The sequence below is a fragment of the Netta rufina genome (genome assembly GCF_964035555.1).
Source record: "Netta rufina genome assembly, chromosome: 3".
In the NCBI taxonomy this organism is placed as follows: Eukaryota; Metazoa; Chordata; class Aves; order Anseriformes; family Anatidae; genus Netta; species Netta rufina.
In genome coordinates, this window is record NC_140125.1 from 4,516,141 (window position 1) to 4,659,790 (window position 143,650).

A 143,650-nucleotide genomic window follows, 5' to 3' on the forward strand; every position below is an offset into this window, starting at 1 on the left:
ATGGTCCTGAGAAGGAAGGACCAAACCCTTCAGTCCCCAGGGAAAGCTGGAGCTCCCTGGTATTAGGATTTTGCTCCTGCATTTGAGTTCATTTGCCTAGCCAGTGGCGTAGCTCTGGTTCCTGGCAGGTGTCGGTTTGAAAGATGTCAGGAAAGATAAATGCTTGTAGCAAGGTCTGATACGTTCTGCAAATCCTTAACCAGCAGCCTCTGTGTACGGCGGCACCACCTCTGGCCATGGTCTGCAGGAAAAGGACGGTCAGGACTATTATTCTGTGCCCAGGTCACTTCGTGCCTGGTCCTTTGGAAATGTGCAGTGGACTGAGATCCAACGTGCAGAAAAAGGACTTTGGGGTCAAAGGGGACCAAGACGTGTGAAATGTCAGTGTGCAGGAGGTGAGGTGTGTCAAAGACTAGAGTGCAAATGATCTTGGGTTTTCAGATTTTCTGCATTGGTATTACGTATTGTATACATTATATACATTCTGCTGAAATCCTGTATTCAGGGTCTTTTTTTTTTCTTTTATTTTTCATTCTGGGTTCGGCTTGCAGTCTTTAAGAAGCGTAGTCACTAGGTGCTAAGAGGTGGCACTGCTCACAGCTTAGTGTTGCCTTGATTGAAACACCGAGGTCAAAGGCCAGCAGAAGCCAAAGGTCCCTGCAAGCTAACCATATGCACGGGCTCGCTGAGCTCTTCTCCCTCTGTGTCATGAAGACAAATGGCATTTTTTAAAATTCTCCCAATGAACTAGCATTCATTTTCTGGCGTCTCTTCCTTCTTTATTGCTTCCTAATGAGCTTCATTCCCATCACCTCTAGCCTCCTGCTTTCGAGTCTGCATTTACACCAATGCATAGAAGAGTAGCAAATTGAACAAATTAATTAAGTTGGCCTGTCTAATGAAATGGGCTTGGGTGACTCCTGGGTTTTCTCCTCTTGCTTTTTAAAGAAATCTTCCATATATCTTTGATGGCTTTTTCTGTCTGTAGGCTTGGCATGAATACCGAATTCTCTTTGTGTGGTGTCTCAGGTTTAACTGGGAACATTTCCTTCCCTGTGTATATTTTTATACATACATACACATGCATATATACACACACACACATATTTTTACTCTTTATTTGTGTATTTATGGTGGTCATTTTACTTGCTTGTTTATTTTTTTAGCAGTGGAATTCTCATGAAAGTGCTTTTCAGGAGCTGTTTGGGGCAGCAGCATTACCGACGGGGGAATCCGTGCTGTTCCAGTCCACAGCGCTTCCTCCCAGCCCGGGACTCACCGGGGTCTGTTTTCTCTCCTGTTTTTCCCATGCTGCTTTGTTTGCAATTTGTGCTCCCTGGGACCGATCAGCTGATTCACAATCAAGTGTTCGCTAGATTTTCTGTGTTGTTTTATTATTATTTTCCCCGTTAAAAGCTTGTGTGGGAGCTGGCACCGAACAGTGCCTTCCAAAATGAAATGTTCCTGTTGAAAACTGCACCCAGATGCAGTCATGCTTATGCTGCCTTTTCCTTTTTTTTCCTATCACTTTTTTTTTTTTTTTCAGTATCACTTGGCACTGGAGGAAGTCAGCTGTCTTAGACTGTACAATTCTACTAATTTCACTGCAGTTTGGGCAAACTGAGGATCTGCCCCACGCTTGTTTTTGTTCCTCAATCTCCCAGCTTTACTCTTTACATCAGGTGAGGATCTTGACCTTTGTGCTGCAGGCTGCCAGTGTATAAATGCATGCAGCACCTCCGTGTGTAAATTAATTACTATCCTTACTTTGCTTTGCGAGACTCTGGAAGTGTGAAGCAGCATGGCGAAACGGGGGAACTTACAAAGGGTAAGTGTGGATCTAAGAAAGGGCTCTTCCAGTCTCGCCCGTTTCCTTGTATCAGCCGCTGTCTGTGAACGCCCGCTGCATGTGAAGCAGTCAGTGTGATGAAGCTGTTCTTTTGTGTGATACCAGGTGTTACCATCAGGCAATCCAAGTTTACCCTTGGAGAAGACAAATAATGACAGCCGTGCTTTTGTTTTGTATCAGTAATGCTTTTCATTCCTCCTAACGTGCCCTTTGCTGCATATCGCTGCTTTCTTAGGAGGGTTTTAAGCCTGGTTACAGATGAATAGCACTAATGGCCTCCACCTGATTTTTACAAGATAGCTATTTAATCCAACACTTCTAAGTGCTGTTTCCTAACACAGTCCTACTATTACCAGATGAAAGTGCTATGGATTCTTTCCAAGGAATATGTGAATAATTTTAAATTGCTCTGCTGAAAGTGCTTTTACTGAACCTTTTCCCCTTCCTGTCTGCGCTCTGTTTTCACTTTGAAGTAATGAATACATATAGTCCTTTGGTGTCTAGATAGTTACCTTGACCATTTTCTTCCTTTCTATTCCACAGCTCATCACTTCATTATACCTGAAAAGTGAAGGTTATATATAAAACACAGGGATATCATTCTGTACTGGTTAGAGATAGTACCTGAAGCTTCAGTAGTGGTTAATGGAAGATCTAAAATGTCGGACTCTGAATTACCAACGGGAATCTGAGTCTGATTCAGCTTCCAGTGTTTGTACTCTGTTAACTTTGGTAGAGTCTTTACATGATGAGCAGTATCAATTTTAAACTCATCCTTCTGCACATCTGTAATTCACTGCCCAGAAGTGTCCAAAATTTTGTTCCTGCTTCTTCTGTCACACAGTTTATCCTGCAGTACTTCACCATTCGGCAACTCAGAAATGTGCAGCTATGAATTCTTTCACACACTTGATACAGTCCAGTCCAGATGATGGGTTTATTTCAGTCTCTGGATGTGAAATTGATAGCATAAACTCAGAAGGAATTGGGGAGATCCAGAATAAAGCAAAAGCTAGCAACTGGGAGAGCATACTAAGAGAAAGAGGTTCTCAAAAGCTCTTTCAACTACATTTTCTCTCTAGTCTTGCTGTTTTTCATATGCTGTTGGTATTTTTGTGTGTTCTTACTACCCCAACAACAGAAAGGACATAAATGGCTCTTTGGGGGAGACTTGGGATGCAAGAAAGTGCTACTGAAGACATGGGCTGGATCAGTGTTCCTAACAATGTCAGCCTTTGGGAGTAGGACCTGCTACTTGAAAAGCTGCAGTGGCATTTTCATTTTTTTTTTTCCTTTTAATTAGAGATCAGAAATACGTTGTCTATGTTGAGAAGAACAGCAAGGGTAATCTCACCTCTAGGTGTGGTTTTGGACAGTTTGAGTAGTCCTTTGGCGGCCAGGGTCACTGGCTACAGCTTTCACAGTTTCAGGATCCTTCTTCCTGGCTGGAATTTCCCATAGATGAGGCAAGAAGAATTCAGATTATGTCAGAGGGCCAACGATTTTTGTGAACAGTGAGGATCTGCATGCCTCACAGTATTGCAGTCCTGATAGAAGAGCTGTCTCTGCAGAGGTGGAGGACTAAATTGGACAGGTTCCAATTGTACAGTTTAAAGAACCTGAGCATAAAATACAGATTGAAAGATTACTTTTTTTAATGCTCCCAAACCATTTTCTGTAAACTGGAGTTCTTGCATTTTTTTCCGTTTTGAAATGGGCCAGAAGTGTCTGTCAGACTGACAGAGCTGTTGCTGCTTATGCTTATGGCTTGAGTTTGTTTTTTTTTCTGAAGAAGGAAGAGCACAGAGGTACCAGTGCAAGCCTGCTCACGCTGCCCCAGCACCTCCACACTCTGCCGTGTGGGCATCACTGTTGGGAATTCGACTGACAACTTTCACATGAACTCAAGAACTGGCACTAGGGCTGGTTTTAGGAAGCACCTGAGACCATCTCCTGAGATCAAGGCTACCTCATAACAGGAATGGAGGTGCAATAACTTCTTTAAAGCTGTGCGCCAGGAATAACGGGCCTGGGAATTACCCTAGGCCAGTGTCTTAATTGCTGGCTGATTCAGCCTCTTTGTGATGCTGCTTCTTCATTGTGCCTGCTGGTCTAGAAACAGAGGGGTCTAGACCTCAGAAAGAGGCATAAATGCAACAAAACCTGCTGAATTTGGTTTCCACATACCTGTCATGCTCTATGGGAGAAGCAGGTCTCTTGCTCGTGCCTTGGAATGCTTCGGGAAGGGGTTTTCAGGGTAGTGTTACAGCTTTATAGTGAGTGATCTATTTGTTTTGGTCTGAAAGATCTCTTCATATATTTAGGAAGAAGCCAAATAAGGGGAAAAACAAGAGGTTGAAAGGAATGCAAAATGTGTATTTGCTTTGTCAGTTTTCTTCAGGAAAAGAAGCCATGAGAACTACATGCTCCGCATGTTTGACATTGGTTCACTTTATGGGAATTGGCACAGCAGAGAATATGTATTTATAGGGACATATTAACACAAAATCTGCTTCACACAGACTACTGATTTAGATGTCTAATTTAGGAGCACAGGCTCTCCCTGTAGTCACTGGAGCCTACATTAATGTCTCAGAATTAGCCCTGAAAGGACATGCCTTTTCTTTCTTGAGTTCAGAGTGACCTGCGGATCCTAATTTAGGCACGGAAGCCCCATGCCCAGCTTCGAAGTGTCGTGGTTCCACTCAAGTGGGCAGCCGAGCTCCACCACAGCCGCTCTCTCACTCCCCCTCCTCAAAGAGGAATGGGGAGAAAATATGTGAAAAGGGCTCAAGGATTGAGATAAGGACGAGAAAATCACGCAATAATTATTGTAACGGGCAGAACAGACTTGGCATAAGGAGATAGTAAGATTTATTGCCTATTACTAACAAGCGAGAGAAGTGAGAAAACAAAGAAAAAAAAAACAAAAGCACCTTCCCCCCCATCCACCCTCTTCCACCTCCTCCCCCCGAGCGGCGCAGGGGAACGGGGAATGGGGGTTATGGTCAGTCTACAGCACTTCTTCTCTGCCGCTCCTTCTCGGTCACTCTCGTCCCCTGTGCTGTGGGGTCCCACCCACGGGATGCAGTCCTTGATGAACTGATCCGGCGTGGGCTTCCCACAGGCAGCAGCTCTTCCAGAACTGCTCCAGATATGGGTCCGTACCACGGGGTCCATCCCTCAGGAGAAAACTGCTCCAACCTGGCTCCCCTACGGGCAGCAGCTCCTGCCGGGTCACCTGCTCCTGCGTGGGCTCCTCTCCACGGGCTACAGGTCCGGCCCAGAATCTGCTCCGGCAGGGGTCTTCCACAGGCGGCAGCCTCCGTCGGTGCAGGGCCACCTGCTCCACCGTGGTCTCCTCCACGGGCTGCAGCGTGGAACCCTGCTCCACCGTGGTACTCCATGGGCTGCAGGGGGACATCCTGCTTCACCATGGCCCTCACCACAGGCCGCAGGGGACTTCTGCTCCGGCACCTGGAGCACCTCTCCCCCCTCCTTCTACACTGACCTTGGCACCTGCAAGGCTGTTTTCTCACTCTCTTCACTCTCCCGGCTGCTGTGTGGCGCAGCGTTTTTTTCCCTGTCTTAAATATGCTCTCACAGAGGTGCAAAACAACATCGCTTATTGGCTCAGCTCTGGAAAACAATGGGGCCCTTCCCAAACATGGGGCAGCTTCTAGATCTTTCTCACAGAAACCACCCCTATAGCCCCCTGCTACCAAAACTTTGCCACGTAAACCCACTACACGAAGTCAGGAAACCCACACAGCGTTGTGGGAGTGGAACCTCCTCGCTCAGAGTAAGTTGCTGGGAGAACTGGGACAAAGCAGAGTAGCTGTTTTAGAGAGAGGGCTGTTAGGCCGTGGTGTGTCCCAGCTGGACGTGCCCTGTTCCTGGGGGACGGTGTGGCTGAGGCACACCTCGTCTCCTCGCCCCCTTGATGGTGGGGAGGCAGCCGGTGGGCACAGGGAGGCGCCGCTGCCGCTCGGAGGCTGGGCTGCCCGGTGCCTGCTTGGGTTCCTCAGCCCACGAGAAGCCCGGGAGCAGCCAAGGCCGCTCTTGGCCTTATGCTCAGGGACTGCTTTCTGCTCACAGGCAGCGAGCTCCTCAGGACACCGCTGCTTTGTCCGAGTCAAGTGTGTCTGAGGGAAAGGGTGATCCTCCCGGGCTGGATGCAGCCAGACGGACGTGCCTCAGTGACTTCAGGGCAGGGGCACTGTATACAACCATGCCTGAGATCCCTCTTTCCTCAGTGACTGGGAAGGAGCTCCCTGCTGCTAAGCCAGCCGAGCTTGCTTGACTTCAGGTGGCAGGGCATGCAGCAGCAGCAGGTGCCCGCAAGTACATGCATTCACTAGCTACCATGGGTGGTACCTGAGGGAAGACGTGGAGAGAGTGGAGATGATTCAAGTGAGGACTGAAGGGGCCTGCGAGCCTCCGGCCTCTCCATCTGCCTCTGCCAAGGGCTCTTCCTCTGACCCTGCACAAATTCCAAGCTCTTGCTCAGCCTCCACCTCTTTGCGAGGAGCGTGATTTTATTTACAGGAGGTGATGTCACGAGAGTGTTGTGAGGGGATGTGACTCAGTGTTTGTATAATGCTTTGAAGATGAAGAGTGCTAAGTATTGTTATTTGAGATGGCAACAAAATAAAACAAAATATGTTCGGTGCAGCTGTTCAAGCCAAATCCATTTTCAGTTAATCTTCCAAGCAGGAATTCGAAATCAAAGTAAAAAGCCTTGCCAACTGGAACTTTACAGCTCGATGGGAAAGTATGAAAGAGAATTAATTGGGTTTTAAATAGTTGTAACTGTATTGTGATGCAGCATGATCTGGAGCGCTCGTCTGCTGCTGGTTGCCAGTCGGTTTGGAACTGTAGAGCGGGGCTTGCTCGGGGGAATGTTTTTTGCAGAGAAGAAAAATAGTTGGGCCATTGTGCATGGCACACTGCAGAGACTGACAGGAACTGGCCCCGTGCTCCCTGAAAACGTGTGCTTTTTCCACTTTACACTGCTTTTTTTTCAGTAGTGCAAAACAGTGGAAGCAACAAAAATTGCCAAGCACCGCCACAGAGCACCTGGGAGGGAATTGCCTCCCCTCCCAGAAAGTCCGGTCCCTGCTGCTGCCCCAGACTTGGATGGGGGTTATTGGTCAGCAGACACTGTTTGCACTAGTGAGATATAGGAGAACTTGCTCTCTGGCTTTGCCAGCCTCCGTCCTCTTGGTGGTGGCCTTTAGCTTCTCTTGCCTTGGTTTTGGGAACACAGATCAAAATCAAACCAGTTCAATCAAAACAGTTCAGCCTTCCAGAAGCATTCCTGAAACCCCATGAAGGACAGCTATGCCTCAAAATTGCTTCTGCCACATTGCTGATGTCTTAAAATATGAGGGCAAAACCTGTTGTAAATACCTGCTTCGTGCAAGGTCTCTGTAAAATGGGCATAACAACACGTTTGCTTCCCAGGAGAGTTGCTAAATCCAGATCGTTTGCAAAAGCCTTTCAAGTCCTGTACTGAAATTAGCAAAGTTCCAGTCCTTTTAACTGCCAAAAACCTGCTTCTTATAAGGAAAAGTCAGTATGCACTGGATTTACATTTTTCACCTGATGTTCAAAGGGGCTTCAGCATGGCTCTCAGCCTCTTGTGTTTGGTGGGGTTTGTCAGTGTGTGGCGCCCTTATGAGAGGGTTATTTATTGCTTTCTCACTTTCACTGAACGCTCTGTTTTCTAGCTAAACCGTACTGTTTGAATTTTCCTGTTCTGTGCAGAGGTATGCCTTCAGATCTTATTTTTTGTTTTTCTTAATACTTTTGAAGTTAGTTGTTCCTAAAATATGACTCAGTAAACATTTCAGCACTTTAATTTGGCTTAAATTTACACTTGAATATTGAAGTTCCAAAATAGTTTTATAAGCAAATAAAACAGATGATGGCTCTGGAAGCCTTTCTTTTCAATATCTTTCAGTTACGCTAAGCTATATACACAAGTAACTGCCTTATAAACAGCTTTATATTGCACTCTATTGCAAATCATTGGAACAACAGGCTGTAATGGGTTGCAAATGCCGTAATGTTATGTGCCACAGTTTCTGCAGCCAGAATGAGCGAGATTGTTGGAAAGATACCATGTTGATAAAAGCAGGCATAAAGAAAATAACTTTAAATCTAAACTCTCTATATCACAAGTATTAGAACAAAGGAAAAATTACAGATATTTTTTCTTCTCAGAAACAACTTGAGCCAACACAATTTTGCTTGCTGAAATGCTTTTTCTATCATATTCCAAGGAAAATTTTTATTTCCTTTAAAGCCACGTTTGCTGTGACAAAAATGCATCTTTGCATAAATCATTTTCGCTCACCTTTAGAAAGCAGATTCTCTCCAAGAATCAATTAATTAGCTGTCAGAGGAAAGTGCAGATCATACATTCACAAACAGTGGACAGAGCAGTGTTGAAATACCCGTGGCAAACATTCATTACTTGAGGTCTGGCAATATTAAAAGCATAGCACAGGGCTGATAGATTTTTCCCCTTCTGGAGAGAAACCTATGTAATCAGTCAGATGCTTATATTTTATTCTGAAGTGCAAATGTAATACAGCAATTGAAAAACATGTCCTGGAATCCTTACGCCCAGCAAACATTGGACTAGCTTTTCAGTTCCTGCTCCCTGAAGTGCCACAGGTGTGTCTGACAACACAGAGTGCTTGTCCCAGAGGGCTGATCTTGTGGCCTGCCCGTGCTCCAAATTTCCTTGCTTCAATGCATAACCCCTTGGAGAGGGAACTTTGCAGGAGAACGCCTGTGCTGAGTGCTGCGAGAAGACCTTTCAGGGAATGGGTAGAAGATGAGCATGGCAGTGCCTGTGGTCTTGCTGGGGTCTGTCCAGTACGTTTTGCCTTCGCTCCTCTGTCTGGGTCACACTGATATGTATATGTGTATGTATACATTCATCTGCTCTCAGCCACAAACCAGCACTGCCTTGATTTATGGCCATCATTTGGAGACTGAGCAGAGTCCCCCGGGTCTCCAAACAGCCCTGAGGAGGTGGGTATGGAGATCGCTGCCAGCTAGAGCTGCTGGGCAGAGGGCAGGGAACTCTGACGCTGGGGATGATTTTAAGGCATGGGTTTCTGCCCTGTGGGAATGGTTGTTCCTTAGGTATCCTGACGCAGATGGAGTGGCTCTATAAGCGGGGGAAAATCCAAATGGAAAACTCGAGTGGCATCACCTGGGCTTTTCTGTTTTTCCCCAAACTCCACAAAATCTTGTACTTCTGTATGACTGCAGCTATCAGCTTGGGGAAAAATAGTTAATACTTGTTAGCTATTTCACAAAATCTTGATAACAAAAATCGCAGATTCACAAAAAAGGTATACATCTTTTCCAATTATTATCTCTAAAATGCTGACTTTTCAAGTGCTTTGTGAAACTCATCCAGAAGCTCACGAGACCTGGTACCACATGGTTCAGCTTCTTATGCCCATTGAACAGAGACTCCCCCCACAAAACCCTGCCTGGAAAGTTTGGACAGAAAATAAAGCACTATTAACTGAGGGACATATGTGGTTCCTTTGTGTCAGCAGTGTTGTGGGTGTCAGCTGTGTGACAATTGTACAGTTTAATTAAGGCAGGGCACATCAATGTGTGCAGTTTTATTTGAGCTTGTTCTTCCTTGCAAGCCTAATGGACTTATGCAGCCCCACAAGCCTGAACGAGCCTATGGTACTTTTCCCAGCGGTCGTTGGCAGGGATCCCTGGATTTATAGAATAAATTGTCCAGTTCTAGAGAAATCGAGCTATTGTAAAGTACAATAATTAGAGGGGAATTTTTTCTTCATATCTTCCTTTACGGAAGGTGATGATTGGGGTACAAGGATGGCTCCCAGTCACACTTCCAGGCACAAATGTTTTTGGAGAAGCTGCAGTGGACATAATACACCAGTTCTGGCTTTCTCGGTGCTTACTTTATCAGCTGCTTTCAGGCTTATGGACTGTAACCAGAGGGACTGTGGACTTTTCAGAAAACATGCCTGATTTCTTTGTTCAGCACAGAGTGAGAGCAGTAATTGTGAGGCCCAGTTTAATTTTATTTCATTTTGATTGCATTTGTGTGTGCTGTGTGTGAGAGAGAGGAAAGCCCGGTGGAAGTTTCCTGGGTGCCGGCCCCGATGGGTAGAGCAGCAGCCATTGCAGATTCGGTATTTCTCTTTTCCTTGCCTCAGCCGTGACTCGCTGCAGCTTGAGGCATTGCAGTTATCCTTCCTGAGCCCATCTGCACAGGGATTCCCGTCTGAAAAATAAGCCTAGTAGCACTGGCTCAGAGCGATGCTGGGAGGGAACGATAAAGAATCGGAGCAGGGCTTCTGTCCTGTTCACATTTACAGATGCTCGCCTCATTTTTCTACCTGTAAGTGACGCCCGAGGTGTCCCCCTCTATCAAGCACTACCGAAAGCCTCGTACATTTGAGAATCCCGTCAGCGCTCCTCAAATTGCAGGCAGCTGGATGTGTAAATCGCTGCTAGCAATACCTGCACGCAGAGAGAGGGCGACAGGGGAAGGAGGCCCTGTGAAATAGCAATTATTTTTGCGTGCCCGCAGCCAGCAGCAGCCCTATTCCCGTGCCAGGCTCCCCAGCCCCGGCAGGGCTGCGGGCTGAGGGGCGCTGTGGGGAGGAGGCGGCGGCGCCATTTGCCCAGCGGGCGCCGCGGGCCCTGAGGGCAGCCCCGGGCTGGGGCCGGGCGGGCAGGGCCGCGCTCCGCCGGGCCTTGGGCTCCACCTGCCGGCCGAGCCGCCACAGCGGAGGGCAGCGCCGGCCGGGCCGGGCCGGGTGCCCCCTCAGCCCCGTCCCCGGGGCTGTCCGGGTGCTGGGCACCCCGCCGGGCCGTCCCGGAGCCCTGCAGCCTCCTCAGAGCCGCCCTCTCCTCACGGAGCACGCAGGGTGGCAGGCTCTGCTCACACGCCCCGGTTGGCGCAGAACCAGGCAGATAAAGCCGGGCCAGCATTTCGGGTCAGAACCAGGCACTGAGGAGGTTTATTTAGGGTGTGTTTGACTTAGATAGATAAAGACGAGACAAGAATATCACTCGTGGGTTGTCAGTATCATCCCGTTTTATTTGCTTTTTTTATTCCTGATTTCAGCAGTGTCAGTGCAAGCCCTGAGTTACTTCTAAAAATTTAAAGGAATAAATAAGTTTTATTCTTTAACAGATGTTCACTAAATAACAACTCCTCAAAATTTACTAAGCGGCCTGAAGTGATATCAGTGTTTGCTCCTCATGCAGTACCTCTCGAGGACAGATGAGGCTGCTCTGCAATTATTTCTTTTATTTTGGGGAAGTGATGATAAGGGGGCAGTGACCTCCTTGCTAAATATTTCCTGAGGACTCTCACAAGCTCTGTCTCCATCCCAGTGGTTTGTTAGGCAGCCTTCCCTGTGGATGAGGTGTGGGTGAGGGTCTGGGGAAGAGCAGCATGCAATCCAAAGGGCCTCCACTTCCAAACAGGAGTTTGTAGAGGCTCCTGGTAGAGGGCATCGCTAGGAAAGCTTGATTACATGAATGAAGAGCACTCAGCATTACTACAGGGAATCATGCCTACTCCCGTAGAAGTAGTTTCATTATTTGAGCATCTTGTGTTATGTTACCGGCCATGAATTCCTGGAAGGCAGCATTAACCTCAGGGTCTGTCCTCTCAGCCTCGACAGGGCAGTGTTTTGCAAACCTTTCTTTCTGTTGCAGCCTTTGTGTAGTTTCCCTGGCTTGTCTCCTTCCAGACTGGCTGACTGTAAAGTGGAATAACGCGGGACTGTTTCCCCTGCCTTTACTTGGGGTACCTCTAGGTCGTGCTGCAGGTGGCCACCACTTTTCCAGCCCGACAGCAGCACTCTGTACCAGCGTCTCTGTGTTCAGCACTGGCTGCCACTTTGCTGCCATGGGCATGTCCAGATGTTGGTTTCTGTTTCTAAGGCACTGGATGGCCTGGACGCCAGCTGCCTCAAGGACTGTTTCTTTCCCCTTCTTCTGCCAAAATGTTTTTGCCTGCTGGAGATGCTCTTGCTGTTTTTACTATAACATCAAGCTTGTAGCTGTGAGGGTAGAACACCAACAGCTGAAATCCCTTGCCAAACAATTGACTCGGAAGTTTTTAGTCTGGCCTTAATCTTCATAAGCAAATTCTTATTTAGGCTGCTTTACAATTTAATGCCATCATCAGATTTTTAGCTAATAATTTCCCAGAGGCAAAAAATAAGTGGTAACAAAGCATATCCCTGAAGTAGGTTTTGGGTACAAAAGCCCGAGCCTGAGCATGTCTGTGTCTGTTCAGTGGGGAGATGAAAAGAACAGAATCAGCTTTAAGGATCAAAAATGTATCTCCATGTTCTACACATATCACTTGGTATGGGACGATGGTATGCAACGTCATGAAGAAGAGCACATCTGACACCATCTGTCGGTGAGCATTACCACAAGGAAAATCACTATCTCCAGACAGAGATGTTTTGTACCCTTATAAATCAAAAAGAAAATCAGGTAGTTCAGTGCAAGGCATTGTCCTGAGAAAGAGCATTTAGTTGCAGCAGACCAAAATGTTTTTTCCTCCAAGGGAGCATATTGAATGAGCTATATTATTCTCTAGACAATGGACAAAAATATTCTTTATTATGAAAACTTAATGCTCTTTCATAAGCATTAATAATGGCAGGGGTATGTGGGTGGGAGAGCAGGTGGGTAGAAATTATAGATGGAAAAGCAAAATGGGATAGCTATGGAGCTGTAATGTTTTATGAAATATTTCTCCATATGATACTTCTTTCCTTCAGAACGTTTTTATAAAAGAGAAATGCTTTACATTTCCTGCAGTCCTCAGGCTTTTACTTCATTGTTTATTTATTTATTTAAGTGTAGCGCTGCTGAAGGGCAATGGGAAGATGATGGTTGAGGAAAGCCTTCGTTTTTCCAGATGATGTATAGTACTAACAGCAATGGAAATTTCCTTGTGCTCTGGGCCAGTCTTAGGCGCAGAACGCTATTCCTTTCCAGGTCTCATTTGTTCTTCAGCATCTCTCCCAAGCCTGCTGAGATGGGACAAACTTGCTTGCTCTTCTGGTGTGTGTTCCCATGCTTTAGAAATTGCATGTTTTTCCCTCTTTACCTTCTTTGCAGGGCACAGAGCGATAATAGCAGCAGTGGTCACTGCATACCTGGATGGACTCACCTGAGCTCCTGGGGTGGGCTCCAGGTCAGAGCACCAGCAATCCTTCCATCTTAGGTTTGCTTGGAAAATTCCATCATATCTGATTCCTAGGTTGTAGCAACCAAATATCTCAACTCTCAGTTTAACACTTTTCAGTAAATTCATTAAAAAATATTACTAGTCCTTCCATTATGAATTATAAGTAATGACTTTTTATTTTTATTATTATTTCAATGCCTTTGCTTCACTACTGCTATTACAAGCCATCTTACAGATAGGGGTAAAAGTTTAATACCATCCCACTAGTGAGACCTACCAGGGAGAATTTCCATTCAGGGTCCAGAAAACTTTATTAACACTGAATCAACACAGTTCTGCTTTCCACGGTGTGTACAGAAACACTTTCCTGAGGTGTTCAATTGCATCTTGATTGAAACTTGTGTTTGTAGTTATACACATTTCATGTCTGAAAATAAAATGCAACGAGCATTGAAACATTGCTATGTGGATCTCACCAGCTAGTTTCGTTCTAATTTAAATAAATAAGCTATTTTAAAGAATAATGATAAAAAATAACTGGCTCAAGAAAGGATGTTTGCATCCCTATTATTCAGAACCAAATGTTTTAATAAGCACAATTAAAATCCTCAGTGGCCCTTCCAGTTAGAAAGTCGTGGATATTTCTGTCACTTAAATGGAAAAAAAAAATCTGATAATTCAAGTGTTAGAGAGAGCCGTATTCAGCAGGGCTTGAGTGATTCCTGTAGGTTCTCGCTAGTGGGCTCCCCTTTCCTTGTCACCTCAAACTATATGCTGGAGGCATTAGATCTGTATTTGTTTATGTAACAGGGATAACATGAGAAGTGTTCTATTGATTTCATTGACTGGAAACATGTAACCAGCACACACACAAAAAAAAAAAAAAAAGAGAGAGAGAGACAAGTTAGAATAGATACCAGACAGCTGCTCAGAGGCTTTTACAGCCAGATAAAGAGTTAAGACCTGAGAAGTCATTTGAAAGAGGTAAGTGTATCAGCTGGAGAAATGCTTTTGTCCCTCTACACTTACAAGTTCAAGTGTAATGCTTGACAATTACACAGGGGCGTGTGAAAAAAGAGGGTCTTAGAGGAAGCTCTGGCTGGGCAATTTGCATGGGTCCATAAAGAAAGACGGAGAACAGCAGAGCATAAGGAGTCCCTGCCTGCACATCTAGAGGGGAAAATGCTGCAGTCTGAATTAATTTTCATTAAAAAGGTGTGTGAAACAGCAGGAGGACAAGCCTAAGCTCTCTGCAGATGGAGAGGGCAGTGATGGGAAAGCATCGGCAGGGCGACCCTGTGCTGCAAATGCTCTTTATAAAGAAAAAGCAAATACGTTTACCTGTCAGCTGTGTGTGTGTGTGTGTGGGGGGGCATTTTATTGTAGGCTATGTGTGACAGCTAGTCTGTATGGATGCTTATGGCCTTGGGGATTAGTTTTTGTTTTTAGCACCTGAAAACCCTTGATAAATACTGGAAAATCCAACAACAACAAAAGCAACAACAACAACAAAAACAACAGAAGGACCTTTTCCCTTCTCAAAAAGGTCAGTCCATTAGCCACAAAAACAACAGATGTTGAAAGGAAGTAATTTTAACTGTAAGATTAAAATTGGCAGCGGGGGAAGATGAGTTGCCAAAATGTGTCTTTGTTTTGCTGTTTCTGAAAGCCTCGGTTCCTCCTAATGGAAGACTTCCATGTTTGGCCCCTGTACAGATATGCTTGTGTTACATCGGAGCTGCTGTGGCGCAATCAGAAGGCTCTGGCTGAAAAAGGGCCGAGAAGCACCTCCGGAGCTGTCAGCCCGTGGCAGGCTCTGCACTGCCTTGGACACGAAGGGTACCAGAAGTGGGGCTTTTGAGGTAGGTCAGTGAAGGCTGCAGTCACTCAGCCAGGTGAGAGTAGTTGCCCCACAGGAAGAAGCGATGGGGGTTTGGTTTCTGGGACTGCCGAAATCCGGCTGTTGTGTCGGCTCGTGAGCGCCTCAGTCCCAAGGTAGCAGCAGCTGCCCTGGCTTTTCTTGAGGAGTTTCATTTTGGTTCTGCTGTGGTGTAGTTGCTGTAGGATTGAAGGTGCAGTGCAGAGTCCCCTGTGCTGTGCCCAGTTTAAGAAAAACAGATTAATTCAGGAGGGGGCTGCAGAAATCGGCAGAATTTGGAGGAGAATAAGAGAGCAGACATGATTTCCCAGAGTGTATAGGATAGTTCAGAAATGCCATTATTACTTGGTAATAAGTTGTATGGAATCCCCTGTAATTGTTACACATCAGTAAGAATAAGTAAGAAGCATTTTGTATATGCAGTGGTCAGAGGAGAATAATCAAAATGTTAATTCAAAACATACGCTATTCTCATGCATTGATTTTTAAATTCATGTTATCCACTAATTAGTTAATGCCTGTAGAGTGCTTTTAAGATAGAAAATGCTTTAAATTGCTATGCACTATTGTTACTATCATTATCTACTAGGTTTAATTAATTCTTGTACATTTTAGTTGGATTATTGAGATGTAAAGTGGAGAATATGATTTGGGACCAAACGCCATCCTCAGAACCGCAGTGAAACGAACAGCCGCAGTGCCCATACACACAAATAAGAAGAGCAGCTTGTCGACCTGCTTGGATTGGTAAATGTCGGTGTTTGGCCTGTGTGGGTGGGTGCATCTGATGGTGTCTCTCTGCCTGAAGATTATCGTTGCTGAAGGCCACAGTGGGACACAGCCAGGCTGGCCCAGTGGTGGTGTGTTTGCAGAAGGATGTGTCAGTGCTCAGGAGCGATTTATGGTCCTAGAGGACTAGAAACAAGAAGAATGTGGCACAGAGATGAGGAGATTCTCAGTTTCCTGGGGGGAGACCAGAACATTTCTGTCACCCTTTGAAGAAGGGGACCTGGCTTTAAACCAGTAGCATCTTTAACAGTATCGGGTTGTAGTTTATCTTTTTTCTTTCCACATTTGTAACAACGACAAAAGCAGCCGACCTTGTCCTTCAGTCTTGCCTGTGGGTCAGAAGGATCTAGGGAAAATAACTGAGTCTATTCAGCTGTATTTATTTATTTAGAAATAACTACTTTTGAGGGAAGCATCTAAATCCTACTGGGAGAAAACCTCAGGGATGTTTTCCTTTCAATTTGGTCCAAGCACTGCTCCCCAGCCAAGATCGGGGACTTTCTGGGTTTGTATAGATTTATAGATGGTCTGGTTCTAGAATTTGTTTTGCTTCCAAAACAGTAATTGGGCAGCTGGCAAATCATCCCATCTGTTTGCAGCTAGGCTCTGTGTTCTGCATTTTTTCAGAATATTTTGGCTTCAGTGCTTATAAGACCCCCTGCTTACCAACTCCCCCCCCCCCCCCCCCAAAAAAAAAAAAAAAAGTATTACAGTGAAAAAAGGAATAAATTTGCTCTTATGAAATGCATTTATTGAAGTTAAATCAGCCGGGGTTTTCTGGTGCACGGTTGACTTGCAAAACTCTCTAACATTTTTGGTATTGGAAGGAAGTTCTTACCACTTGGACTACTGAAACTGGAAGGGGATTCCAGGTGACACAAGAAAAAAGTCAGTGGTGTGAGGGTTGTTGAGGGACAGTTTAGTAATTGAGTAGAGTACTGAGTACTGATCCAGTACTCATTGCCAGTAATGGAAAAGTCACCTACTGAAGCCAGTAAGTTTTAGGACAAGCTGAGACATCTAACATCTGTGTTTCCATAGCACTGAGTTCCCAATTTAAAATAATAATTAAATAAAAAGAAATCAAAAACAACCAAAAATCACAAACACACCAAAAGCCTGAGGTCTGTTCTCTATTTTAACCACAAGTTCCTGTTACTCAGTTCTGGGGTCTTCTCTAATGGCATCTTATCCCAGTTCTTCAAACTTTGTAGGATCAAATCCAGTTGTCCCAATCTTCAGATATTAGGAGTATTTATTATTTTTTTAAAACCTTTGATGAATGTTTGCTATGTCAGCCTAGGAAATGAAGTTTCTGGATTAGCTCCTCTTTTATTTCACATGGTGCTGCAGTTACAAGAATTCCCTATGCAGTGATCTTGCTTTGTGTGCATTATTTATTTAATGTTACAAACAGAGAAAATACTCTGAAGTACTCCCCTCAAGAACCCTTTTTTTTCTTTGGCCTGTAATTTTCCTTGTCAGAAGCAATGGTTTGTAGTGCAGCCTATGAGTTTATCTTCAGAAGCACTTGCCCTTGGCGATTGTCATACGTCAGTTGTGACAAAACGTACAGCAGTTGGATTTTCCTTCCGTTCTGCTCCCTGTTTGTTCCATGTGTTGCAGTGTATCTTATCCCTAATTGCTGGCAATTGCCTGAGGTTGGCAATATTTTGCTGGCAGTTCTGAAGCAACAGTTTGCACTCTACTTAAGCTAAATATTGTTTCTCAGAATCTCTTCCAAATTGTCCCCCTCTCTGTTTTACCTCTGCTCCATCAAGTTTAACACTTCTGCCTGGGTTGTTGTGCCTGTGGCTGCTCAAACCATACACAGTGATTTTCTCTACCAATGAGTTTCTGCTTTACTAAGGACAAAACACAAAAACAAACAAACAAATGAAACAAAACGAAAAAGCCACAACAAATAAACAAGCAAACCTCCGTTCAGTGCACTCCAGTTATCTCACCAGCACTTTGCGGAATTCCTGCCTATCCCGAGTTGATTAAATAATAACTAAAAGTAGATTAGAAATCCTGATTTGGGTCCTTTCCTTTTGCTTTTACTGTTAACAAGCTAAAAGAACAAAATCTCCAATAATGCTTAGATCATTGCAACACTGTGTTGTGTAATACGTTATGGTAGGGCATGTAATGTTAAGCTAGCACTAGATAGAGTAGTTCACTTAGCTAATATATTGAGCACAGCTTAATTAAATATTTAATGGATTTATCTCACTGAGAGGAATCAGCAGAATAACTAAAGAGTTTGTGCATGGAGAAGAAAGCTGCAGAGGAAGGTGATCTGTGAGGATCACTGTTCAATAACCTCATGAGCAGCATTTCCAATTCCTGAATAACTTTCTCCCAAGTGTGGTACCATGTGCGTTAATATATATATATATATAAATATATAAAAAGAGATATATATGTCTTTATGTGTCTGTGCTTCAGCAGCTACTTCTCTTCAGTAAAGAATTTCCAAGTATTACTGCATGAGATGACGGTCAATACAAAGCTCTGTACTTACTGTATGTGGCACTGACAATAGTGTTAGAAGCCGATACAGCCTCTGAGCCCACTTACAGCATCAGAACAGGCCGTGGAGTGAAGGCATGGGTGGCAGCTTTAGTTCTGGCTTAGGCTTGCAACTTCACCTGGCATTGTGATAACTTCCCTGAGATATCATTAACTTCTTCCTTCTCCAATATTTTTTCATGTTTTTCTCATCAAAAAATTGTCTGTGAAATCTTTTTTTTTTTCTTTTTTTTTTTTCAGAAAACATTTTTGGAAAAATGGTGTTGGCTTCCCTCTGTTGCTTCTACTGGATGGAGTGAGAACCGATCCATTTCATTTTCTGAATATGCTCAAAGAGCTCTGCATGCTGGCTCCTTCATCCATATTATGATGTTGGACCAGATCACTGAAGAATTGCCAGTGAACCAGAGACTGAGGGCTTGATCAGATGCATGATACGTATATTTTTTTAAAAAGTTATAGTAATTTTTAAGCTGATGTAGTAACAGAGGGAGTGTATTCCGTAGGAAGTATCACTTTCTGTAAGATAAGCTCTGAATACTTCACTTCGTAGGAATCCAAACATTGAAGGTTGGTAGTTTTGTTGTTGTTTTGATTTAAAAAGGGATAGAAAAAAATGTATGTTGTAAATGCTTGGCATTAAGCATAAGTCCTGTTATGTTGGCCTCTTAAATGAAGAGGCCAGAAGATAACCATCTTCATTCCTGAAGGGTCTGTGCCAGCATTTGCCACTTGCACAGGGCTCTGAAGCAGAGGATTATTCTGTAGGCCTCGTGCCTTCTCTTGCTTCCCACCACACAGTTGTTTAGTTTACTTCCATCAGCATTAGTGGAAAGAAGGATCTGGCCCGTGATTAACTCACTAATCAAATATGAACACAAAACGAAGTCCAGTGTTACCCAAACGATGGACAGAAGTACAATTAAAACAAACCCACAGATGCTCTGGTTATGTATCTGCTTTGGATCCCAGCCAGAACAAACTGTTAGCTGTGTGGAAGAGTTGCCAAGCTCTTCATGATAAAACCAACCCCATAAATGATTGTAATTATTTCATTCTAACATCTTTGGATGTCTTATTGCGTCAGGTACGTGTTCTGCTGGGTTGGAAAGGTGCCTGTTTCTGTATTTCATTTTGTTTCTAAGGATCAGTCATCCAACCACTTGTTTAACCTTGAGCAAATTGTGGTGCGTGTCCATTTACATGCTCCTCGCTGTAGTGAACAAACATGTTGAGGAGTATTGCCCAATACTTTCAAAAGCAATTTCCAAGTCAATTTGAGCAGCAGAAGCTTTTCCTAGCACCCCCGTGATTAATCCCTGATCTGGGGACCTCAGATTTGTCCTGTATCCATCTGATACAGGTACTGCGAGCCATGTGAGCCAGTCATATTTTAGCAGTTGGTTTTGTTTTTAATTTGACTCATGAAGCTGATGAGGCTCACCACACGCCTGTGTGATCACTAGATCATGAGAGGTGTGGAGGTGGTTGTAGGAGGAAGTACAGAGCAAACTTTTTTTTCTTGAAATTTTGAAAAGTTTCTAAATTTTGAAAAAAGATAATTTCTTATGAAACAAAGTGGTTTTTTTTTGTTTGTTTGTTTGTTTTTTTTTTTTTTCCTTCGAGAATAAATAGAAGCTATTTAGATAGATATCTAATTAAAGGGATTAAAGCAGAGACTTTTCCCTCTCCAGATTGCTAGTTTGATTTTTTTTTTCTTCTAGATTTCTTCTACATTTTCTTAGTTGTAATCCATGAATGTTTTTCTCTCTCAAAAACATTCTTGGGATAAGAAAGCTGCATGTTGCCTACTTTACAAAAATGCTGATAGTGGCACTGAAAACTATATTTGTGGAGTTGTTTGGCACCTAAGCGTTGCAATAAAGCTGAAACATCAGCCAGAAGATTTAAGAATTGCGCCGTATGCCCTCACGTAGCCAGCCTTGTCCGAGAGGTTTGCAGTCTCTGCTGTTTCCACTCATTTTTAGTTTCTGTGGCTGTACCGGAGCGTCGGCTGTGCTGTGCTGCTGGGTTGGTGGCCGCTGTTGTTTGGGAGCACGTTCGCAGAGGAAAGCCTGGCAGAGCCGAGAATGGTGGGAGGCTGCTGAAAAGCCATGAGCACGTGGGCACAAGAGCTTTGGAAATCCCACGAATATTTGAGTGGCTTCCCCTTTCACATAGCGCGCTGTATTTACTCTCATTTAAAGCTGGAAAGGACGCTGGCCATCTGTATTGCTACGGGTTTGTTAGAAGCTGCAGTATGAATAAACCATGCCCAAGCAGCGGGGTTAAGCCAGAGGAGGTGAGTGTAGCTCAGACACTGGGTGGTGACCACACAGAACTTTGGGTTGGAGGCAGGTTGGCCGGCTGCTCTCACCTCTTGTCTGAACCCTGCTCAGAAATAATTTTGGAAAGTCTGCACAAAACCAATTCAGCCCTCCGCGTGTGCCATGACGGCGACGAACGCATTCGGCTGCGTGACACACTTTTGGCGGACGACTGTTGAGCAGCTTTAGGGCCTCACTGGAGATACCCAGCGAGAGGTGTCTGTAGGATCAGCGTGCCTTTATTCCCGGCTGGGGCAGCGCTGAGTTCCCCGCACCGCAGCCTCGCCTTGGGGCCGGAGGTGCCGCAGCCCCGGGCTCCCGAGCGTGCGGCGCGGGGCCGCCAGGGGGCGCCCGCGGGCCGCAGGGACAGCGCCGGGCCTGGCCCCGCCCTCGGCCCCGCCCTCGGCTGTGGCCACGCCCCCGCTCCGCCCGCGCGGGCCCGCACGTGGCGGCGCGCCCCGCTGAAAAGCCGGCGGCCGTGGCGCGCCCGCACGAGCCGTGCCGCGCCGAGCCGGGCCGGGCCATGCCGGGCTGAACCGAGCCGAACCGGGTTGTGCTGGGCTGTACCGAGCCGTGCCGGGCTGAACCAAGCCGTACCGAGCCGTGCCGGCACCGTGCGCTTGGGGAGAGAGCCGAGCTTGCGTGGTTCCTGCTCTTTTTTCCTTTTTTCCCTTTTTCTCTCCCCTCTTTTTCCCCCTTTCCCTTCCCCGCCCGGAGGATTTCCCCGCCCGGCTCCCCCCCCGCCTTCTCCTCCTCCTTTCCGCCGGGCTCCGCTGCCCGCGCCCCGACGGGCCCCCCCCGCGAGCCCCGGCCGCCCCCCTCCTTGGGGTGCCCCCCGGCCGCCGCCATGGCCAAAGTGGCGGCGGAGAGCGGCGGGGCGGCGGCGGCCGAGGACCTGTCCAAGGTGTCGGACGAGGAGCTGCTCAAGTGGAGCAAGGAGGAGCTGATCCGCAGCCTGCGCCGCGCCGAGGCCGAGAAGATGAGCGCGATGCTGGACCACAGCAACCTCATCCGCGAGGTGAACCGCCGCCTGCAGCTGCACCTGGGCGAGATCCGCGGCCTCAAGGTACCTCCCGGGCCGGGCCGGGCCCCCGTAGCGGAGCTGGCCCCGCTGGGTCGCAGCCGGGTTAAGCGGCGCCGCCGGCTGCGTGCGGAGCCCGCTGGCATCCCAAAGCCTTTGCTTGGGTTGCACAGCTGGCTGTCGCTGCTTTAGGGTGGCGTACTGAACTCAGGGAGCCGGCCGTGTCCAGGATGTGGGGTACACAGGTGGTGGGAAACCCAGGGGCTTGGCTGGGGGGGACAAGAAGCAGTCCCCGGTTTGCAGGGTGAGGACATCTGATGGTAACGCATCTCCGATCGTGCCACCCTCAGTGGCATCTTCTGCGGGCTATGCTGAGAGGCAGACCAAGTCTGTAACGATTTAGCCTGCTTGGTTTAGCTCTCTGCTTGAGTGAGGATCGTAGTCCCTAATGTTTCCTTCTCTGCTTCCCATGGCTGGGGAGAGAGTGTGACTGCTGACAGGTAATTACCCTGCTGTAGCACGTACAGGTGCATTACACACCCAGAGAGTTAGCTGAAGGCAGGCATGGCTGCAAACACTTTCTGTCTTGCTGCTTTGAGAAATGAGATGGTTTTCAGAAATTCCTTTGAGGTGAAGTTGGAGGGAAGGGGAGAAGACCCAGAGGCAGTGGGGGCTTTCGCATTTTTATGTGAGAGTATGTTAGAATAGTGTTCTTGATCTGCAGAGTGGCTGTAGACAAGTAAATTATGGAGAAAGCATCCTCGATAGTAGCATGACGTCAGATAAATAGCATGTGGGGGAAGACTGTTCCTGTCTCCCAGGTTTTCCCCTTCTGCAAAGTGCGAGGGAGTCTGTGTGAGTCCCCTCTGCCTACTGAGAATACGTGGTGTCTGGGGGTGAGACCTGTCAGTGACAGCAAGTCGGTAAAAACAGATCTTGTGTTTTAAAAGCAAGTTAAACGCGACAACAGTGTCTTTCTCCCAGCTCTGTGTGAAGGTGTTGTGCCATCGTATGGATTTATTTATCTGCTGGATAAATAACAGGGCGCACCAAGATGTGTAGGAAGGAGTGACAAATTCCTCTCTCCATGCTCAACTTCCTAAGTGGTGTTTAACTTCCTCCATTTGTTCAGCTGCCTCAGCTGGAACTTCTGAAAGGAATTTGGGAAAACAAGGCTTTAAGCCCTCCTTTGTCCCACGTGAAAGACTGGGGCAGTGAGGAGCGGTGACCAGCGATGCCTGCTCTCAGTGCCCCCTGCTTCTGCCTGCTGAATCGAGGGTTTCCACACAAACTCTTCTATTCTACCATGGGATCATTTTAAGTACTTCTCTCCAGCATAGATCTGCTGAGGCTACCTTGTAGCCTCGTTGAGATTTCTCCTTTGTTGAATCTGGGTTTAAATCATTCAAATTCCAAGTTGTTCTGAGGATCAAATGCACACGCATCTGGTGGTGCTGCAGAAGCTTCATTTTCTGAAGAAACTGCTAAAATGGGCTTTTCAGAAGGCTAGATTTTTGACAGTTGGGGCTAGTCTCTACTTGTAATATTGTACATAAGGAGGGATGAACGTTTAGATGAGAAAAATAAATATGGTCACAAGCCAGTTTAGTAGAACTAGGAACGTGAAATAGTGAAAATATTTTCTTTGGCATGTTATTCTGCTTATAGTAATAGCTTGAACGTTTTTGCTTCAGATGGGTCCTTGCTTAGAGAAGGGTGTGGAATCACGCTCTTTGTTTTATTAGCAGTGAAAAATCTGTTAAAGCAGATCAGTTATTTCAGAGTGGTTGAAGCGGGGCTGGTGAAGTGGTGATCGACAAGGTTCTCTTAAGGAAATCTGAAGTGAAATCAAACAAAACCCAAATATCTTAAATCTCTAAAACGCTTTTTAATGTGAATATGCTTTAGGGAACAGGGACTGTAAATGTTAATAATCGAGATTACAATTTCTGATGTACCTTACGGTCTTACTCAGCACTAACTTGCATGTGAATATTTCTCAAGGGAATGAGATCCTCATGAGAGAGCTTATGATCTTTGCCCAATTTGGGACCTAAATTATTCTGATATTTAGGATGAACATGAGTTAAGCACACACAAATTTTATGCTGTATCAGAAGCTAGTCTTTGAATCCATCAGGGTTAGCTCCATGCTATATTCACTTTTTTACTGGGCAGCAGCTTTGTTTGAAGCATGATGTTATATGCCAGATCTACACAATTATTTATGCCTTGCTTGAGTGCTTAGATGTTGGGCTTATGGCACTGGCTTGTATAATATAATGGTATAACATTGATTCTTTTGGACACTTCCCTGTCATGAGTCTCTTTCTTTTAAAGGATATCAATCAGAAGCTGCAGGAAGATAACCAAGAACTGAGAGACCTTTGCTGCTTTCTGGATGATGACAGGCAGAAAGGCAAGAAGGTGTCCCGTGAGTGGCAGAGATTGGGCAGATACAGCGCGAGCGTTATGCACAAAGAGGTTGCCTTATACTTACAGAAGCTGAAGGAATTGGAGGTGAGACAAGAAGAAGTGGTTAAGGAGAACCTGGAGCTGAAAGAACTGTGCGTGTTGCTGGATGAGGAGAAGGGCGGTGGAGCAGGCAGCCGGAGCTCTATTGACAGCCAAATCAGCCTGTGCCAGTTAACTGCAACGAGCGCTTACATACGAGATGTCGGCGATGGGAGCAGCACTTCTAGCACGGGAAGTACAGACAGCCCAGATCATCATAAACATCATCCAAGTACTAGTCCAGAACATCTCCAAAAAGCTCGGGGTGAGGGAAGCCCTGAGCATCAGAAGCACAGGAGTATCAGCCCCGAGCACCTCCAGAAGCCGAGGGGTTCTGGCAGTCCTGATCATCACCTGAAAGGACCAAGTCCAGAGCATCACAAAACCATTGTCAAAGCACCTGAGCAACAAAAGCACAGCAGTAGCAGTCCAGAAACTCTTCCAAAGCACGTTTTGAGTAGTAGCCCTGAACACTTTCAAAAGCAGAGGCCTGGTAGCAGCCCTGAGCATCAAAAGCACAGCAGTAGCAGCCCAGATCATCTTCAAAAGCACACGCCGAGTGGAAGTACAGAACATCTCCACAAAGTGAGGGGTACGAGCCCTGAGCATCTCAAACAACACTATGGAGGGAGCCCGGAGCATCTCAAACATCTCAGCGGAGGCAGCAGAGAAGGTACCCTCAGGAGACAAGTAACGGATGACCTCTCCCCTCACCACAGAAGTATATACAACGGAATGAATGGTGGGTCGATAAACTTAGGGAAAATGTGCTCTGAAAACTATTAAGGCAGTTTTTTTGGTATTTCAGATGTTAATGGAAAAGGAATATGCTTTTTTTTTTTAATGTGGAATGAAAGGCAACAAGTCTGGTGTTAGCATTATTCCTGTAGCAAGTGAATTAATCAGTGTACCTGTTTGCCTGTCCAGTAGCTGTTGGGTGGATTTAAAAAATGGAGAAGTGGATCTTGAGTGTTCGTCTGTAAGGTACAGAGAAACAGCTCGTGGCCTTGAGCCTGCTCTGTGGTCGGTAGGTGTCAACTGCCTGTCCCTAGGCAGATCTATGTTTAACGTTGGTTAGAGGGGAGATGCTCATGTTTCTTGTCTTGCCTATGTTTGAGTCGGCGGAGTGGAGGTGAATGTCTCATGTTTCACTTTCACCCCAACCTAGTTTCTCTGAGGCTTTCAAGATTGTAGAAATTCCTGTTTGTTGGTGGAAGGATTCTTACATGTTTTTTTTTCCATAAACTTTGGAAAGCACCCAGATGAAGAGTGAGGCTCGGTATAAATGAATCTGATACCTTCTGCAGCTTTGCAAAGCCCCAACTTGCGTGTGTTTAATTATAACAAATTAAAAAATGAAGGAGGATCTTAGGGTGCTTTATGTGTGTGATGGTGTTATTGCTGCACTTCAGAAAAATGCCCGACAAACAGGCCAGCTTCTAAGAGCTGTGTATCCTCAGTGATTGCAATTAACTACTTAGATTTGAATTGTGACCATCTTAAATTTCAGTGTTTTGAAAGCCTGGCAGTTATGACACTATTGAAAGGAATGAAATACAGCAAATGAAATGATTACGAAGTTCAAACATCTTACTGTGCTGCTGGAATAACTTCTTGTAGATTTAGCAGAAGTTCTATAGTCTGCTCCATTTTTTTCCACGTGCTTTGAGATGTTTTCATAAAGGCAATTACCATCTTGTATACGTGAAAACCTGTTTCTCAGACCTTTACAGAAGATTTGAAGGCAAGCTCTGAAGTGAGGATTTTGCCTTAGTAGATTGTCTTGGATGGAGTTCACGTGTTTACATTTCATAAGCAGCTGCAAGAAGTTGTGTTGACATCGGTGGAACCGAGCACTTGTTGGATCTGCCTGGGAGATGGAGTGAGCCCTGTGCCGGGTGCTGTCCTCACCATTTATCGTGTTGCTCTCTTACATCTGTCCGTTTTATCTGTGATGATTATCTTAACTTACAGAATGCCTTCAGTTAACCTGCTGTGTAGGGACAAACCCAGGTTCCTAGTAGTGAAATGGATATATTTCACAGGGCTGACAAACCCCGATGTGGTAAGTTTTAGACTTCTCATGCACTTCTAAAACGTTTTAAAACAATTAATAAGAGTGTTTGACAACTTTGAAGATGTGTAACACGTACCTTTTAAAAGCTGGTCTTGTAAAACTTCCCTTAAATACCGTATTTCCTTCAGTTCTTTCTGTTTAAAATGAGTAAATTGACCTGACTGTGAGCAGGGTGAAGTATGGAACCAGAAAGATGGCTTCTAAATCACACTTGCTGATAACGTAGAAAGGTGATGTAAGGTTTTAAGTATTTATTTTTAAAATTCAGTCACAGACAAAGGTATGTTTTTCTCTGCTCCCAGCATGGTGGGCTCTCTGATGGGTTGTTTTTTTTGGTCCAAATAGTCTTGCTGAGAACGCAGCCATGTTATTACCAGTGAGAGCAGTTGTTACTTTAAGCATGAGATGACTGGCGTCCTTTGTGCAGAGTATTTCATTGATGTACAACTTGGACTCAAGCCACAAGGAGCTGGAGATGGCAGCTGCTGATTTGGGAGTCTGTTTATTGACTTTAATCAGAGTTTTGCCTGTCCTGCTCTCAGTATAATCATTTTTGCAGAGGACTTGGCTCACCAGTGAGTTGTCAAACGTCTCTTCTTTCATATTTGTATAACTTGATGCAGGCACGGGATAGATGTTAGCTGTGAGGTTTACTTCTGGCACTGGTCTGACCTTGGACTCCAATTTGGTTGGTGGTGGAAACTGACAGCTCTGCTGTGAGGAACCAGCCTTAAACTTCAGGAAAATAAAATACTTGGTCCTCACAGCTGGGCTGACTGCTGGGGTTGGGGGTTTTATTTCTGTCAGACACGGTGAACGCAGGGAAGAACAGTTAACATGAACATGGTAAAAGTACTGGCGGTCCTCGCTTGTTCTTGTTGGGAAAGCAATGTGTATATCTTGATTTACACACTTCTTGTGTACCTGTATGCATGAACCTGCTGCTTGATTATAGGTGGGGAGCTGTGCATTGAGGTGTTTTTTTTTTTTTTGGCATTTGCTGTGAGGAACTTGGGAAAATACAGCTTGGAAGTCCTGTTGAGAAATGTAAAGGGATGCTATTCTTGATTCTTACCCCAAAATCATGCAGTAAGTAAACTGTCATGTTGGTGAAGCCTCGTTCATTGTAAAGCTCAGAGTGTAGCAAGCTAGGAGGCATTCTTACGCCTGTGTGCTTGTTTTGCAGGGCAAATAGTACTTGTGCTCTGACATCTATCTGAGCCGCAAGGGTGAAGTGTTTGTGATCCTAATGATGACTAGCAAAGACTAAAATCTTCTGACTTAAGAGTATAAAATGATGTGATCAGAACTTAACAAACTCAGTAGAGGGCTGGCTGGTCTCCATTGGTCTTGACTCCAAATCACGTTTGAGAGGGGAAGGTGTTCCTCTGCACATCAAACCTCATTCTTAAAAGTACTATGCTGCCTACCTGATGTTGCTGTCCCTAATTAGAAAGCATGCATGCTAACAGCCTAGCTACTTCTGTTGGAACGAGGGCTCCCACACATTGCTAACAGTTCCTGTTTGCCCTAAATTCTGTCTTGTTAGCACCTGTGTGACCACGGGGAACCAATGCGTTCAGTGACGTGTGGTTATCTGTACCAGAACCTCATGTGTAAACACAGGGAATGGAGTTAGAATCATTGCAGGTTGTGGTCAAACTCTCAGGCTAAATTCATTTCGATGTCATATTACAGTGGCTTCAGAAATAGGATGCGCAGCTAAAGTCTGCTTTGCGGGATATGGTATATGCAGCAGTCATTCTGGCCTCATGAGTATTTCAGGCTGTCATGAGGTACAACAAGAAGGTACAGCAGGCTGGAAGCTCTCTTTCATCCTTAGGAGCAGCTGAAGGAATAAAGGATGAGGTGATGACATTTTCTTTCGTAATTTTCTTCATTTTCTGTTCTCAAAGGTTTGCTCTTGTCATTTTCCCTTGTATGACAGGTCACTTTTCATTGATAAGATTTATAAAGCTTTAAAAAAGAAAAAAAAAAGATAACTTAGTACAGTATTTGACACATTCTTCTGAAACACATATCCTCAACTTTTGGAGTGACAGCAAATGGGGTCTGAAAGCTAAGTTTGGCTTGATGGTTGCTAACAGAAAACACGTGTATTTCCTTTTTTTTCTTTTTTTAAAGGCTCCACCCACATAAAGCATGATCACTGTCTTGCTGTGATCGCTTGAGTGTTCTGGCTAATGAGCACAGAGGTATTTGGGATAGAAAGGCTGCTGAAATTAGAAGAGAAAATACCAGTGGTACCAATATTTTATAGAGAGCATTTATGCTCCAGAAGAATAGATGACAGTCTGTAAGTCTGACACAAATACGTGGGGTGTAAGTGCCTCTGTATAAATTAATGTGCTTTCAGCATTTGCAATCTAAGTGGTGTTTTTTATTCCAAGCAATTTATTGTAAACTTTCTATTTTAAGCAGTCCTTTGTTTTACCCTGGGCTTTGACTTTTATGTGAAAGGAAAATATCAGAAGGCTTTCATACGTGCTTTTTGCTTCCTGCTGAGGTTATTAATGAAGAGCAGTAAAACTGCTGACTAACACCGCCCGTACCGCGGGAGGTGTGAGGGCTGAGAGAACAGATGCAGCAGCACCTCTGGAGCAAGAGTATTTGTAAGTTAAACTTGGCTTCGATCTGGAACGATTCCTGCTATAAATGTGCTTCTTAGGAGGAAAATAAAATCAGAAAACACTTTTATTTTGCTGCGCTGAGTACAAAGAGGGAACTGCAGTATGGCTGCAGCGAGAGAAAACTTGTACTAATGTTACTGAATTAACTGATACCCTCTCAGTGGAAATAGCTCACATCCTGCTGGCCAACAGTGAAATGATGTCATTCTGCGTAGCTTTGCTCACGTTATTTTTCTTACAGTTGAAATGGAAGTAATTTGCCTGTCGTGAATGCAGTGCACACAACACCGTGTGTAACTCGGGCTTTCCCGATGGTACCCACTACTGCACATCTGCCACGTGAGGCCTGATACAGCATTGCTCACTCCTGAGAGCAATCAGTTGTGCAAGCCAAGGCTCCGGGATGGATCGAACTTTTTGCTTGTCAGTGTGAATTTATCCACTGTTTATTTCAGACATTTGTTATTTTAATTGTAGAGCTCTGAAACTTTTATGTCAATGGGAGTCTCAGCTGAATTCCATAGGTTTTGCATCAGACTTGTAAATCAGTTTTAGTGATCACGCACTGGAAGAGAACTGGGACGTGCTATGTGAACGTGTATGTGATTAGAACATGCTGGGTTTATTACCAGACTCGCTTTTTTTGTGGAGTAATTGGTCAGGCTGGAAAAAGTGGCTTATCATACCAAAATGATGAACCTCCTAGAAACTCACGTGGGGCTTGTGGGAACAGTTTACACTTACATATCCTTAATTACACCCAAACTGGTTTTGTCAGTGAAGTTATTTTACTGTGTGGTGAATCATCCTTCCGGCAAAAGTACCGATATCTTAATAAGAAGACTGAGGCCCCTGTGTAAAGAAACTTGTCTCGTTTCAAGCAGTTATGTGGATGTTCCAGCACTCTGATTGCTGGGAGGTTTGGGGCATTCAGACTAGGGCTGAGGTTTGTTTCTGCTGCTGTCTGATGCCGTGGTGCAGTGGTATCACACCTTATGGTGGACGTGTAGCAAGGATTCAGCACAACAGCTGAACACCACCCCTTACGGGGCTACAAGTAAACCACAGCCACGTGTGGTAAGTAGCACTGTGCGAAGTCACCACGTAGAGGTTTTATACTTCCATCCTTTTTCTCCTAGGTGGCATGTCGTGCTATACGATGCTGGGTTTGCAGTAAGGACTTGAGGCTAATTCAGCCCGTCCTTGGAGGCAGTGACCCTTTCACTACAAGTACCCGAGTACCTACTTAGGGCAGGCAGGAGGTTCCTACACGGGGTATGCTGTCCTGAAGCCACCACCAGCACACCACGTGCCTTTTAGGACAGGGTCTGTGCTAGCCAGTGATGGCTGCCTGTGTGATAAGGTAGGTGTGAACTGACAAGCGTACAGCTGCTGCCAGAGGGCCAGGTACTTGCTCCCTGCTTGTTGTGCCATGCTGTAGTGACAGAGGCCCGGGGGCAGCCCTGCCAGCAGCCCTCCCTTCAGACCTTCGAGCCATGCCCTTGCTGCTGGCATTAGGCAGTGAAAAGGGGAGGTCAGCGGCTCTGCCGCCTGGCTCCAAGTCTGCTGGAACCTCTCTGATGCCTGGACAAGGACCTCCAGAGGTGAAAGGCTAACAGCAGATCATGGCCACTACTGACAGTGTCTTGACAAGCACTCTGCAGGGCAGCCCTTGGCATCCTGACTCTGTTAGTGTTACACCTGGGATGTATTGGTTTTTCAGTTTATTCAACATATGTTTTTAAAATTAACTTATTTACTGAGTGTTGAGTAGGAGCTTGTTTCAGCACGTACTGAAAAAATAAAGCTTATTCTCATCCTGTTTGGTCAAGATACAAGACAGAATCATCAAGAGCTTGGAGGGCAGTTAGTGTTGTCTTCTTGAAATAGGTGGGCAGATCTTATTTATTTTTGTGCTAGAATGGAGAGTTCTCAAATCAAAGCCTTGTCTGAGTCCTTGCTGGGAGAGAGTACCTTTAACTGGAGGACAGGACCTTATGTGACATTGTCTTGTGCACAGCTTCCTGAGTTACTGTGTTTTGATTTTGTTGAATATATTAGAAATATTACAGCGATTAAATTACCAGAGACAGAGAATTTGACAATTCTAATGCAGAGTTAGAATATTATAATAATAATTCTTGGTAAGTGTTGCTTGTTTTAGTACTTGAGCCTTGTAGGATATACTGTGTGCCTTCATTAAAAGGTGTCCTGTTATTTTTTCTATTCCATCTATTAATGGAATGTTTCTTCTTGAGATTTTTAAAAAATAATAATATGAGGAAGTTAATAATGGAGAATTTCTGCAGGTTGTGTAGGGACTGGAGCTGGTTGGGTTAATAACTAGGGAAGAGCACAGCAGTCAGTGTAGCATGGGGTTAAAATTTGATACCATCATTCACACACGAAGTGCATAGACAGTGACAGGTGTTGCAGGACAGTGAGGCATTCCCAATTACAGGGTATTTGATGAAGTATAATAAAGCTTTGTGTACATAAGAAATGTCGCTAGCAATGAAAGTTCATTGGTTTATGAGCTAGTAAGTCATGTCTTAATAAACTGAAGCATAGCTTGTCTTAGGTCTTATTGTCATATACACTGATGTATAGTTACTGAGAGGACATTGAGAATTATCTTCAAGTAATGGTCTTGATATAAATCTTGTCTGCATGTTCCTCTTGAATAGTTAATGAGTGGGCTCTATTTGGAGAATCAGCTAGGACTGAAACACCGAGCTTTGCTTCTTAATGCAGAAAGAAGTAAAAAAGCCACACTGGTGAAAGGTCTCCAGCTGAATTATGTGATGTTTGTGGGATGATTGGCTTTTCCACAACCTCACACTTGAAGGTGTAGAAGAGCCCACTGTAAGTGTTGATGTTCTTGTCTGTCTGAAGATAACTGTGCTATTAAGCCTTAGTAAAGAAAAACTGATAGAGTACTGTGCTGTGGAATTTGGAAGAGTGCTTTAAGAGGATACTCAATTGTAACTAAACTCTTAAGCCACGCTGGCAGACTAGCCAGGCTGTCACTGCTGGGAAATGATGCAGAGCACAACGGCAGTCAAAGCCCTGAGCGTTATCAGGCGTTCCTTTGGGTAACACAAAATGAAAGATAACATGTGAAAACACAGAAATTGCTGGTGTTTGGGAGAAGAGATCTAATTTATCTGATTTAAGGCAAATGTAAGCTTCTAAGTAATAGGAACTGAGAAGGAACTATACTCTGGCATTTTGTTCCATTGCTGTTAATGGCAAGCTTTTTGGTTTGCCTTCATCTAAAACAGCCAGTCCTGATTCCTGATGGAGGAAAAAGGAGGCTAAAATGCTGATTGCATCAGTGGTCTGATCCCGTGTAGCAATTTCTAATTTTTGTAAGATGGTTCTTCTGGTTGTTGCTCTTTTATATGAGGATGCATTTTTTTTCCCCATACTCTTATTCTCTAGCTGTGACTTGTGATATTCATCAAGGACTTCACAGTTTGGTCTTCACCTTTATTGCAAAACTCAAGGTTTTAGTAACATTCTTTGTGTACGTGAATTAAGGATTTTCATTAACGTGGGGAATTCACAGTCAAGAAATCTAAAAGCATATTTAAATAAAGAAAAACCCACCCTTCTCTCTTTCCATGCTTTTGATTTTTTTATTGTTTTTTCAAGTTCTCTTGAAATCAGATTGCTTTTTCTGGGGTTTTCCAACAGTATCACAACAGAAAGATACCAAAGAAAATGAGAAAATGGAAGGGATGGCCTGGAGGAGGCCTTGGACTAAAAGACATAGGTACACTAGTAGTAACAGCAAGTTGGTTCTGAGGGAAGTAATTATAAAAGTTTAAGGTGGGGGGAGGATATATACTAAAAGCAATCAAGCAAACAACCCTCCCCACCCATACCATAATGGTAGCAGTCTATGCACATTTAATATTTTTGTAGGTCTTTTTTAGTGCTTCAAATTCTGCAAATAACACAGAGGAGAGCCAGGATCGTGATTTGAGATCTGCCCCAAGCATTTGGTGATGCACAGCATGAAAATGTTTGCAGATTTATTGATTGCGAATGGGAAAGCTGGTATCTTGAGGTAGGTTGTCCTAAGAGATGAACAGTTACATAAAGCCTGTGAATAACAAGCAGTCTTAGCTCAACTTGTCAGCTCTTCTGTAAAACTTGGGGCTTCTTTGCATTCTCTCTGCATCCTTGGTGAGAGGAGGGCACTAGCAGTTTTGCACTTGTATACTTTAGCAAGTTAAATGTTTCTTTGACCTTTTATTTTTCACTTTGCTGTGAGTTAGTACAGATAGGCCAGGTTACATAGGGGAAAAACAGTTACAAGATTTATAGTATTGTTTTGAAGAAGTCCGTATCATTATTTAAGTGGTTATTCAGACTAATCAAATACAACAGTGTTCAAGACCTGTCACAAATAACAGATGTGTTACATCCAGGAGATCACAGTGAGCCATGTGGTAAGCAACACTACTGAACTTTTGTTTTTTTTTGGTACCTTCTCAAGGTTAGCCAAATTATTCCAGGGCTTTTATGCCTGTTATATCAAGCAGATATCCGAAAATACCTTATTTGATTAGCAGTGAGACATTTCTTTCAAATGTTTGGCCTCAAAGGTCACTATATTTATTTCACTGCATCTCTTTTATCTTCATATGAGTGGTAAAAATGTGCATTGATCAACGCTTTCTGTAGGCTTTTGGAACATGTATTTGTAACTGGGATTTGAAGGGGGGGGAAAAAAAACAACACATGCTTTTGACAAAGGGTACAGGTCTGATTCATCACTGTGTAGTGTACTCCTATATGAAGTTCAGATAAGCCTGGAGAAAAGCATTGATTAGTGACCCACATCCCCTCTTGGCTGCTGAGTCCGATTTTGTTTTACAGTGGATGAATCCTAATGATGTTAAAAATCCATCTTACGATTTTTGTGGTTAGAAAACGTTACTGATGGCATTAAGGTGGGTCTCTAAAAGTACTGTTTGATTGTGAGGAAGAAAAAAACGCTTCACTGAAGGCAGTTGAATGCATCGAGCGTGAGCATATGAATGATGTGAAGCAGAACCTGAAAACTGGCTCAGATCCAAGTATTTCACACTTCAGTCCTTGTTGGGCACAGGACTTGTACTGAGATTGGATGCCCAGACCAAAGCAAGATGCCTAAATACCCGCGTCCCTGCAGTGCCCTGAATGAAGTCCCTTGCCTCTCTTATTGTAGTTCATCTTGCTTCCTTGTGGCTGTTTTAAAGATTTTTGTAACTTTAAGTTAACTTTGAATTTTAGGCTTTTGCAGTATCATTAAATCCATAAAGAAAACGGATTTAATGCAAACAAAAGCAAAGCATTCCAACAACATTTTTTTTCATAACCAGATCTCCAGCCACCAAGACCAAAGGCTCTGCAGTCCTAACTAAACAGCAGAAGATACCAGAATCAATGTCTCCTCCAGGTACAGGTGCTAAGATCTCTTTGATTTATTCCTTGTTGTTGGAACTTGGCACGTGATCTATGTTCCAATCAATAATGCTAAATCCTACATGTTGACTGCTTGCTACCATAGCACATGAATATTTTGGAAAGTCGGGAGGACAAAAAGCATCTGGACTGTATTTAAAATTAATCCTAATTTCAGCTATTTGCATATTTTACCTCCTTTATAGAATTAATAAAATGGAAAGATTTCCGTACACTCTAAGAGACAAGCAAAGTTGAACTCGAGCTGATAAAAATGAATTGGTGGATTGCCTGCCAGCATGGAACTGACTGATCAGGCTATTTCGGAAGCATGGCTCTGAGTTCTGTCCTCGCAAGCAACTCCATCATCCTGGTTTTGAGAAGAACGAGTTGGATATTTCTAACTCTTTGCATTGATCACACTACTGCAGTTGTATGCAGTTGTAGACTCAAGGAGTACCGAAAAGATACTTGGGGAAGTCTAAACAGTACCTCAAAAGGACTTGCCTTACCCTTTTTCCTTATTACTCTACAGCCACCTGAATTAAACAGTTCATTGTACTTAAAAGATAAGTCAATGCTTATCAACTGCCACCTGGGAATGTGTGCTGTAGGCACTGAAGCCAGGAGTCAGTTTCCTGGGCAACATATTTTATTCCAGCTCTGTTGCCTGGTGGTGCTTTTTATTTTAATGCTTTTTACCTCGAACAAAATCAAAATAGATGATTCTGATATCTGTTTGAGAAATCAATATTTGAAGGATTAATGAAGGATGTTTGAAAGAGAAACAGCTTTTTTTTTTCTTTGAAGGCAAAATAGCTGTTAAATTTGTCAGTGTGAAAAGTTCTGTACTTGTAGTATAGCAGATCTTGGTTCTGTCTGTTCTGCATTTGACGGAGGTGCGCTTAGCAGATGTATTTTTTTCAGTAAACTGATGTTAGTTGTCAATCCTACATGTAATAATCTAACGTGAGGTTTGGGGTATTTTTTTGTTTTTGTTACTGGAGAAACAGGGTGTTGACCAGGTGCAGTCAGGTGACACTTGCTCTCAATTTTATCATTTTTAATCAAGTGCTTTTAATAGCCCCAAAGTTTTTGTTAAAACTTAATTTGTTCTTGTAGTGCAACCCAGAATTGCATCATGATGCATAGGAAGCAGTAGGCTCTTGAAACTCAGGGGAAAAGGCCTGGACTGGGAGATGAAAGTGATTAGTAGATTATTGCTGTCTGGAGCAAGAAGAATTCGGATAATGCTCGTGTTGAGTCTGTCAGGAGAGGCTGTTTCCCAGGGAACCAGGAGCATCTTCACTCCAAACACTTGAGTCCTGTGTTTGCAGTGCCTGTGTCCTTACCAGCAGTGCAGTACCCGGGTGCCTCGGGGGGTGAGCGGCTGTGTGAGCCAGATGAAGAGCAAAGCAGCCAGCTGCCTGACTGCTCCCGCTAGCACGGCTGTTGATACAGAGCTTTCTACCTACTAAATCTGTGCCCCGTTCCCTTTGGTGAAACGCACTGGGAAGGGTTCTGGAGAGGCGCTTTCTTCACTGCTCCAGGAATCTGATTGGGAATTTGGGGAGTACAAATCTGAGAACACTGAATTTTTTCCACACCCAGAGGTACTCGTTGCATATAGGCAAACAAGTTTCTCTATTTTAATGGCGTAAATCAGAAGTAGTTTGACTTACCGGTTGCAGGACCGTTCTCTCCTGATGTAGGCACTGTCCCTTTAGCAACCCGATGGGTTTGTAGCTCCAGGCTCAGTCCAGGTGCAGCTCCACAGAGGGGCCCCAGGATTGAGCTGGCGTGGGGCTGTGCTGCCTGGCGGTCTGTGCCGCGTGGCACTGCCAGGCGGGGAGTGCCTGGGGTGATGGGCTTGCAGAGAGGAGGTGTTGGTTGCCCTGGTCTCACGGGAGCAGGCGAGCAGCTGTCCTTCTGTGTGCCTGTCCTCTGCTCCCTGATCAGCTCCTGGCAGCCGCTTCTGGGCTGTGCCCAAAGCCCAAATGGCTTCTGATCTGCGTCATCCTGCGCTTCCCTCTGCTCCCAAGGGACTCTGCTGGCTGAGCTTCCTTTCTGCACGAGGAGTTTTTCTGATCTACAGCTGCTGGACGGACAGATGTCAGTCTGGGACAACCTGGTGGAGAGCAACTGGATCAAATGAGCCAAGTGCAGGCTTTGTGAGAGCCACGTGCCAGCTCCTCCTGGAAATCAGCGGAAGGGGGGCCCAGAAGCTTGCTTGTAAGGCACTGAACGCATCGAAGTCAGCTACCGACGGTCAAGGAGAAGCAGGCCTTTGTGTGAAATCCTCATATTTAAACTTTCTAATGGTTCTCTTACAGTAATATTGATTATCTTTATTATTCACATGAGAATAACTATTACATGATGTGCAAAAGTGATTATTTTTTAAATGTTGGCTTTTTTGCATGTGTGAAGTTAGAAGAATGCTCGTTATTTGTGGTTCTTCATTTAAGCAGCTCGTTCTTCAGGGTTTTCCTTTTTTTTTTTTTCCTTACTACCTCGGTTCTGCAGTTTAGAGGCAGGGCATGATCAGAGTTTTAAAAGCGAATACTTCTTGATAGGGAGGAGTTTAATTTGGGGCTAGAGCAAGGTGATGGAAACAAGACATCAGGAAGTGGCGGAAGACAGCTTTAAGCTGACATCTCTCACTGGAGGAATCATGATGTTGAACTCAATCACACAGAATCACAGAATTTCTAGGTTGGAAGAGACCTCAAGGTCATCGAGTCCGACCTCCAACCTAACGCTAACAGTCCCCACTAAACCATATCCCTAAGCTCTACATCTAAACGTCTTTTGAAGACTTCCAGGGATGGTGACTCCACCACTTCCCTGGGCAGCCTGTTCCAATGTCTAACAACCCTTTCAGTGAAGAAGTTCTTCCTAACATCTAACCTAAAACTCCCCTGGCTCAACTTAAGCCCATTCCCCCTCGTCCTGTCACCAGGCACGTGGGAGAACAGGCCAACCCCCACCTCGCTACAGCCTCCCTTGAGGTACCTATAGAGAGCGATAAGGTCACCCCTGAGCCTCCTCTTCTCCAGGCTGAACAAGCCCAGCTCCCTCAGCCGCTCCTCGTAGGACTTGTTCTCCAGGCCCCTCACCAGCTTCGTCGCCCTTCTCTGGACTCTCTCGAGCACCTCCATGTCCTTCTTGTAGCGAGGGGCCCAAAACTGAACACAGTACTCGAGGTGCGGCCTCACCAGAGCTGAGTACAGGGGGACGATCACCTCCCTAGCCCTGCTGGTCACACTGTTCCTGATACAAGCCAGGATGCCGTTGGCCTTCTTGGCTACCTAAACTCTTGCTTGAAATGAGAGGAAGGGCTGGAGGTGGCATTTGAGGATGGAGTCGCATGTGTTCGGCTGGCTGGAGGGACGCTGCCTGGTGACAGCCCTCCTCCAGGCAGTCGGACTCGGTTTCTGGTCCTCACTAAGGGAACTGGTACAGGCACGGTGGTCTCATGGAGCTGAGGCCTCGACACCTGCAAAGAGCTGTGGATGTGCTGTTAACCTGAGTGAGCTCTTACCCTTGTTGGAAGTGCCTGGATGCTATTTGCAACTTGCCAGGAGTTCTCCAAACAATTTACCTAGGAAACAAATATTGTGATCTTCACCCTGTGCATGAACAAACAGTGGGCTGCACAAATGGCAAGACTGGATCAATCAGCCACCAGCTGAACCTTAAATCCAGATTTCCTGCGTTCTAGCTACTGATTATTCCATTGTATTATACCAGTTTTCTGATGGCTTCTGTCTGTCTGTGTTGAGTGTGGCATAAGAACGGGGGCTGAGGTTACTCACATGCCCAGAAAACACCTTAGTGAACAATTAGCTTGATACAAACACTTTCAATGTGTTTCCTTTCAAAATCAAGTTTTAAGGCAACCTGTTTCCTTCCTTCCTGAATTTCATGAACGATGCTAACCAGGCCAGTGGGGATCAAAGCTATTTTTATTTTGTGTGTGTGTGTGTAGCAGGCACACATTGTATGATGTGAATGTACCTCTTGCATTTACAGGGTGTCTGAAGGCTCTCCTTCAACATAGTGACTTACAATAAATCCAAACTGAGGAAAAAAGGAGTGTTGTGATGGCTGTACTAGGGAAATTTTTCTGCCTTTTTTCTTTTGGCATGTTTTTAATGTTGCAGGATAGGTGTGTAGCTGTAGTCATCTTCATGCAGGAAATTAAGATGCTGGTATGAATCTGAGGTGTTACCAGCTGGGGATTTTAGTCAACTAGTTGGGTACAATCAAAAGGAATATTGATCTTTCGTCAAAATAAAATTGAAAAGGAAAGCTCTTTCTCTTAAAAAAAAAAAAAAAAAAAAAAAAAAAAGCGTGGGGTGAGGGGGGAATATTGTGGCAAGATGTTCATTGGAGCCTTAGTGTCAATCCCTAGCGTGTCAGGGAACGTGCCAGGGAGCAGGGGAAGTGCTAGTGAGATACAGATCTCCCTGATGGGCCTCAGAGTACGAACCTCTGCGTGACTTGGCAGAGGTGGGAGAGGGGATCTTGGTGAACTAGTGCATTTTGAGACTTCTGGCTGAATGCCCTTTTCTTCCAGTGGACTCTCTTCTAGCAGGTAGATGGCTGCTGCCATCCATCGAGTCCTGCAGCCTGAAACCTTTACCCGAAGTCACGCCCGGGAGCGGCTGGGTTTGAGGCAGGCTGGGCGATGTTCTTGCCGTCTGCCAAAAGGTGGAGGCTTCCAGCACAAAACGACTGTGGCGTGGTCGCTTCTAGAAACTGTGGATGGCACCGATTGGAATTCGGTCCAGGATTTTAACGCTGCGTCGTGATGCCTGCTGGGTGGGGAACCAGGCTCTGACACTGCACACTGACAGCCTGAACGCTGCCATCCCGCAACAAGCGACAGCAGTGCTACGGGAACGGCCCTTGCCATGAGAGTGGGAAGTTCCCGCAGTTACAGCAGCTTCCTGCCAGCCCAGAATTGAGCTTTTAATGACACTTCTTATGCTGAACTGAGGATGGAGTGCAATTTGATGTTGAAACTTGTCCAGAGATTAAAGGAACACTGGCACTGTTACTATTTTAATCTTACTCGTAAACTAGAGCAAACATCAGGTTGTGTGTCCTAGGTGTGATTTAGCAACCTGCTAGTCTTTTAATTATCTCCTTCCTAATGAGATTGGTCTGATTATATGGTACTTGAAATAAGTAGTTCTTGGGGCAGTAGCTTGTGGGGAAAAACTTTATTGCTTTTCATTTAACAGGTGCTTTGTCTTTAATGCTGAAATATGGGAACATATGGTGCTTCTTCTGATGTAGCACTTGCCTAAATATCTTTGCTTTAAATTTTTTTTTTTTTGCAGAGCCATATAATTTTCTCCTGTGAAAACATTCCTAATGCATTTATAAAACAAACAAAAAAACCACAACCAATTATTTAAAAAAAAAAAAAAAAAAAAGCATGGGCTTATTACATTTTTGTCCTTTTAAACTTTTTACTGGATTAAACTGTGAACCCCTGAATTAAAAAAACAAACAAACAAAACAACAGAACAAACTAATTAAAAATATAAGGAGTGTATTAAAAATACAAACAGTGATAATTGTGTGGAAGAATAGTTTCTCAGAACTCCCAGATATTTTGAAAGGGTCAACACATCAGAGTGCAATCCCCATCATTTTACTTTTAGGCTGAACTTGTGGGCTATCGCTGACAGTAAACACAGGATCCTCTAACACTGTGTCCAGACTATTCACATGATAACTGATGCATCTTGTGGTTTGCCTTCAGCTAGGTGAGTACGCTTTCCCAGTGATGGTGTTTCTTTTGCCTGAGCCAGATGAAGCTTGAGCCATGAGAGTGCATTAAAAAATACAAATTAGCAACACATTCATCTACAGACCAAGAAGAAAACTGAAAATGTCTCCGAGGTTGAAGACCATGACCTAGTTGAAAAAGTTAGAGGAACAGAAGGATCAGGGAACTTTGTACATTGCTAGGCTGCTATCTAGCATGAGACAAAATGAGCAGGAGGCTGGAGCCTGTTCAACTTCTTCCTAAAAATTGGGCAGAGATATTTCTTGCATGGAATTACACAGTTCTGGAGCTACTTCTTACATAGTGGTGGGAGAGAAGGGATGCTGCTTGGTGTGGTCCCTGTGAAGGAAAGTAACTTCAGGATGTGGCTACATGATGAGCATCACCCGCGTTACCTGCAATGCCTGGGAATGCTCCAGGGTTGGTCTGGTGCCAGGCTGATCCCGGGGGCCTTGTGCTGCCCCACTGCTTTCCGGCAGCGAGCTTATCCAGGAGCCGACAGCTTGAGTGCACAGAGATGGAAATGAGCAGACTTTGGAAGACAAACTGCCCGAAAATCTCCTAGCATGCCTCCTAGCAGTATGGGCAGGCTGGGTGAAGCCAACACATGAAGCTCTGGTTGGTGCCTGGAATAAATGACTGCGTGTTTTAGGAGCCGGGGAAGCGCGTCAGGTTCCCTCTGTGCTGCGTTGTAAATGCTGAACCAAGCTCTGATGATCTGTGAACCTCAGAAAACACAATGGAGGGTGAAGCATCTTCAGTCTCCAGGAAAGGAGAGAGCAAGCAGCTCCCTTGGCCGTGCCTGGGGAGCATGGGGGCAGAGAGCTCTGTTCCCAGAGGGGTTACAGCTGGAGCAAGTGCACAATTGCTGGAAGCGGAAAGGAAAGAGAAGGACGAACTGAGTGGGATCTCCTTCCCCTCGCTCCTGAAAGCAGGCACTGGGTTCAGAAGCTGATTGCCATCTCTAGGGAAATGCCACTCGTGTTAAGGCCGTCTTGTAGTCGCTCAGAAGAGGATTTGTAGTTTGTATTTCTGTTTTGTTTTGTGTCGTGAAAAAGAAAGTAGGCAGATTCGGAGTTCTGCTAAAGAGACAGAGACTGCAAAGTGAAGGATTTAAGGAAGGAAAACGTCATAATCCAGTTACCCAAAGTTGGCTCGTGCTGCTGTGGATTTTGATGAGTTTGTGCTGTTTTCAACAGTCTCCCTGCTTTCAGAAAACGGAGATTCAGGGAAGCAGGATTAGATTATAGGGGCAACCAACACTCCAGTATTTACAAACTTAAAATTGTAAGAAGTGTTGTAGGTAATGGCTACTTATCTGTCACTGATTGTGGGTGATAAATGAAACAATCAAAGGGTTTTCTTACAGATATGCAGATTTTTTATGTCAGTTGCAGATATCAAAGTGATATCCCGCCTCCCTTCTTCTGCTGTCAGATGAAAAATAGCTGAATTACAGCATCTGACAGCCGTGATGTAGCTGCCGTCGTGGTAGCACTGACCCTGGCTGGCTCTCAGTGGGCGCTCAGGAGTTTTACTTCCATGGCATCTCAGAGCTGTCCGGGACTTCTGGTGTCTTGAGAACTCGATGGTGCCTACCACAGCTCTGCTGTAATGACTGAGACTGAAGAAGTGTGACTGCACCTATTTTAGCAGTCCTAGCAGCAGGTACTGTAGAAACGTGAGTTTCTTTTTATACACCATCTATTCCTCTAGCAAAGCTCTCTGTAATTCCCTGCATATTGGGAGGCAGAAGTCATTTTTGTAGAAGTCATAATTTTGTAAACAGTGGCTGTCCTGACATCTGTGAGAAGTCTGTGTTAGCTGAAGGACTCTGCTACTGGATCTGAGCTTTCTTATTTAAAAAAGGAGACAGCAAAATATGTTTTCTACCCACTTTGAACTAAATTAATCTTAATTTCTGAAAGCCACTACTAGGAGTCCTTTGATTATTGCTGCCAAAAAGGCAATTACAGGAGAGCAAGTAATTGCCTAACATTGATAGAGGAACTAGCACTGTAAAGTGTTTTGTCTGTTACATGGGGCAGACGGTCCCTTGCCTCCTCCTATAAACACAATTTAGACTATCTGCAGGTAAGAATGGAGGTAATCCAATTATTTGGATTCTCGGGTTTGCTGTTTAAGTTCTTCTCTTTATAATTTGTAGCTACAACAATACGTATTCTTAAAAGTTTGTCAGCTCTTTCCCTTTTGAAGTGCAAAATTCTCTCTGCCTGCTTTAATCTGGCTGCATTTTACTGAAGACACAGCCATGAAATTGGACAGATTCAGCAATATGGCAGAGAGATCGAGTCCAGCAGTGCGTAAGGGTCTAATAAAGATTTCCAGTGGAAGATCCAGATGGCTTTCACTTGTTGTTCTTTCACCATGGTAGAGCTGCTTAAAAGCTTAGTGCTGTGCGTGTCAGCGGAATCAGAACGATCCATCAGGCCAGGAACAATGCATATTGGTCTGAAGTAAAATGTAGCTTAGTAGATGTGTTTGGCTGCAGCCTTTTTAACACGCTGCATCTGCTTTTTCCGTGGGCAGAGCCTTCTATCTCCGGCCCTGCATCGCGGTCCTTTCTGACCGGCTGTAACCTGATGTGCTGAAGTGCTGCTATTGACCTGCGTAAGCTTTCCTGTGTCTTCTTCCTTGCCAGTACAAAAGCAGCTTTTGCTGACTTGAGGACTTGGTCTTTTTAAAGGGCAAAGTATTCTTCATTAAACCTGGCACTGCAAGAAATCGTGTGCTTCAGGGAGCTGAAGCACACCTAAAGTTCAGACTGTGTTGTTAAGTAAACTTTAATTAAATCTGGGCTTAGAAACTATGCTTTGGGCATTTCAAAAGCTTGTGTAGGTCAAGCCACAGATAACATTGACCAGAATCCTCAAAAAGAGGAAAGATCTGGCCTCGTATTTTCTCCCTGCAGCACAGCACAGCGAGGGAGGGTGGCAGTGCCCTCGGAGGCACCGCTTCGTGCTTTCTGTGCCGTGTGATTTTGGTGCCTGCAGTATGCTGGGTGAAGCCTAGGAAGAAATAGGATGAACTTCTTTGGCGTGCCAGGAAAAGATTAGTGCGTGTCTCTCTAATACAGTTTGTCAGAGAAACTTGGGATCCTATCCAGACCCGGTGTGACTGTCGTTCAGGCAGCACTGCGCCTGTTCTCCTGAGGGCTGCCTTCCACCCACACCAACACTGAAGTGTACTGCTGTAAATCTGCAAGTGGCTAAAGGGATGAGACTCTGAAACGCTTGCTTACCCTTGATTTACCTTTGATAGTGGGTGGGGTATTTTTTGGAGCAAGATGGGGATATAGGAATTCCTCCTGGTTCCTCTTGTTAGTCCTTGTCTAGCAGCCACTTAAACGACAGAGTGCTGCCTGATTAATGGATGGTCTTCATTTGTGGCAGCATGAAGTCCCTGTGTGTGCCTGTGCCTTAGCACTTGGAAACAAACAAAAAACCCTGTTAACTGACTGAGGGAAGAAGCTGACGATTCGTTTTCTGTGTACCCTTACATGGCAATATTTATTAACTTAGGGGACCACTTGCTTCAATTTAAATCAAGTTGAAAATGTTCACTCAGCTGTGTAAATATAATAGATACACAGATGGATAGTTGCATCAGATTAATTAAAGTAAAAGCAATGGATTAATTTCAGTTAGAGACTGCTGTGCATTGCTCGATAGTTGTTGAATTAGATGTTACATAGATGCGAGGCCCCATGTAACGTGTAAAAATGCCATAGGCTCACTATTTTAAACTTCTGTGGAGGGATCTTGATGTGCTTGCTGCTGATCAAATCTCCAGGGCACCATGTGGACCTGCTTTCATAGGAAAACAAGCAGGTGAAGGCAATATCCACCCCGCACCCTCTTCCTTCCATGCAGCGTGTATGCTCTCGTGCAAACCTCCAGGTAGGATGTGAGCTACTTCTTCAGGAAATTCTGTGTTTCAAAGGGGAAGGTCAAGCACAAGCCTGTTAGCACATAGATTATATTGTAGCTGTTCAAATATACAGGCTGGGAGTCAACAAGTAGAAGGGAAAGTAGGATTAACACAAGACTGTTGCCAGTCTATTGCTATACTGAGGGCAGGAAATCAGGGCTGCTCTGTGCAAAAAATGAACCTCTGTGAGACATTCTTGCTGTACGCCAGCAATAACTGTACGTGTGTAGCACTCGAGCTGTTATGTTGTGAACTGACTACATTTCTGGAGACTGGAATGACGATTTCCCTATTTCCTTTTGCCATTGCTTTGGTGACAGCAAAAGGCCAGCAGTGTTTGCTTGCTTGGGAGAAGATGGCACATGCATAAGAGCGCTTCTTGAGGAAATGCAGATTTTTCTCAGTGGTATGTTAAAATATTAAAAGACACAATTACTGTGGATGGGATTTTGGCCGTGTGGTGTGGAGCTTTTTCCTCTTACACCAAGGAGTTGTACCAATCGTTTCACTGCTGTTCAGGAAACTAGAACTAGGTAGGGAAATGTGGTGGTGATGGTTGCTGTTGAAGGTGTGGAGAGTGGGATGTACAGGATTGTGCAGCCTTCAGATGGGGTTCTGCTGTGCTGCAGCTATTTTTGTCCCTTCAGATGAGGTTAAAGGCAGTGCAGACTCCCATCGACTCCTGTTTCTGCACAGCTAGCCTGTGAATAGACACGAAGAAAGCCAAATGCACTTCAACGAGACAGCACAGGGTAAGAGGAAAAGTGATCAAAATCTTGCAGTAGATGAAGAGCCTTGTAACTCCATATAGATGAAACCAAGCATTTCTAAATTTATCAGAGGCTTTTCTGTTTAAAGCTTGTTTTTTCTTAATACATCAGACTATAAAAGCCAAGTGATTTGCCTGTTTTCCCCAGCCACGTGTCATACTTGAATATTCAACTTTTTGCCTAAAACTTTGCTTCCCACAGTAATTAAAGTATGACAAATCCATGTGTGTGTAATGAAGGAAACAGCTGGGGTTGGAATAAGAGCTGAGCACAGCTAGGCACACGTAATGCATCCTTTAGAACACAATCAGGGGATTCCTCAAGAAAAGAATGGCCAGGAAACCATGGGGAGGAGGGACAGGGGGATTTGGAAAATGCTGAAATTGCTTTTATTTCATTTTTGGTAGGAAGGAGGAAGGGATTTGAATGAGAAATTGATTGTACACAGTTTGATCCTCTTGTAGAAATACTGCTACTGATTTCTAGAGGAAGAGGATGTAGCTGCACTGTATGCCTATCATTCAGTTCTTTTCCATTGGCATAGTCTCTCAGACTATCTTTTTTTTTTTTTTTTTTTTTAAGACCACCACAGAAACCAAGCAACCAAAAAGACCCCACAGCAAACTTGGACCTGGTGCTTAGGGACATGGTTTAGCAGGTGATGCTGGTAGCAGGGTGATGGATGGACCAGATGACCACAAAGGTCTTTTCCAACCCTCATGATTCTATGAAATAAGCAAACAACATCTGGACTGAAATTAAATGAGATGAAATTAACTTTTCCTTCCTTAATATGATTGCTCTGCCAAAGCCAGGGGGGCTCAGAGGAGATTTGCCTTGAACTTTAGTCCTCAGACCTACCTCAGCTTTGCTGAGAAGTTCGGTAGTTGGAAAGGTTTGGTCATTTTCTAAAAATCCAGTAGATCCATGAAGTTGCAATTTTCTGATTTATTTTGAGCTCTGAGGAATATAATGTGAAAACCTATTCAGGTTCTACTAGCTGGCCAGAGCCTGCAGTCAGTTCAATAAAAGGCACAGCTAAATTTACCATGATGAAGTGCTGCTTCATGCATGAAATAGATGCCGTGGTCTTGTGCTGTTGATTTGATGATTTATTACCTTTAAAACCGCAGAAACAACACACAGAATTCGTTTTTGATGGATTATTCATGTTATCACCTGTTTGTACCCCTTGGAATCTCTTATACGATTGATAAACATTTAAAAATAAATCCCTCAAAAATAGAGATTTTAAAGTTGTGCCTTTCACAACCAGAATGCTCCCCTTTTTCCCCCAGAGATGTTTTCCCCATGTCTAGTGGCACAGTACGCTGCAGAAGATGTTTGTAGCTGCCTTCAGGTCGGTTCAGCAAGTCGCTGGTCTCACCCTTTCAGGCTCTCAGGGGATGACCTGAGCTGTGCCTGGGTCACCCCCCGCATGCTCCTCTCCTCCCCTCTGCAGTTTCCAGCCTCAGCCTTGCCAGGGAGCCTGCTCATTGTGCTGTACCCACATCTGGGCTCGCTCAGCTATGGGCTTTGCAGCCCTGAGTTATGTACCTGCACGTACCTCTCAGCTGCTAGGGGAAGAACCAGGGCTGGCATTAGCAAAGACTGGAAAGCTGTGGGGAGAATCCAGTGCAGGATGCAGAGGGGAGGAGTATGTCAGAGCCATCCTCTCTTGCAGACTGACAGCTGTGCGGTGGATGTTGGCTCTCTGGAGGGCAAATGCCCCGTGGCATGGGGCTTAGGGGTTTCTGCTGCTGTACGAGAGACGTGGGGTTGACTCTGGCACTGTGGGGATTTGAGAATAACTTTGCTGTTTACTTAGTGGGTTCCTTAATTGATGTAAATGTATACAGCCAGTCTGTACTGGAAATCTCACTCTGGTAATCTTGAATATACAAAACGAGCTGACGATGTGCATCGAATCCTGTAGGTGACCAATGCACATTGACCTTGGCAGGGGAAGGAGCAGCTCAGCAGCAGCAGGCATTGCACTTGCAGGTGGATGCACTGATGGGAGCATCGGTGTCAACAGGGTTTGGAAGTCCATGGAGTTAGGCAGCGCAGAGTAAAGGCTTTGGCAGTCTTGCTAGCACCTATGTGTTGGACTTAAGTGACAATTTTCAGGTGCTTAGTGGCTTTGGTCCTTACCCGACATACAGCTGGTGAGGCAGTGGCTTTGCTGTGGCCAGAGGTTCACAGAATCACAGAATCACAGAATTTCTAGGTTGGAAGAGACCTCAAGATCATCGAGTCCAACCTCTGACCTAACGCTAGCAGTCCCCACTAAACCATATCCCTAAGCTCTACATCTTGTTAAATAATCCTGCTGCACACAGGCTCTTGTGCAGCTCCAGGGTGGCAGAAGGGCTCAGCGCTGCCTTAGCGAACAAAACCAGAGGCTCAGTGTATTTCTTTCTTTATTTTTAAATAAAAGCCAGAGTTTGCAAGCAAGGCTCTTCTCATTGTTTGTAGGATGAGCAGGGTCAGTCTGGGTTATTACCTGGATTTTTAGCCTTTGGAAAGAGCACAGGAAGTGATTGGAAAAAACATCTTTTGAGTCAGTCATAAATACTGTCAGGGACAAGGCTGAAATACTAAGCTGAGATTCTTTCTACTTGGTTTTGAAGTCCTGAAGACCAAGAAAATCAGAGTTTTTCCAAGGTTCTTCACAATGTGAAGAGAAACCCTGCTCTTCTCATCACAACACCTATTTAGTCTCCTGGTCACAAACATCTCGTCTCATCTTCTTGCCCCTGTTTGTTCCCAGTACCCTGCCACCCTTCAGCGTTACGTTTGTGCAGGAGAAAATAGGCTTAGTTACAAGCAAACGTGCCTGCTGAGGATGGAAGGGGTCTGAGGCCATTTCCTTTCTGGGAAAAAGTCCCTTCTCTGAGCTGCTTGTTCTCTTGGAAATGCTGTCTTCCGTGTTGGAGATGTCACAACACATCTTCAGAAAATTCGGAGCTAAGCAATTTCAAAACATCTTGTAGCAGATCTCTGCCTCTCGTGGCTGGGAAAGTGAGGAACTATCAGGTGATGGCAACTCCCCGCACTCTGATTACCTGAGAACAGCGGCAGTGCCCTCCGAGCCGCTCACCGCTGATTGCTAGAAATTGTAGATAACAAGCCCTGCAGAGCAGCAAACCAGCAAATGTTCTGCTTGATAGAAGTCCATTGTGGTTATTCTTTGTAAGTCTCCCTGTTTTGATATCTGTCATCTTGGATTTATCAGGATGATCAGCATTTGGACTTGCATACTTACATCTGGCTGTTTCCTTAAAGGGCTGTTGGCATCGCAGCCTTCACCCTTGGAAAAACCAGTGCAAAGTGTGAATGAATGTTGATGTTGCAGTAAACTGGGGTTTGTTTTCAAAGACTAAGCTTTATGCTCAGTGTAGTCATAAAGCAATTTTCTCAAATACCGACTTCAGGAGTGTAAAGTCATCAAACTTCTGCTATGGGAAAATCTTTTCATACTAGACAAATGTGTCTCAGGTCAAAACAGCTTTCTTCGTCTTCTGCAACAGCTAGACCTACGTGGACTCCTCACTGGCTCTCAGAAATGTTCCTCCTTTGGCTCTCCTGGTGCTGCTCAGCACTGCATGGACCTCGGGGAAGCACCTGGGCCAAATGGGAGAGCAGTTCGCCGTTCTCCCCAGCACAGCTGCCCACGCTTCCTGCTGATGTCCTGCCCTGCTGCTCAGCAGCGCAAAGCACACTGCTTTCAGAAGCACCCAGCATTGGCTTTGCTCTCAGTGGTGCAACATGTTTTGCTGTCTGCTTTTGCAGATGCAGCCACAGTTTCTCTTCAGTTTTCACTTTCTTGACAACAAAAATAACTAAAAATTTATTTTTTATTACTGTGAATAGTAGGGATTTTTTTGCATAATGCTGAATCTCATAGATTTAAAACAGAAGCTTTTACGATAGCTTATGGTTGCTACTAGAGGAGACACTAACAGTTGTTACTGTGCTTTAGACAGGATCCTATGACCACTCTAGGAAAGTTTGGGTGGAGGATGATCAAACTAGCTCTCTTGCAGACGTGTTTGGTGTGGCAGACTTGGCTTAATTTTTATATAAGACACCAAAGTGTGTGCTTAACACTATATATTTCACTTTAGCTTTTGCCAACTAAATGACAAAGGGATGGCAAAAATGTTGTAAAGAAGTGATGAATGTCTTGGAAATCCCAAAGAAGTCTGGAACAACTCTGTTGGTGTGCTGTCTCTGCACCTGAAGTGACTGATGTGGTTGAGTGGGAGCTTGGGTTCTCCATCTGGAAGCCAAAAAAGCTTTTGTGCATGAAGCACTCCAAAACACTTGACTACTGAGAATTAATACTTGACTACTGATAATTAAGTAAAGCAATTGATTTTGTGGCATGTGTGTGTTTTATCTTCTTTTTCCTTCTGTATTCTTTACATTTCGTTAGCGAAACCAAAAGAAAATCCTTTCCCAGATGGGAGATTTCCCAGGTAGGCAGCATCAGCAGGAATCGTAAAGCCTGTGACGGACAGCGGAGAAGTGCCAGGCATAGTTTATGGGCAGTATTCCTTACACACAATGCAATGAGTAGTTAAAACAATGAACAGATGTGCTGTCGAGGTTTGAAGATGCTGTACTGGAGCCAAGAAAGAGGTAGAAAGCTGCGAAGCACTGGTGCATGCTGATGGTGACTTTTGTCTAGATATAAGACACAGTTAGCAGGTATTTCGAAGGTAAACAGGGGTTGCAGAATGCCAGAACTTTAATCTGCTTGTGAAATTTATCCCAGGGCTGTTTAGAGTTATGTCAAATGCGCGGGATCTGGAAACGCATCCCGTGTCAGGGTGCAGAAGATTGGTTTTCTCTTCAAAAGCCAAATTCTCGTGCTGAGTAAAAGTGTGAGGGGATTACTTGGGGAGAGACAGGCAATTGTAGGAAGTCAGTAATTGCTGCGGTATCAGATGCTGGATGCCACTGTCTGGCTGTAAGCTCTGGTGATGGTTTGGATGTTGTGTCAGAAGAGAGAGATGAGAAGGAAAGCGCTCAGGAATATGTTGCAGTAGTCTCGGTGCTGACGCTATTTTTGGAATCCTTACACTTGCCTAGGCAGTACCTTGATTTCATCAAGAAAGACTGATTGTGTTTGGGGTTTTGCAGTGAAAAGGGAATCATGATGATTTTCTTGAGGCCAGTTCTCATCTCACAGACACTTCTAAACATCTCCTTTCTCCAGTAAGAGGTGGGTCTGATTACATGACCTAGTTTAATTCAGTAACAGCTGGAAAATAGTGTTTTTTAACTTATTAACACATCTTTCTTGCTGCTTTCACTTTTCTTCCCCAAAGAGTTTTAAGAGATGCAATGACACTGTTGTCTGTAGTGAGGAGGGAAGAAAATGATTCCTGACTAAAGAGCTGGGAAAATTAAATATTTAATTTTCTTCAGCAGTGGTGAGAGAAGGACCTTGTGAATGTGAATGCAGGGCCAAGCTGGTGAATGCAGGGCCAACCAGCCCCTGCAGCCACAGAGACTGGGTACTGCTTCGTGTTGGTGGTCCAAATAACTGAATAAAAGTTTTAAAATTTTAAGGGCTGGATGCCAAATCTTCAGCTAACGTAAAGTGGCATATTGCAACAGACTTCTGACTAAGATTTTTGGCTTTGATTTTTGAGTCTTCGAGCCATTTCATTCGTTACATCCAATAATGACAGCTCTTGTAAAAGCTGCAGAGCTTCTGAAAGATAGCAAAGATACCAGCCCAGCGACGCTTACATTTTTCTTTTGCATATTTGTCCGTACCCTGCCTCATTAATTAAAATAAGAGCAAAGTTTAGCCAGTAAGCACAGTGTATGTTATGTAATTTGTGGTACAGAGTTGAGCAAAGCTGCGTACTGCGCAGTAGGTCTGGCTGCAAGGGGAGGCAGCAGGCACCCGGGGCCAGAGGCAGCACTGTCACTGCAGTCAGCGTAACTGCCTTAACCTTCACCTGATCACAGAACAGTGCTGAATGTTGTGTGTTTTTTTTTTCTCTTTTCTTTTTTATTTTGAGGAACCCCGTGTGCATAACAGATCTCGCTAAATTTCAGCATTTTTTTAACCACTTATTTCATTATCATGGCACCTGGTATGCACAGTTGGCTCCAAGCTCTTGCTTGTCTACCTCATCTCTAGAAGTCTATGCAAAAGGTACAGTTTGGGGGCTGCCCTAATAGTGCTGTAGCTTTGAATGATCTCTTCCTAATGAGCTGACAGCTTAAGCAGGGCCACATGTGTATTTTATAGTTTGATGCACAAAGAAAGCTAGTGGCAAATCCAAAGGTTTCAAGTTTTGCAGCAGCAGAACTTGAAAAATAAGATGAATTAAACTGTGGATAGAGTTGTCTGGCTTTGAATATTCTGCTTTGGGGTTCAAAGCTAGGGAAATCAAGCTTCATAGCCTTCTTCCTGGGTTATTTTATTTGTGAGTGAGCAGCTGAGTTGGGACCTTTTTAGCCTGACTTGAAATTACAGCCCGATGGTTTTCTGATAAATAATCTGTCTCCTGGCCTTGTCTGAGTCTTTAGGGAAAAATGCAAGCTGCATGTAAAGCTGCAGGAAGAATAAGCTGTATTTCACTTCTGTATTTTTTTTTTAAACCTTAAAGGTTTAAAATTCAAAGCTTTTAAAGGTTTAAAATTCAAAGCTTCCTTCCTAGAATTCCCATTATTTCTTTGGGATGGTAAAGGAAACCTTCAGAGAAGAAGCATTATTGTTGGGCTAGAATGGAATATCCAACTTGTTACAGCTGATGGGTTGCTCGTATTAGCCTCCGTCTCTCAGCTGCAGTTTGGGCTTCCCAGGGGTGTGGATGAGAATTTCTGTTCGCTTCAGAGCAGGCGAGGGCACAACGCGGATGCCATTGCAGTGGGGTTGAGCAGTAGGACCCATCTCACTTGAAACAGTACCCATATTACTCTGTATTTTCGGTATTTTGCTGTTGATGAACATAAGGCTGGCCTGTGACCTGCAGCACGGGTCTCCCCGCTGGCACACGGCTCTCACTACACCACTGAGTTTCGGGTGAGAGGAAACAGTGCTCCTTGCCTGGACTCCACCAAGGTCTGCCACCTGACAGTCGGGTATTTGTAGCATATACGCAAATGCTGAGAGTGCCCCTGTTCTATCTGGGACACTTTAGTTACTATATTTAATGCTGTTACCTCTAGAGAAAAACTGTGGCTTTTGTTTTCTTAATTTTTTTCTTAGCTTGCTGTAAGCTTATGCCACATGTCACTCCTTTCTGCCTCTAGAAAACTACTGCCATATGTCTGGAGGTTTCTAAACAAGAAGAATAAAAGACTTTCAGGCAAGCAATGAGATAAAATTGGCATGATATAGGATTGAACTGAAAATGTTAGGCTACTGCTATGCCTTCAAATGCCCTTTCACCAAACAAAAAAATCTGTCTTTAAATACATGGCGGGGACATGAAAAGACAGTGACATTTGAAAGAGAACAAAGAGAACATCTGCAGAATTCACAACTGAGATGTGACTGAGTACAGGTAGAAAACCCCAGCAAAGTAGTAATTGAACAAAGGTTTTCCCCATGGGAAGTCTCAAATACTCGTCCTTCTGACGCTTTTTCTTAAAAAGATTCAAATGTCTTTGGGAGTAAAGACACATTATGGATGGTGTTTGCTTAACGTGTGAGTTGTGCTCAGAAAAATTCTGTAGCAAAACAAACTTACTCAGCTTACCTAAATATAGCAAATCTGTCCAGTTTGGTAGAACTCGATGTAAAGTAATTATATTGTATCAACAGACATATTAAGAAAGATATTCTCTTGTGCTACTGCTAGCAGCCCTCTCCCACTTTCATAAAACCTTCCGTGGCGATGTGAATCGTTTGCTGTTGCTTGAATTCATGAAGCTAAAGAGCACAGAGGTCACCCCCGTGCGAACGCCGCGCTGTTCAGCTGGGATGGCTTTGGTAGAGCCGTGTGTGGCATGGGGTGCTGCTAGGCTGTGTGGGGTTGTGAATGCTAGGAAATAGGTGTGCACTTTGTAGAAGCTTTATAGTAATAAGTGAAGTTCTGGTCATCACTGTCTCAGGGACAAAAAGGAGTATGTTGGTGAAGGACAATTAAAAAGACTTAATTTTTGAAGAGAGGAGGGAAAAAAGGAGATATATAAAGGATGAGTAATGGCAGAAGACAGATGGGAGCTTTACTTCTCACCTAGAGAGTGTAGGAGATACTCTGTAGAATATAAAAGCAAGTAATTCAAAGTCCACGGAAGAAAAGTAAGTGTTGTTTAAATACATAAGTAAAATGTACAACCAATAGAGGTGGCTGATTCTTAAAAAGGTGGCTATAATAAAAAAATCAGATATGTTTAGGGGATTTGATTGAAGGAATGTTTGGGGTCAACATAATCAACTGGAACACGTTGCCCCACAAGAAATCTATTTCAGGATTCTCTTTACTCCTGTCTGCTAAACAGCCAGGTGTGCTCCCTACTACAGGGCACATCTGAACCAGGGGATTGCTGGCTGGGCTGCAGCATCTTGAACATGCATGGTGGAGGCTAGTCTGCCTCAGTGCAGTAATTCCTGGGCCGCTGAAACAGCAAGTTGATTTGTCCACTTCATGGCTGTATTTACCCTTTTACGCTGAAGCTTCATTTCATACAGCCATCAAATGTTTGCACTAGTTATTTTGTTTGGTTGTTGATCGCTTCAGTTTTCAGAGACTTGCTCATTTGGTGGGGAACCCTGAGCTGAGAGTCTGCCTGTATGCGCAGTGTGGGTGCAGCTGGTCTGCATCATTGGCTTGCACTGAGCTCGTCCTGAGGATGCTTTGATTTTTGAAGTCTGTGAGCGTTAAATACTGTAGCCTGCCTCTTAGTGCAAATGGATGGTTATAATTAAGGGAATTTGCAAGTAGAAAACTTTGTTTAGGCTATCTGTAGAGAAATAACACCATATGGATTGAATCCTGAAGACATACACACATTTTGATATGAAAATGTGACTGAACAGTTATGAAAGAGATTGAATAGACAGAAACATGAAACAAGGATGAGGAAGAAGCCCTCCAGCGGGATCAGGAAGTCAGAGAAAAGGCATTGCTTATGTATTCAGCAGATTCAAACAGGGCAGGAGCTCAGGACCAAATCCCAGACTGCTTCATTTGGGGCTCTGCCCCCCCGCCCCTTCCCCTGGTTCCCCAGCAGCGTGACGGGGACTGCCCTGCAGTGCTGTGTGCATGGCAGCTCCCCCCTATGCAATCCCCTGTGTTTTTCACAAAAGGCAATGTTTCTGTTAGGAGTCTGCCTGACACAGGTGGGAGAAGGTCAAGACGCCAGTAGTGACTCTTCTATCACAACTGCGAGCCCGAAGGTGTCGTAACTTCAAACTGCATCTTCTCAACCTGTGCCCTCTGCTATCCTGGCCCTCTTTTTCTGATGTAATCATAATTTATTGCCCCTTACGGTTTGACCTGGAATATCCAAATCTGTTGGTGAGCAGAGAAGACTGGCTAGGTTGGATTTGTTCTTCACCTGCTGCAGCCGATGTTGGCTGCTACCCTTCTGCTGCTTTCTCTCTGGGCCCACCCTGTTGTATCTGACTCGCATCAGCCTCGTAGGCCCGCAGTTGCTGGGCTGCAGCAGCATCCCCAGCGTCTCCAGCACCGTGAAAACACAAATGGATATTGTGCTGCCCACAAAGAATATGTATGCACTACAAGAACAATAAGAGGCGTGCAGCGAGAGCTACACCAGGCAGCTGTAATGATCAGAGTGGTGATAAATACATTGTTTATTGTTTATTGATATATAAATATATATTTTGCATTCTATGTGTCTAGCTAAAATTCCTTTTCCCATGAATTCCCCCATTCACCTCCCACTCCCCTAGCCGCTTACCAGCTTTGGTGTATTTCGTTTTCTTAAAGTGAAAAAAAAATAAAAATCAAAAAAGGACTAATGAAATGATTTTTGGCTTGCAGTTTCCTGTGGGGTGTGGAATTAGGTCATTTGAAGGAATTTAAATTCTTGACTAGAACGAGGTGAAAGGCTAGTGTTTGCTTCATTTGTCATTTTGCTAGAAATGTAATAAAGCCGAGGTAAGGGACTAGGGTATTATTGTTCTTGGGTTGATAACAGCTGCATGGAAAGTACTGTTCAATTCTTTTACATTACAGAACTGCCAAATTATAAACAAACTCAGTGGAACACAAGAAGTTCTTATGAATTTTATCTCTTCCACTTTATGATGTGCAATATCCTGCCCTTTATTAAACCACCTAAGGGAGGGACAGTGAGATACAAGGAGAAGCCTGTTACTGTTCCCCAAGGCCTTCTCCGTCCCTCATTTATTTGACTTCTCATTTTTATGAAAACTAAACTCTCTCCTCTGGATGTGATGTGGTGCTGTCTGACACATGTGGACACAAACTCCATGCAGGAAGCCCTGTAAGGAGTCGGGAGCTTGTCTGCCTGCACAAGGCAGAGCGGGCTGCTGCTCAGCCCCCTAGGCACACACTTCTGGGACTCTTCCTGCAGGCCTCCGGCGGTGAGAGTTGCACAGTTTGCCTGGGTGATCCATACCAGGGCTTTGCTGCTCTCCTTATGAAGCTGCAGGGAATGGTGAGCTCTTCCTGAGCTTGCTGAAATGGTTCAGAAGGTGCTTGGTCATTGAAAGGCGAAATCTTCCTTTCCCCTGTGCTGGAAAGTGATTGTGGTGAAGACTTTTTCCATATCAATTTCACATTCCCTCTTCCTTAAGTACACTTAGATTTGATTTGTCTGTTAGCACATCTACACCCCCAGCCTTAGCAAGTTGGGTGTCAAATCCCCTCATCAGCATGTCACCAGCGCGCCTCTGCAGCCAGCTGTGGAGGTGGCCTCTTGGAAGGTGCTGAGGGGCATGCAGAGGATGGCCAGTTCCTTGTTGTCTGAGGGACACGGTGCTGAACCCTATTTCTGCGTGGCAAAAGGGGTAACTCCTGTTCTCTGCCTGTTAGCTCACATGTGGGGGAGAAGTCTGAGCTGGAGGCTTCACCTTCACCTAGAGCCAGAGGATAGATGAGCAGCGCTTTGCATTAGATTCTGGGTCACAGTTTTATTCCTTATTATATTTTACTTCTTAGGTTATAAATTTAGAAACCCATTAAAGTTTTGTCCTTATGGATTAGGCATACTTAAAGCAACTGTGGGATGTTCTCTGAAGGACATGATAGAATTGTTGACAAGATTAAGGACGTGCTCAGGTGTCATCCAACGCCAACAGAAGTTAGTGAGGAGCCTTCACTGACTGCTCAGGGGCTTGTCTCCGGCTTTCAAAATGTTACGGGAGGAAAAAAAGCTTGTTTTATCTCCCGGATAAGTAATAATTCATTACTGCTTTATAATAGAAACTATGGGCATTGATTTCCCATGGATTTATGTGTGGTGGTTTTTAAGACTAATTTTTATAAATGGTTTCTGTTTGCAGATGTAACCAATCTCTTACTGCAGGGTCAGTACAGCTACCATTAAGCAAACAGTTGTTATTAGCAGTTTTTTTCTAAAAGCTTAATTTTGCTTAAGCATTTGTTTTCAAATCAGAATATCCAAAAAATTGCAAAATGGAAAAAAAATATATTGCAGAATTGCATGGATTTGAATGGACCTCCGGAGACCATCGGGTTTAATCCCCTGGCCAAAGCAGGTTCCCTACAGCAGGTTGCACAAGTAGGCGTCCAGACGGGTCCTAAATATCTGCAGAGACTCCACAGCCTCCCTGGGCAGCCTGTCCCTGTGCTCCGTCACCCTCACCGTGAGGAAGTTCTTCCGCGTAGTGGTGCGGAACTTCCTGGGCTCTGTTTTGCACTCGCGCAGAGGCGCAAACAACAGCGCTTCTTGGGCTGGCTGTGGCCAGCAGCGGGCCCTTCTCTACCATGGCGCAGTTTCTGGATTCTTCTCGCAGAACCCACCCTGATGGCCCCCCCGCTACCAAAACCTTGCCACGTAAACCCAGTACATGAGGCAAGAGAACTCGGAAATGGTTTGAAAGAGATTTATAGCAGCATGACAGAACATGGCACCTCCCAGTACAAAAAAGACAGCTCTACAGGAAATGATCGGTTGGCAGATTGAAAACAAACAGAAGAATGTGCTTCTTCATACGTCAGGCACGGAGCTGTCGGTCTGGCTGCAGACATGGGAGATGCCAAAAAGCGCCTCACTGTAGAAAACACCAAAAGCTGCACGATGAAGAACTCCTCAAGGGCCGTAGTGAAGAAAGCACCCAAAGCTGCACGATGAAAAACTCCTCAGGGCCTGGAATGAGAGAAAAAAAACACCAAATGTTAGAAGATGAAGGATATCTCAGGGGCTGGAAGGTGAAAACAACACCAACATTGGCATGATGAAGAACTCCTCAGGGAAAACGCGGTGAAGAACCCCAAAGGCTGGATGGTGCAGAACTCCTCAGGGCCGCAGTGAAGAAAACACCACAAGCTGTGCGATGAAGAACTCCTCAGGGACCACAAGATGAAAAAAACCACAAAAAGCTCCATGAAGAATTACTCCTCAAGCGCCACAGTGAAGAAAATTCAGAAAGCTGAATGAAGAACTCTCCTCAGGGGAAACGTGGTGTGAAGAACCCCAAAAGCTGCACAATGAAGGCATCCTCAGTGGAAACGCATTGAAGGAAACACAAAAAGCTGGACGCAGAAGCACTCCTCAAGTTGCAGTGAAGAAACCAGCAAAAGCTGCTCAAGAAAGCACTCCTCGGGGCCTGGAATGAGGAAAAAAGAACACCAAATGTTAGAAGATGAAGCACTTCTCAGGGGCTGGGAGGGGAAAACAACACCAAAATTGGCAGGATGAAGCTCTCCTCAGGGAAAACACGGCGAAGAACCCCAAAGGCTGGATGGTGCAGAGCTCCTCAAGGCCGAGTAGAACAAAAAACCACAAGCTGCACGATGAACTCCTCAGGGCCGTAGTGAAGAAAAGACCACAAGCTGCACGATGACGCATTCCTCCGGAGTCGCAAAGTGAAGAGAAGCCCAAAAGCTGCGCGATGAAGAACTCCTCAGGGACCACAAGGTGAAGAAACCCCAAAAAGCTCCACGAAGAATTACTCCTCAAGCGCCACAGTGAAGAAAATGCAAAAAGCTGATTGATGAAGCACTCCTCTGGGGAAACGTGGTGTGGGGAAAACCCCCAAAAGCTGCACGATGAAGAGCTCCTCAGCGATGTAGTGAAGAAAATAGCAAAAGCTGCTCAAGAAGACACTCCTCAGAGGCTGCAGTGGAGAAACACCAAAAGCTGGATGATGAAGCTCTCCTTAGAGGAAACGTGGTGAAGAGATCCCGAACAGCTGAACGATGAAGAACTCCTCGTCGGCCGCAATGAAGAATACGCCAGAAGCTGCATGCAGAAGCACTCCTCAGGGCCTAGAATGAGAAAAAAAAAACACCAGATGTTAGAAGATGAAGGATATCTCAGGGGCTGGAAGGGGAAAACAACACCAAAGGCGGCATGATGAAGCTCTCCTCAGGGAAAACATGGCGAAGAACCCCAAAGGCTGGATGGTGCAGAGCTCCTCAGGGCCGTAGTGAAGACAACACCAAAATGTGGCCGAGTAGAAGAAAACACCACAAGCTGTACGATGAACTCCTCAGGGTGGTAGTGAAGAAAAGACCACAAGCTGCACAATGACGCATTCCTCCGGAGTCGCAAAGTGAAGAGAAGCCCAAAAGCTGCGCGATGAAGAACTCCTCAGGGACCACAAGGTGAAGAAACCCCAAAAAGCTCCACGAAGAATTACTCCTCAAGCGCCACAGTGAAGAAAATGCAAAAAGCTGATTGATGAAGCACTCCTCTGGGGAAACGTGGTGTGGGGAAAACCCCCAAAAGCTGCACGATGAAAAGATCCTCAGCGATGTAGTGAAGAAAATAGCAAAAGCTGCTCAAGAAGACACTCCTCAGAGGCTGCAGTGGAGAAACACCAAAAGCTGGACGATGAAGCTCTCCTTAGAGGAAACGTGGTGAAGAGATCCCGAAAAGCTGAACGATGAAGAACTCCTCAGGGACCACAAGGTGAAGAAACCCCAAAAAGCTCCACGAAGAATTACTCCTCAAGCGCCACAGTGAAGAAAATACAAAAAGCTGATTGTTGAAGCTCTCCTCAGGGACAACATGGCGAAGAACCCCAAAGGCTGGATGGTGCAGATCTCCTCAGGGCTGCCGCAATAAGAACACCGAAAGGTGCACGACGACACCCTCCTGCAGGGTCACCCAGTGAAGACAACACCGAGAGCTGCACACAGCAGCACTCTTCAGGGGCCACGAGCAGCGCAAAGGCCGCGCCTCGCCTGTGCGCCACCATCGCCGGAGTGCCGCAGCCCCAGCACACCCAGCACCATGTCAGCCACCCTGCCCTGTGACATCTCTGCTCCATCACGGCCAGGCGCCGCCCCATTGGCCGCCTGCCTTGGCGCCTCTGGGCGCAGCCAGTAGCGAGGCCGCTGGCGCTTGTTGCTAGGCAGCATGGAGCTGTGGCAGCCGATGGGCGCCAGGAGGCCGCAGGGCAGGGCTGGCCTCCCAGGGCTGAGGCCTGGCGCAGTGCCTGGCAGGAGCCATGAGGCTTTCCCGACACCACCTCCTCTTGGAGCTCTGCCTCGCCTTGCCCCCGGCCCTCCAAGAGGCACGTTTTGGCGCTAGGAGCACGCCAACTGCTCCAGCAAGGTGGCGGCAGCATTGTGCAGGGCACACTGACATTGCCCATCAGTCGATCCCTCCTCTGTCCCCGGTGACACAGAGTACACTGCCCGCTTAGCCGTGCTGCCCACAGACCTGAAACTGGGTCCTCAGTGTCCTGCAAGGGTACAAACCAAAGCCAGTTCTGTTGACACAGCCCACAGGACTAAACTCGGTTAAACCATGCACCGTGAGAATGCCAGTCTCTTTCTTCCTCACCCAAACTGCCCAGTGCCATGTAGCTTTGGCATCAGCTTCTTGCAGAACTGGATCTTCAGTGTTCGTGCAGCTCTGCAAAGCTTCCGCTCTGCAAACTTTTGAGTCTGTGGACTGTGGAAGGACCAAGGCCCCGCTACGCAACTCGCCGTTCGATGTCGTCTTCAAAAGCAGGGGTTCTTATCGATGCAAGCCAGGTCTAGAAAGACTGCATCTTCCTGTTTTCAATTGTTAGGGGTAATCCAAGTGTGAGAAGACTGTGGAAACATCACCACCCTCTGAGCTTGGCCTGTCAGCCAGTTCTCAACCCTCCTTTGTGTCCACTCGTCTATCCCACACTTTCGTAGTTTTCCTAGCAGTATGTAGTGGGAGACAGTATCGAAAGTGTTGCTAAAGTCAAGGTAGATGACATCCAGTGCTCTCCCCCCATCTACCCTTGTGGTGATGCCACCATAGAAGGCTACGAGGTTGGTTGGGCACAATTTAACCTTGGTGAATACATGCATACTACTCCTCATAACGTCCTTCTCATCCAATTGCTTGTAGATAGCATCCAGAACAAGCTGTTCCAAGACCTTTCCAGGGACAGTGGTGAAACTGACTGGCCTGTAGGCCTGTACGTATTCACATACTGGCCTGTATGTAAATTCATATTCCATTCATATACCTGAGAAATCTTTGGGAATATTGGGTTAGTGAGTATCTTAAAGATACAGACACCGCTCTACGGTTTTAACTATCTCACTCTAAATATAATCAAATCCTATTAATTCTAAAAATTCTGAAAATCACGCATAATGAGAAATGGAATGTTACAGGAAAAATACAACTGCATGGAATGAATGGCTCTCTGAAATAATTATGCATACACATTCTTGCATTACCTTACTTGCCCTGAATCCTTATTTTTAATCTCACCTCAGGCAGTAGAGCTCTCTTTTGCAGTTACTTTTTAGACTAACACCTTACCCAAGGGAATGAGACGATTATAATCTTGAAGTCCTATTTCTGGAGGTTTCTAACTCAAACATGGAAGCGTTTACTCTCAGGTGAGATCTGCTGCATGAAGTACCCGGCGGGGCCTGGCAGCAAGGTTATCTGTTCCATTAACTGCGTGTCGGGTTGTGTGAGCACCTCAGAAGGGGCTTTTCCTGCTTCAGTTTTGTGTAGGACAGCAGCAGGGGAAGGCGATGGCTGGTTTACTGGAAATAGTGGCGTGCTGCTTCTGAAGCCTTCATCATTAAGGTTACAGCTGGGAATGCAGCTATGGGTGGGAGATTCCCTGATGGTCTGAAAAAGACTTTCACAAGGTAGCCACTGAAATAGAGAGATTTCTGTCCACCTAGGGCTCTTTGGAGCTATGACTGGTTCCAGATGTTGTCTGTTCCATGGGATGCTTGGTAATGTATTCTGGGGTCACGATGTACAGCAGACAATGTTTGCTGAGAGCTACTACATGGAAGCAGCTATGAGTCTGCAGGTCTCACTGCTTTCTAAGTGCTCCTCATTTACCTAACAGCAGTGTGAATCCTCATGCAAGAAGTTGATAATTATTACTTAGTAATTATTATATGATTCTTGTAACTGTTACCTTTGCCACATGGGAATCCAGTTAGTTCTGTGAGAGTGGTAGATGCTGATTTCAGCTTTCTTCCATCAATGGGCTGAAAGGGTTCAGGAGCCTGGCAGAGGCTGAGCTTCCCTGACCCTTCTGGAAATCCCTCACTCCTTGACCCAGACGTTGTGAGGAGTGGCTTCTTGGATGTACTTGAATGTCTGGGTATGCAGGATTGCATTCTGATTGCATCCTCCCATGGCTGGAAGATGCTTTTGAAAGAAATTGGGATTTCTTGAGGAAGAAGGCTTTGTTCAGGAGCTGTGATAAACAGCTAAACCTTCGTGCTCTGAATTGCACCTGTGAATGGATGTGCAGGATCAGGTCCTGAGTACAATCAGCTCAGCAGAGGTAGAGGTAGCAGATCTGGTCCTTGCTTATGTTTAGCAGAACTGCTACTTTAAGTCATCTTTAAGAGAACCCAGTGTTGCAGTTTTGATATGTGGTAGCTACTGCATTAAAGGCACTACTAGAAACTGGTTAACTGTGTTGTGAAGGTGAAAATTATCTCCTGCAAGAGCTTTAGTGTTTACTGCACTGTTCAGGGTTTTTAAAAAAGTATGTGATGCTATTTTCGTGCAACTTATTATTTATTTACAGTGTCTATTAATCTCCTCTTAATTATTCATGTAATTTAAATTTTACATGTTACTGCCACAAGATATAGCTACCTTTTCCATAAGAAACCTTGTACTGTCATGTATTATACTTCAGGGCAAGGTTAAGACTCAGTCATTATGCATTATATCTGGATTTAAGAAACAGTCATGAATTTCAGTTCTGTCTGTTCCTCCTCTTGGCTTTCACATCTTTCATGACTTTGTGAAATACCTGGAAACTGCAAACTTTGCTCAGGTTTAAATGTACAGAATTGCTGAAGCACTTTACATTTTTATATACTCATTTTATTTCAGTGAGCCTTTACATCTCTATATAACTAAGGATTAAAAAAATTCCAAGTTATCATCTGACTCCACTCAGTTCAGGAGAGGTCTTCCCTGCTGGCCTCAACGGGAACAGAGCTGTCACTTGGCTGCCTTTGAGAATCTGACCCATAACTTATTAAACAACAATTCCTGCCAGCATTTGCACTGGTTTTGCAATGGATGGCAGCATGTACGGTGGGTACGTACAGCATTTATGATCTAAAAGTGCCCATTAGGTGAATTGTTGCAGATCCTTAGGGAGCTGGTCGTGGCTGCTTGCTGCCTGCACGTCACCCCAGCCAGTGCTGCAGCTCAGCTGGACCAGGCACAAGCCTCTGCCAGGGAAACGAAGAGGTCCTGCAACTTGCTCAGAAAGATGCATCAGCTGGGGGTTATCACCCCTGCTTCCTGACGCTGGTGGCAGTTTGTGGTCCTTGTCCTTGGCCCTGTCACTTTGGTGGGGCTGTGCTTCTCGTCACAGGCTGGAGGTCCTCTTACAGTGCCTACAGCAATCACTAATATAGTAGCTGTATAGGAAAATGCAACTCTGCGTGTATTGTGTATGATATTTGCATAACTGGAAGTGAAAACCAAGTTGCTGTGCTCTTGCTGCGCCAAGTGCAGGTGGTGGAAAGACGCCTGGAGAAGTGCAGCGCACGTGATGTGGCACGACCGCAGGAATTGTATTGCCGGGTAAAATAGTTTTTGTTCTGTGTTGGTGGAATTCGCTTTGTAATGTTCTTCTGTCTGCTCTGGGAGCCCAAGTCAGTGCAGTTAAGGGAAAGGTTACAGCCTGGGATGTAGTCATCTGAGTTCCACCTCAATCCCGCTCTAGATGTCTAAATCTGTTCCGAATCTAACTTGAAACCAGAGGCACATGTAGGCAGGAGAGGCACACTGTGGCAGGCGCACGTACGTCTATGTCTCTCTTAAAAAGCATCACTTGGTGCTTCAAGGCTGAGCATGTCAGGTTCCTCCCTCGGGAAGAGCCGCGGCCCCGCTGGGTTCCTGTTGTCCAAGGTGCAGTGGCCGTGGGCAAGGCAGCTTTGGTGCAGCTGCAGCCAGATCCTGACCTGACAGCGCGTCCTCTGGGGCAGCAGAGTGGACAGCCTCCCATCATTTAAGTCTCTGACTTCACTTCTGCTGTCATTTGAAGGAACTGCTATTTTTTTTTTTTTTTATTTTTTCTGTGTTTTGTAAGAAGTAGAAGCCTTTAAAGGAAAATGCCATAAATGCTTGCTTCCTAGGGTGGTAAATCAGAGAGTGAAATGAGCTGAGGAGTAAAAAGTGCTCTCTCTGGAGGTGAGGAGAGGCCCCTGGAAGGGATGTGGTCAATTCTGCGTTGAAAAGAAGCACTGAATGGTGGGGATCTGTTCTCGGTCCCAGTGCTCTTGGCTCAGCCTGCCAGACATGCATGGGAAGGAGGGACACGCGGTGGGGCTGGGCACTCGTTGCCTTTCCCTAGGCTGCAGTGAAGGAGGTCCTTCATGGCTTCCTTCTCCTCTTGTTCCTTCTGCACAGCGTAACGCCATGATGCGTGGTGGCTTCTTGTAACTCCCGTTTGGAAGGGTTACTTCTTGCTCCTTAGCAGAGCAGCCTGACGTGGTTGGAGCAGATAGGTAAGAGGGTATTAGCCTAACATTCCCCTTCACAGCTCATCAATAGCTGGTGTTTGGTCTGTGTGCGTGTCCGACGCTCCGTGGCACAATTTTCAAGCTAAAACTTCCACGGTGGGCAGGATTTTGCTCCCTGAGAAATGGCTCTTGGGTCACAGGGCTCAGTGCTGGGGCCAGTCCTCTTTAATATCTTTATCGATGATCTGGATGAGGGGATCGAGTGCACTCTCAGTAAGTTCGCAGATGACACCAAATTAGGTGCGTGTGTCGATCTGCTCGAGGGTAGGAGGGCTCTGCAGGAGGATCTGGACAGGCTGGACCGATGGGCTGAGGTCAACTGCATGAAGTTCAACAAGGCCAAGTGCCGGGTCCTGCACCTGGGGCGCAATAACCCCAAGCAGAGCTACAGGCTGGGAGAGGAATGGTTGGAGAGCTGCCAGGCAGAGAAGGACCTGGGAGTGATGGTGGATAGTCGGCTGAATATGAGCCAGCAGTGTGCTCAGGTGGCCAAGAAGGCCAACGGCATCCTGGCTTGTATCAGGAACAGCGTGACCAGCAGGGCGAGGGAGGTGATCGTCCCCCTGTACTCAGCTCTGGTGAGGCCGCACCTTGAGTACTGTGTTCAGTTTTGGGCCCCTCGCTACAAGAAGGACATGGAGGTGCTCGAGCGGGTGCAGAGAAGGGCGACGAAGCTGGTGAGGGGCCTGGAGAACAAGTCCTACGAGGAGCGGCTGAGGGAGCTGGGCTTGTTCAGCCTGGAGAAGAGGAGGCTCAGGGGTGACCTTATCGCTCTCTACAGGTACCTTCAAGGAGGCTGTAGCGAGGTAGGGGTTGGTCTGTTCTCCCATGTGCCTGGTGACAGGACGAGGGGGAATGGGCTAAAGTCCAACCCAGAGGTTGGACTGGGTGATCTTGGAGGTCTCTTCCAACCTAGAAATTCTGTGATTTTGTGATTCAGTGGCTGGCTGCAAGGAGCACAGAGAAACATTCAAAACAGCAGAAGTGACAATGAGAGGCCGGATAAAAGAATTGACAGACCACATCATGGCGCAGTGCAGCCCCTTCTTACACTAGTATTAACCTGAAAAATAGCAGCAAAATTAAGCCTTCAAAATGAAAAACCATTTTAACTAGATCTGGAAAATAATCTTGGCTCTGATTGTGTTAGCTTTGCTAAAATCATTGATCCACTCTTGAATGTCCTAAATTTACAGCCATGTGGCAGGTTTTACATGCACAAGAAAACTGTTGGATGGAAATAAAAGCACCGTGGAAATGCTGGGATGAAAATGCTGGCGTGCAGAGAGAGCAGCATTATCCGTAAGCGCTCTCTTACACGCCACTCCTCTTGGTAAGTGGCATATCGTGTGACTGGGGCTGGCATAATTAAAAGAACATCTTGTGCAGATCTTCAAAACACTCATATGAAAAATCCGTTTGTATTCAGTGTCAAATATTTGATTCTCCAATACTTCTGTAAAATGCTGAATTCATTCATGGGAATTGGCAGTAAAGCTATTCTCACAGCAAATACAAGATCTGCAGCATACTAATATTGACTGGTACATATTTTTACGAGGTTAAATGTAGCTATATGAACATTCAGAAGGTTCTGTGTGTATATGTTAGAGCTTTGAAAAGGGCCATGGGTGGCACATACAGAAACGGGACTTCTTTTTTTTTTTAAACTCTTTTGAAAGTTCTCCTTTGACTTTTCTTTGCGACAGGATCTAACTTCATTTGAATGTCATGTTTGGTTTATTATTATTTTTTTGAAAGTGTGCTTTGCTTAAATAAATCTTCAGACCAAACTCATCATTCATGCAGCCTCAATCCTCCTGCCTCTGTACAAAACATATTTGTCTTTTATGGGTTCCCCAGCTGCAAAAATACAATGTGAATGTCTGCTGCAGGGTCAAAATGATGCTTCTGCATGTGAAATTTGACAACGTGCATATTTATCCAGCTGATAAACATGTCAAACAAGAGAAATGTTTGACAAGATGGTAGGAAGTAAAATTTTGAGGACGTGGAGGCATATGTCCGCTTTTACTGCTTTTCCTGGGCTTTCAGTTGTTTTTGTTGGCATATCTCTAAGTGTTCAAGCAAAGGTTTGTGTTGATGGATGATCTGAAGGTGTAAGGAAATCATGGTGTAAGGAAAATATTAATTTCTCGGTCTAGATACTGTGACACTTGCGTTAGAGAAACCAGGGTAAAGTCAGAGTACTTCATTGTGGTCCTTAGTGAGAGTTTCTTCAAGTAAACAGAAAAAAATGAGAAAGAAAGATTTGCTCTTTGTCATTGCCTTTACGAAGAGAGAAATCATTTTTAAAATGCATACATCGGTTGTTTCAGTGTAATGAGTAAAAACTGTATAAATCTTACATATATTATTAGTATTTAGTTATGGGGGGAAACAATAATTAACCTATCTTGTTAGCATGAAACAGATTTTTTTACTAGAGACTCTTCTGCTGGGGATAGCAATCTTGCCTTTGATTATGTGCTATTACATTATGAAAACCACAGTTCAGTCAAACTCATCTTTCATTCAGCAGATTTTCAATTTAATGTGGTATGAGCTTATTGAACTTGGTATGAAGATTGCTAAAGGTGACATTTCAAATAAACATAATTTTTCTGCAATCTTTTCACGGAGAAGCTGGCACAAATGAATGACAATTGTGAAATAATCTTACAGTTAAGAAATATGACTTGAAAAATTTGGTTGTTTTGAGTAGCAACATTCCTAATTTCTTTTACACTTGATTGACTTTTCTATTGTAGTTCACAGGGCCAAGAAGACTTGATTATAGAATGAAACAGGTCACCGTGCTCTGTTAAACTATGCTCTAGGTAAAAAGTGTTTAAAGTCTCTTAAAGTCTGTAGCACCAAGAGCAGCAGGCAAAACCAATTGCTGGTAAAAATGTAAAGTTACAATTAGCAGGTGAAGGCTAGCATTTGGGAAATGTCTCTGGGCATGATGAAAATACCTACCCACCCAACAGGATAGATTGTAGCTTGCTGGCAGAGGGAAGGAGATGGTCCTGGGAGAGCTGCCCCTAGCTCTGCCCTGAGGCTGCAGCTCACAGCTGCTAAGTTGCTTTTTTACAGCTGGGAAGGAGGTGACAGGGAGTCCAAATAACTTTGTCCTTGGTGTTGGGCCTCACTTTGGGTATGTAAATAGGTTAATATGTAAATTCTGCAGGAGAGGAGTCCTGCCTCCGCTGGGGCTTACACGTGCTGTCGAGCTACGGGTTGCATTTGCACTCATTCCAAGTTGCAGAGGGTGGTTGCAACAGCCTTCCTGAAATATCTATGTGAATATACACCCTTAATAAAAGCATAGGTAGTGCACAAACACACTATTTACCCATGCATCTCTGCCAGGAGTGCAGGTCACCTCCCCTTTGCTGGCTGGGCTGCATTCCCTGGCTGTGTGTCGCGACGCAAGGTAGCTCCTTCCCATCCTCTGTGCCCAGCTGAGCGGCAGCGGGCTCGGCGAGACTCGTGCTTTGTGTCCCGTTACGCTGTGTCAGAGCTCGGGTCTGCTCTGATATCAGTCATCTCGAAAGTTATACGACCCATTTTAGTGCATTGTAAAAACGGAAGCGATTAGCGGCAATACACCCTGCCAGGGTGGCAGAGCAGCTGGTCAGAGATACGCATCAGCGAGGGGAAGTAGGATTTAAACTCCCTTTTAATTTGTGCTGAGACATTAACTGTGAATTATGAAGCAGCATTATTTAATGAAATATGTGGTCTTTAATTGCTTGGGTGTGTGCATACTTAACACTCAGGGCAAAGTAAGTGGTGTATCTGATTGGATTAGCGGCAAGTTCAATCTAGTGCGTGACACTGCTGATTCAAGTCTTTTTGATTTAGGAACAGAGTGACTTTGGCTGAACTGAGGGTTCTGTGGGTGTAAGGCATTATTTCAACAGGGAAAAGGACTTAATTTGAGAAGGGTTGGAATATGCAGTACAGAATTTTTATTTTCCACAGTATAGGGAAGCTTTTCTATGACATGTGAAATCTCTTCATGCGTGATCCCCAAGAAGTCCATAAGGAGTTGCAAAGGCATTTCCCCAGCATATCAACACTTCCTGTATAATTTGTGAAAATGTGATTTTTCCTTTGTATTTATCAAACCTGAATCAAAAGGACAGATACCTTTTTTCCTGTAAAGACATTGATCTTAATCAGCAAGTGTTCTTACGACATGAAGATGAAAGATTTTGTAGATAGGTAATAGAAATAAATAAATGTAAATGCAGCAGGAGCTGAACTTCAGTCTTTACTCTTTGGAAAAACATCTTGCCCCTTCATGAATATTTTTAATATTGAAAGACAAATTGAAACTGTCCTGCATTAGTCATAGGTCAGTGTGTTAAACTCTGTCAAACAGTGATGTGTCTTTGACTAAAGATTTTGGAAACGTGATGTGAATCTTTCGGCTGTACTCGTCAAAATACCAGAGGTTAGGTCTGGCTAATGCTTGTCATCAACACATTGTGCGCTTGCTGACTGTGTGTGTATGTATAAATAGTTTTCTTTTTCATCTTTCTGTGTGTTACTGTGAGAACTCACTTGTGACAGAGGAGTCACCAACTTCCATCTCCGACACTGTTGACTAGATCTATTAAATACCCTATGTGCTAATAGTAGTATTTTTAAGAAAACATCGTGAAATGTCGCTTTTGGCAGTGCTGTGACTATTGTTGCAGTAATTATGGTACTTAATGAATGTGAGGTCATAAGAGCTTCCAATGAAAAACACTTTCAAAATTTTTTTTATGTATTTATTTTACAGTTCTGAAATGTACCTAGTTGGCAGCTGAAGGAAGAAGCTGGTTATGTGGCACCAGCAGTGGGTCTTACTTGGGCATTGCCGTGAGGTAATGACAAGCAGGACGTGGCATTGCATAGTCAGCATCTCTGAAACAAAATTGGCTATTGTCAGCGTTGAACATGTTTAGTAGCAGACGCTTGGATGCTGAAGGGATTGTAGACTTTCTCTGAAGGTAATGGATGACTTGAAGAATGCCATCTAGAAAAAAATCACTTCTCTTTACATTTCCTGGGAATTCTTTACTGAATCATAAGAAATATTGTGTTCATGTTAAGAATAAGGCATAACGATAAGGGGATTTTCTGAAAATAAGTTCACTGATTATTACTTATTTCCTCTGATTATACTTTTTTCCCAGCAGGTCTGCATTCCTCTGACTTCCACAATAAGAGATCTGTCTCACTCGTTAGTTCAAATCAGGGTCACGTTTCCTTCCCGTCTCTCTGCCTCCTTCCTTTTCTCTTTTCCCTTCTTAAACCTTCAAAACCAAGCGCGAGCTTTTTCCCTTAATCTTTTTTTTTTTTTTTTAACCAAAGGATTCAATCCCTTTGAGACCTGACCCTTTAATCTCATATTCTTCTAAGACAGAGCAATGACTTCATGTTCATGCTTAACACAAGTATAAGCATTTTGATCAAAATATCTGTGTCTGTGGCAACAAATGGAATACCATCAGCAGGCAGATCTGGAAGCTGACAAAAGGCTCTGCTCGTTACTGGTCTTGTTCAGTGACCAGTCTGGAATACACAGGTGGTCTTTGATCCTTTTTTTTGCCCTGCAGCAGTGCCCTGGGAACAGGACCATCGCCCTGTTCGGTGTCCACGCGTGAAGTTTTTGTGTGAAGCTCAGGGACACGTGAGATGTTGCTGTGTGTTGTGTTTCTTCTCCATTCAGCTGAAAGTAGTGTCCTCAGCCGTGACTCCATCGTGGTTAGATGGTGTCTGGAAGGAGCTTTTGATGTTTAGGTGACAGGGATAAATGTTTCATTAAAGTGTTGCCCAGAAGCCCTAATTCTGGTTATGTACAGACCTTACCCTGGCTGCTGAAGTCCTACACCTGGCTAAATCTGGTGTAACGCTGGTGCTTTCCTCTGCTCATGGGAAGCTGCCCTTGGTATGGATATTAGGAAGAAGTCCTGAATCTGTGGCCTTTTAATGACCTCCCTTGGGTCACCACGCATGGCCTGCCGCCCTAGCACTTTTCTTGCTGCCCCATGCAATGTAAATCCTTCCCGTGCTGCCCGTGGAGCCGGGCTGCTGCTCACCGTGCAGCGAATGCGCTCAGCAAAACTCAGCCAGCCGCGTCGCTGCCGCTGCCAGCGCTCCCATGGCAAGGAGGGGAGGAGAAGGCCGGGAGTGCTGCGAGTCAGTGAGCTGGAAGGACGTGTCCCCAGGTGTGTCTGTAGCAGGCAGGTGTGCAAGCAGGGGATATCGGAGTGGGAAAAGCGTTGATTTACTGTGACTTTCCAGCCCGTGAAGTGGCTTAGGGACGTGCCAGCTGCCTTTGGGCTTCTGCCTGTTAGTGACAATGGGACTTAACCAACCAACAAACCAAAAAGACCCACAGAACAGCAACAAAAAAACACCTAGAAAGATAGTGAAGAAAGCAGTTGCAGATGCAATTCCCCTTCCTATTCCTGCAGCTCCCAAGGAAAGGCACTTTGCTGCCTTGGGGAACATGGGCCGGCCGGGCTGTGCGGGCAGCCTGCAGCAGAGGGGCAGGGAACCTTTAATGTCTGCTCTGCCCGACGCCTGCTGCCGCTGCCCGTTCTGTGGAGCCTCGTTGAAATGTGTTTATGCTGCAGGAAAGGCACATTTATAACTTTCCTGAGCTTCTGGCACATTTCCAGGAAGAAATTGTTTTCTGTGTCAACTGTTCCTGGAGCCAGTATGTCGTCGCTGCTATTAAGAGAATAGGAGGGAAGGAGATTCCTTTCGCTCTCCTGCCCCGTGCTTTGAGATTATTATTTTTTTAATTTTTTTTTTTTTTTTTTTTTTTAAGTGTTGGTTAAGGCTGGAAGTTACTGTTGAGTCCTTGTGCACGGCATGGTGTAAACGAGGCGATGGAGGTTGGGCGAAATACGTTGTCTTCTGCTGTTTCCGTGGACGTGAAAGCAGGGCGGAATGGCAGGAAGTAATGCGGATGGATTGCAACTGCTGGTCATGCTTCGTAATGCCACGGAAATGGAGAATGGAAACCTGCTGCAATAATGTATCAACTCTGCTCTTACATTTACATCCCAGTCCCATGAAGAATGTTGTTCTTAATTCCGGTCAGATTGCTTGTCCATTTTTGCCAAAATTTCAGCTAGGAGAAAAGGCTCAAAACCTTCTTTCGACCATATCCACTTCCAGCAGAGAAAAGGAAACTGGGCGTTCCTGGGATTATTATCGAAATTCCTCTGCCTCCGCAAGGCAGGAAGCCAGGCTGCATTGTTTCAGTGGCATTTCTCTAACCTTAGAGGCCTGTCTGTATTTCTGAATTCTCTTCAGAAATCTCAGGATGCTGTCTGCATCTTGTTACAGCACCTACCCTGACAGCTCATTTATGGACTTACTCTGCCTTCCTTGCCCTCAGCACCACGGCATCTGAGCTCACCCAGGGTAATGTAATAGTAGGTAGTGTGGTTTAGTTGTCTTTTTAATAAGAGTTGCAGTGGCCACAGATATGTAATATAATCTGATTTGTAATCCCCCCAGCTGTTTTACCTGTAGTTTTCTTTCAGTCTATACTTACAGACACATAGGTCTTTTATTGCACAGGACTCTAAAATAATTGTATCTTTCTGTCTTAATTCTAGGAAGTCTCAGGAGATACAATCCTATTTTGCAGCTGCTGGGAGAGGAGGATGGCAGTGTTTTCTTCTCTGTCTTTCTCTGGCCAGTTGAAGGAGCACACTTTTAGCCTTTGTAATCCTATTAAAAAAAAAAAACAAACAACCACGCAGCAACAAAAAAGACAAAATCCCTACCATCCCAACCTTTGGAATGTGGCCTGGATGAAATCCCAATAACTCTCAGGCAGAAAGGGACCATAAAGGTGTGGCAAAGTGCACAGGTGCGCACGCAAACACGCGGCCCTGACCTCTGGGGTCTGTCTCATCCTTCTGCTATAGCAGGCAGCAGAAGGGGGACGTGGTGCTGAGCGGGGCACGGCAGCAGGTTTGGGGTCCCAGGGCTGGCAGCAGGCTGCTCTGCCTACATCTCAGTGGGGTTTCCTTCTCACCTGGCAGTTTCCAACAGCCTGCGTAGCCAAAAGCGGTGCTCCGTTATTTATGTGTGTGAGGAGAGGAAGTACGTAAACTGCTTTCCCGTTAGCGAAATAATCGGGAAGTAAACCACAAGGAGACCTTGTCTGAAATATTTGTGGTGTGTTCAGATGGTGTAGATAAGCAGCTGTGGGAGCTCTCGGGTTTGACTGCTTCAGAGCTCCGCGCGGATGTCGCAGCCCCTGTACGAGGGAGCAGAGTGCTCTGTCCCCGACGGGAGGTGCAGGTGATTTGAGAGCCTGCAGAATTACCGCAATTGTTTATTTACCATCTTCAGGTTCTAGAGTACCTCCTCTGTTTGGCTGATTTCATCCAAACGGAATTAAATGGCTCTTGAAAGCTGACAAAAGGAGCAGGCGAGGCGTGGCGTGGCGTAGCATCCCCTCCTGTTTCACAGTGCGCTTCCTGAGGGGCTCACCGGGGGCTGGCAGCGAGGGCAGAGGCTGTTTTGTGCACAGCTTGCTTCTCTCCGGGGCTGCTTGGAGCTGTCTTTGAGTCCTCTAAGTGTTTTGGAAATGTAGTGAAGTGCAGACACTCCATCAGCCTCTTCGTGATACCCCTGGTTAAGCTGTAGCACTGCAGACAGAGCGTGGTGCTCTGGTGTCCCACGTTCGAGGTTTACAGGGTTAGGGCTGCTGAAGGAAAGCTCCCGCTGACATTTCAGTTTGCTTCATGAAGTGGCAGCGCTGCCGGAATTGGCTGAGGATCAGCACTGGGTTGCTGAGGATCAGATCCTGCTCCTGCTGTGCCTCAAGGCGGCTGCACTCACAGGGGTGGGTGTTGTGCTGCAGGAGCTCTGTCAGCAACACCCCGGCCGGTCCTTGTGCTCTGGCTTCAGGGCACCTGCTGGGGCTTCCTCCACGCCTGCTGGCTGTTCTGCAGAGCCTTCTCTTTCCTCCCTGCTCTAGCTTTCAGTCAGATGGAGCATCCTGCTCTCTTCCCACCCCCCTCACCCTTTTTTTTTTTTTTTTTTAGGAGAGCGGCTGTCGCTCTAGCAAAGCATGCCTGGGCACCCTTGCAGGCTCGGCTTTTGCACAGCCGGAGCCTCTGGTCACTTTGGTTGTTCCCAAACGCCCTTTTTGCAAGAGGTCTGACCCTGCCAGCAGTGGGTGCTGTGCGTAGCCTCAGGCTCCGGGGTGCCATCCCTCATGGGCAGGAGGCTGAGGCAGCCCTGAGGTTCAGGACTGGCTGTAGCGCTCATTAGAAAGTCTGACTCACTGTTCCGAGCTGAAATTGTATATTGGCAGAGCTTTTAACACAGCTAGTAAGGCATTCTTGGAAATGTTTACAGCTCTGGCAATAAGCACAAATAGTACGTTTTCTTTTTCCCTTCTCCATTCTGCAATTGAGAATCGAAGTCAGGGCTTCCAGCATTGCAGAGGAGCATCTCTGCAGTTAATCACTATTTACCAAATACATTTATTTATCTTGTATGTGTATGTGAACAGTGATGCACCTTATCATTATAATGATGATGTCCCTCCTCATTTGCGAAGTACTGGGACGTGTTGATTTCACCACCACAATATGGTGACAAAAATCTGAGGTCTTCTGTTCCAAATAAAGTGAAGGCTTTATGTAAGCATGTTGAATTCCTTCTCCCCTTTATGGCATACAGACCGCATACGGACTTGGTTTTCTTAACGAAGGACCGTAGTGCTTGTCGTGGGTATCTGCAAGCTGCGGGTGGGAGAGAGAGCTTCTGTTCTGCTGCTTCAGCACTGGCTGAGATCAAAGGGCAGAAGCATTTATATTTCTTACATTTCTACTTTTTTCGTGTAGTTTGGAGACAAAGTAAATAGTAGGAGTATTGGGGCAATTAGTCCCTTAGTTTGCCTGGTTAATTCATGCAGCTCGACATATTTTTGGGGTGTTTGTGCAGAACTTTGCTAGCGTAAGCTTGCTTGTCAGTTGGGTTGCGTACTTTGACTCTGCACTCAGGTTGGGTGAGCTGCGATGTGGGCTACGAAGGCTCTGTGTCCTCGGGGACGGGCAGAGCAGCAGTAAGAGCTGGTCTAAATTTAGTGTCTTGGCACTGTGCGTGCTGCTTCCTTCCTCTTCCTTCTCCTCTCCGACATTGGTTACAGAATCGATTTCTTCATTTGGTTGGGACAGTTATTATCCCTCCTGCGCTTGCTAAATGGAAATGCTACTCTGTCCGGCATGCTGCATTACCAAAGCCTTTGTGCCGTCTGGATTCTAGCAGCACAGGAGTGGTTTATAATGCTTAAAAGTGGGAGAAGCCACAAAGAATTTGATAAATGGTTGTATTAGGGCTGTGTAGTTCCTGTTTTTGCTCTCTCGTGGACATCATTTGAATTTGGTTTTGAGTCACACAGGTAGTTACCTGTGAAGAGGGAGTGTAGAGGCTGGATAACCACCTCCTGACTGAAGTGGATGAGCATAAAAAGCATCCCCGGGTCTGACCTGATTTGGAATTTCTGCTGACACAGTTTTCAGTTTTGGCCTCCATCACAGGTCTGCAAGCGGAAGCCAATGCAATTTATTAACCAGCGCTTACTGTGTCAATGCTAACATTCCTCGCCAGGCTGACTTTTCTCCATTCTGTATTTCTTTGACCTCTGGTGACTTGGGGCCTGAAAAATCGAATTCTCTGCCCTCAGGAGGGTGCCCGTGAGCGTCTGTGGAGAGCTGCGGGGATGCTGAGGGTCCTTCAGCACACGTATTCAGCGCCTCGGTCGCTGCGACCCCCTGGGCCTCTGCCTTTTGCCCAGGCATGGCTGTTGCTGGGAAACTTTGGATTTTCCCTCATTGTCTGTGAGCCCACCGGCCGCAAACACACGAGATCGATGCGAGAGCAAGCTAACAGCCGGTGGGAAAAGTTTTAGTAATAGCATAATGGATTTGATTTTTCTCAGTTTTCATCAATAACATGGCAAATGCATTTAGCACAGGCTGAAGTGGAGCTAACAGGATCTCAGGCTGGCCAGGGAGAAAAGCTTTGTCGTTGTCACCTCTAGTTTCCAAAAAAAAAACAACAAACCAAGGCTAGCATTACAGCAGACCATTAGCGTGACGGCATTATCCAGCTGTTAGCTGGAGTGCTATGGATAGCTTTAGAGACGTTTGATGTCTGATGTTTGATGTCATTTTTAGTTGTTCCCGCAGCTGAATCCTCTGGGAGAGTTTTTCAAACTGGAGCTTTCTTGGAAATGGATTCAGCTGCAAGCTTTGATGCACCCCAAAGCTAAACATGCAGCAAAACCTCCAACAAATGCAGAACTAAACCAGCAAAGTTCTTAAGTGGGAGCCAACCCCTTATTTTCAGTAGCTCTGTCACAGACAGCATTTGGGTGACTTTAGGGGTGTTCCTCAGGTGACTTTGGCAAAAGCAAAGCCCTCGGTGCTGCTGCAGCAAAGGAATTGTTAAAGGCATGGCTAGGGCTGCCTCAAGGCAAAGGGGAGTATTTGCTTATTGCAGTAAATAGGTCATCTGTGATTAAAAGCTGCTGCAAATCAGGAAACGCTACCTTCATGTGAAATCTGGGTAAAAATAGCTGGTGCAGAGATATCATAATTAGCACACCTGAGTGCAGTGTGCCCTGAAACGGGGAAACACGGCACACAACAAAACGAGGTGGGGGGGTAGTACGGCACCGAGGGTGTGTGAATTAGCACGTATGTGTTTTTCAATTTGCAAGGATTCCGTCCCGAAATCCTCAGTGAATGAGCTAAGCGTAGTGAGCCGTAGTTTGAATTGCAGGGAGAAGCGGGGAAGGGCTGGATCCATAATCGCAGGAAGTCTCAGCATGGCGTGGGAGAATCTCAGACAGCAGTGGTTGTGCGAAACGCAAACCTTGTCCCAGTGTTCACACTGCCCTGTTTGCTGGCATGAAACTTTCTGGGAGCTTCAGAAAAGTTTGCCCAGGCTGCCTTCTCTCTGTCCATGTGGCAGCACTAGTCCTAATACTGCTGGGCTGCAGGGGAATTCTGCTGCTCTTTCATAAGAAGTTCTCCAGCACTCATCTTACGTAACATCCCCGTTGAGTGTGCAACCACAACAGCAAATCAGAGCAGACAGGGCTAAAAGTGACCTTCAGAAGTTGCCGTGTGCCAGTGCCGGAGGCTGGACGCTGCTGGTGTGGACGTGGAGCAGCTTCAGCCATGGAGAAACGCAGGTGGAGGAAAGGTGAGTTAGGGTAAAGCCATTAGCGGGGTTTTCCTCACATTCAAAGTAGCTGAAAGGGGATGGATTGCAGTAATAACAAGTTTCAGTCATGAATATTAATACTGAAGTAATTAAATCAGACGACTAGGAATTATAGGACAGGGAGATACTTCACGTGTCGTTGAATCTGCTCCCCAGTTAGCATGGAAACCCTTTCAGAAATGTACGGAGCTGTCAGTTAATCACAGGAGGGTTGACAACGGCCCTTGCGCAGCCTGGTTTTTCATCTTCCATTTGTTGAAAGATTATTTTGTTTTCATCGCAGGATGCTGGGTGTGGATCTGAACGACCAAACCCTGATCTGATGTGTAACTGCCTACACAGGGCAGGGGCAGCAACAGCAAACGACTTTCTGTGTCGAAGCTGAGTCTACCTGAACCGAACCTGCATTGCCAGACATCAAAGTGTCCCTATACATAACGTGCTGAATTCTTTGCTGAGGCAAATTGTTGGCAGCTTCACTCGTTTATACCGTGTGTGTTTAAAATACGCGTATCGGGATGTGACAGCTCCCCGGATTCTGGTGACCTCCTTTAGGAGCATGAATACCAAATTAGCTGAGCCAGTTGAAGCAGAAGATCTTGACGTTAACAGAAGCGAGACGGTGTTTGCATCCTCGTGAAATCATATTTTTCCATTTTCTGGCCATGAAGATGTAAGGACCGGCTGCTGCTTCTCCAGTGCTCTTCTCTCCCAGTACCTCCAGCCTCCAGGTCTTGTCAGCTCGGAGGATTTTCTCTGTTTTCTATGGGTTGTGTGGTTTGCTTATCCACTGTATTACCACTCGTCTCCAAAGTTGAAAGGTTCTACCCATTTTTAACATCCATGGAGGAAGTTGCTTCATGCCAGCTGACAGGTTGATCCTTTAGAGCTGATCAGGAGGTCTGCAGATACCCCATGGTCAGTTGTTGTGGATCTTAGAACAGAGGCAATGTTTTTGGAAAAAACACCCCCAAAACTGTGCTAATGTGAAGATGTCCTAAGCTGGACAAGTGATGTTGATGGATTGTGGGCCCAGCAGCTCCTCGCCCTCTCCCGTAGACCAGCCGCGAGCGCAGGGCTCGCAGCTCGGCCCCAGGGCATGCGGGTGCCCGGTGCAGGAGCCACGGGGTGAAAAGGACGGAGCCAGCAGATGCTGAGGGCTTGGGCCCTGCTGTGGTCCTGGCTGTGCAGGGAACGTGCTGCTGCTCCTCTGGGTCAGACATGGGCGCAGGGAATATGGGAGAGCCAAAGCCTGCTGGCTGTTCACTTACATCAGTATGTTTTATAATTCGGGTTTGTCATGTACTGTTTGGTTTGTAATAGACAGAAGCAGGAGGTGGCATAATAACCATCATGCTCTTTTGTTATCTGTTGTACGCAGCTCCACATAAACAGCAGAAAAATGAACAGCTCGGTTATCCTGTCAGCTACCGAGCGTGCTGCTCGCAGCCCTGCATCACTTTCCCCAGCTGGGCTATCAGGACTGTGTGAGAAAATACAGAACTGATGGCTAATTCGGCAGCACTGGCGGCTAGCAGTAGGCGCCCTGGTAAGGCAGCCTGGTTGAGCTGGAAGCGTTCTGCCTCTGTAACTCGGCGTACCCCAACGTCTGAATGCGTGAGCACTGCTCAAGGGACCAGCGCTTTTGTAATTCTCCTTAATAGGGGAAAAAACAAAAGCCAACAAAATACCCAAACCCAGGGGGAAAGAAAAAAAAGCGTCCTTAGAAACCAAGAGTTCCGTGTGACATCCTCAACCATTCTAAAATAGCAGAGGATAATCTAGCTTAAAGAATGTTACGAGTGACTTATAGATCAAGAGCAGGCGCAGTCGCACAAAAATGGGCAAAGCCAAGGCACAAACATGCCCTTGGCAGCGTCATAAGGGTTTGATAAGATTTGACATAACCTAAAAATATCTACTGGCTTCCAGAGTGTGGCTGTCAACAGAAAAAGAGATCAGCTACGTAAATATTGATGTTCTCTAATAAGCTGTTAGAGTGATGGATATGGAGAAAGGGCAGATTGTCGCTGAATTTTCCTAAAAGCAAGATATTACTGTCTGTGCAGTCCTTTGGAAGGAGTTTTAGTTTCAGCCCGGGAATGAAGCACGGGCCAACGAGCATGTTTTCAGTTACACTCAGAGCATGGGAAGCTAAAGTAGGGAAGTTTGCTTGGTAGGAATCCATTCATAAGTGTGGGAATTGTTTAAAATTGCTGCTTCTGTAGAAGTGCCTAGCAAAGGGAGATGGGAAAGAGCAGAAATAATAGCCAGGAAGCCCGCAGGAGGTGAAACTGGTCGTTTGGCTATTGCAGCATTGTGTGTCTGTGGTCAGGTCTGGTCTAGATGTTGGCCCAAGTTAGTTGTTTGTTGGTTTTGATGAAGATGTGTTCGATCTCCACGTAGTTGACAGCTTCTGTGCCATCACTCAGAAACATAATAGCTGGGCTTGGATGCTGTTAATGCATACGCTGTTCCTCGCTGCTTGTGTTGTGGGCAGAAGAAACTCAGCACACGTGTGTGGAGGTGTATCTGTAAGTATCTGCAAGCATGCTTACGGCTCGGGGTGCGATCTGCAGATAAGGCAGGGCCTTTGTGTACTTGCAATTCTGTGAAAACGAGCAATGTTGGGTAAATCTGTTTGGGGAATCGTACAACAAAAGCTTTATGACTAATGACATCAGCTAAAAATCATCTTGTTTGTGCAGGTTATGTTTCAGAGCAGTGAATGCCTGGCACTTTGTAGCACTTTATTAAATGCTTTATTGTAAAATAACATTACTGTTATGGACGTGATGCTAAGTTTCTGTACTCTTTTCCCCTTGGGAGACCTTTGTTTTCAGCTCAGATACGTATTCCTGCTGAAGTGTTGCTATCACCAGTTTATTCTGCTTCAGTTTTGATTGGCTTAATTGTCCCATGGAAATTTGCCTGGAATGACGATGGGAGTGGCAGCAGGTAACTGTTTCCTGGATGGCAGCTTTAAGATTTGCTCTTTATTGCTCCTTGTTGGTCTCCAGGCTGATTATGAATTTGGATCATATAGTCCTTCTTATAAATACTTCTAAGAGGCAACATTTTTTTTTTTTTGAAACTTTGTTCTTGCTTTCAGTGGTGACAGTGTTTCACTGTATTTTCAATTCATCTGTCTCTTATGTCCTTGGCTGCCTTTTCTGCTTAGTTCTTCCTCTAAGCTCATAGCATCACAGCATAAATATATTAACAGATACTGAAATATATATGCATTTGGTTTGTGTCAAGAATACTCACATAAATCAGGATTTGCTAGATCAAGTCTCTCGGAGCTGACCTAATTTTCAGTTTTAATCAGATTACAAAAGATTTCAATACATGTTTCATGTTTTAGAAGGGTTAACAAGTGAGGAGATTTTGGACCCCATCCCCAGCTGGTACGAGCTGGCAGTGACGTTGTGACCTGGCAGCACTGTCACTTGAGGAGCAGGGAGAGGCCTCAGCTCTAGACTGCACCACACACGTGAAGAAACAAAACCGAGGCAGGCTTTGCTGAGAGCTTTGTGCTGTACGAGGGCGAATAAATGGTAACAGAAAATGACAAAAAACCTAAGAGGTGAGATGGGGACTTGTGTGAAGAGGGCTGGTGGGCACAGCTGGGAAGCTGGGCTTGAGCATGAAGCCCAGGCCCGAGCTACCTTGGCAGCAGCCATGTAGTTTAGAGATGGCTCGTGCCACAGAGAGCACCTACTTCAGCCCCCCACCTCCCCCCCCCAAAAAAGGTGGCTCCACGGGAGCCATCTTCTGTGGAAAAGAGCAGCGAGAAGAGATGAGACGTGCTGGGAGCTGTTGCCTTTGCTAATGGCCCTAATAGCGAGGGAGCTTCTGCAGCTCCTCCCAGAAGTGCTGCTGCTGGGAAGGAGGCGGATTTGGTGGGAGGGACCCTGTCGTACGGAGTTAATTGAATAAGCTGTTCATCTTCTAAGTGCTCATCCAAACTGGGCTTAGTGGCTCTCCGGAGATGTACCCATCACCAGCTATGGAAATCCTTCTGCAGCAGAGCCTCAGATTACCCCTGCCTTTTGTTATACAGTGCTTTTTTTTTATTATTTTTTTTAATCCAGTGCCTTGCCGTGTATTAATCATTTTCGACAAATTCCCATGTCGTTTTCCTGTTGTGTAAATTCCTGTGCACTATCTGGGCGTGCATATTTTAGCTTACTGCGGCCTTGTAAGAGCGGTAAAAGAGGCCTCATTTCCCTGCTTTAACTTTATGGGCAGGCTGGCATGGTGATTTAGGCACCGGAGGGAAGCAGTGCCCAAATTCCTCCGTCAGTTTGAACCAGATGGCAGCTCTGCTCTGTGCAGCTTCGTAGCAAGGGACAGTGGTGCCCCAATAGCTGTGGATTCCACAGCACTGGTCATGAACGGTACAATTTTACTGTTTACACAGTGCTATGAGCACAAATACATCAAGAGAACAGACATCTCGGAGAGGCTGGGGGGCTCCTCGGATCAGGCGTGAGTGCATGGTGGGCTGCCAGCCGTGGGCAAGGAGGTGGGAGAGTCACAGCAGTGCTGCTGGACTGAGGAGAGATCTCTTACAGGCAGCACGTGTTACTTTCTCAGGCATGTATTTCTTTTAGGTACAGCGTTTTAATAGTAGAAACTCTGTGTAATGCAAGAAATGAATGGTAAGAAAGCTCTCAGCTGCTTCTAGGGATGGATCATGGACCTGCTCTTGGGAAGAAGCAGACTAAGTGTGACTCATTTTCAAGAGGGAAATAAGGCTGCTGAAGGGAACACTGAGATGATCTTTCAATACTTGTATCCAAGGGAAGTCACTCTCTGCGGTGACCAAATTTCCTGATGCAGGTCAGTGAAGTTTCCAGTGAACAGAGGGCAGGATTATTTACGCTGCTCTCAAGAGGAGCAGAGGTGAAAATTAGCAGGTGTCTGAGAGGGAATCTGCTGTACGTATGAGGCAATGCAGTGCAGGCTCTGACACCAGGATGCACAAGCCGATCTATGTGGATAATACGAGTTTTTTTCTTTTTGATTTTAGAATCAACCTTGTCCTATGTTAGGCAGCTGGAGGCAAGAGTAAGACAGCTGGAGGAGGAAAATCGCATGCTGCCCCAGGTGGGTGACTTCTGCTGGTGGGAACAGTAGCTGGCAGCTAGACAGCAATGCCTGAGTCTGCGTGCTTGGGGTGAAACCAGTATCACGGGTCATTTAACGTTACTGCATTTGAACACTCAGGCTGAGCCTGTGGGGAATCAAAGGCACTCACATCTCTTGTTCATCTCGCTTGTGACTGAGGGGTGTATTTGTTGAAGACTGTGACAATACTTTCATTCATTTTTCTTCTTTGCAGGTGTTGATACCTTGCTAAGAAAAATTCACTAGAAGCCACTACTTATAGCTGAAAATTAATTTAAGGGTTGAAAATTACAGTGATCTGGGCCCTTACATTCTGGTTTTATTGCAAGATCTTCTTGTTATTTAAAATATCCAGTGTTTTTTATAGTTAACCAAAATATTTTGCTGTAAAAAACAAATGTTTTAATAATAATTGAGTTATATTAGCAATATTTTGGAGAATATATTAGATACATAAACACAAGACTGAAATTAAATCAGATAAATAAGCAAATCTGAAGTTAAACGTTTTCCCGGTATGTTTTTAAAAATAAAAAATGTAGAAGTTCTGTAAGAGTGAATCAAAGACACTTGTAATTTTATATATACCTTTATGCATACATAACAGTGCGTATTTCTACCATATTTCATTAAGTAATCCCTAGGAAAATTCATAAAGTCTACAAATGAAGTTGCCCACTGGAAGAAAAAAGTTGCATGTTGTTTAAATCAAACACTAATTTAAATGAAGATACTGCTCTGAAGAACACAAGTGCTTTTTATTGAACTTAAATTACTGTCATCTGAATGTAAAATTCAAGACAAAAGTGAAATGCAGCAAGAAGTAAAATCCACGGATTCAGGTTTATCGATGTGTATCAGCCCAAATGCCAGTCCATTAGGTAGATTTCAGCCGGGTTAACCAGTTCCTCCCCTTGGGCAAATTTTAAGTCAACTTTTCTTCTTGCCTGTAGTTTGACAATTGGAAGGGCCTCTACAGCTCTGGTTTTGCTCTTGACTTGCTATGCAACCACAAGCTATTTATGTTACTTCTCTGCGCCCTCGTTTGCTGATCTGGAAAAGAAGGACAGAAAGAATAGCTGAGTGTCTACCATTAACACCTAGACAGTCTTCAGTTGAAAGGCAAAGGCTAATCCTCAGTGATAAATATTATTTTCTTGTCAAAAAAGGTGGTCAGGGCAAATGTCAACAAACTTGCATGAAAAATAGCATTGAGCCTTGGTTTAGGTCTGGGACAGCAATGGGGGATAAATTGTGCAGAACATTTCTCTGTGGGCAAAATTTTTTACAAGTGACCTCGTGTTTTATTTGCCTAGGGTTTGAGGTGCTCAGGTGGAGCCCCGTGAAATGTGTTACCTGATCTTGCCAGAGACTGGGACACCCACGCTGTGGATGTTGCGTTCATTGAAAACCTTAGATGGGATGCCAAAACCAGAAAACAGGGCTTGTGAAAATAGTGAAATAGCCCATGAAAACTGAAACACAAAACGATTGTTGTGGGGCTTCGCAGGGGAAGAAGCGGGTGGCGAAGGCTTGCAGACTGCTTTTTGGTTTAGATACACAGGCTGGAGTTCGTCCTGTTTGGTTTTGTTGGCACCAGCATCTGAGGTAGAGCACTGAAGTTTCCTGACGTCTCCAGACACTTGTTTTGAGAAATAACGAGTGGCATGGGCTCACAGTGCCTAGCACACCTCACTCCCTGTTCCTCCTGAAGAAAGGCATTGCTCTGGGGAGAGGAAGGCACACAGACATCAGGCTTATTCTGACCTGGCTCTCCATTATGCCAGCATTACCTGTGCATGAGTTCCTTCTGGGGCTCTGCCATCCCTGTGCCCACCACCCTGACCAGCTATCGGCTCGTCGGCCCCGCCACGGAGGCAGGGGCACGGGGTGGGAACGCCAAAGCTCCTGGCGCTGGTTCTGCTCCCCTGAATGGGAGGAATGGGAGCTCGTTAGGCTTCAGGCCAAACCGAGCGCTTTGACAAATCAGCTGAGAATAGGCGGCGAGTTGCACAACTGGAGAAGGTTTTTGGCACAGCTCTTACGCAGCCACAGCGCGGTGCCTCTCAGTGTCACCGGTAAGGGTGCCGCCGGCTGTCAGCACAGCACCAGCGGTGGTGTTGAGGGGCTGCGGGAGGTGCAGGGCTGCCGGGGGGCAGCTCCTAGCCTGTGCTATGCTTTCTTCTCTCCTCTCTCCTTTGTGTCCTTTCTTTTCCCCCCTTTCTGCTCATGTCACCCATGAAAATGCACCGGCACACTTACTTCAGGTAAACCTCTCCTTCCATCTGCGCTTCGCCGTGGTTCTTTTTTCCTGTATGTTGCTTTGCTTCTCTCAACCCATACATATGAGTTCACTTTTCAAAACCCCGCAGACCTCTAGTGTAAAGGTTTTATTAATATTTAGTGGCAAGAACGTCTCCAGAGGAAATGGTTTTAAGTGGTGCCATCACCGTTCGAATGGGAACTCAGCTGGCTCTGCCCTACTGAAGGACTTCCTTGTCCGGGGAGGTGCAGCACCACCTCTCAGCCAATATTTTAGTTTAATCAGGTAACAGGAAGGGTATAAAGAGCACATACTCATTTAAGCCTGTCAATTTGTCTTCCCGTGTTGCAGAGTTGGTCTGGTGATGGTTTATAGCATAGAAACGTGGGTTAGCAGTTGTGAGAAGCCACAGGTGGATGTAGGTAAGCTCGGTTGGTGAGGGCAGCCATTAGCTGTTCTTGTCTTCTCTTCCTTTCTTTTCCTCCCTCCCAGATAGCATATAACAAGATGTGATCCAGACCCTTTTGGTTTCTGGCCACAAATAGGTTTTTTTTGTGCAGTAAAACAGATCCTTTCCAAGATTTATGGTACGCAGCTGGGTCTTCTGGTGAGAATGCCAAGGCGGGAGACAAGGGGCAGAGCACGCAGCTCGCACTGGTGCTTCTCAAGCACTGGTGTGGGTAGCAGCGTGTAGGGGCAGAAGGATTTGAGCAACGTGTCTGTTCTGCTGGACGAGTTTCAGGCCAGAGTAGTGCCCCCTGGCAGTAGGGCAGGAACGGCTCCTTGCAGCCCAGGGCTCTGCGGCTGCCTTGAAATGGACACAAAGCCACAGCGATGCTGTTTGGCTGCTGACACCCAAAAAGCTGCACGATAGTATGGCTGGTGCTGCAGCCAGAACAGAGTGCGGAGCACATTGTAATGAAGATACCCAGTGATAATTAAGAAAATACGTAAGGACCAAACAATGGATTCAGATCCCAGTTACAGCTCCCTGGGCTGTGCTAGAGCTGAGTTACCAGGGCAAATAATTCCAGATAACTGAAACCAGGAGAGGCCTTCCAGACCGCACGTGGTGTGTAGCTGCTATCCGTGCCTTACGCTGGTGGAAGGGAGACTGGGATCTGGCATCCACATGTCAATTAGCTGAAGATAGTCCTGAGTTTTCTGAGGGATAGTATTTCAGGGCTGATAAGCTCAGCTGAAACGTTACGGAAACGTGGACATCTGTCATATAATGACAGTGAATGCATTTGCAGAAGGTATTCTTGGCAAGCCACCCAGCTTAAATTGCTTCAGTTTGTATTTGTTTCATGGGAGGAGGGAGCACGAGGTAGAGATGGAAAGTTGAGATGTTTTCCCTCTGCAAACTCCTCGTCCTAGCAATTTAGCAGGACCTTTTAATGAAGGGGAGAAGTACTGCCAGCACATGGCCTCTTGAGCAAAGAAGCCGTGTGGGTCAGTGGGGCTGGAGGCTGCCCGCAGGATGCTGAACGCACAGGGGGACATCTGCAGCCACAGGGCAGGGGTGGTGCAGGCTGGAGCTGAGCTGCTCTGCTCCCTTTCACGGGCACATTTCTGCCTCTGCTTCCTCTTTCTTCCTGATATGAGTCTTGGTGCTTTTCCATCCCCTTCTGTTGCAGCTCCTTTTCCAGTGTTGCTTCAGGCACTTTTTCTTTTTTTCTCGTTTTCCTTCCTGCGTCCTTGCTAGCCTTTTCCAGTCCTTGTGTATTTAAGTGTGAAACAGCAGGCATGACCCTTAGGCACACACTAGTTTATTTTTAAGCATTTCCAATGCTTTCCCTTTTTCTTCCCCCTTCTGTTAGAGTATTACGTTTTATTTCAACATACATTTCCAAATCTTTCAAAACCCTTTTTGCTGAGGTCTGTATTTTTGATTTTCCCTCTGCATGGCCTGGTTTTAGCTACGAATCTAATTAAAAGTTGGGAACCGCTTGGTTAGTGTTTTTGTGCGTGTGTAAGATCTGTGTCACGCACCGTCCGATGCCGGTTATCTCCTCCCTTTAACAGTGTGTAGAAGAACAGAGAATCCTTCAACCAAAGGGTAACTACACCCACTGAACTAATCACGTCATCAAATATTTGCTGAAAGTAAATCAACGGCATCCCTCCACCCTGTGCTTTCATGTCGTGTCATCCCTGCTTTAAATTCACAGGTCCCTTTCGGCCCCTTGGCAGTCGGAGCACGCTTGGGGTGTGCCATGAGGACACGTGGATTTTGGTGGCAGCATGCACAAGGGGAGGTTCCTGCAGTGGTCTGAGAACAGGACTTGCCATGAATAACCACAGCATTTGAAAGCTGACAGGGTTGTTCCCTAGAAAAATCGTTGCTGATTTGCTTGGTGCGTTAGTCCTTCAGCAGAGCGCCACGCTGCAGTTTATCACGTTTGTTTTCCCTTTCTCCTGCCTGTTTGAAACAAGCTAACAAATACAGCTTGTATTTTATTTTTTTTTTCCTTTTTTCTTTTTTCGCAAGCTAACAGGGAAATTGAGGGCTGGGGAAACTGGAAAAAAAGCTTTGAAAATCAGGTGGTGATTGAAGCGGGCTGGCAGTTACGCAGCAGGAAGGATATACTTCCCCAGGAAACCACTTGCCTCTGGGATAAAAGGCTGGTGGAGGACGAGGCGGCTGCATTTGCTGAGGTCTCCTTTGGTGCAGGGATGGAGCCGTGCTCAGTGGACAGGGGAGCTGTGTCTTCTCTAGGCTTCGAGAGGTGGCTGCAGGTGTCCTTGGGGCAGTTGTGGATGTTTTTTTTCTCCTTCTCTATCCCTGCGTGCCGTGGGGAGGCGGCAAGTCAGGCAGCAAGCAGTGTGCTTCCTTCTCCCCCTCTGTCAGGGCTGGCGGATGAGCTGCCCGTCCCTCGAGCCACTCTTCGTGCTGCAGCAGTGTTGGTTCGTGACTGTCTGTATCAACACCATGGGCTGAAAATACGGTGCTCTCCACTGGCTCGAGAAGAAAGGCTCGTGGTTAGTTCCCTCCATCAAAGAGTGCCCTGTTCTACACAGGGGTCTTCATTGTGCCCACGAGCAGGGCCCAGCACAGGGTTTGCCTCTGGCGCTGTGGGAGCATGGCCTGGGCATCCCTAACATTTCGCAGGCAGTGCAAGGAGATGCTAGATTTCCATTCATCTGATTTTTTTGTAATGTGGTATTACGGGGTTGAGTCAGATTTCCTGTGCTTTCTATTCACTAAAGAGTTGCATATTGGCATTGGATGTTTTGTTGATCTACTTACAAGAGAAAATGGATGTGCATGTTTAGTGATTGCACTTCTCTGCCTCTTATCTCTGTGGCAAAATGTACGGAGGATATTTTGTGGTTTTTACCTGCTTCGGACAGTGCTTTCTGCAGCCCCATAACCTGCACACAGGACACATTAGGCTCAGAGGAAGGAATGCCCAAAGCTTGCTGTAGCCTGGGCAGAAGGGCCAGGCAGGGGCAGTAGGGAAGGCTGGCAGTGTAGGATGAGCAAAAAAGTCAATTCTTTGATGTTGACCTTGTGTAGCCTTGTTTATTCAGAATGATTCACGTTGTTTAAAGTCAGTGGAGCCACGACTTGATCCCTTCTGGCTGATTCAGTCCCACTTCCACAGCTTCACTCCTTGATAATGAATGAGGAGATCTGTCCAAAACGCGTGGGCACGTGGGGTGCCTACTTTGAGTGGCTGAGTGCAAGTGCTGTGTGGGGTCAAAGAGGAGGAAGGGAACAGGTTTCCGCTCCTGTCTTCAAGGTCCTGCTCAGGGTCCAGATGTGATCTGGGTCAGGCAGTGGTGGAGAAGGGAAACTCAGGTCAAGTTTTGCAGGAAGGATAAGCGCTGCCATACTCCCCGCTGGCAAGCGGCGGCTCTGATGGATAGGTCTGAAAAGCACACTCTTTAGTCTCCTAAGGCATCTTGTTTTCAGACATCACCACATTGGCAAAGTGCCTCTTCCTCTTGTTTTGCTTCGCTGCCTCAGAAACTCATAATGCAGCCAGCAATGCTGCAATGTCTGCGGACTCGAGGGACCTCGGGAGGAAGAACAGACCCATGCTCACTCTGGTGCCGTTGGAACAAGCTTCCTCCAAAGAAGGCAGAAGCTCTGCCACCCTTGTGGGGTGGCCTCACTGGGATGAGAAGTCCCTGAGCTGCAGGATGGGGCTTCAGGGCTGCAAAACTTGCCTTACTTCTTAAGAAAAGCTTATGTCTCTTATCAAGGACAGAAGCAGGTAATCCAGAGGGCAAGTGCTAACTTTCAGTCTCCTACCAACGTGTTGAGAACGCTGCTTAAAGCGGTGTGTGCACAACAAGTTCCCCATCCTCACGAAGGGAGACAGAAGTGTGCTGCCTGTGGCGCAGAAGTGGCTGTGGAGGAGACGTGCCTGGAGGAGGTCCTGAGCTCTTGACAGCAGCACAAGTCACAGGATTGTGATTTTCTCAAATTCAAGTTGCTTTAGATACACAGTCTGCACCAATTTTCCCAGCATCTTCATAACAATATTTATATTTTACAATTCAAAATTGCATAAAATCTTTGCTGGCCCCGGAGTCAGTAAAAAATAAAATAAAATCAGAATGCTTTGACTCATTAAGAAAACCCCAAAGCTGACTGAGGGAAATTCTTCCAAACCAGAATTGCTCCAATCTGCTTTATTACCCCTTTTCTTTCCTCTTTCATTTCCTTTCCCAAAGTATAGCATTAAGCCTGCCCAGTCACCGACAGATCTATAAATCCTTCCCAAAGAAGAGTCCTAATTCTCCCCCAGAGATCACAGCAAATTGGTAACAGCCGCTGACCGGGGGAGCTGCGGGACGATGCAGTGCGTGCTGCTCAGCCCGGGCTGAGACCCCCGGCTCACGCCGCAGCCACTGCTTGCCGGGAGGGAGGCTCCACAAGACAAGTTTATGTACCAAGGCGGGTTTCATATTCAGACTCAAGATATCTTTTCCGTGGGCTTAGCACGTGTAGCATTCTATGTTTTGCATTGCTTTCAGGGTTTTTGAACAGGTGAGGTTCAGCCCTGCAGTCTGGGTGCAGAGCAACGCTGGGGTCGAGCCTACTGTGCTCAGTAGCTGCGATGTGCCCGGGGTTGTGCCTCTCCCTCGGCGCTGCTGCCAGCAGCACGGCGCTGCTTCCAAACGATGTGTCCTGACCAAGTCCTGCGCGGCTCACATAGTTGTTTTGGACAGGGGAGACGGGATCTGTGAAATTCAGCCTCATGCCATCTCTGTTCCCTTTTTCTCCCCCATCCGCCTTCATCCTTCCTACTGTTTAGATTCCAGACACCCCCAAAGAGAGCGTGACGTGCTGTGTGCTGCTCAGCAGGGCAAATGAGTGCACGTGGGGGCACTGATTCTGATCAGAGGCTCTTTCCACTGTCATTAGTTTCTTTCAGAAATGCATTTCCCATGTGTTCCTGCAGGAATTACTGCTGCATTATTTTTTAATGTTTCCTGCGGTGTTTGATTCCGTAAGAAAGGGAAGTTTCCTCTCTCGCTTTGAAATGTTTGTTTTCTTATCCTTTACCTTTCTCATTTTCTAAACCCAAATCTGCATGGAGAGTGACAGTGAAGGATGCCCTCAGAAGAGCAGGTCAGGTTGCAAGCACCTCGGCAGCAGCTGTGTGGGTGCGGGTCTCACAGCGCTGTCGGAGCTCAGCCTGTTCTTAGCATCCACCGGAGCAGGCAGCTCGCTCAGGTTACCCCCCGGTCACTCCAGGAAGTGCCTCGCATCCTGTGAAGCACAAGGTGACTGAGCTGCAAGGGTTCAGGCACCTCGTGTTTGTGTGGCGGTGTCCTGCAGAACCCTCCCAAGTGGTCACTGGGAAGAAAAAGCCCTTTGGGTTGTCAGAGCTTGGTACAAAACCACGGCCCAGGTGAGGGGGGAACACTGCCCAGGGCAGCCAGAGCTGGGGGAGGAGTGTTGCCTGCTCCCAGCTCCTTCCCCGCTCAGCTGCGGCTGTGCTCGCATTGCAAACTCTGCAGCACTGTTTAAGAAGGTTCTGTGACTTCTGTGGAAATAACGACCTCCAAAATTGTCGGGCTGAAGTTAAACGTTCTCAGAAACCTTTCTCTGGCATCAAAATCATCTCTCTGAGCCTCACAGTGCTTCTGTGAGGAAGCATACTGAAATTGTATTGCTATGCCCAGATTTTCCAGGTAGATGCCCTTGAGGGCCAGAGTGTTTGAGAGATGCTCACCAGCGGTGCTTGAGCTGCCTCTCGGGGATGTTGGTTACTGTGGCACAGAAAGAGGGTGACTTTGGAGTAAAACATGCCGTCAGTGCTTCTCAGCATTATAAAAAAAAGTGACGTTTTAATCGGTTACCAACCCTTTTCTTTATTAAATAGTCTTTAATCTTTTGCGAAGGATCCCATTAAGATGCCAGGAGGGGCGGAGGGGAGTTACTGCTCAGCAAACGAGCCAGCTAGCATCAGTGGACATGGCTCAGCCTCTCAGCAGTCTGAATCAGTGGTAAATGCTCTGAAGGTAACGCCTCTCCGGTACAGTCCATGCAAAACGTCGTGTCTGTTACTCAACTCGTGTCGTATTGTCCTGGCAACATTCCTGTGGGCACCACTGGGATGTTGCTGTCATCAGCGGGATTGTTTTTTCTGTTTGTCACTCATTGCATCTGTGGGCTGTGTGTTCCTCGGGGCAGGGGGCCGGCCGTCACCACGGGGGCGATGCCAGCTGTAGCTTCTCTCCGAATCACTTGCACTGCCTTTGTTGGAAGATGAAAGCGGTGTTTTTCTGAATAAGCAAGTCTTTTACTTCGTCTAGGATGCATACTTGTTCTCCAGTGAAGTACTATGGGTTGTTGTAACCCGTACAGAGAAAACCTTTAATGCAGACATGAAGCCAGCATGCGTGGTATACTCATAACGATAGCAGAGCTTTGGGCTGAAGGCCATGCATCATGATCCCGAGGTCTCTGTTGAAATTTCCGTGAGAGCAGCTGGAATTATTCTGAAGTCAGGGTTGGATTGCCCAGACCTAGGTTGTTTTGCTACACAGCAATTAATGCAGACACTCAGAGGGGCAAATTCACGAGTTCTTACCTATGACAAACGTGAAACTGTTGCAATTAATGACACTACAAAAGCTGTTCTGAGATGCAGTGGTTCAGCAGGTGATGGCAATCACCACCAGGCTGAGTTCACAGCCCAGTGCATGTGCCTCAGGCTCCCCTGGGGAGGGATCCAACCCCCTGGCAGCCTGAGCAGGGCTCTGACGTGATTGTTTTCTGGTGCTTCTCGCAAGTCTTCTCACCTGTGTTATCATCATTTGCTAAACTTGAATATTCATTTGGTTAAGCAGGCGTTACTCCCCACTTGCACAGACATCGTAGGGACATGCTGCTTACTAGGAGGACAGAGGTTTGCACTCCATCAGGGAAGAGCTGGAAGGGGCATCTGTTGGGATTCGCTCTTTTTTTTTTTTGGAGCTTTTTGGAGATGCACAGAAGAGCTCAGTAGTACTGCTGACTCGTCTGGACATCCACTTGTGTGGATGGTGATTATCTTCAGGTAGCTGGGTGACGTTGCCTTTTCCATGAAGCCTGTGGACATAGGTTTATGTAGGTGCCCTGTGCGCAAATCACAGCAATCAGATCCTTTCCTGTAACATAAAACCAGGGTGCAGGGCTTCACCACAGCCTCCTCACCTCTGTTAATCCAGCATCTGAGCGGGGGGAGCAGTGCCAGCCTCACCCCAGCCAGGAGAGGTGCGACCCAGCTCCCTGCTGCTGAGCAGCGCCCAGCGTCCTGCCTGCACCTCCCATGTATTTCACCTGCTGTTGCCTAGAAAAAAAAAAAAAAAGCCATGCCAAGTAATTTTGCCAAGAGAGCACATGTATCTGTTGGAAAAAGCCTTTTGTAGTTCTCTTAAAATGCCCATTGGCAAAGGCACTTTGCTGAATGGAACATTTAACAACATGCTCTTGACAGCCTGTAATAGCTGGTTAGTGGAAGTGAAATATTTGAACAATGGCTGATACCTTGCTTGCTGAAATGGATTGATAAGAGGTACATGGAATTTAGTTCAATATGATGTGAAATCTCAGCTTTTAGTTTGCTAGGAGGTATTGCAGCAGGCAGAAATAGATATAAATGATATGGTTATATTTGAAATGGAAAGCGAGCTGTCAGCTAAACAGACTGCCCGACCTGCCCGTCCTCAGCTAGCGAGGAGATCCTGCTGTTTGCTGGTGAGGCACGGGGGCTGGATCCTACCTTTTTGGGGAATGCAGAGCTGCCACATACTTCAAGCAACTGAATGAGATGCATGGGGAAGAATGAGCCCAAATCAGGAGCTGGGTTTTCTTTACAAATGTGGCTGGTTAGATTCTTGGGAAAAAAAAAAAAAATGGTGGGGAGGAGGAAGATGATAATTGTTACAAAACTTCGGTGTTAGTGCAGTCTCCTAATGCACAGCAAGAAAGGTAAAATCTTAAAAGAAACAAAAAAACTTCCATGTAAATCCCTCATTGCTGGAAGCAAGGCTGAAAGAGTGCAAAGAGCCAAACAGCCCGTCTGGTAGAGGCTCGTCTGTGACCCGATCCGTCACAGAGTGCTTGAAAGAAGAAATTCCCTGAGTCTCACGCTGGGTCTGCGACTTGGCCACCTTCCCACGCTGCCGGTGGCTGTGGGATCGTTCCCTGTGTGCCAGCGATACCGCCAGGGATGGATTAGCAGCCGTTGTGTATGGCAGGGTACGTTTCTCTCTCTCTTTGCGAGTTGTGCACGACCAAAGTGCACGCTTGTGTGTGGGGATGTGCGTGTGCTATTCCGTGTTCTTCACGAACCAGGGTCTGTGTTGATGGAGTGATGCCAGACATCCTATCGGACTGCCCCGATAACCAAGGGCAAAGGCTTAGCTGCAAACCTCACATCAGGTTTTCCTGTCCTGCGTTCAGCGTAGCCTACTGCAAGCTCCACTGTGCCATCTGCAAATTAACGGGAGGTGTGGTTTAATCAGAGGCAAGGTCTGAGGCTAAGTGTAGGAGTTGCTGCAGAAAAGCGAGTGTCCTGTGATGCCTGGGAGGTCAGGCAGGAAGATCTAATGATCTCTCCTGCCCTGAAATGCAGAGTACTGTAATCAGCCTAATTATCTTTAAATGCAGTTGGACAGTTACATGTGCATGTCTGTACTCAGGAAGGACCTGTGAAAGCTTAAATACACTACTGCTCTTATTTGTGGCTGAGAAACAAATTGCTACAATGCCTTTTTTCTTTTTTAAAACATACCCTTGTCTCGGAAGCTCAGGAAAACATAAATCAGCAGGTTGGTAAAGACGCTTCTCACTGCCTCCGTGAGACAGAAAAAAATGTGGCTGGAGAAGTGTGTGTGTAAGCTTAAAGTGTTTAATTTTGTATGCCATATTGAGCCTGGGAATACCTGAAGATACAAAGTATTTTTATTCAAATGCTGACAGCAAGCCCTTGAAGTTTTCATATGGAAATCAAGTCAATTACTGTTCTAGTAACGCAATTACTGTTTTAATAGGAACACAATAATTTTAACACCTTGGTCTGTATTGATTAGAAAATTCTATGTGTGATAATGTATTAGGGATAAATTACTGTATGAGTCAGCTGACCTGAATTTATCCTTCAGAAGAATGAAATTTGGCAAACATGAAGTCTGGCAGCCTCAGTTTCCCCATGTGTTTAAAGGCCCGTATCTGTTGTCCATGCTATTTCTTTGCAATTTATGGGTAAAAAGCATTTTTTAACTAATACATATTTAATAGTCTATAAAAGTTCTCAGGATATAAGTAAAGCCACTTCTAAAATGCTAGTATGCTAAACTTGACATTATCAACTCATTTTTGAAAATCCCAAATATATACTTGTCCTTCTGCCTTGTCCCTTTGTTCCCCAGCCATCCAAGGCTCTGCCGCTGGCATTGAAACGCTGCCTTTTCTTCCAACTTTATGATCTAGGTCCGATTTGACTATGGGTATATTATTAGACCTTTAAAATAGTTGGTTATTTCCTCCCTGGTTTTGCTTTTTCTTATATTCATCTAGTCTCTGTTAAAAGAACAGTGGAGTTGTGATGAACTAATTATAATGTTTCTTTTCTCTTTTGCATCCTCATTACAGTTTCTTCCAGTTTGTAGCTCGCTGTTTTGCCCCAGCTTCATGTGCTGCGGGTTTTTGTTTGCATGAAACGTTTGCCACAGCATCGCTTTGCCTGTGAAAGCACTGGAATGATGACAAGTTTCATTTGGGGCTCCATAATTTTGGTGCATAGTCTTCGTGGGTACCAAATGCAATTTGGATGCATAACTCATGTTGTGTGGTTCTTTATGAACGTTTTATCAAGATAATGGCTGTGGGAATTTTCTCCTCAGGACGTGCATATGGTACTTACACCACCTCATCACGGCTTATTTGAGAATGTTTTTGCTTTGTATTTATACACTTGCAGTGTCCTAGGAGAACATAGCAATGTATAGGAGCAGGCTTAGAGGTAGTTTATCATGTGGTAGTGAGTGTGGAGGTACTTCCAAAGCACAGGGACGTCTGGATTAAGTATGGAGAGGGGATCTTTGTCATTTTCCTCAGGAGACTGGTAAGTTTTGTTCACAGGGCTGCTGAAGGCTCACTGGGACTGGGGGCCGAAGGGAAGATGGGATATGCTGTGTGGGGCTGGTGCAGTAGCTGGGCAGGGGAGTCAGGGAGCCCAGAGATCCGCACAAGTATTTAATGCAGCACATGAAGTACTGCAGCCATCAAACGCTGCCGCTGCCCGCGGGTAACGTGGCTGCTCCCATCTGCAGTTAGGGGGCAGATTTCCACCTGGCTTCCAGGGAGATTTCTCCATCCTTTCACTTTGGTGTGTTGGAAGGAAGCCAGAAGTGAATCACCATGACGCTGTGGAGAACGTCATAGCTATCCCTTGTTCAGGAAAGGCTTCTGCTAAAATATTGAGTGAAGTCTTTGGTACTGAACTTTATATTCTGTCAAAAGTATTTAAAACGCATTCAGGAATGCTCAGGCATTACATTTTCTCTTGAGTGCTTGCAAGCACAAAGTAATTTCATTAGTGCTGCATGTGACAAGTCAGTGTTGAACTAGTGAGCTGAGAAGAAAGCAAGCTTATGTGCAAATCCAAAATGCATATGCAACGCGGAGGCCAAACAAACGTGTGTGCAGGTGGCAGCAATATGTCCAGATATCATGCCCATGCAAAGAACGGTACATTTGCTAGCACAGAAGGGGAGTTTGATGATAAATCTGCAGAAATTTAGCTTATAACACCCCGTGTTTCTGAAAAGGAGGCAAATAAAATTACTGTGATGCCTTCGAGATCCAGGTCTCTTTTGCACAGGGCAAAAGTGGTTGTTGATAAAGATTTCTGTTTCCTACTCACAAAAATGGCACGAATGTTTCCTTTGACCCCACCTTGTCAGTTCTGCTTAAGATATCAGCTTTTCAGGGCTGTCTTGTATGCCTTTGTCCCTTCCTAGCAATCAGGGGTCACTTGTTCAGCTGGAAATAAAGAACTTTAAGAAGTGTCACCTTTTAGTTTATTTTCATGTCAGCATGAGCTGCTTGGTAAATATTGCCTAATGTTTATTGACCAGGAAAATTGTTGAAAGGCATATCTGCACAACGTGCCTTCTCACAGAGGCACTCAAGTGGCCTTACCTTTCGGTTAGGGGCTAGGAGCGTCGGTGACCAAATGTCAGAAACTCCTGTCTCATCAAAGCCAGCCACAAAGGGGTTGCTTTCCCATCCCTTGCACAGAATAACAGTAGGACCTTGGGGTGGTTCTGCCTTAACTTGACAGCTCTAGGAACTGGGGCTCGTGTCTTTTCAGGGTGTCAGCTTCCCAGGATCCAGCTGCTTTGCGTTTGTTCAGTGCCAGGGAACGCAACCTGTGTTTCACTCCTTGGCTTTAGGCACTGTTAAAATACACGTAATTAATGACAATGGAAATCAGTTTTTGCTTTTCTCAAGATCTTGTAGCGTTGCTCCAGGGACTGAGTGGTTTAGTAGTAGTTCTACTTTAGCTGGTTGCTAGTTGATGACGATTATTAAACAGAGGGAATGTTAAATTGCACTGCGCAGCATGGCGGTGGTCACCTCGGCTCCTGGTGGCCCCGGAGGAGGTGCCTGCTGATACAACACGAGCTGCTCATCCTCCTGCTTCTCATTGGTACATCTCTTTTTAAGTCGTTATAAAACACGTTCCAGAATTCCTTTTTGGTATGATTTCTTTGCATTTTTAATTCCATAATTGTGAAGTGGGTGTTATGCAGTCATGCATGGGAGCAGATGTAAGAGGAGGGAAATCTTTCTAACAGATAGGCCCTGCTAAGAAAAAGGTGGGTAACTTTTACCGAGTGGGAGATCTCATTTGGACAAAACACACAAGCATGTACGGGACAGTGACCACATGCACAATTCCTCTGGGCTGGAGGAAGAACGAATGAAAACAGACGCTTTTAAAGCCATGCTGATTTTAATAGAACAAGTAAATCCTTTGTAATGAGCAGAACTTCTTTGTGCTTATTGAACTGGCAATGTTTAGACTCCTCTGGACTGAGTTTTGTGCTTCTGAATTGTGTTCTGCAAGAGATGTGGCTTGGGAAACGTGGAACCAAGTTTCAGTTGAGGCCTGTAAATGCCCTCAGTCTTGTGTCTGAAGCATAAAATACCTTGGTGATGCACGTGCTAGTTCATTCGTCTCCATTTCTAACCATTTTTAGAGGCATGTGCTTTCCGTGTTCAGAAAGAATGTTGTATCTCTCGAGAAACACTTTTCCTGGTCCGTGTCCCTCCCCTGTCCCTACATGTGCTGCATGGTCTGCGCAAGGAGCGCGGGGCGCCTCCGCATGCATGCCTGGATCAACGCCGCGTGCCGCACCCGGTGCTAACGGGCTCTCTTTCTGTCCCTCCCTTTAGGTTGTGTGGAGGAAACTTGGAGATGCTGCAGGGTCGTGCCCTGGAATTAGACAACATTTGTCAGGAAATCAGTATAAAGGACCTATGTAACAGGCCCCAAGCACATCCTCTCTCTGAAGAGAAAGAGTTCGATCTGCTGGCAAGAGACAATGACCTGACTGTGTCCCCAGCGCTGTCCCAGCTGGTGACGGGGTGGCTCCATGCGCTGCACGAGACTTCGCTGGGAGCTAGTGGAGATGCTGCACAGAGGTCTTTGGAGGAGCTGGGTTTGCAGTGCCCCCCAGTACTGCTGTTTCAGTGTACTGGCTAGTGAACTGCTGCCTCGTCATTGCAACGCACCACATTTAGAAGCACTGAGGTATTTCCATTCCTAACTAAATGATAATTGGGATTCTGCAGGAGTTAAATAAGTTATTATTTTCGTTAGTTACAGTGAAACTCTGGTAAATCTGAACAAATTTTCCACTAGATTTAACAGAAATTTTCCACCAGACTGGAGAGACATTGATAAACTGTGCCTTTGGTCCCAGCAGTTTTGACAAAGTCACTTCTTAGCAACTCACACTTCGGTCTGTAAAGTATCTAAAGTATCAGCTAATGGTGCTTAGGCTTAGACGATTTACAGCTGGTTCTTTTTTTTTTTTTTTTTTTTTTTGCTTTGGTAGACTACCTGCCTTTGGAGGTGCTAAAAGACCATACCGTCTCCTAACCAGCCAGTAGTGTAGCATAACTACAGTACTTGTAGTGAAACACAATTTCTTTCTAAATGAAAGTGAAGATAGCTTTCTTTTCAATTTACTTTGATGCAAAACGTGATGTCTGATGTTCGCAGCCCTTTAACAAGCAGAATACTTAGGTATCACTATTATAGGTCTCGGAACAGAATTTCCATCAGAGTTCTTTTCAGAAAGTGTTTTCCAATTGCTAGGATGCTAATTTCTACTGTTTAATTTACAAACACGCTGGTTTATTTAACAAGACTCTATAAAAACCTAAAAGATTGCACTGCATTATAATAAAGCTTTTCTTGCTACTGTAGCATTCTTTGAAAGCAAAAGGTTTTATTATACTCGGAGCATGTCTTTCATTATTATGAGGCAGAAAGCTCTTGTTCGGATTGCCCGAGATTTGACCAGAAGGCGCCCTAGGTGTGCTTAGTTTATTTTTTACCTCTGTGTATGATACTAGTTGTGTGTATTGAACTGCAATGATAGGTATTTTGTGTATATCTAAAAGCAATGATAGTTTGATGTATGAATGTGCAACAGGCTTGTGACTGCTGTTGCTTAACTTTTTACCATAGCTGAGCATCAAAATAATTAATAAAAGTTTAAAAGAAAAATAGGAATGCAACAATTCCTGGTTTTCTTGTTTCTTCTTGGTTACTACGATTTGAGCCCAAGTCAGAATCCTTTCTCCCTGAGCTTGCAACATGCGGTGTTCGTGAGCTATTTGCAGTGGAATGTAGCTTGGTTGCTGTACAATCTTTTGTTGTGTAGGAGTATGATGTAAAATCTGCTAACTGTCTTCAGAAGAAGTGTGTTAATTTGCAGCAGTAGTTATATGGGTTTCTGTTGTTATTTTTACTTGGTACCATTTGATGTGAGGCCTCTTATCCAGCATTGCTTTCTCGGGCAAAACTCCTGGTTGCTCCGTCTCCTTGAGTTGGAAATGCAGAACCCAGCCTTCCGTTTTTGAGGCATTGCACTCTTGCATAATTTCTTATATGTATAACCCAGCCCAAACAGTCGTCTGTTGCCTTTATATGTTGTTTTCTCCCATACATATTGTTTGCATAGTTAAACTTAAATTGTTGTATTCCTATATATCTATATATATATATATGTATGAAAAAATGTAAAACATGTACTTGTGCCTGCAGTACGTATGTGCAGGGGCTAATTTGAGGGACACTGGTCTTTTGACACTACTCTTGTGTAAATTTTGATACTGTATTAAAACTATTTTTTTACAGTTCCGCATACGACTGGGTATCAAGTATCTGTGTTCATCTTAGCAATGGTAATAAATTATAGAATCTCACCATCGTTTGCTCTCCTTTAATGACCGAAGCCGGGAGGTGCTTGGCTCACGTGTAGCTCTGAGGGAGCTGTTTGAAATGTTTCTTGCTAGGGTGAGAAACTAGCTGCATGTGGTGGATTTTTGTTCACCTTCTCTCCAGGTCTCTTCAAAAATCCGAGGTAAGTGGACACGCTCATATCTTTTATGCTAAATGAAGCAGCTGCTGAATGCGTCGATGTACAGACAGCGGGGTGGCAGCTCCCAGGTGGGACTCGTTGAGTCCCCAGCTGTGCTGCAAGGGCAGCCCCAGGGCACCTGTGTGGGGCCATGCCAACCCCCTTCTTGTGCAGCGCTGCTTTGGGCAAGGACAGGGCAACGTGGAGCTCCTGGAGCCGTTTTCCTCAGGTAAGCAGTGTAAGTGTGTTGGTGGTGTTGGGGGAGGCTGGTTGTGTCCCACCATCTTGCACCAACTCTCCTGGAAAAAAAAAAGCAGCTAGTGCAATCAGTATCTTGCAGCTACTAAATCCTGTGAGGTCTGCTAAAAATACAGCTTGCTAAGAGGAAATTGTAGGCAGCGCATAGAGAAGAGGGTCAGTGCTGTTGGGGCTCCTCTAGCCTGCTGATACTTTTCTGCGCTAAAGAGTAAAGATTGCTGTAGTAGTCGCAGACCCTTGCCTTGTCTGTCTTGCTTGCTGCCCACACGGTTTGGTGTTTTAAAGTAAAATGTAAGCACGCCCAACCTCATGGATTCCTCGATCAGTTGTTTTTAGCATAACTCTGTAGCAGTAGAAAATTTGCACATGTTGTTACAGGGCCATTCTCAGCTCTTGAGCTGAGCATGAATGAGCTATAAAATTCACTATGCGAGTGGCTTTTAAATAGCACTTGCAGAGCAGATGTAGTGAGTGGATTTTCCTTGCTGTGGTGGAGGAAGGCTGTTTTGCATAAGGCTTAGAAAGTAAAGAAAGGCAGTTTGTTTTTCAGCAAGTGAATGGTTTCAGCAGAGCCTGTTCCCCAAAGGTTGCAGCTGATGGACGTGTTTATGAACACAGCTCCAAGCCTACATGCCCTTTTTAATATTTTGAGCATGGACTGGGAGCCAGCCCAAACAGGCTTTGCAGCATGGGGAAGGCACCAGCTGCATGCTGCGAACATCTCAAACACCAAATGCCCCCGGGCTTTTCGTGTATCCTGTAATGTCCTGCTTCGTGTGTTGCTATCGGGTACCTCCTCACCAAACAGTGCTCTTGCCAGGGCACTAGTTCATTTAATTCTTTATCCCTCTCTGAAATAAGTCCCAGGAGACTGTGAATTCTTTATACTAATCTCACCGGTTTGATGTAGAAAAAGATAGTAAAGATAATGGGGGAAAAAGATCTTTTCAAGGCTGTCCTTTCTTTTGAAATCCTGCAGAACAGACTAGCAAGCAGAGCTGCCAGATATTATAATGCCAAGACCTCTTACTGTTTCCAAATTCATGTTTTCCAGGCTCAGGTGAACCATGTGCCCTGGGACCCCAACCATGAACATCCCCAGGCTGTGACTTCTGGTCATCCAGACACCTGAAGGTAAGAGCAGCTGACTTGATAGCAGCCCTGCCCGGATTTAATAAATAGAGGCACTTCATTGTTTAATCAACCAGCAAACAGGCATTTGCTGGGCTGCCTCATGATTATGGCACTTCCTAACACGTGCAGTGTGGCCCAGAAGTGAATTGCAAGGTGTGGGTTGCCAGCTCTGGGAAATGCCATCTGAACAATACAGTAAGCTGTAAAAGGAGGAAAGAACAAATGATCTTTTTGCTAATAATGACTTCTATTCTAATTCCTTAGTCCCCTCTTCTTTGGTGATTCCAGACACATCATGATTATTTTTTTAAACCCAGAAATAGCATGGTGTGGCTGCGATTTTCAAAATGTGGAAGAGAAACTTCAGTTGTTACGAGAAGGCAAATAGTGGGGCCACTTCACAAAATGATCAGAGATGAGGCTTAGTAATTGATGAAGGAGCATGAGACTATGTGGAACAATCCTGAGCACTCCTGTTAGCTTTGGTGTAGGGTCAGACAATGCACAAGTGGCAATGTGAATGAAAATCAAGTTTTAATTAGTCCTACAGAAACAAAAAATATTTTTATCATGTTCTAAAAATGCTCAGAGAGAGAACATGGACCAGACACACAAACCTTACCTGAATCTTTTAATTGAGAAAGCTCAAACACTTCCATAGGAGTCATGAGAAGATTGAGAAATATTCACCGGGGGTGAACGAAAAATAAGACTGTAGTGTCTTTGGATACTTAATTAGCTCCTGTGGCTGTCTCCTCTGAAATCAGACTGCAGGGTCTGCCTTTCTGCCTTTTCTGTTTCCCTTTTCGTATTTCCAGGACATGATGAGAAGCTTGTACTTTTCAGATACTTCACCACTTACCGTGATCATATTTACAGCATTACTTCAGACGTTTTTCCCCAGGCACAGGAGCTGAGGTTGTATTTCCCACCTCTCATATAAATGTGTTGACCAAAGAATTACAGGCCCTATTTAATGTGACCTTTGCTGTTCTTTTCCACACTGTGTTCACTTTCTGCAATACTTTCATGTTTTATTCTGTGGATATGGATTTTTTTTGGTGTGGTTGGTTGGTTGGTTGGTTTTTTTGTTTGTTTGTTTTGTTTGAAAACAGGAGGTTATGAGGTGGGGGTGTGAACATACCCTGAGGTTTGGTGAGGTCTTCTCTGGACAGACCAGGGCCAGGCTCCGGGTAGCTCCAGCCTTGTGCAAACATCAGTAATTCTTGTTCCACCAGCCGGTGGGGAAGGGCCCCAGGGCTTGCTTTCATCTGAAACTGCTTCCTAAACAGCTGGTTCACAGAGAAGTGCCAAAATAATAATAATGAATTATTGAATATGTTTGTTAGGACATGATAATTACTCTTCACTTGAATAAGAATTTGTTGTAATTCTCTCTTCAGTGCAGTGGCCTTGACTGTGAGGTTTGTGTTCTGAAGTTCGCTTGGTGTTTTTCCCCACTGCTATGAATAGGCTGAAGTAACTTTTTTTTTTTTTTTTTTTTTTTTAATAATTTGCTTATAAGTCTTCAGATGAAAAAGTAAAGGAAAAAATAATATTGGGAACCCATCCCCAGACTCTGGAAATAAAGAGGAAAAAGAGAAGGTGTACAGGGAGCTGCCCTGCCAGGATGTGGGCTGTAGGTGCATCTCTTGCTGTGCTTATTTCCCCAGCGGTGTAACCCATCTGCTGGGCAACTCACCCCATGCCTATGCTGACAGTAGAGGCTTGAGAAAGAGGTTGTATGAGAAAAAAGGTGTTTTCACTTGTGTGATGGTATTTTTGTTTGTTTGTTTTTAGCATTGCTCTTGATAGGTTGATTGCTCAGGGTAGGGTTTGCTATGAGCAGTAGTGTTGTGTTCTCTGTGCTCAAATGCCTCAGCTAGAGGCGGGTGATGGCATCCTTTTTCTCAATCCTTCGTGACGCCAGTATGTCTTGGCTTGGGTGAGTACGCTGAGTGCTATCAAACCCTAACATCACCCATGGCTTCAGTGTACAAGTCAGGGAGTGGGAGGAAAACACTCTCTGGGGTTTTGAGGTGGCTTTCAGAATAGGGATCGGGTTTGTTGGCAGGGTGGTGGCAATTGGCTGAACATCTCTCTGTGGCATGGGGCTGTCAAGCTGCTCTGTTTTCACAGGCATTACCCTTCATAAGGGAGGAAATAATCTAAAAATATGTTATTTTTCTCCCCCTACTGAAGGGGAAATGTTCACAGACTCCTGCACGTGCCCATTTAAAAGGCACCAGAGCACCCCAGAGCCCACCCTCCACAACCTTGAAAATCCCAGGAAAAGCACACCATGTAGCATGGAAACGTTTCCATGGGAACTGTTCCTCTACTTCTGCTAATAAAATGGACCTATAACACAAATGATAACGGGTCCCAGTTTCTGCACCAAACTACAAACAGTGAACACTACAAAGGGAGCCAGTAAAGAGCAGAAGTGTAAATCAACAGAACTGCTAAATTGGGTACGTGCATGCCTCCCCACAAAAAAACACAAGCATATAAACAAAGCCCTCAGGAAAAGGAAAAAAAAAAAAAGATCATTTTAATTATAGCACATGCAGCCAACATAAACCCCATGGATTGTGCGAAATCAGTTTTGTTCTTCTGGTACGCAGCAGGAAGCTCTGTAGCAGATCAAATACGTTCAGGGAGGCTGTCTTGCTAATTGCCACTCCTAGCTGAGCCAAAGCAAACTATTTAGACAAAGGAGAGAATTCACTTTTTATTTAGGATTAATTATGAAATAGCATGTCTGGATGGGCTTCACAATAACACTACATTTCCTGGGGAAAAAAAAAAATAGTTCTAATCCTGTGAAATAATTGGAGAATTAACCCCTTGCTTCAGGCTGGAACCCCCCAGGATGTGCAAGATGAATGCTGTCTTGAATAAGGTCTTTACTTCAGTCACAGCAGATTATGAAACTCATTTTAAAGCCAGATTTTCACATATTCTTGTATGTTGGTTTTTCTATTTTCTAATATTTAAGCCTGCTATAGCCATTTTGCATCATCCTTTTGGATTATCACAAAAGATTCTGGAGTTTTGCACTGGCTATTTCAGGGCTTAGTTAGATATGTAACTTGGTCACTCGCACTTTGTGCTGCTGGTAGCCTACCAAAGTTGACTTGAGGTTTTATTTTCCTCCTGTGCTTTTCTCCTGCAGCATGCAAGTAATGTGCTCTCAGAGCAGCTTAGCAGAGGATTAGTGTACATAGCCATGGACAAATAAAACCTGTGGCAGGGAAGAAGATGAGATACTGACTAAAAGAAGTGAGTTGTTCTCAGATTTGGTTTACTGATTTCCACACTTGGGCAGCAGTTCTGGAGTCGCTGATGGTCAGGTGCCACCATAGAAAAGGGGGAGGGGGTGATGATGGACTTCTAAGTTATGATGCATGAATTAAATTCTGCTACTGAAGTTTTGAACAGTTATAGTAAAAGAACTGTACAAATTATTAGTTTCCTACTTTTCAGAATCAGTACATAGCGTATTATACCCTTTCTTTTGCTGTGTCTGCATGCAGGTGTGCATGTGCCAGGCTTTATTGAAGATCACTGAAACAAATGGGACTTAGGTTAGCTTGTGGTCTGGTGTGTAGTGCAGTTAGGTGGTGTTGCAGATGCGACCTTGCTCTCTTCTGAGCAAAGTCTGTTCTCTGCTATAGAGCCCCAAAGGCATTGCATTTCTCTTGGTAAGGCACTCTCAGCACAGAGCTTCTCAGCTTTCCTGATCAGGATTTTAATACCAGACCTTTAAAAGGAGAACCCAAAGTATAATCAAAAGTAATCACATTCAAATAGTCTGTGGTCAGATTACTTGTTTGCACCTTGGCATCTGGTAGCATCTGAATGAGTGATTTCAAAGTAAAGCATGCTACTTTTAAATGGGCTTCTCCCCACACACACGTAGAGCACCTCGTGTCCAGATGAGTAACCTGTAGCTAGAAGGACTCTAAAGCTTTTTCATTTGATCACAGTAAATAAACTATGTTAACATGTTAAAACAAGAAGAGATTTTACCTCCCAGAGATGACTTATAGATAGAAATTTTTAAGATGTTCACCTTGTCATGCTAATAACTATACAAGCAGGAGAAAAGCATAAAATGATGAATAATTAGTCTTTGTCTCCACAGATCCCATCAATAACATTGGGAGAAAAAAATGAAATAGATGTTCAAGTCTGTATAGTCAGAGACAGCTTCATTAGAAGAGCAAAGCTGCATAATTAGCACATTACTGTTAGTTTGCATACAGGATAATATCCACTTGATATTTCAGAGTGCTACAGACCATCAAGGAGGGCCAGTCCATGCCATAGCTGGGGCATACCCTTGCTGCATCCCATGGGGAGAGCGTTGCCAGCTTGTCCCAGAACAAGGGCTTGATGTGGCAAAGCAGAGCTGCTGCCATCCTTCACCCACTTGGAAAGCGTTGTTCTTGATGCGCTGCGCGTGGTTTCCAGTCATGCAAATTACTGGGCAGACAGGGACAGAGGCAGAAAGGCACCATTATATTTCTGTAATCATAAATTATGCCATATGTTACCTGCAGTTCAATCTCTAAATTCTGTGTTGACCCCAGTAGCATGTGGCTGTAATTAAGCTGTCTGTGGAGCAGGCCTGCCCGGTGATTACACATCAGAGCCTGGCTGAGCGTGATGGCGGAGGAAGGGGGTCAGGCACCTGAGGACCTAGACAGGTCGCTTGTGAACAGATGAGCTGTTACCACAATTTAATCAGGCTGTGGAAAACATGCTGAAACGATTCATAACAAGTAAACAGGATAGGAGTGGCTTGTAATAATCTGCAGGGGAAGCTGTTGCTTTTGGCTGTGGCACGTGCTAGTGGCTGAGTGCCAGTGGGGAGCACTGGGGACCAGACTCTTAGAGTAGGCCCTACCAGATGTTTAGGGTTCATCCCCACACATTGCTCACCCATTAGTGACAGCGGAGTCACAGTGTGTTCAATCCAGTTTGATCTTCCTCACCATGAAAAAGTTTCCCTTAAGTCTGCCTAGAATTTCCTGTGTTCCCACTTGTCACTTGCCTCTTACCATTTCACTGGGCAGCTTTGTGGAGAGGCACGCACCATGTACTCCAGCCCCTGTCCATCCCGGTGGCCTCGCATGGACTTGCTCCAGTATGCCCAGGTTCATTTTCTGCTAGGGAGGCCAAAACTGGGCCCCGTGCTCCCAAACAGCTGGTACTGAGGGGAAGGATCACTTCTCTCAGCCCTACTTTATAAGAGTACTAGAAGTGTTTAAGTACTGTGGTGACAAAAACTGTGTTGGTACCTTGATAGAACAGAAACTGCAGGAATATTCTTATATAACTTCCATAATACGTATGTGCTTATGTTAAGTAATAACATTGCTGTGTACAGCAAAATGGTTCTGCAAGTGCTAATGGAAAATTGAGATTGTTGTAAAAGTAGGTAAGTGCCAGCAGTGTGCAATAAACATTCTGCTCTAAAGCCATTTTGGAGAAATGTTCAGGTTAAAACAAAGATGGTGTAGCTCTGAACTACTTCAAGTTATCCGACTAGCTTCCCTTGGCCCTTTGAAGCACTTTCTTTTCTAATATAAAAGGTCTATGTGACCATATACTCTTTTTTCTTTTTCTTTTTCTTTTCTTTTTTTTTTTTTCCCCCTGCTAATATCCCTTCATTAACAGGAAAAAGGAACAATGGAAAGCAGATGACTTTTGATAACATTCACAGAGATCTGGTCTGCTACTGAGTGATGCTGAGACTAGTGCAGATAAGGTTTTATCTTTGATCTTGATGAGATAATTGATGCTCGGCATCCTTAAGTGATGCTTATGTGTCAGTTGAAAATTTCATTGCCTATTTTGTTCCAGTGCTTTTAAGTAAGGGACTGAGATTTGTTTCCATGCTTCTGGCCTGAGGAGGTGTGAAGAGAACCCAAGAATTCTTGCTCCTCAGGGTTAACTCTGTGGGGTGGAAGTTTTGTGAATTTGGGACCAGATAACCAAGTCAGGACACCTGCGCCACTGGTAACTGCATTGCATTGCCTGTCACCATGGGACGTACTCTGATGTGTCAGCTCTGATGCAGACATGCTGTTTTATCTTTTGTGCTTTGTATGTCAGAATTTGGGAGGAGAGCAGGGCTGGGTCCTCTCCAGCATCCCACAGCTCTTCTCTGTGAGGGGAATTTCCAGATGGCATAAAATGAGACAGCAGTTTTCTCTGAGAGAGAAAATGAAAATATCTTAAAATAGCCTCTGCTTGCCTGTGCACTGTTATTACCCAGCCTAGAAGGCTTTCCAGAAATAATAGAAAAGGGTGTAAGCGAGGAAGTTATGTCTCAGCAGTGAAGCAGTGGTGCTGTGCAGGGTCTCCTGTTGCATCTTTGCAGAGCGCTGAGGGGCTGCAGGGCAGTGCCTGCCTCAAGCTGCACTGCCTCCTGCTCCCCCTTTTTCTCTTCTCTCCTCAGGGCTGGCAGGAGGGTTTCTCTTTTTTTTTTTTTTTTTTTTTTTTTTTTTCTGCTCACACCTTGCTGCTGGGCACCATTTTGCTGCTCCTGACCCCTCCGTGCCAGAGGTGGTGCTAAGGGGCCAGGCTGTGCTGGGGGCCACTGGAACCCGTTGGCACCTCTCCTCACAGGGCTTCATGGCTGACACCCAGGCACCCGCAACCAGCAAAAATCCTCTCAGAATTTTCCCCCAAAGCACAGGATAAGTGTATTCTCAAAGGGGGCATTTTCTAGGCTTGCCAAATGACTCCCCTGCCCCACCACAAGCCCTGGCAGAGGCTGAAGGTCATGGCTGGGGCCTGCAGTGCCCAGCAGGGAGGGGTGGCGGCAGCCATTTTGTGGGTAGGGCCAGCAGCTTGCGTTTAGGGTTTGGGATGTGCCCAGACCTCTGTAACACAGCATGTGCAAAGGCACGACTACATCCCACCGTGAAATGAGCTGTGGTAAAGCTCCCAGGTGCGTAATCTGAAGGGGAAAAAAATTGGTTTGAAGTTTGCTATTTCTAGTCATTTCACGTCACGTCATGTCACTCATAGAGGGGGGGGGAAGTGTTTCATTGGGAAGACTGGCAGTCATATAAATCATTTGTTCCTCTGCTCACTGCCCACAAGTAACTGTGAGCACGCAGCAGTGACCATGTGTATCAGGGAAAACATTCTTGGATGCATAGCATAAAAAAAAAAAAGTATTCTAACTCATATTTGCTGCATTTAAGTTTTATGGCAACATAGAAACATTGTAAACAGCAAACTCCATAAATCAGAGCAGGAGTTGGAAACATTGCTGCTAATTTTCCAGTGCTATCCATTTGTACAGGGAGGAAATGTTAGGCAAACTGATTGTTTTTACCTAGAAGTAATTAAATATGTTCCCTAAGAGGTTTCTGAGCAAACTGTTTATTAGCCACATTTGTAATTTCTATTTCTCATGTTATTATGCCCTGTATTCTGGCAGCCTAAACAAGAGGAGCTAAAATTACACGAATTAAAACATGGTATTAAAAGAGAGTGGTACAACTGATCCAAAATAGCACTCGGAGTTGCTCTCTGTTCAAATGTGTCCTACAAGTTTTCATTTTTTACAGAGAAATACAGGGCAGGCCTCCAGTGCCATCGTAGTCTTAGCTAAGCTATAACTGCACAGCAAGCCATTTTTAAAAATTTCTGCTTTGGTAATTGAAAACAATCTGTGCAACATTTAAACCATCAGGAAAGGTAGTTCTGGTTTAGCTGGCTGGAAGTACACTTAAAAGAAAGGTGTTTGCCTTTCTGATTGCCTTCACGTTTTTATTGCTATTTTATAGACACAGTCCCAAGAACTGGGATTTATTTCATTGGTATACATGACTGGAAAATTATGTGAAAATGATGTATTTTCTCTTCTTAGTTTGGTACATCTGTTGCAATCGTTTTTGGTAAATTATATGAAAAATGTCACATTTAGTATTTAAAAAGGTTTAAAATTTAATCATTTGTGAGTTATTGGTAACTGTCCATTGTTAGTGGCTGCTCTTAAAGGCCTAAGGCCTTTGGAATCAGAGATTATAAAGCTATAACTGGTAAAAATGGTAATATGTATTGAAATGAAGTGACAGAACTGCTGCAATAAAAGATAAACGTGCAAGGTAAGCTCCTGAACTAATGCCGTTTGATATACCTTTGCTGTAAGCGGATTTTCTCCCTGTTTACCTCTTAGCAAAATTTGGTCTGTAAACAGTAGAAGTCTGCCTTGGTCAAAAACAGTTATGTTTTCCAGGTGCTCTTGCTCTCATATATAACTACAGTAGAGCATGGTAGGACAATTAAGTATTTATCAAAAGGATACAGATACTTGACAAACTACATAGTTCTTGTTGAGTTATAAAAAATGTAACTGTTGTAACAACAACAACAAAAAACAACCCATGTCTGAAATGCTCTATACTTTGTAATTAAAAATCAGTTTAAAGTAGTTCAAAAGGAGGTTTTCCTCATTCTGAAGGTTAGGTTTTTAAAGGGCTTTAGGGAATTTACAGGATCGATCAGATATCTCCTATTTCTGTTCACTCCTGTGTAACTAATTTATCCAACTCAGAACAACTCGATGAGGGAGTGGTAATGAACAGTGGTAGCTTTACGTGAATAAGACACCAGCCTGGACCAGGTTTTCCTCTGCATGCAAGAACATAAATTCATTTCATGCCAGTCTGTAGTTCACTGAGTGCTTTACCAAAACTTTTTGTTATGGGGGAATCTGTCAGATGGGATGTGTGAATACAATTACAGATAACCCTGTGAAGCTGCTCAGTGAAGGTGCTTTATAAGGTGTTGGTGGAGACAGGTAAGTCTGTATGGGCTTTACTCTGGGTTTGTAGGACCTGGCAGTGAGACGTATGCTTAGTTCGTATGTGCTTGGTTTAGTGTTTGTCTTGGTCTTTGACATGAATTCATTTTCTATGGCACCCCTGGCAGGTAAGTGGGAGTCCCTGATGCCGTTCTCTTGGGAATACTGCTCACAAAAATACTGCTTTTTGAACTGCACTCCTGGGGGAAGGTCTCTCTGAACTGCTCCAGATTAATCCCTATTTCTTCAAAGTAATTTCAGCAAACACTGGCAAGTCTCAAACAGCGTTATTAACACCTTTATAAACACCTTTTCCCTCTATTTTACAAATCCTAAAAGACACTTTTTTTTTTTTTTTTTTTAAGTCAGTGCAAAACATTTCTTTATTTACATGAAGAAATTCCTTCATCTATTCGAGAGAGACGCTTGGTTTGTGCATGCTACTGCTGTGCACAGGAACATTTGCTGCTGATTAAAGGGGTACGGCTCAGTTTGCAAAGCAAAGTGCCAGTACAAACATATTTCTCCCCTTCGCCTTCTGGTCTCTTTCAAACTTGAATTTTCCAGGTGCTAAATGGTCTTCACTCAGAGAAAAGACCATCTGTGTCTTTTGTTGATGTTCAGATGAATAAAACTTTGCAGAGAAGAGCTTATTTCACTCTTTCTCCTTTCCCGCCTCAACACCAAAGTGAGCGGCTTTGCAGGAGGAAGGTTTTGTGGCTATGCCAAACAAATTGGCAGAGGCTGCTGGGCCTTGCAAAATCATGCTGACCTGTGACTGGAGTGGCTCTGCACTCCCTTTATCCTGGAGGAATTATCTGTGTAGGGTTTTCAATCTGTCGGAGAAATGCTATTTATCCCGCTGCTGGTGAAAACAAAAGCACGGCGTTGTGTGATGCTTTAGATGTAAAGTCAAAGGGACCGCTTCCCAGCCACTGCTTGTTGGTAGGGCTTCTCTGCTCAAAGCAAAACTGGGGGATGGAGAAAAATAAGAAGCAAATGAGAATTTTCTGGATGCCTTTGCTAATGCCTCTTCAGTGGGAAATGTGAAACTCCAGGCTATAATTGTGGAGGTGGTTTGATGACTGTGTGCAGTGCAACCCTCCAAATTTGAACACAGACATGCGTGTCGTCCTCTCGGCCATGAAGCTTGTAGCTCCAAAACCAAAAGGTTTCCCTCAAAATTTAGCAGTGCTCATTTGTTGACCAGAGGAGTCAATAATGACTGGGACATTCACTTGGCATTGGGCAAATACCAAAATATAGTTCAAGTTTCAAAATGAAGTTCATGTAATACGAAATACCAAATTACAAAAACGACAGTATTCTGTGTTTCTGCAATGTCTAATTAACTGCCTGGTGAATAAAAGTGGTGCTATTTCTTGTCTGTAGACTTTGTCTAATACTCTGACACCCCCTTCTTGAACAGGAAGGCTTCCTCTGAAGGCCCCAGTGCTGCAGCAAGAGGAGCAGTACACCCAGGCATTGTCATGGCTCCGATTTGCTGGACTGTCGTCCTGCCCCTCAGCAGCAGCAAAAGTGAGTCACAGTTTCCAAAACACTTGACAAATTTCTTTTCATTTGCGGAAGCAGCGCCCAACAGAGGGGCAGCAAGTAGGCCCTTGCCTAGGCAGGTGGCCCGGGTACATCTGCAAGGGGTAGGTGGCAAAGCTTGTCAGTAGCTGATCCGCTTTAAAAGTGTATGTATTTTAATTTAAAATAACACTGATTCTTATGTGGTGTTTTGTCCAATGTACCAGCTGTTCTCACAAATGCATTTCTACCTATTCCAAGACTTGCTATAAATTTTATAGTGGCAGAGGGTTTAATAAATTACATGAGACAAGAATGAAGAGGCAAGTCCAACCTTTAACCAGAGAGCGAAGGAATCATGTGAATGTAGAACATTTTTTTTCACCCTCTGTAATGAATGTACAATATTTTTTGCCATTACTAGCTGTTGGATCTAGAAGAGAAAATACAGAAGCTAGTGACCCAAGGCCATAGAAATGAGGGAATAGTAGTACATAAAACCATTTGCACTAAAATATTAAACTTGTCCAGAAGATAAATAATGCTGTTTGTTAGTAGCGGTAAGAGAGTGATGGTATGCAGTCAGCCCTCATAGGTTAGCCTGTGCCACACATTGCCTGTGGGCTAAGGGCTTGATGGATGCTCCCTGCCAGCCTGGTGTGGCAGGAATAGATCAAGATTTGGTGTTTCACACTTAACTCAGCAGATCACGAAAGAGAAGCTGTGAAGCAGAGTTGATTGTTAATTTGTTGAGTGTACACATTCATGCTGCTGCAAATCTGTGTAACTCAGCCCATTGCAGGGCTGTGCAGTCTTTAAGGGACTAATGGCTTGTTCTGCAGCACTGCACCTGCCTACACCGGGGAGCTGATATGCTTTTTAAAATATATATATTTATAAGTTTGAAGAATTTTAAAGAGAGCCCCTCCTCAGAGCATACAGGGTGGGCAGCTCGGCAGTGGTGTTTGAAGAAGGTGGGCCCACCATTTGACCTCTGTTGTGTGTGCCACCTCTCTCTTTGCTGCCGGCTTGAAGCTGGCATTGCCCATGGTGAATTGCAGTGCACGCCCAAATCCTGCAACTGCTCTCTGCCTCAGTTGGGCAGTGCACAAGCTGAGGACATGCCCTGGTACCATCCTGTTCCCATTTTTGCACTGACTTTTCCTTCCTCAATACCGGGCATGTGGTGGAAACAGCTGGCATGGCAGCAGCTTCCCAAGCACGTGATTAATCTGCATTGGTAGCCTGGCTTTTGTGGTACCTACAGGTGAGTGTGTGCTGGGGACAGCCGGATGTTATCTTGCCTTGTCTGAATCCCAAAGGGTTATTGGTAAGCAGTATTATCAGTGTACATGAGTTTAAAGCAGATACTGCTAAATGTGTTACAAACTTTCAAAAGTGAATTTGCCAAACTGATGTTATTCTAGGGCAAGAAATAAATAACTTGCAGGTTTGCTTGCAGTCAGTCGTGCATGGCCATTTAGAGCCAATGATGCAACAACAGGTTGTTAAACAATTTTAAACAAGCCCGTTTTGAACGTTGTGAAAGTAACATTTAATGAAGTGAAACATGGATCAATGGTAAAATCTGTGCGGTGGCTCAGTTGTATTGATTGCAAGGTTCAAAGGCTTTCGGTATGGACCTGTTAAACATCTATAATGTTGAGGCTGAAACGATGCTTGGCAAGTGCTAACGAGGCTGAAAAGGCAGTGTGGGTGTGTTTGCTGCTTTCACGTAACCTGCTGGCTTTCTGAGTCGGTCAGAAGGGCTGGGAACCTCCGGGTCACACGGGAGGTGCTGCCAGTATCTCCCATCCACGGGCAAAGAAAAGGAGAGACGCTGGCGTTGTGGCCAAGGCACCACCATGGCAGCTGCGGCTGCTGAGCGTGGAGGTGCCCCTGCTCTCCCTCAGCAGGAATGCCTGTGCAGTGCTTGCCTTTGGCTTCCCGGCGTGGTTTTGGCAGTTGCACGTGCCTGTGCACCTGAACAAGCTCTAGACTTAGTCTGAGCAGGGCAGGCTGCGCCAGTGTCCCCCTGTGGCGTGGCTCCTCCATGCTCCGTGCTGGCGGTGGTGCAGAGGGCCACGCGAGGTAGCTGCGGGGCAAGGATTCGCTGGAGACTGCATCTGCCACAGCGGCTGTTTGGTGAAGCAGGTGAGTGTACAGTTTGGCTGGATTTGGCTTTGGCCCACAAAAAGCTGGATCCTGGCTTCAGTCTGGCCTCCGACATGGGAAGATGCATGGTCAGGCAGACAGTGCTGCAAAAATAAAATCAATACAGATCAACTGAAGAGTTTTAATCTTGCCTCTTAAGACTCCGCATCTGTCCGTTCTCTTACACGTTACATCAGTGAACGTTACTCACTTGCAAATCAAAATATTGTGACTTACTGTGTTACGTATCAACACGTATACACACATCCCAAATGCACCTCTCTCTGTTGTGTGCACAGAAACTCACCCAGCCAACTTCCACGGGCAGTGCAGCAGCGCAGTGCTGTAGGAAACGGCGGGGTTTGGGTGCTGTGCTTGACCCTGACAGCTCACACTCCTGGTAATTGGGCTGATGACAGTCAAGCTCCAAACAACTGCATATAAAGAGCACTTTTTCATAAAACAGCAGGTACATCTCCTGCATATGTTCTGACAATGGCAATTAAAAACAGCAGCTCACCAGGGAATTGCTAAATATAGTATGGCCTGAAGTTACGAGCTTCTGTTTCCTGGATTTTTTGTTGTGACTCGTGCTTTTCCCCCTTACGTGTGGTGCAGGAGAACTTAAAGGTCAGGTGAGCAAACCAGCAGTGGGGCGGGAGAAGGAATTTAGAATGAGGTTTTGCTAGCCCGATGTAGCCCAAACTCCTGCAGGTAAGGAGGAGAAAGGAGTGCTGAAGGTGAGGTGTGGGGACTTGAGAACATCAGGGTGGGCGCCCTCCAGCTGGGGCTGCAGTGATCTGGGACGTAGGAGGCCCTCTGCAAGAAGCATTGCCTTTAGGAAACCCTTTTCCTTTAGGCAGTGCAGAAAGAGGGAGAGCTTTAAGTCTTGGCTGTCTTAATTCAGGACAACTTGATGTCGTTGCTGCAGTAACACACACTTTGCTCGTGCATAGATTTATTTTACAGAGACTGAATGAAGGAGAGAGCGCTCTCCTCCTCAGTGGTATAGAAGCGTTTATGGATGGTTTGGTGTTTGGTTTAACAGCTTATGCTTTTAAAGACTTGACATCTTGTTTGTTTTACCTAAATAGATATCTGCTATTTCCGGAAGCTGTTGCTGCTGCTGGGCTTTTATGACAATCTTTTCATTTGTAGTGTGGGAGAGGTCACAGCATTTTGCTAACTCAAAATATGTGACAATGACAACAAAACCCAGATTTCATTAAAAGAAAAAAAGGGTCAGCACTGTACAGGGTGATTATAAATAGTGCCGCCAGTCAGTACCTGATGGTTTATTGGACTTTATGAAACTCCTGGTATCCAAATGCGTATTTTAAGAAGCCATCTGACCTTGGGCATCTCTCCTGCTGGGGGATGCTCTCTGCTGTGTCAGTGGTTCAAAATCAATAACCTCCAGCACTGTCCTGTGAGCGCACCGGTATTTAAGGGTGATATTGTAAAATGTGACATTATTCTGCTGACGAATGACTCGATACTGATATCCCTGTGGAGAAGGGTGGGCAGGGTTATGTGGTGACTCTAAAACTTCACTGATAATGAATGAGGAAAGAAAAAAAAAAAAAAAACAAACTGCTGGGGATGCCATTTTATCCATTTAGCACTGGGATCTGCTGCCCTTGTATCAACCTTTATCATCATGGCCCACAGGTGCCTGAGCTAAACCTGCTTGTCTGTTGTGTTTTCCCAAGTTCGTAAGATTGTTAGAACTCTGAAACCCAGAGGTTATTTTATATCCTGCTTTTAATAATTTTAGCAGCCTGAAGACCTGTGTTTGCAGAACTGCTTGGTGCCTGGCTTGGACACAAACCCAAGGTTGTAGTCCAAAGATCAGTGCCCAGCTCTTACTTTTAGGGCTGCCTGGAGACTTTTTGCTGTTGTCTATAAATTGATTGAGGCTGGGCCCCAGGGAGGGAGGAGAGTTGTTTGGTGCTGGAGCAGATGGGGATAAACAGGCGCTGACTGCACCTAGCGCAGCAACTAAAAGAGGGCTTCAAGCTAGCAGAAGTGTCTTCCTATAAAGGATGAAGCAAAAATGTGAATGTCTTTTTAAAGATTGATACTTAGTTTCTGCGAGGGGAAATATGTTAGTAGACAGGGGATTGGTTCATTGATTTGCAAAGGTTTTTTTCTGTGCTTTAAATATTTACGGCTCCAGACTAACCAAGATATTATCTGTAGAGGAGTGCTCTTTGTGGCCTTGGTTGAGCATGGATTTTCTGCATTCCTGGTTTTGGAACTCAGTTGTACACCAAATCTAACTGAGCTCTGAATACTTCAGTTTTCTTTCTGCATTTGAAGAGATGACACAAACTTTCTGTGAAGTAGTTTGACAAATCTACTTATGGCAATCAGCTGCTCTGTAGCTCAGATTTTAAAATTAATCGCCTTTCAGAAGAATAATACTGTTACTTTCTTGTAAGCATGTGGCTCCTGGCATCCGTCTGTGTAAACAAACCTCATCTTTAGCTGGCTGCAGACTGTGAGGGTAAGAGAATCGCTGAGTGCAAGTGTATGAATTGATGTGCAATTGCAAATTTCCCAAATAACTTTTTTAATAACATCTTTTAAATGTTTTAGGTACTAAAGGGCTCAGTGTGTCTCTTCCTAATATACAGTGTGATTAATTCAAATGAGAAAAAACAGTCATGCAGACAGGCTTTACAGCTAATGAGCAGGATGCATAAAATATGCTCTGCCTCACTGAAGTATTATTGTCTTCTGACATTTTTGCAAACTCCCATGGAATTTGTTTTGCATCAACTGCTGATAGTGAAGACGGAGTTGGTGAATTATTGCCTCTTTATTTTGAGACCTGAACTAATTCCCTGTGCAGGTTTCTGCAAGTTTTCTTTGCACAGTTCTGAGTCCCAACAGCACAGGCAGCGAAGGTGGCAGTAAATGGCATCCCTGCATCACTGAGGGCTACATTGTCAATCATAAGCAAAGGCAGTGGACTTGTAGATCCCTTCTTTTTTTCCCCCTAATATATCATCTTCAAAGTTTGTTTCTTGTTTTAGTCCCTTGTACATTGCCTGTGCAATGGGTTTTTAAATGTATACATCCCAGACCTTGACAAAGGGGGCTTGTGATCTAACCCTAAGGAAGCTCCCTGAGTCACTTCTAGATGGTGGGCAGTGGGGACCTTCTGATGCTCACCAGCTGTCCTCTGCGAGAGGCTGTAAGTAATCTCTTTGTGTTATTCACACTGCTGAGCACATTTTTGCTAACTCTCTAGTAATGGTTCTAGACCTGCCTGTGTGTCTCCCAGGTCTCAGGTGTGCAATCACCATCCCTTCGTCCACTGCAGACGTTTGATAGGAATAAGTGCATGGCTATGCTGAAGTAGCAACCACGACCTATGCTTAGCATCTGTAAAAACTGACTCCCTCCCCAGCCTGCACAACAACAACATGCTGCTGGGAAAGTGTGTTGAAGGGAAATCCCCTTGGTAAAGCCTCGTGCGTGTTTTCTTCAGTGAGCTTCCCCACTGTTTGACTTTGTGCCTGGTCACGGGCCATGTGCAGAGCACCTCCCAGCACTCTGTATGTGAAATGACAGTAAGCCCATTTAGCAGAGAGCACTTCGTTTCCCTTGCTCAATCAGAAAACATTTTTTTGCTTTCTAGCTTCTTGAGTCATCCTTTAGAAGAAAAGATTTGCTACCCTAGAAGAAGACAGAAGTAGAGTTGTTAAAGAGATAAATGACAGTCAGCCTTAAACCCTGCACTTTCAATTTATTTGAAGAAAATGTTCAAGGAGTGTGAATATAGGACATTTGTCTCATGTTATTCCCAAAGCAACCTGCATGTTCAGCTGCAAACATCCCCACCTGCTCCTCTAATGAGCTCAGATCTCACAGTGTTCCCCGTTCACCCCTTTAAACCTGGACAGAGCTCCCTGAAGCAAAAGGGTGCGGCCCAAAATTTAGCACAGGGTGAACCCTCTACACATGCAGTTGGAGTCTCTTCAGCTCCCATGCTACTGGAGTTGTGAAGGCTACATTCAGCGTCACTGCGGGTGGTCCTGCTCTAATTTCACACACAGCATCACTGTAGGATGCTGTGTGTGAAATTAGAGCAGTCCTGGGGCTGGTGAGTACCCCGGGCTCTGGCCTTCAAGGCAGGATTTTTCAGCATGATCCTTTTCTAATGCACCACTGGAGTCTGACATTTACAGTCGGCTGCTTACACAAACTAAGGAACAGCAGAAAGAAACTGATTTTTTTTTTTCTCCTTGTCCTTTACTTTTATAAAGTAAATATCACAAAGAAGTGCTTTGCAGGTGCTTTTTAGCACAGTAAGCATAATGCCTGGGGAATGCAGTTGAGATCCTTGGCCAAGGCTGCAGAGTCATTGTATTTCAAAATTCATATGACTTTGGTGAAAACTCTGGACCAAGTGCTTGCAACCTGCTGAGATGTCCACAGCAGTGGAAAAAGTGCTCCAAAATGGTTCAGTCAGCTGCTCTGGCAACTGTCTTCACACCGTGCAGAGAGAGGAAGGGGATGTCTCTGAGACCCTGCAGAAGTGGCATGTCCTGGCCCAAGCACCCTGGGCTGAAGGGGGCTGTGGCAGTGTCTCGCCCGTGCTCCTTTGGAGACCGGAGGTTACAAAATGCATTCAGCTGTACCTGAATGCTCTGAGCTGACTTCTCTTGGCCCGACAAAGTAAACTCGGCAGCAGAGTAAATGGGTGGCAGATGGAGGCAAAAACATGTTTTTGTGGTCTCCCGGGAAAAGATTCTTTCTTGGGCAAAAACATTCCTGACAGCCTTTCTATGTGTTTGTCCTTGTACCGTATGTTTTTTCTTCCTGTACAGCCAGATGAACATTTTCAAAGGGTGGATCCTTCCTCTCGTTCAAGCATAAGGACCTTTGGTGTTTTTCTGATGCTGAACTCTGCTGTTAATTTGCCATTTGCTTCATGTGATGGGCTTTGCCTTTTACCAGCCGCTGTTTCCTGGGGTTGTGTTGACAGGGGAGGATGCATCTCTGATGGATTCCCGGGAGGGCTTAGTGCAGGGTCCTTGGGATGTGGGCATTGACTAAGGAAAATAAGTGAAAACCTTGTGTCAGCACCTTCCAGTAAATATTCTGAAGTAATTTGATATAATAAACCTAATGTCCTAGGCCTTCTAACTGGCTTTTCACCAGCGAGTGATGATTTCTGCCTGGAGAGCCATGGGGATGCAGATGTGTGTGGGGAGGACTGGGCAGCCCCCGTTGGAAGCCTGTGGCTGCATTCAGCACAGCAGACTGGCGGCGTTGCAGCCACTTTGCTGTCCTGCATCCAGTTTTGGGAGTGTAAAGGTGAGTTGTGTAGGAGCTGTGAGATGGGACAGCTGTACCTGACAGCCCTGAAGGTGCTGTCTGCAGTCACAGACCAAAAGGAGCGTCTCTGAAATAGTGAAAATGGCTTCTTGAGGTCGTCTAAAATATCAGCAGGTACGAAGGAGACAGCCTGACTCTCCCAAGCCAGTAACCTTCCTGCTTTTGCCATCCCAAGCAAACAGACTTTTGTTCCTTACTGGTATTTAATTTCCTTTGCCACTGATTTTTCAGAGGGTCAGGGCAAATACCAACAGTGCTTCTTTGGCACCAGCACAGTCCTGGCTGTCGGGCTGGGGTGAGCTGCAGCAGTACCTGCAGACCAGCCTGGGGGCTGGCTGGGGACGCTGGAGCACTTGGCAGCTTTGCTCATATCTCTGCTCCTCCCACCAGGTGCCCTGCATCAGCTGGTGGCCCCTCAGCTCATGCTGAAAGCATGTTGCAGGGAGACTGTAAGCTGTGCGATCAGCTGTGATGTGAAATCCAATATCTCTGGAAGAGAAGAGGTTATTATCAGAAAGCTTTTGTGTAAACGGTGGGATTCTCTGTAACAGGAAATCTTTGTCTGCTCTTGGAACAGGCTGGGTGAAGCTCAGCAGTGGTGGCTTCAGTAAGGATGCGTGAAAATGTGATCTGCAAAATGCAACTGGAAATTGCACATAACAAAATGCCTTCTCCACAGGAAAAAGTGGCAGTCAGTTGTTCATCTGGTGCACAGTGCTTGGTGCAGAGCATTCAGATTGTATCTAACTGCAGCTTTGCCATTAGAAAAATAAATCCCAGGGTAATCAGTTTTACTAGGGTTGGGCAAGCATGCAGTGCAAGGCTGGACACTAAGGCAGCTGGTGCACAGCTCTTGGCACGGTGCTTCCCAGGTCCAGACACACTCCATTTCTAGTAACTCTTGGTGCCTTTAGTGACGGGCATTACATAGCCATTGCGTGTACTGAGTCAGTGTAGGCAGCGTGGTACATAGCGAAGTGTCTTTTTCCAGTGCTCAGTATTAAAACTTATGGTTTATAAAGTGATCTACCTGTGGAGTTACATATATTGGTCCACTCTTTGTCAATGAGGCGGGTATTTCCTGATATTGGCAGTTAGGCTTGTTGGGGCAGAAAAATAAATGAGAACAGGGAATTACAGAAGGCTGTAAACGCAGTTGAGCACCAACTATACATAATTATACCTAAGAAATGGCAATAATAGCTGGAAACTGTTGCCTGGTAGAAAAAAAAAAATCCTCACAGGAAGAATGTCTCTGCTATTTGTAGCCAATTTCACATGGTCAGTAACTCAGTTATGCACTGCTCTCTGTAGATGGTACTTAAGCTCATAAGGTGGCATTTAGCATGTTATTAGGTCACGTAAAGGAGGAGGCTGGACAAAGGACTGATGGGGCCACAGGGGGCAGTGGGGGCTCTGCTCCCAGTTAGGTGTTAGCAGCAGTGATCTGATGCCTCTTTACTAGGACCATGAGAAATGGGAGGTTATTGGGGAAAAAAGTCAGCACGACGTAAAAACTGGCCTCGTTCTTGGCAGAAGAGGCCAAAGAGCAAACACTTGTCTTAAACCTGCAGGTGGTCCACTCAGCCTGGGACTGAGCCGTGCTTACAGGCCTGATCATTAGGGGAAGTATTTATCAGCCCTGCGTGTATCGCACCTCTCCCCTGGGTGAGCGGGCATCTTGCTGAGCCACTGCTGTGGGTTTTCCTCCAGGGAGAGAGAGAAACGACAATGTGGCTGAGCCCCATCAACCCGGGACTGAACTCCTCCTGAATAGCTAAACACAGCGCGTGTGCTCCTGATTTAGAAATCTGAATGAATCTTCAGAACGATTCCAGTACCGCTGAGGCTAGGGGTGGCGTCGGGCTGTGTTCCCTGGTGTTGCTCAGCAGCCTTGCCTGCGCACGGCGTGTCAGTAATAACACGTGGCTGCCTGATCTCGTGTGCTCCCGGCTGCGGGGTCACAGTGCCTGCACCTGCAGCTGGTACCCAGCATGAACGAGCCAAGTGTGGAGGGTGCAAGAGATCAGCTTGTGGCTGTTAAGCACAGGACACACTGAATAGCTCCTATCCCCGCATGAATTCCGACCCATTTAATTCACTATCTCTATTCAATAAAACAACCGATCCACTCTGATACCATCGTTATCTCTCCCAGTCAATGTATTTGCCTCAATCAAGTCTTTCTTTAGGGACAAGAGAGTTCCTGATACCTCAGCAGACTATTTGCAGGTATCAGTTTTGTTTAGGCACTGTGATCACTGGCTTTAACGGGCTGATTTCATTCCTGTAATATTCATGTTCATAACAATAACTTTTTGAGAAACCCATTAAAAGTCTGTGATGGTAATTTAAAAGAAAGGTCAGACACACTGTTCCCCATTCAATTATGATCAAGTTAGTAACTTTTGATGGATACGTTAAATGATGCTGTCATCTCTGGGCATATCACAGAATCAAAATTACGCTCCTATTTCATTTGGAGCGTAAGTAATACCTGCAATTAAATGGCCTTCTAGTTAGGGCAGCTGCTCGCAACAGAGGAAAGGTTTGCTCTTCTAAACTGCATTCAGCCAATTCTGCGGGTGTCTGCCAATAGACAGCAACCCATAATCTATATATAAATTACACAAACCCCCTTCATGACAAGAATATTATTAAAGCTGCAAAGTCAGACACTTGGAGGTGAAGAAATGCCAGCATCGAAGTTTCCTGAGTGACCTCAGTTTGTTCTCTCCTTCTACCACGCCCATGCATAACGATGCAGTTTGTAATTACATAGGCAGAAATTGTTTGTTTTTTTAATGTCGTATCTCTATTTATTTACTCAAAGGTTTTGGGCACCCCACGTTGGGGTTGTGCAGTTGCCAGGGGCTCGTCTCTGGGACCATTAGCTATGGTCCTATTATTTGTGAAACAAATCAGGTGGTTTATGGAATAACACCAGCACTGGATGGGTTCTGCCCTGGAAGGAGACGTGTTAGGGGTGCTGGGTAGATGAGGATGTGAGAATGGAGCATGACACGCGTTGTACAAGTGCCAGCAGAAGTGGGCTGCGGACTCCTCCTACATCAGAGTGAGTGAAAATATACTGGAGGTCTTTCTGGAGTTTCCCCTAACGTCACGGGGCTCTGTTGAGCCCTGGTGGGATTTTAAGTATTATTTTAAATGAGCTCATGTCCTGGGGAATTTGGAGCATCACAGCAAGAACAAACAGGACAAGTTTCACTGGTCATCTACTGGTCATCTCTTTGGTGGGTATGAGATCAGCTCTAGATCAAAGCTTTGCTGTGTCTTCAGCATGTCCCTTCAGCCTAAATGCTATCAGTTTGTGCCGGGTCCCTCTTCCCTCACCATTAGGTCTGAAAGTTGCCTTTGTAACCTCTCTGTGATGTCTGGGCCAGAGGGTGTCTCAGTGCCTCACGCTCGCCCACTGCAGAAATTGGGGATTGCAAGTGCTTTTCTGGTGTCTCTCTGTGAAACAACAGCATGATACAGCTATTGAAGCATGAGAGAGGAGCTTGGGTCCAGAAAATGAGTAGGAATTCATATTTTCAGCATTAACTATACAGTCGCTCTAACTCTTTTATATTGTGTGCTTAGTTGTATTTCCTTTTGAACTTGTTCATGGGAAATGCAGCAAAAGGGGGAAAAAAGTTTCATGTAGTGTGATTTTTTGATGAAGATGTTAGAGACGATAGATAAGTTTAAATTTATGGAACAAATGTGTTCATTTTACATGAAAAGTTCGATTGTTTTCTTTTTAGAAAGAAGTTTTTGTTTAATACATGACTTTACTCTTGCTTCAGAAGGCAGAGGATATCCTGGTATGGAGCCAGGGAGTCATAACAGACATTAAACTGAAATTAGACATGAAAGACGTTTTAATCTTTTGTCTCTGCAGCCTGGGAGAGTGCTCCTTCTCAGCAAGCACATTGTGGAAAGGGAAACGCGACCTCATGGAAACAATGCAATTCCTCCAAGGCAGAAAAGTTTGAGTGCAGTATTTTTGGAAGCACTGGTCTGTGTTTGACTGGTCAGTCTGTGCAAACCCACCACTTCTAGTCTGATTAGTGGGTTATTCTGCTGTTTTAAGCATCTGGCAACAGATGGCCCAAAAATCAGTACCTTAAACTGGGGAAAATCACCCTGGGAAGACCCAGGGAAGCACAGAAATTGTATACACCTTCATTCCATGAATAGTCTATGTGAGTGTACAATGAGTCTAGCAGAAATCAGATCCTGAGACAAGAAATGTGAAGAGATGGGGCAAAAAGGTTACGAGGACCACACCAGTAGCCAAGGAGTTTGCAGATCAAGGTGAGCAGCACACAGCACAAGGGGGCTGCTTTCTGGTGGTTTTCCCTGGCTTTTAGTGGCTTTTAGTGTCCTTCAGACTGCCTTCTGGAAGGGAAATATCATTCCCGGAGATAGGATTAAGCTGCTAAAGGTTGTTTGGAGAAAAAAAAAAAAAGCCACTGGTTTTGTTTAGAGAGAGCTTTACCCTCAGCCTTGTTTTTTGTGCTTCTGGTAACAGCGGGAACCGGGGCTGTGCAGATAGAATGAAAATACACATCAGCTGGGGTTGGAGAACCGTGTTCACTGGTTTGCTTTATTTCCTTCAGTTGTGTTTGCTCACACAGGGCTGCAATCTGGTAAGTCTCTATTTCAGGTAGTAAACTAAAATATGGAAGGTGCTTAAATTGCATAGATCTGAAAGCTCACGCAGAGTTTTGCTTCTCCAAAGTACAATATCATTTAACTCAGCAGAAAAGTGCTGCAGATACAGTATGAGTAAGACTCTCATCAGACTTGTGATGGACAAGGTGTGCTTATGAGACAGATGTCTCAAACACAACAAATACACTCAAGTCGCAGTTACAGCTACGGCGCATCTTGATACCCTCGTAGCAAAGATTCTCTCCCTCACAGATTTATAAGATTATTTTTCTTCCCCTGAGTTGGGCTGGTGACTGAAGGTCGTGTGCTTGCAATACGCTCTTGCTGTCATTTGGTTGGCCTACTGGTTTCCCACTCGCAATGACATCTGGAGGAAGATCCATTCATTCCCAGAAATGCGAGACCCTTCTTGTTTGGGCGACAGGAATCTGCCTTCCCAACTCGTTTGCTTTCTTTGACCTTTTGTTCACAGAAAGTCACACGATGCACCAGTCTGCCAGGGACCTGCACGCTGACTCTTAATTGTGCACCGTAATCAGCTGCTTGTTTGCAGCCCTCTGCAATGACTTGGCTTTGTCCTCCAGCCGAGGGCACAGCAGGAACAGACTCTGCGGGGTGGGGGCATGAAGGAAGCCACAGCGCTGCTGGAAGCCTCCACTTGGTGCTGTGAGGCTGACCGGGGTTGGGCGAGTGTAACTTCTGGTAAACTTAGCCTCTCAGCGTCTGCCTCAGCTTGTATTCTATAGCGTATTGATTGGTAAAGGAAGCACAAAACGCTGCATAAGCCACTATTCCCTTTGGCAGTTTCCATTCCCCAAGGAAAAACTGGACCCAAAGCACCTGGATCCTCAAAGCTTTAATTGCCCTACAAAAGTATCCATGCGCCTGGGTTCATTGGACGTCAGGAGAAATAGGCACCACTCAGCATCTCCCAGGAGGTTGCAGGCTCACAGGAACGAGCCCCTGATACAGGCTACTGCAGGGGTTAAACTGGGTGAAGCAGGGGAAGAAATTTTCATTGCCTAATCCGAGGTGAAGGAGCTGCAAAGTTTCTTTTTCTGCTTTCCCCAGAGAAGAAAGAGTGAAGGACCTGTCCTGCTGCCTTCCTTTTGCCTTGCATTAGTAAAGATCTCTCTGTAAGTTCTGTAGAGAAATGCGGGTACTCAGTTGTGCAAAACCACCTTTATTTCAATTAGCTCAACTAGCAATCAAAGTGCACTGTTGCAGAGATGAGAAGCACCGGGGATGGTCTAAGAGAGACATGACTGTATTTGTTCAAGGTCTGCTCTGACTGGAGAACCAAAGATGGAGGTGTAGAAATGGAAAAATAATCTCAGCCTTGAATGAAAATACAACATGCTCAGAAATGAGTTGAACAAGATAATACATGCTCGCGCTGTAGCCATCAGTGATGGTTTTGGAAAGGCTGAAGCAGATAAGCTTAGTCCTGAGGCTGCTCTAGTCTGATGGAGGAGATGAGCCTACAGCTTGGGATGGCTCTCTGGGTCCTTCCTGGAAGATTTAGCTTCCAGGAGCCTTTCTGGAGCTTTAGCCTTTCTCTTCTAAAACAATCATCCCCTGCCTTGAGGAAATCTCAGGAAATATAATCTGCATAAATGTAATTGCTGCAGCCCTATTGTGACTGACATGTCTGCTGTTATCTCTCAGGACACTAAGAAAAGGTTGTACATTTTTCTTCAAGGGAAAATTTCTTAAATTCTTGACAGCTTTTTGAAGAGAAGTTTTATATGCAGAGTGAAAATCTTTGATGGAAAAGTGGAAGAGTGAAATAAATATGAATTATAGCTCAGTTGTTTTGCTTCTTAAAGGTGAGGTCTTAAATTTCTAAAGTGGCCATCTAGTTGCTAAAAGGTGTAACCTCTACAATTTGTTACAGCACATTTTCTCCTTTATGGCCAATAAAATAATACAGATGCTCGTGTCAATACCCCTCTGTCACAGCATGCAATTTCAGGTGTGTTCGCTCAAACCAGAATGCCACAGAGCTGTGTGTAGTTTGTTTCAGTGGTCCACGTGGCGGGCAGAAATTGGAATGAGCTTTACAAATCTGATAGGTGGTGACAACAAATCAGCACAATGGTAAAAAGATGAGAGATGTCATTCAGCAAGAGTAAATTATAATTAGAAGTAAATTATAATTAGAAGAGTACTTCTAATTATAATTTCTGTTTTGAATAATTTGTGGTACTCCTGTATGGCGTCTTACCTTTCGGGGGGTAGATAAATCTGACTTAATTTCTTCGAAGTACTGCAAGAGCTGTTCAGTGGCTGGGCACCACGGCACAGGCTGCACTGGGTGCCCTGTGATGGCGTAGGGACTTCAGAAGTACGTGCTTGCACGCTTGGTACCTTGGCACATTGTTTTTTGCCGTATGATAAATCAGTAAGTGATTTTGTTACCTACCACAAGGGAAACCAGCGTAACTTAGAAGGTGTTGTTGGTAATTCAGTCTGCTTGCATTTAAACAAATCTGTCTCTATCTGTCTGTCCTCACTTCTCTATACTTAAGATAATTCTGTTTAATAAACTCATGTTGTTACAACTTAATACATGAAATATCAAAATATGTAGTATGTAGTAAATTCAGTCAGTAATATAAAATATTGGCTATATTTGGTTCACTACACTTTAGCTTATTAACATGAATTTTAATTAAGTCTAGTGAAAATGTTATTTGTCTCCTTTAGCAGTTCAGTGGAGAAGTAGGACAAATTCCAGCCATAACTGCATTTAATCTCTTCAGGGGAAGAAAAAAAAAAAGATATGTTATGCTTCCTAGTGGTGAGCGTTGAGGAGAACATTATCTGGGGAGATCCGATGTCTGGTTAAAAAATAGACCGTTGCTTTATTTTATCTTTATTTAGAAATAAATAAATAAACTGATCCTGCATATACGTGTTTAACTTTACACGAGACTGAATTATATTGGGCTATTGCCGTACTTCAGATTAGATGCATAGACCTTTTCATCAATATCTTGAAATGTAACAAAAATGAGGGTAAAATGTTATAAAAATCAAATGTGTGTTGCTCCATCTTCCCTCCCACATTCTCTTCAGTGTTTGAAGTGCTGATTTGGCCATAACCAGCACCCAGCTTGTGCTATAAGTTCCCTTTTGTAGATTAAACATGAATTTCTTCATAACCCTCCTCTTGAATTCCCCCTCAGTACCACCATGTGTTTTTGGTTCTGTTTCAATCTCTTCTGTCATTCAGAGGCATCTCAGTCTAACCAGATTTGAAAGTATCTTTCCTCAAAGCTTGAGGCCTTGCTTGTATTTACCATTGCAAGACCAGCCTTTGCTCCAGCCCTGGGCTTAGCCCCAGCTGTACAAGCTGGCCAAGGGGTGGACTGGTGGCTCTGCTTTGGAGACAAATAGCAGTGAGGATAACAATTTATGCTGCTTGGGAATAAAATCAGGTAATGGAAATCATGGGTACAACCGAAGGAGTCAGCTTTTGGTGTTGGTTGCTTTGGATTTTGTGTTGCTTTTTTTTTTTTTTTTGGTGAGTATAGTAAGGCTTATGTTTGGTTGGCTATAATGTCCTTGTTCGTAACTGGTAGTGCTTGTATTTTGAATATTTGCAAAATAAACAACCAATTAATGGGCTGTTCTGTAGATAAGTGAATTACAGAAATCAATTTGCTGACATTGATTTCTATTCAAATGCTGAGGAGCGCCTGCAGAAATCCAGGTGATGATCATAGAATCGTTTTCATTTAGTTTGGAAAAGACCTTAAAGATCATCAAGTCCAACCATGATGTATTTGCTGGAGAGGGAACACTTCACTGAACAGATAAGGAGCTGATAAAGGAAACTCTTCTGGATTGCAGGTGCCCTACTGATGGCAGGACCTGCCTGAAGTACCACAGGTCAGGGACACACTTCGTGGTCTGTGCAGGGTATTTCTGGTGTGGAGCTGGGATGAGAAGGCATGAGAATGCCAGGCATGAGAAGGGCATTTCCTAACTTCTGGGCATTTTCACTGCTGTAAGTAGGGATAGCTCTGCCAAGAGAGCAGTGGAGATGGCTCACATCTAAAGCCCTCTCAGTGTAATCATTTTGCCATTGCTTTTTCAGACATCTGATTTTTTGACTTTGGCTGAGGAGCTTCACTAAAGCTGTGGAAAATCTGGGGTTACTCAACTGTTCATTTCCATTCTTGCATGCAGCCAGTGATCTGAGAGCGACTGCTGAGTGCGTGGCAGCTGAGGCGGTGGGTATTGCTCTGTGAGGGTATTGCTCTGTGAGGGTATTGCTCTGTGAGGTATTGCTCTGTGAGGGGAAGCGATTGCATTAGGTGCTCGGGGAGAGCGCTGGGGAGCGTCTCGCACGGCATTTCCAAATCAGAGTGCTCCTGAGCTCTTCCCGAGCTTATTAGCACTGAGCACTATTAATTCAAAGAGGCTGCCCTAGGACCTCTTGGGAGACAGGGAAAATTAAATAAAAGAGCATAAGAGCCGGTAGGTGGATCCTTAATACCCCTGATGAAGGGAGCCCAGGCTCAATGAGAGTTGCACCTCAGCCTCTGCCAGCTCTGTTTTGGTGCAGACACGGCTGATGGGCTGGAGGAAAGCTGTGGCCCTCCTGGTGTTAGGCCAGCATCTTTCCTGGGGATCCCTGCCCAGCAAAACGAGAGCAGAGGGAAGCTCTGCTTAAACTTTGTTAAAGGAAGATGCTTTCTAAAGGAAAGTACTTCTCACAGGGAGTTAAAAAAAATAGCAAAAAAGTGTGAACAACAGGCCTAATGCTTCTATTGCACTTTGAAAAATAAGGACAGGTCTCACTGAAATGTGTACTCCTACAGCTGGCAGGAGTGATGATCCTGTGCTGGGGGAATTCACTTTCTCTGTGGTGGGCTCCTGGCTCGGCTGCAGCCTTGTCCGTAGGAATTTCACCTCCTGGGCACGCTGCAAGGATGGCTGGGTGCCCGCAGCTATGAGAGGGATTGGCATTTTGTAGGAAAATCAAATGGCTGTTTTTTTTTGTTGTTCTTTTTCCTCTTGGAAAATCTTCATAGGATCAGGAAAATAAATATACGGGCTGCTCTTGACATGCATGCCAGAGCTGCACCAGGGGGCACAAGTGGACACCGGGTGCCCAGCTGTCCTGGGAGGAAGGAGGTGATCTGTGCCTGAGGGAAGCGCACAGAGGTTGCCTTGTAAAAAGTGCCATGCAAGTACAACCAAGCACTGGGCAACGTGACCTCTTCTCTCCCCCTTTCCCAAGGATATTTGCTGCTAGCTAGGTGGGATCTGATTCTGGTCCCACTTATTTTGCACTGCTGCAGCTGCTGAGCACTCAAGTCTCTGACCAAAGGCTTCGGCTGGCGGATCTGCCACCACTGGCAGCTGGTGGAGTTTTGCCTGCTTTGTGCCTGCGTTATTTGCATCCTATCTGTTCAAGTTAATGGCTCTGAAAAATGTTCCAGCGTGGCTCTGTTTAGTGAAGTGACTTTGTGAGGGCCCCCAGAAAACAACCTCCGCAGCAGAGCTTTCGGCGGGGAAGAGGAGCCTCAGCTCGCCACTTCTAAGGGACAAATCTTGGTGCGTTTACTCCCAGTACCCTTGCTGTTGCCCAGGCATTTTAGGGCAGGCAACATTTTTTTTTTTCCTGTCCTGAGAGGGATTTCATGTCATTTTCTATCAGAGCTATGAGCTTATTGAAACAGCCTGAAATCTGCCCTCAGCCATCACTCTGGGGCCATAGCTGGGGTCAGTGCCCTGTCCTCTGGCATTGCCTTCCTTTGCAATATTCTTCAAAATGCCATTAATGGAAACACTAAGCAGAGTTTTGGCTTTATTTGAGCTGTTCGTTGTTTGTTTTTGCATTGCATTGCAGTACTCTAGGCGACTGGCCTATTAGCAACCACAGAAAGCCAATATGTTCCAAGGAGATGGTGAGCAGGCTGGGCACAGACCACCTGAAGGAGATTAAATCAATTCCACCGCGCTCCCAGAAGCTTCCCCACGAGTTCGCAAGACCTGAAAGTGCATTAAGATAACATCGGCAACCTGACCCCGCAGAAGGAGAGGTTTGGGGAGGTCAGGATGAAGCTCGGGTTGTGAAGTGCATCTCTGTGCCTCGGTGGCGCAGGCAGTCGGCAGGGAGCTGCCGGGGAGGTTTGCTCGAAGCTGCAGCAGCTGGGCCCTGCCGTACCGCGGGACCCCTGAGTCTTTGATGCCTTCCTGCCTCGCGTCGGCGTGGTGACTGCTGCTACTGTCAAGGCAAAACGTAGCGAGATTGCGGGGAGATGGAGACGCTGATGTGATTATAGTGACAGACTGTGAAAACAAACCCTTCCTTGAGAGTAGAGTTTTGACAGTTGGTTTTTTTTTGTGCATTCGTGAAGCTTGGGGTGATTTTTTTCCTCTTTGTTCTAAGCAAGAGGTTACATGCCTTCGGCATATGCAGCTTTGCAAAATTAAGCCCATTAATAAAACAATCAACACTTTTGAGCCAAATATCTACCTCTTAAAAATCTACTGAGTGCCGTGTTCCCTTTATGCTGATGCCTAGGGTAGAAACTAGGCTGTCGAGCACCAGGGTGGGAACGATACGCCAGGCTGTCAGGGGGGCAGAGCAGGGAGGCTTTGGGATGCTCACAAGACAGCTTCAACTGCATAGGCTCAGCTCCGCTTTGCAAAGCAGCTAAATGAGGAAGGGTTACCTGAGCCAGGAAATACAGAAGCCTGATTTCTCACGGATTTAAAGCTCATAGCTAGTTGTGGGTTTCAGCAAAGCCTCTCCTGCAGCAGAGCCACTGATATGGCACCAGGCTTGTAAGAAAGCCAGCCTGCAGTCACTAGAGAAGTAAAAAAAAAAATGCTCATTACGTATGCAATCAGTTCTGCTGGCGAGACAGTGAGGAGCTTTCTACAGAATTGTCTGTGGAAATCTCTTCTTTTTTTTTTTTTTTTTTGCAAATAAAAAAAATCTTGGAGAATTCTTTGAAAAAAAAAAAAAAGAGTTCTTGACGTTTTTGAGAGGCAAAAAAGGAGAATACCATACAGTGATTTTTTCTACCAACACAGAGTCTGCAGTGCTTGGGCTCCTTGTTCTGCCAGCATTTCCCTTCCCCTCCTGTCTTTCCAGGTGACTTTCAGCTGTGAATTTTGCCCTTACCTGGGAGGCCCGGGGACTGCCTCACTCCCAGCCCCAATGTCCTTCTGCCAGCAGGTGCTGGGCTGCCTGGAATCCTCCCCGAGCTGGGGTTTGAGCCTGGCAAACCTGGCTGGGGTTGTGCCTTGCTCCACAGAGCAGCTCCAGGCAGACCTGGGCAGGAGCGGGTCTGGGCTGGCGCCTGCAGCCGTCGGCTGGAGCAGCCACGAGATCTCTTCCTTCAGTGAGGTGTCAGGTGTGGTAAACTGCTCCTTGATTTATGAAGATTACTTCTGGAGAGGCTGTTATTTAGCTGAAAATAAAGAGCATTTGTATTCATATTTAATAAGCAGGAGGTAAACTATAAACTGTGTCAAATCCAACACGCTTCCCTGTTGGCTAGCATTAAATCAATGGTGATTTATAAACCCTCTGCCTCGTGTATTACCGGGTGCTTCTTGAGATGAAGAGCGAAGGAAATTTGTATGATGCTCCACCAAATGGCTAACGTTTGCACTAAAGAACAGCAAATGGATGCTTTTAAAATTGTGCGTGCTTATTTGAATGGAGCAGTCATAAAGTAGGTCTGTGTGCCTCAGCCCTTCCTGTTGTTATGGATTGACGGTGTCGGAGGCACTAAGTGTCAATTAAAAGCGGCGTTTTTAATGAGTGGAGGTGCTGTGGAGGGGCTGGCTGGCGGTGTATGTAAGGGTGCTCTCTGTGCCACGGGCACACACGGTGCTTGCTCCGTGGTGTTGAGGAAGTTGTTCTCACTGACAGCCAACATCAGCGTCCTGCTCACAGCTGGGGCTGGGGGATGCTGCTTATTTCTGCCCAGCTCGATGATGTTGTTCGTGTTTCGCAGCAGAGATGCTCGCCCTTTGCAAGTGTAAAGAGGATGTCTGAAGGAAGTCTGTCTGCTGGGCGCTCACCTGCTTGCCGTGGGGCTCTCAGCATTCACAGTTCCCAGCTGTGAGGATTGCAAATCCGCTCTGCTGAGCTTCCTGCACCTCTGCCGATTCTTTCTCACGGTTCAGAGGGACGTTTTTTATGACTTGCTGTAGCACTTCTCTTCCTAAAGACAGATCAATGCCATCAGCATTGATTTTTGCATTTAAACGAATATGTGCGCTCAGGTAGATAGAACCAATACAACAGAAAAACAAGGTTAGAAGTGACACTGAGGGGGGCAGTCTGCGCCTCAGCCCTCTGCTTGCCATGGCTTGAAAGGGAAGCGATGACAATTTTAGGACTTCTCCAGCCTTCAGGTAGAGAGGGTCTACTCCTCCACCACACAAGGAAGGAGGGTATCTGACCCAGTAAGTGGTTTAGGATGCTACATGTGAACAAGTGCATTTTGTAGCTGGATGTAACTCCCTCAGGAGCTGCTGGCAGTGGCGGGTTTTGGGAGGGGATGTGGGGCTTGCATAAGGTGCAGGGCACTGAAATGGTGGTTGTGGATGGGACAGGATGCTTGCTGCTGGGAGGGAAGGGCCGTGCCAGGGAGCAAGAGAGCTGAAGTTGCTCAGCCCCCCCATTGCTACTTGTTCTTCCTCTGCGTGTGGCTGCGTTGCAGGTACAATGCCCTGCTTCTCCTGCTGCTTGGCCGCTCCTGCGCTTATGCAGCTGACCCGAGCACAAAGCTGGTGATTCCCAGCCGGGGAATAAACCATGGTCTGTGAGAGCTGTGGCTGTTTGCAAGTGAGAGATGATCAAACGCACCCGCCAGCTTAGCCTAATTTTACAGAGCATATCAGAAAGCCGAGTTGATCTCCACGCCCTTGGCAGCACACCCGTTGGAGGCAGCCCCCTGGCTGGATGCAGACGTGTGCCAGCAAAGATGGACTGGAGGCAGGAGCACGATGCAGGACCCACGCCACTGCTCGGCGGGGCTGGTGCGACGGGGGCACTCCCTGCCCCTTGGGCTTATGGAAAACTGCGCTGAGTCCTGCCCAAAGGCACTTCTGCAGAACCTGGTTACGGCCAGACTCCGTCTGTGCTGGTTTTTCTTTACATCCCCAGCTAGCTTCCTGAAATGGAGACACCCCCACGTGCATGCAGCCTCTCATTGAGGTTGTAGCAGTGTGCTGGCGGGCACAAATAGAAATGAACTTCTCCACGTCCACTAACTGTAAATGAGGCCCGTGGATTTTTGACTGTGCTAATTTATTTTTCCATTTCATCCCTATTGGATGCACTGCGCTTGTAGTGCTTCCTTCTTGCAGATGGACAAAATTCCTGGCACTTTGCTGCTTTAGTAGCAGCTTTTTTTCCTAGGAGAAGGACTGGAGGTGTTGTGCTGGATCAGTAGTACCCAACTCTGTTACCGCGCCCTTGGGAACATCCCGTTAATAGCTGAATGCTTGCAGGAGATTCAGGCTCTTTGCTTTGATCTGGGGATCTGCGACGCTGGGAGGGGCAGCAGCAGAGCGCGGGGTGGGAGGATGGGTTGGAATCGCTTTGCCCTTCGAGTACTGCTGTGAGATGGCTTTGTTCACATGGCCCTGCACTTTGGTAACTGAGCTGTGCCTCCAGGCTAAGATCTAGCACCACGAATTCATCTCCCACGGCATCTCCTCACGCACAGGGCTTGTGCAGGCAGCTAGCAGTGCTGCTCTGTGCCCGCAGCCTGCTTGCCTTCCTCCTCGTGTTTTCATATTAATACGTTAACAAGCCTTTCTGATGAAGGCTTTTGAGAACAGGAGAAGTAAAACAAAAAAAAGTGCCGAAATTGCAAAGGATGGACCCGGTGGTGCTGCTTGCAAGCTCTTCTGCTTGCTGCTGGGTTTGTCCCGGGCCAGGAAGCAGAGCGAGGCTGTGAACGAGCTCGATTCGTTCCCCGTCCATGGGCAGTGCTGAGCCGTGGGGCCGGGCTCGGTGTCTGCAGTGGCTTTGGTGGGCGCCTCCTGGGCAGTCGATGGCCTGAATTCCACGAGCTCAGCGTGAGCACGCTGTCGCTTTGCATGGCTCCTGCCAGTGCTTGTGTCGAGGGCAGAGCCCGGCACGAGGCCACGATCCTCTCCACACCCCTGGAGCTCAGGAGCAGCCAGTTCCTGAGGCTGACTGCACGGACCTGGAGCGCTCAGGACTATCCCAGGCAAGGCACAAGCAGAGCAATTTGACGTGGAATCAGCAAGGAAAACATTAGTGCTTCTATTAAGCCTTAGAGAGTTAAGGTACAATGTACGTTGTTGTATTTTACATCTGTATCGTAAACACTGTCGGGTTTCAGACCTGCTCTCCTTATCTGAGTGCTTCCAAACAAGATTTTGATCGTGCCAGCAGCTTGCTGAGGGAGTAAGAAATCCGAGATAAAATGAGGAGATGAAATGACCTTCCCCTCCTTCTCACTATAGATGATTTACATTTCAGCAGAGATGCAAATCTAGGTTTCACAGCTGGATTTTAGCATAGACTAAACCAAAATCTTGGATCCAAAACTTGGCAGTGGTCGAAGTGCTGTAAATTACATCATAGCTCATTCCTCTTTCTGGCTGAAACAGGGAGAAGTGAAGTTCTCAGACAGAACTCAGTATGAGAGGAAGAAAACTCCAGAGAAATGCAGCAGTTCACAGGAATATATATCGATTTCTTCTATTTCTGGAAACCTAGATGAAAGTCAGGGAAGGCAGAGGGATTGTCCTAATGAAATTGGCAACAATAAGCATAATTAAAACCATTTAGGTTTTAAACAAAGCTATTTAGAGTTTGACCACGGTTTGCGGAGGTTAGTTTTCTTCCTTTCTTACACTGCAGATATATTTCTGCTAAAACATTATCTCTTTAGCATTGACTTCCATTAAAAAGATGTTAAGACTATAGGAAGCTCGTTTCACAGCGATCAATCGCTCCAAGCTCTGTGTGCAGCATCAGGACTAAAAAGGTTATTCCAAAGTTCAGCCAGCACCAGGATTACAGAATCACAGAATTGTCTAGGTTGGAAGAGACCTCAAGATCACCCAGTCCAACCTCTGACCTAACACTAACCAGTCCTCCACTAAACCATATCCCTAAGCTCTACATCTAAACATCTTTTAAAGACCTCCAGGGATGGTGACTCCACCACTTCCCTGGGCAGCCTGTTCCAATGCCTCACAACCCTTTTGGTAAAGAACTTGAATTAGGCGAACAACATCTTGTGAAGTGGCAAAAATGATGGGATTGCGACGAGGCTGCTTCTTGGCTGGTTATTCACCCGTTCAGTGCTGCTGAGCCAAGGCGGTGCCAGGGCTAGGAGTGATGGCAAACATGGGACTGATGGCCATTGCATGGAAGCAATTACTTTAATTAGCTCCCCCCAGCTTGTAGGGATGAGCTGGTGTGTGATATGTCCATAAACATAGAAATGTGACTTGTCTAGTGTTATGACAGCTTTTGTCATTATTCTTCTTCCAGTCTTGCAAAGCTGAAGAGAAGTCCTAAGAGCTATGTGAGGGCAGAACTGTGGGTGTTTCCAGAAGAAAACCTTTGGCTTCAGATTTTGTTTCTTTCACTGCTCCTGAGGGTACCCTGTAAATCTTCTATAGTTAATTTTGATCGAGGGAACGGTGGTATGTTATAGCTTACCCTGCTGCAACAAATATCTTCAATTTACTTTTTTATGTGCCTACTAATTTTTATTGATTTGAAGAACTGTTTATGAACTGAGGAGCAGCTGGATGATGGGAAGGAAAAATGAAAAACCTGAAGCAAAACATGGTATGTTAAAAATGTCTGCACTGAAGAAGCAGACAGACTGGTGCGTTTGTATCTCAGAAGCAGTCGAGATGCTTCTCAGCTGACCCTTCACCGGCTGCCTCTGGTTGGGGCAGCACTGCCATCTCCAGCAGCAAAGACGTGCCCCAGGCATTCCCAAAATGCTGCTTGATAGCAGCTGGGACAGCAGACACAGGCACTGTACAGCTAACCTCATCCCTGGCAGGAGGAGACGTGTGCGTGGGGCCTCACCTCGCTCCTGCCTGGCTGCTGTGCAAGACGTCACGCTTTGGATTTTGACTGTATTGTTTGAGGAACAGGAGGTTTGGGGGATTGTGACATCTCTGCTCCCTGAGTGACTGGACAACCTCTGACGGCCCGGCAGAGCTGCAGAGGGCAGCGCGACTGTCCGGGTGAGCGGCTCGTGCTGTCGGCATGGCCCGAGCTCAGGCCACATCCAGACGTGCTGCAGGTGACCAATGGTCCCTGGGCAGCACTCTGTGTCCGCCAGTCCAGAGATGAGATGTTTGCCCCAAGAGTTTCGGGCAAAAAGGAGGTAAAACGTGGCTTCCTTTTGCTCAAAGAGACCCAAAGGTTTGGAGGAAAATCAATTTACTTGACAGACTTGGCAAGGAGAGCTCTCAGCTGGTGGCTGGCGTCTGTCCAAGCTCCCTGCCTTACAGGGACAGGCAGGATAATTTAGCAGATATTGTTACAGAAGAGTGGGATAACATATTTGTGAATGTCCGAGTGACTGAAGGGCTTAGTGCGTAAGCGCTTGGGAGCAAAAATCTGTTTGGTGCTTGCTTTTGCCTCCTGTTGTCAGAGGCAGCGTGTTTGTCCCCATTCGGTGACAGGCATCGGTTCAAAGTCACTTTGAAAAGTGGCAATGGAAAGCGTCGAAATGATTCATGATGCCTGAGCATTATGATTTCTCTCAGAAGTGCACAAAACTTCTCCCCAGTCCATGGGTATACAACCGACCTGTTTCATCAACAGCTGGTCGAATGTTTCATTTTTCACCAGATTTTTCTTACCGCTTTAACTTTTTAACCTTCTTATCACCTCTAACTGAATGTGTTTTGGGTGATTTTAAATGAAATTTCAGCACCGCTGTTTTTCAAGAAAAAATATTACTGTTATTTTAGCAGCTTGAAGACAAATACTGCTACGATAATAGAGCAATGGAAAAACACAACTTTACTTGAGCCCTTCTCTCTGCTTGTTTTAAGTATCACTTTAAGTTGCCTTGGAATTTAAGGATGTCAGAAAGCCTTCCATGAGCACAGCCACTGGTAGGAGACATCGCTCTGGTGTGGGGGGAAAAAAGAGTTTTTCAGTTCTTTCCATGTGGGGTGAGTCTGATGGGAAAAGCGAGAAGGGAAGAGGGGAGGTGCTGCACACACACCTCTCTCCAGCCCAGCGGCCCCTGCCATCAGCTTCGCAGCGTGAGTGCATTTTGTTGTACTGTGTGAGTGTCACACAAAGCAAAACCAATTGTAGGTATGAATATGCCTGGTGGTATTTTACGTGTATCTATGGTTTCTGCTCCGTTTGTGGGAGAGAGGCTGGTTTAGATTCGTTAGCCTTTCATCAAGAGTATTCCATGGGGCTTTCATGCACTGTTGCCTTTAAGCTGTGAGGGACTGAAATAAATGAGAATCCTGGAATATCAAAAGAAGGCTAACACAGGGATTAAACATCTCCTTGTTTAGCAGGGAAATGATAAAATCGTTATGAGAGTATGGAAAGAAAATTACAGAATGCAAATTGTAAATCCTAAATGTCTAGCCTCCTTCCAACCTGTAGGTAGAGGAACCACGTCGTTACCTGCTTTGAAGCCCCAAACCCCTGGAAATTACTGCTGCATGGGAAGGGGGTCCCCTGCCGTCCTGCTCAGCTAACACGGGGGCTGCACACAGGGAGTGGCAGGGAAAAACACTTGTTCACAGGGGAGGTTTTGAAGACAAGGCTCTGGCATTGCAAATTTCAGGTTTGCTGTTTGGTTTTTCAGAACACTTTAGACAAATAATGTCAGGATTGATTTAGCAGAGCTGATCCTGCCTTAGGGAAGGGAAAGGAGTAACTGACCTTGCAGGATCTCTTCCCAGTCTCTTTTCAACAATACCATTGTACTAACTATTATTACTTGGCCCTCCGGGACCCCAAACTGTGCAGCATTTTGCATCTCAAAGTCAGTCAGAGAGAAGGTTGCTAAAGGCAAAACAGGTGAAGCCAAGAGTATTGGAGATGCATTTACAGAAATCACTGATATATTATTGTCTGACGTTATTAACTTGAGCTGTTAACCAAAGAAACATATCCAAAAAACTGCATGGCCTCTCTCCCTGCCCCCCCGGTCAGCAGTGGCTTCGGGGTGTATCAGAAAGCCACCCGAATGGAGCCCCTTCGCCCTGCCTCTGAGCGGCGCCGTGGGGTGAGGGCTGAGCAAGGCGCCGTGCACCTCACAGCCTCCCCCTTCGCGTCCCGCTGGCTGCCGCGCGCTCCCTGTCCCGGAGTTATGCAGAGAGGACAGCCCTTAGCTGCAACCTCTCTGTTCCTGCCAGAGTTGTGCCAATTAAGTAGCCCGTTCTGTATTTATTAGGGAAGATTTGCTTATAGCTGGTGACACTTGTGCTGACTGCTGTTAAGATCTCCTCTGCTTTAAAGTCAGCATCTGCATCTCAGAGTGCCAAACAGAACTGCTGCTGAAGAAAGTGTCTCCTGTGAACGGGTTGAATACAAAATTGTTTAGATGTAAAGAATACAGTCTGCAAAGGTACACTGGCAACCGGACTAAAGGAGGAAGCAGGCTCAACGGCCTCTGGCTTTTTTTGGTCTTTGCATTCCTTGCCGTTAGAGGCACTGATAATGCAGGCTGGTGGGAGCCAGTGGGAAGGGGAAGGAACTCAGGGGAGATGCAAACACCAGCACACGCACCTCAGGAATGAGAGAGCCAAAGGGCTTTGGAAAAAATGTTGTGACTTCTGTTGACTGGTTGTTTTTTTCTTCCTCTTATCTCCTCCCCTTTCTTCTTTTTCATCTTCTTTCTTAAATTTCTCATTAGCTTCTGCTATGAAATCATGCAGGATGAAATGTTGCCAGCCTGCGCTGACGGCCACCTATCTGCAAGCATTACACAACTCATCCCAGCCCCACACCAGGTTCGTGCAGAGGTAGCCTTGTGCCCCTTCGAGCTGCCAGTGGCACAGGGAAAGCAGCCACCAGCACCGTGTGCCAGCCGGGCTCCCAGCTCAGCCGAGGAGGCAGCGCTGCCTTCTGGGACGTAGCTGCGAGGTAAAGCTTGTGCCTATCGTTTGTCCTCTGTTGTGCTGCAACTCCTAGAGCTATTACTCGTATGGCCAGTAATTATTAGGTGTACTGTAATCACTGTGGCTTTGCACAGTACTACTGTGTGTTATTCTTGTGGCTCACATGCAGAGGGACGATTGCTCCCATGTTGGTGGCAATGCAGCCGGGACAGCGGAGCTACCACCTTGCTGGGTGGTTTGGAAGAATGCCCTTGGCTTTGTCACCTGCAGTTCGGGGGCATGGAAGATGCTTAGAGGCTTCTTCAGATTTTCCAGGTTTCCTTATGGTCATTCTGCACGACTGGACACGCTCTTGAGGATACGTTGTTTGCAACTAGAAATCTAAGGAAGCCTCTGTCTCCTCAATACCCATGGCGTGGAAGTGGGAAGGGTGGGGGCACTGAAATAATTCCTAAATCCAGGGGTAGTGCCCTTTTAGTGGGCACAGAGGCTTTCAGGTTATTGGGAGTTTTATTACCTGTGAATCCATTAAAACGAGAATCTCCTTTTTACGTGATGGCAAAGGTGGAAAATGCAGCTTTTGCATGAGAAGCTTGTTAGAATAAAGCAGTGACTGAAATCTGTCAGGAGAGCAAAACCCAACCAAGATGTTTCTGGGGCAGGGTCACGTTTGCACACACCCTGTGCAGGCTCATGTTGCCCCAGCTTCTGCGGTGCAGCTGAGCTCTGTAATGAGGGGAGGGCTCTGAAATGGTCTTTGTGAAAGAGGAGCGTGAGGCTGCTTCCTAACCCAGTCCACAGAAGATAGTGCTCTGCTCTCAAGCTGTTCTTTTAATGAACTTCTCATGACTTCAGTAGATTTACCCATGAGTCAGAGCTAAATTATGCCCCTTTCTGACAGTCTGGTGCTAAACTGGGTAATTTCATTTCAGTGTTAAGGAACAGACCCAATAATCAGTCTAATTTTTCTAGCTCTCCACTGAATCTGTCATTTTCTCCTGGCTAGGACTGGGATGCAGTAGGGAGACTTCCCAGTCATGTGGATGTAATCCCGGTAAGCACCACGGGCTGGATTCTCAGCTCCCCAGCAGGGACGCTCAGCTTGGGGAACGGGCTGCACGTGCAGCAGCAGAGGGCTCCATAAAGGCTGACGATGGAGGTGCTCATCCTGTGCATTACCTGCAGCAACAGCTTTTATAAATAAAGTTAGTGCATTCAAAACAGTCCACTTCAGTGAATGGGGAACCTGCCAACATTCAGCTTTTTAAATAATTCATGGGTCTGATGATAATTGCTATTTCAGTATTTCTGTCTCATTTATTCTACAAGAAAGGCTGACAGCGCTGCAGCTTGATTTTTCTTGGTTAGGCAAAAAAAACCAACATTTGCTGGTTACATAGCGTCCTTAGGGAATCCCTCAAAACCAGACAGGGATGCTCATTATTTTCCACTGGCCATGACCACTGGCCTGTGTTAAGACAATTTATTGTTTTCATGTTTACTGTCAGAGGAGGCTGAGCTTGTTTTGTCTTATTTTAAACCTCCCTGAAGCCTGTGCATAAAGATTAACCTGTTGCTCGGTGGTACCTAAATCAGAATTGAGCCTTTTGTACACTGTGGGAACGAAATGGAAATACTACTCCGAGAATGCAGGCAAACAAAACAGGATTCCTGATCTCTTGAAAAATGTATGCTTTTATTTTCTGGACCTCCTACTGTGAGATGGGGAAATCTGAGCAAATGAGCAATCTGACTCTGTCCCCATTGCTACTCACCTTTGATAATTCAGCTGCCAGTGTATTAGGGTGGCAGCCTCAGAATGGGTTAGAAAACAAAAATACAGTTAAGAGCTACTGCAAATTCAAGATGAGTGAAGATGATGTCATCAGCAGAGTCAAATGTGTTCATCTCCCAGACTGGGAGTCTGTTCGCAATGAGGAATTAGGAAATTTAAAAAAAAAAAAAAAAGTGGTTTACACAGAAATAATCCAAGGAAACAACACACTACAACTTGTTGTGTGTGTGTGCAAGCTATGATTAATTTAATCCCAGGAGGTAACATTTCTCCTATTTCATTGCAGGACATGGAAATATTACTGTCCCATTTATTTGAGAGTTTAAATGTATGCTCATAGACCGTATTTTTTTTTCTTATGCTTCCTACAAGCAGGATATGTGCACTTGCATCTTGCAGGCCTGCACGTGGGAAGCAGCCATCTCCAGGCTGAAACAAGAGGCAGCCTTGGCCAGACTGTTTTTTGTTTGGTTGGTTGGTTGTTTTTTTCAGGCCTAGATTTCCAAATATTTCAGCAGTTTTGCTTCTTCTGTTAAATATCAAGTGCAGGGCACAGGGATCTGCCTTGTCTTACTTATTTCAACATGTTTGGTGCCTCCATCTCTCATGGACATCACTAGAGAATTTTGAGATAACATATATACACACACATACACGTTATATACATATACACGTACATATTATACTTTCCAGCATGGAGAAGCCTTTCATTTAGAGCTGCCTTTAGCCCCCCAGAGTTACGATTTGGTGCTTCTGGTCTGGTCAAAGCATGTTTATTGGAATAAAAACGTAAGTGTTGGCGTAGGTTTTGTTTTGAGGTACCCATCAGCTCCAGAAAGTGGGAGGAAGCTGATGGAAACTATCGGGCTGCTCAGAAATCAAATACCCACGCCAAATATTTAGGACTCAGGAATGCTAAAGGGAGACAGGAGAAAAGAGAGAGCATAAACGTGGCTGATCCCTCAGTGCTAATCTTCCTCAGACAGAGCAAAAGAGTTAAAGCAAAATCCAGCTTAAAAAGGATGTTTCAGATAGAAAGATGACCAAAGGCTGGTCAGGAGGCAGATGAAAGAAAGTAGGAACCGGCAGAGTGAGGTCCAGTCAAGGGGATGCTAATGTGGCCCTTGGCTATTCAAAGCCAAAAAGCAAGAGATGAGGTGGCCTTGTTCCCTGGGGAGGGATCCTGATGAAGAAATAAAAACATCTCTATCCTATTCATTAAGCCAATGACTCTATACAATTTATTCAAGCAAATGGCATAAAGAAAAGAGATGGGAAATGAGAATATGCAGTCATAAAGAGCCAAGAACAGGCCAAATCTATTTTTAGGTTCTGTTACATTACAGTACTATTTAGTGGAAGAAAAAGTGGAGAATTCCTCCATGCTATCAGGCAGGGATGAAAGAAATCTCAACCCTTTCTCTGTTACTTCTTATTTTCTGGTGAAAATCTGCCTTTTCTTCCTTTGGTTTTCCATGGCGTCTGATGCAAGTGTGGGAAAAGACTGCTTCCTGGCTTTTTTGTTACATGCCTGCTGTGTTTTCTGTACTGTTCATACACACAGGGAGAAATGGTCCTTGCTGCAAACACCTTACAGTCCCTGGGACATGGCATCTGCCTTGAGTGACTTGGGAGCTCATTTCTTTCATTTATTCTCTTTTTTTCCTTTTTTTTTTTCCCCTCACATGGGGTGCTCAGGTTGGCTTATTGCAGCTGTTGGGAAATAAGGCCGTTTTTAAGGTGCGGTAAGGTGCAGACCAGCACAAAAACCCTGCTGAGGAATAAATATATAGCAGGAATAGGATTGTGAGAAGAAGGGGGACGTGGCTCTGCAATCGGGATAGTGCATTTAGCAGATGGGACGAAAGGAGGAGTCTGCAAGGCAGGGCTGCTGTGAGTGCCTCACTGGACATGCTGCTCTTCGAGGCCAGAAGAGGCTTCCCAGGGACAAGGAGAGCAGGGATGGCTTCAGGTCGTCCTGTCCTGCTCTGGGACCCCTCCAGCACCTCCTCATAGCAGGGTACCCGGACTCCTTACCTTTCTGTTGTATGTGACCATCCCTCTTACTATTGCATTGTTGTATTTGCTTTTTTAACAGAATAACTTGGCCATTTTTACAAATTTTCGTCTGAGAAAATCTGATCGTATGACTCAAGTGCCTGTCTCCCAAAGATTGTGTCAAAACCTAATTAAGAATAATTACTCCATCAAATGTCTGCAGCGTTCATTGTAATTTGGTTTGCGAGGCTCAAAGATTTCTGTTGAAACGCATGCAAAGTGATCCGGGTTTTTGATGTTTGCCATCAAAATCTTTACCCCTGTGTTCTGAACACGCAGTCTCTGCAGTCAAAACCCGCCCCAGCAACTGGCTGCGCCGCTGTGCTGTTGGTGCCGCTGCCTCTGCCTGCCCTGTGCCTGGGGGCCGCTGTCAGGCAGTGGCACTGGCTGCTCAGGGGGATGAATCCCCCAGCCCTGGGCAAGGGGGAGCAGTCACAAGTGCGACTCTTACCAGTCTCGTTGAGACAAACATCTTTTCATCTAGAACAGAAGTATTACTTTTCATGTAGCAAATCTGGCTGTTCTGTTGTTTTAATGGATTTATAAATTGAGTTTGTTATGAGCAGTGACTCCACCGTTGTGATATTAAATGGTAGGAAAGTGGCCTGCTGTGGTGCAGCCACCTCTTATAAGAACCTTTCCCCCCTCTTCCAAGAGCCTCGGTTTTGAAAACCCAAGAGCAAGGACATCATAAGGAAACTGTTTCCATTCAGTTAAAAAGCTAAATTAGAGCAATTGATCATTTCATTCGGGTGATCAGAGACTCCCAGAGGAAAATGCTGAAACATCTGTAATAGCTAGAATTGCAAACGACAATAAGAGAGTTGGAGCTGTTTGGAAACTTAATTTTCAGCTCCCTGGCAGTTCTGAATATAATAATTAATAGTAGAAATAATTTCAAAAGTTCTCAAAAATCGCTTCAAATCAAGCTAAAATGGAATGTCTCAGTGTGACTGCAAGAACACGTTTTAAAAAATAAGAGAATGGACTAAGTGAAAAGCCACATGAAATTGAAAGGAAAAAAATGCAAGTAATTTATTTAAGAGCAGTGATAAAGCTATTTAGACTACTCAAAATATTTTTTTCCCTATATTTTCAATGTGGGACTTGGTGCTACAGGCAGGCTTCTGTGACATGACTTGATGTAGCCACTTATTCTTCACAAAGAAGAAAACTTGCCCAAATCTGTTGTGTCCTGAAGGCGGTGTGTTCCCCACAGTCCAGCAGAGAGTACTGCTTCGCTCCATCATTATTATTCAGCCTTTCTCCAAAGGAAGCCGTTGTCTTTGTGACCTCTGTGCTCTGCATCGGCTCTATCTTGAAGACTGTTCAGGCAGAGTGTCCCCCGAGTTACCCCAGCGCAGAGGAGAGGTGCGTTTCCTGAGCCCGTCTCTTAATGGCAGCACTGCAGCGCCGGCCCTGCTGGGAGAGCCAAGAGCTCCCTGGGCAAGGAAAACCAGGGGCAAACTTCAAGGAAAGTAGCAGTAGCGAGTTCAAAACAAAACCAGTAAAACTTCCAAATGCATTCATCTGGAATTGCCACTAACACATCATCCTGGTATTTAATGCAAGAAACCCCAGCTTAATTGTATTTTCCCTAGCACATGTGGTTTTCATAGGTCTTGGAATGAAAATGTGAAGACAAGTCTATAACCCCTATATATGCGTAAAGCTAAGCACACTGAATTTCAGGATAGGTGGTTTGCTTGGAGAAACGAACGAACAAACAAACAAACTACTATGCTTATGTTCAGTTTTTGTCTGTGTTTTTACTTTCTTGGGCAGTTTTTGTTTTAGATCCTTTCCCAGTGAATGACTGCTCCCACCAGAACTGCACATGGCTTCAGTGCGCACTGACAGTCGCAGCGTTTCGTGTTTTATTTTCTTCTTTTTCTTGAGTAGGTAATCTTATTATATTTCTAGGAATTTGTAGTGTCTACATAGGAAATGTTTACTGATTAAAATCGCAAAATGATTTCAATCTACCAAGC

General features: G+C 45.4%; 1 protein-coding gene across 2 annotated transcripts; it reads left to right on the plus strand.

Moving 5' to 3' along the window:
* Positions 1-21,462: 21,462 nt before the first annotated feature.
* CCDC85A (coiled-coil domain containing 85A) lies at positions 21,463-97,059 on the plus strand (the record flags this gene model as incomplete). Of its 2 annotated transcripts, XM_084284350.1 has the most annotated exons (5): positions 21,463-21,681; positions 23,977-24,892; positions 81,295-81,371; positions 90,022-90,141; positions 96,572-97,059. In XM_084284350.1, the coding sequence occupies 5 exons, from the start codon at positions 21,463-21,465 to the stop codon at positions 96,659-96,661; spliced, it is 1,422 nt and encodes a 473-aa protein (XP_084140476.1). In that variant the 3' UTR covers positions 96,662-97,059. The 2 variants fall into 2 exon arrangements, with proteins under 2 accessions (XP_084140476.1, XP_084140477.1); XM_084284351.1 differs by lacking the exon at positions 90,022-90,141.
* Between the last annotated feature and the right edge of the window lie 46,591 nt (positions 97,060-143,650).